General features: G+C 39.1%; 3 protein-coding genes across 6 annotated transcripts; 2 read left to right on the top strand and 1 right to left on the bottom strand.

Annotated features, from left to right (window-relative positions):
* Nucleotides 1-4167: 4167 nt before the first annotated feature.
* On the top strand, nucleotides 4168-6594 carry LOC135465436 (toll-like receptor 6). Its single transcript, XM_064742676.1, has one exon. The coding sequence runs from the start codon at nucleotides 4168-4170 to the stop codon at nucleotides 6592-6594; it is 2427 nt and encodes an 808-aa protein (XP_064598746.1).
* Nucleotides 6595-13908: 7314 nt separating this feature from the next.
* LOC135465435 (complement C1q-like protein 4) lies at nucleotides 13909-15857 on the bottom strand. Its single transcript, XM_064742675.1, has 2 exons — nucleotides 15758-15857; nucleotides 13909-14675 (listed from the first exon to the last, which is right to left on the bottom strand). Exons 1-2 carry the CDS (start codon nucleotides 15855-15857, stop codon nucleotides 13909-13911), a joined length of 867 nt encoding a protein of 288 aa, XP_064598745.1.
* Nucleotides 15858-37736: 21879 nt separating this feature from the next.
* Nucleotides 37737-96371, top strand: LOC135466063 (polyamine-transporting ATPase 13A3-like). 4 transcript variants are annotated; one of them, XR_010444082.1, is made up of 33 exons: nucleotides 37737-37861; nucleotides 39302-39387; nucleotides 44887-45054; nucleotides 50636-50694; nucleotides 54331-54406; nucleotides 57377-57430; nucleotides 60855-60940; nucleotides 62391-62465; nucleotides 63165-63234; nucleotides 64985-65119; nucleotides 65891-65957; nucleotides 66511-66642; nucleotides 67103-67276; nucleotides 67983-68128; nucleotides 70106-70306; nucleotides 72464-72525; nucleotides 72686-72830; nucleotides 74282-74389; nucleotides 76751-76901; nucleotides 78262-78382; nucleotides 80020-80144; nucleotides 81023-81216; nucleotides 81618-81725; nucleotides 82547-82626; nucleotides 83027-83179; nucleotides 84753-84849; nucleotides 85275-85347; nucleotides 86292-86442; nucleotides 87759-87904; nucleotides 88981-89069; nucleotides 89684-89767; nucleotides 92370-95116; nucleotides 95155-96371. XR_010444082.1 is itself a non-coding variant. In XM_064743474.1 (32 exons), exons 1-32 carry the CDS (start codon nucleotides 37846-37848, stop codon nucleotides 92913-92915), a joined length of 3963 nt encoding a protein of 1320 aa, XP_064599544.1. In that variant the 5' UTR covers nucleotides 37737-37845; the 3' UTR covers nucleotides 92916-96371. The 4 variants fall into 4 exon arrangements, 2 of the variants coding, with proteins under 2 accessions (XP_064599544.1, XP_064599543.1); XR_010444083.1 differs by having other exon boundaries at nucleotides 92370-95762; nucleotides 95801-96371; XM_064743474.1 differs by having other exon boundaries at nucleotides 76751-76886; nucleotides 92370-96371.
* The last annotated feature ends 8517 nt before the right edge of the window (nucleotides 96372-104888 follow it).

Here is a 104888-nt window from a genome sequence, read left to right as displayed (position 1 = left end):
TCTAAACTGAAGTTTTCAGTTTTGCAAAGGACGTTCGTTCTGCCACAAGGTGACATTACTCTACGTCTCTGAACGGCTCGTTTGTGAGCTTCTGCGGGAGCTGTGACTGATCTGAAGTGGATTATACCTCCATGCCTGTATTTACCCTGTGTTGTGCTCTGCGGGTCTGACGTCATTCAAAGGCTTGACTGTTCCAGTTCTGTGTAACCTGTGTACTGTGTTCGTGTTCGCTAACCTGGCGAAGTACCTGTCTAGGACAATTTGTGACTTGTGTGACTTGTGGGGTCCTTGGTGTGTTTCCTGCTGGGCATCCCCAGGTTCAGGCATCGCCCTTGTTGACACTCAGCGCTGGGTGGGAACACATGGGGTAAACTTTTATTATTGATATGCCGTGTCTTCTTTAAATCTTTCCTGAAATGTCTCTATTGTAACTGCTAGGTCTACCTCTCAGCCGTTTCAAGCGCTGACTAACAGAGAAAGTCAGAGGCTTTGTCGGACTCCATTGATAATGAACAGGACAGTTGGCCGGCTCTCATCGTTCTCTTAACAAAGAGTGAACAAAAACCGGCCTCCAAAATTCGTTCATTTATATTAGGAAGGGCTTTGCAGGGTCCAGCTGGAACATTAAAAACGTAATAAAATTACCACCCGGAGACATTCTCATTGAATGTTTCCGGAGACAACAATCCAAAAATGTATTAGCTTTAAACAAAGCTACTGATATTCCTGTTTTCATATCCCCTCACAATTTCATGAACCCCTGTAAGGGACAGGAATCAGAATATCCTTGACTTATCAGAAGAGCAAATATGCTCAGAATTGAACTCACAGAGTGAAACGCTTCACTGTGAAGAAATCTGCAAACATCCTTAAACTAAATACATATCTTTTGACCTTCAATACTAAATTTCTTCCTTCGTATATCTACTTTGGCCCGTATAGGGTTTGTGTGGACTTACATTTGCATAGCCCGACACGTTGTTTCATGTGTCTAAAAGTTGGCAAAGGCCAATTTACAAATAAACTGGTTTGTTTCCGACACTGAAGGTCATGATTGTTTTGACTGTAGCAGCACAGTTGCGATGGAGATCATATGGCCTCCTTTACGGACTGTCTAAAACAAATACTAGTAATTGATATAAAAGTCAAAACAATATACCTTATTAGAAAACCTGCAAATTAGTCTCTCACTCTAATACTTCTCCTCAGACTTCGTCATTTTGGTCAAGCGAGTAGCGTCTGTTGCAACTCAGATTTTATTGACTTGGCCCATTGGAAACGCCAAACCTGGTTCTGCTTCTGTGCAACTTTCGGTTCAACCTGCCCTTAATTGTTTCTCTCAGATTTAATATAGGTCCAGAAAAGATTACCATCTGGAGAGTCTGTGGTTTCCTTTAAATCCATTGAAGGTTTGTAAATATCTTTCACAGCCTTTGCTATATATGGATTGTTTAAAGCCAGCAGATCATCAATATACCGTTTAGTGAAAGAAAGATCGAGCCTGGTGAGGATTACTCCTTAACAGTTTCTGCATGTAGTTGTATTCAAATGAGAATGGGTATAGGTTGGCCAAAAGGGAGACACAATATATACCCATCGGAATACCTAAGCGCTATTGATCAATCGTTTCCCCGTTGATGTTATTAATGAAAAATTCAAGCTTCTCAACGAACCAGGAAACATCGCATGAATGATAACCCATATATGCAGTTGAACTGAAGAAGGCGTGGTTGCCTCTGACGTTAATTTAACGGTGACTGGTTTTATTAAACATCGAAACAATTAGTGATGAAATTCTATTAATTAAATTTGTGCGAGGAATTGTAGTATATGGAGTGAGGAAATCCCAATTAGATATGTCCTTATACAGTATGTGTATTGGGGCGTTAAGTTCTTTGGGGAGACGTTTAGAGGTTTTAAGGATCCACATACAGTTGATAAACAGCCTGAATTTATAACAATTCCACAACATCACTTTTTCCCAAATGATTTTACTTCTTGAAGCGCTTTCGTTAAGAGACAGCTTTTTGACCCCGCAAAAAAAACGACCTTTGTATGGGAATTTATGCATTTTGAAATCCCCTAAATTTTTGGTATGTCAGTGTGACGGGAAGGTACGGATCTACTCCTCTGTTTTTTCTGAAAGAACTGATATTTTACTTCCAAAGTATAGGTAATATTGCTGTGATATTAAGCTGCCCCACAAGAACCTGAAAGTAATAATTTTTGTAGAGAAACATAATATTTTAGGGGCTTTGTCAGCGAGTTTCTTCTCTTCGTCTTCCAACCTCATCTTCAATCTTTTCTGCAGAGGCCAGGGCTGTACTCCTGGCCTTATTATATGTTTCATGCCCAGAGGAAAGTGATACGCAGTGACTCGCTTTCTTGCCTTTTAGCAACTGAGAATATTAAATTTAAAAATCCGTTGATCCTTGAAATATTAGCCATGCACAGAAAACAAATTAAAAGAGGTAAAGATATTATATTCTGTTGGATACCAAGTCATACTGGTATCCATGGAAAAACAGTCGTGGGCAGGGAGGCGAAAGTTGCCCTTAATAAACCTTGTCAAAAGTCAAAATCCCATATAAAGATATGTTTGTCGCCTTTGGCAGGGTGAATGGGTTCTGCAGGTCCATAACAAACTGCATGCTGTTTATCCTGTCATTGGCTTTAATTCTTATACTCTTGTCTATGTATTGTAGAGACCAAGTCGTTTTAACAAGGTGCCGTATTAGCCATTCTCGTCTATCGCACAATTTTATCCTGGATGGGAGCAGTGTTCTCGAGTGTGTCGGATGTGATGCCCGATACAGCATCAAACATATCCTGGTTGACTGTGTATACTTTACTCATATTCGGTAAAGATTCTACACAGTCATCTCTATATCTGAACCTGTATAAACAGCGTCATTGGCGATGCTCTTATTAATTTTTTGAAGGCTGGTGGCCTGTATATGAAAATATAGTTTATATATATTTCAGTGCATAAATAAAATGCAATTGTGATTTTCGACGTTTAACTGACATTTAGTTGATTAACTGCTTTTTAAAATGTTCGTCTGTTTTCCTTTAAGTTTTGATTGCTTCCTGGTTTGATCGTGTTCTCGCCAAGATATGGCTGAGCCACAATTATTCATTCATTCATTTATTGTATTTATTTATTTATTTGATTGGTGTTTTACGTCATACTCAAAACTATTTCACTTATACGACGGCGGCCAGCATTATGGTGGGAGGAAACCGGGCACAGCCCGAGGGAAACCCACGACCATCCGCAGATTGCTGACAGACCTTCTCACTTACGACCGGAGAGGAAGCCAGTATGAGCTAGACTTGAACTCACAGAGCGACCGCATTGGTGGGAGGCTCCTGGGTCATTACGCTGCGCTATCGCGCTAACCGACTGAGCCACGGAGGCCCTCATTTACTGTACAATCCTTCAGAACTTGTTTGGCGGTCAGGTGAGCATTAGTATTGATATGATGGATTGCACATACAACCTCTTTCTTAACAAGCTCAAGCCAAGTGTCAAGGACTGAAGGATCTGTTTTCTTTCTTTTTAGACCATTTATTTGCAAAATTTTTAATAAGGCTTATCTTCCTTCATATTTATCTTTCTCGGCTTCGGACCTCTTTTCTCGGCAGCACACTTCATGAACCATCATTCTTTACAATATCATGGTTACCCATCATAACCTGTTGACTTGAATTTAAAGGATTATTTGTTGATAAATGTGGTACGTTGTACATTTCGCTTATGAAAGTAAAGAATGCAACTTTGTGTAACCCACACCCCCTTAGTCATGTGATGGACAGTCCTCTTTCTATATTGAAACGTTTACATGACGTCATCTGTAAAACCGGTTCTCTTTTATGATCCTTTGCATAAATATTTAGAGGGCTAAATTGGACGCTATCGAAATTCTTCCTGTTTAAGGCTAACTGAGTGATAAAAATATATCCTTTATGAATAGGGTATTTCTTTCAAATAAGATGTTTAACTCTGAAAAGCGGATGAATCCAGTTTGCAGGTAGTATATAAGATTTCTGGGCAATGCCAAAACTTAAACAGGCGGATTTCGGAGCTCTTTCAAGTATTCACGTCAATTTAAGGTCTGACAGCAACCTCAAGGATTCATGGATCGTTACTTACCTTTAGTTGTGATGGTTCAGGTACTGACCAGAGCTGATGGCCGCCACGTGGACCTATCTCATTGTAGATTGCAGACGGTACCGAGCAACATTTCGGCAGTAACAGAGAGTTTAGACCTAAGTTGGAATCTCTTGAGGACCATAGCCAATGATGCCTTCATCAACCTGAGCTCTCTGGCGTCATTGAATCTGTCTCACAGCCGACTAGAAACTCTACAGCCGTGGGCTTTCAGAGGATTGTCAAAGCTCTCGTCGCTCAATCTGAACCATAACAATCTTCAGCTGACCTACGAAGCCTATCCTCCTAATGTCTTTCGACCACTTCAGCGGTTAGAGAGGCTGAAGATAATCTACAATGCTAACACTTACAGGAAAGACCTTCCAAATGGATATCCAGATCAACTGGTCAGTAGCCTTGGATCTGTGACACTGCTTGCCATTGATGGTATTGATGGGTTACCTTTTGGACAAGGGTTTTTGACCATGTCCCAGCTTTCGTCGTTACAGGTGAACTTAAGGCAGCAAGACACACCGAATGAAACGTTTGCTGTTTTCGGAAACTTATCAATTAAGTCGTTACAAGTTGAGTGTTTAAAGCTTGAAATAGGCAGTTTGAAACATTTCCCTCACATGAAAAGTTTAAAGATCAAAACTGATGGATTAAATCATGCATTATCTGCACTTGCCGACGTTCGCTACAGGAATTTTACATTTCTTTCCTTGTCTTACTGTAATGTCAATATACACAGCCGTGTAAATCCAGATAATTTAATCATCACACGAAATAAAGTTGCTCACTTGGCAACCTTATGTGTTCAAGACCTAGATCTTAGTAACAATTATATTATCCGCTTGGATGTTAAAGCCATGTATGAATTTAAGTACCCAGAATGTTACGAAAGGGTGAACATTGGAGAAAATTATTTAGTTATAGCGACTCACGTATTCACATTTTCAGGTTTACTGAGGTTCACAAATCTCAATGATCTAAACGTCAGCCCTGGGAAAACGTATTATATGCCAGTCAGTATGCCATTGTCCCCTACAGCTAAACGGGGCTTACTTAGCTCCGCAGATACTTTGCACCTAACAATTCCCTTTCTACCGTCACTCCAAACATTGAATTGTAGCTTTTATGGTAGTAGTGAGTTCCCAAGAATAAATGTTACATTTAAAAACGCGAGCAAACTTCGAAATGTCGACTTGGCATTCACCCAACCAGTAGGTTGCTTTCTGGTGGCCTCAGGGATACAGAATGTTGAGGTGTTAAATATTTCTGGTATAGACTGCTCTCTGCTAAACCCAACATTTTTTGACTCTTTTCCGGGCTTACGTGTCCTTGTTGCACAAAGCTGTAGGCTGAGGGAAGGCTTTGAGCGTGATGCACATGGCGTTGCCTTCCGCTCTATGAAAAACTTAAAATCACTTGACCTATCGAGCAACGATTTAACAACTCTGCACAAAGATTTGTTTAATCCACTTCTCAGCCTCGAAGTCTTGATCCTTAGAAACAACAAGTTAACCGTAATCCCCGTGGCTCTGTTCAACATTAAGTCTCTACGGTATTTGGATTTAACAGTCAATGTTCTTTCATCATTTTCCGAAGATGAAAGACGGTGGGTCACTTCTACAACTTCTTTGGAAGGAAACGAGTCTGTGACCCTGTCTCTTAGCAATAACTCCTTCCTCTGTGTCTGTAACACGCTGCCATTTGTCCAATGGGTTCTGGCAAATTCGAACAATATCCTCGATCATCAAAGCCTGTCGTGCAGCGTGGAAAATGGAACAGTGACAAATATTATGAACTTAAAGTCAAAGGTAAAAGATATGTATGTCAGCTGCGTCAGCAAGTTTTGGTTGACATTTTCTGTTGTTGGAACCTGTTTGTTAACACTCTGTGTAATCTTGGCAATATTGGGCTACCGTTACAGATGGAACATAAAATACTGGATGAGGACAAAATGTCGTAGAGGCCCTGTATATGACGAACTGGCCATGGAACATTATCAATTTGACGCCTTTGTGGCCTACAATTCCCGGAATTACCAGTGGGCCTGCCGTGATCTAAGAAACGTATTGGAAACGCAAAACAATTACACACTTTGCCTCCATGATCGTGATTTCCCTGTAGGTGTCAGCATACAACAGAACATTGTAGACGCCGTGAACAACAGCCGGAAAGTCATCCTGGTGATCACCAGAGCCTTTCTGAGAAGCGACTGGTGTGAGTTTGAAATTCAAATGACGGGCATGCGCATGGTGAGAGATGGTCGTGAGGACGCTATTATTGTGATCATGATGGAAGAGATCCCGGTACCGGAAATGCCAAGGTCGTTACTGAATCTGTGGAAACACATCACTTTTCTCATGTGGGAAAATGAGCAAACAGACGAAGAGATTTTCTGGGATCGACTCCTAGAAGTAATGGCACGACCTTAAACATAAACAGCGATTATCATTTTGTCAGTTTTGTTCGTATATCATGTTGTTCTGAGCTACAGTGGATAACGTGCGCCTGTTTTTAAATCTGATAATACAGAATGGTTTAAAAGATCTTGTACTTGTGAAGCTATGAGAAATATGTCCGCAGCATATGCTGAACTCTCTAATCCACTGGGTATGTATGTTTAATGTTATATCGTTGCTAAATCAGTGGTAACAGATTACTTATGTGGGGCTATGAGAAATATAACCAAAGCATATGCTGAACTCCCTAAATCATGGGGTATGTATGTTTAATGTTATATCGTTGCTAAATCAGTGGTAACAGATTACTTATGTGGAGCTATGAGAAATATAATCAAAGCATGTGCGGAACTCCCCAAATCATGGGGTATGTATGTTTAATGTTATATCGTTGCTAAATCAGTGGTAACAGATTACTTATGTGGGGCTATGAGAAATATAATCAAAGCATGTGCTGAACTCCCTAAATCATGGGGTATGTATGTTTAATGTTATATCGTTGCTAAATCAGTGGTATCAGATTACTTATGTGGAGCTATGAGAAATATAATCAAAGCATATGCGGAACTCCCCAAATCATGGGGTATGTATGTTTAATGTTATATCGTTGCTAAATCAGTGGTAAGAGATTACTTATGTGGGGCTATGAGAAATATAATCAAAGCATATGCTGAACTCCCTAAATCATGGGGTATGGATGTTTAATGTTATATCGTTGCTAATTCAGTGGTAAGAGATTACTTATGTGGAGCTATGAGAAATATAATCAAAGCATATGCTGAACTCGCAAAATTATGGGGTATGTATGTTTAATGTTATATCGTAGCTAAATCAGTGGCACTTATGAGCAAACTGATGAGAAGCTTTTCTAAACAAAAAAGCTTCACCAGGTGCTGGAATGCCCTCAGACAACACAGCATTGCTATGTGTAGACACGCTTTTTTCTAAAACATTTTATTTCATTATTTAACTTACAACCTGGGAAACGTGTTTTCCCCTCCTCTCCCCCCTCCCTTCTCCCACCCTCTTTCGCTACTGTCAGTAATGCCAAAAGCGTAACGGTCAGTAAGGCACTTTGAAGAGTTTTAACATAATTTTACTTACTGTGTATGACAGTTGACTTATTGGGTCTGTGTTTTTTTGTATTGGGTTGTGTTTCTCACAATTTGTTCTCTGGTGTATTTGATGTTTATCCTTAGAAAAAATACATCAACAATAGGTTAGTAGGTGGTCACATTACACAGTAATGAAATGGGTTCTGCCGCCCGCGGACGCATTTGTATGTTTGTAAGAGCAATTTGGTTATATACTGCGTCGTGACCTGAATAACGCCCTGCAACTTCGTGAAACACCATGTTCAATACGCCAGACAAACGCCATATCCAACCACAGATAACAGTCCAGTATTTCACCTGTCTTATTTATTTGTCACTCGATCTGGCCGTATTTTGTCGTTTTATGTGTTCCCATGCCAACTGACACGCTATCAATCGGTCGAATTTCACCGCTTGTGTGTGTCCATATACCAAGTATCACACAATCCAATGGTCGTATTTCAGCAGTCGTGTGTTATTGTATGTCAGTTATCACGAGAACACGTGTCCAACGTGTATTTGATCGATTCAACATGTAAGTTTTCTAATCGTCGTCAGTATATATCGATCTATCATAAGCCAATCAGTCAGCCGTGTAATCAGCCTTAACACCGTGTCATTCAGCATATATGTATAATGCAAGGCTTGCAAGGCTGAGGTTCAAATTCTCAATAGTTTCTCTATTTTCAACGCATATAACGTCAGTAACAAAGTTTTGGACTATACCGATCGGATATTGAGTTAAATACATTCTATCTTGTGGAGCGGTATGAATTCAAATCGGACAAGAAACAAGGTTATGTGAACGACACAGGAGGCATAGACGGTGTTATTTCAGGATTTAATTGCTGGATATATTTATCGATATCTCAAGGTGATCAATAATCCACGTGGAAATAATGGGATGTAATAATTAAAACGACATGCGTCTCCTAGGGCCAGGCAAATAAGTGCAAATGTTCCTGAAAAAGACCTGATATGCACCGTTATACAAAAAACATCGGACACAAGTACCGAGGTGACCAAGACTACAACCAAAATCAATGCCAGGGATCGGTGATTGCGTATCTGCAGGAAATTAACCATCTGCAAAATAGTGTATTAAAAACGTATCTGTGCCTGTACGGTGCACATGTAATTAATCACGTACCGTATCTGTAAAGTTAATCAAGCAAGAGCCAATCTGTACATATATATGGTAAGGTTTGCCAGAGACAGCAGCTGAGTTATGTGAAGGGAAAGAAAACATATAAAAATGAAGTGCAAACATCGATCAGTATAAAGGCCAATACAAACTAACACCTTAACTTATTTTTTATTTGTTTGAATGAACTGTATGCTTCACGATAGTCATACTTTATCAATATTGACAGTAAAGTCTACCATTTATAATCCAAACGCTTGGCTGCATTTAATTCAGTGAAGACCTTCCGTGGGTGGTGGTTAGCGCGCCAACGCGGCTGAATTACCCTGGAGTCATTTATTTATTGTTACGACCCAAACTGTCTGTATTATAAAGAGATGGCTTGTTCGAAATACACGACAGTTTAGCCGCACAAAAAGTAACCAAAACCAGCAGATTTTATTTTACAACAATTTTTTAGCTTAACAAGAACAGATAATAAGACTTATACAAATACTAAAGTACTTAAGTTTAACAAGAAAGGATAGCAGTATCTATACAAATACTAAAGTACTTACGGTGTCAAGTCCAAACGGACGCATATATTCCACAATATATATACCACACAGGCATAAATGCTCAGAGGCAAATTCACAAGGGGGAAAATCCACAGTATAACTGAGTGTATGACGAAATACACACAAAATTCCACAGACAGGGTCCGTGTACTAATAAGCACTGTGTATACAAGAGCACAAATTAAACATACAAGTTCAGACTGAACAAGTGCTCGGTGGAGATATGATATAAAAAAGCCAGAGGCTATAAAGACACCAAAATTCAGCACAAAAGGCCTACTAAAGTAATACACAGCGAAAGCATCCAAAACTCTCAATAATTCTCCGTTCTCTGTTCTCTCCCCCGTTTGACCTGCTTTCATAGGTCTTATATAGCCTGGTGGAATTGTCTAGAATAAGAAAATTCCTGAACACTTGATGTAAACAAACAGGCAGCGAACTGAGCGCATTCTGGAATATTCTAAGGTAGAGGCAGACAGCAGGCGCTGAACTCAGCGTATGTAAACAGTGGCAAGCTAAATTTAGAAACTGACGGCAGTCGTGCACATAACATTATTTACTTATTTATTTGGTATTTCACGCCGTACTCAAGGATATTTCACTTACGACCATCCGCAAATTGCTGACAAACCTTCCCACGTACGGTCGAAGAGCATGAGCTGTGACTTGAACTCACAGCTGTTGAACTGTTCGAGACCACTACTGGGTGCACTGGGTGAGAATTTTGGTCGAGGAGCGGTACTTTTCTCTGGACACTCCGGTTTCCTCAACCCATAAATCTCATAAATGATCACATAAATGATAATTAAGTCTTTGGACTGTAAATGTTTAAGGGACATTATTATGAGATAAAACGTTTATGTAGCTGTTGGGTGAGTATAGCAGATACAACGAAAAAGACACTAACGTGTATAACAATGGTTAGAACTCAATTTGTACATGCCATTTGAAAGAGATTGTCTCCCTTTAATAACGGCAGACAACATAATGTAACTAAATGCGACATTTCTACAGTATTCCCACTTACAGCAGACTCAAAAATTTGAAAAACACGAAAACTCTTGTGAAATGATGATAAAGAGGTTGCTTTCCCACTTCCCAACAATATATGTCTTTCTGAAATTATCGAAAAAAATTATTGTAACGGAATCTGTTTTCCCAATTAATGATAATAAATTATCCCCGTTAATAGTAATAGTTTGGTGGAAAAATCGTTGTACTCATTGTGCTGTAACGTTTGATTCAAAGCGTAAGAGCCCCACAGTCGGCTCGTTGTGAAGGGTGAAAGAAAGAACTGGATTTCGTAAAAAGTTGACAACTGAATTACGAGTATAGAACAGACTGAACTTTGCAATGGCAGCCATTCCATATTTCAGTATATTAGGATCAGGGGTCCGTTTTACGAAGCAGTCACAATATCTGCATGGGGTGCACTCAAAAAATTAATCTGTTAAATTTAACAGAAAGTCTGTTATCTGAGTGTTAATGTAGCAAATTATTCTGTTAAATATAACACAAATATTTTATCAATTCAACATAACCATCCTATTAGACTAACAGGATATTATGTTGAATGTGACACAATATTGTGTTGTAATAACAGAACACATTCTAGCATCAGTCAGACAACAGACTTTCTGTTGAATCTAGCAGCTTATTTATTTTTTTTTTTTTTGGTGTGACTTTCATGACAGCATGTATTTAGTGAAAATATGTCACCATTATATACGCAGCGTTGCGACAATATTTTATTCCTAACAAACGATCACACGCAGGTTATATAGCTTGTTTCTTAGCAATAACGCTGGGATGACAGAAGCCTAGCGCATTGTGTAAATGAAGCCCTATTTAGCTTTTAAATATTATTTATCTTTCTGGGCCCATTTCCACAAAACGTCGTATATATGGCTAATTGCTCGCAATGCACTCTTAAAAATTTAATCTGTTAATTTTAACAGAAAGTCTGTTGTCTTAGCGATGCTAGAATGTATTGTGCTATTGCAACAGATTATTCGGTAAATGAAACACACATATTCTATTAATTCAACATAAAGGTTCTATTATATTAACAGGATGTTATGCTGAATTTGACACAATATTATGTTATAATAACAGAATACATTCTAGCATCACTCAGACAACAGACTTCCTGTTAAAATTAATGGATTCATTTTTTGAGTGTAACTTTTTCGTACAAGACGTTGTGTAAGTTATCATGAGCGCTATAAGGCTACATACTGGGAAAAGGAGCTGTAAAAAATGGATTTACGACGCTTAGTGAAAGTGGCCAGGCTTGCATGTTGAATTGTATTATTACCTGCTTTTCGCCAACTTTTGTATTTCCACTGTGTAATTATTGCTAAATAATAAGCTGAGAGTAATAGAGAAATTGAACTGTAACTGAGACGAAATGTGGAAGAAGCCAGAGGAGACGACCTTGACTCCTTGTCATGGTTCCGAGAGCGTCTAGACTTCTACACTAGGCATAAAAAAACAACGTGATTTAGCGATATACAAATCCGGGTGGGAACCATTAGCCTTGTCAAGATATGACTTTGTCAAGAACAATATGCGTATATATAATATGCACATGTGTTTTCTTACCATTAAATAATAATGATATAGCCTGAATACCTGTGACAACAACAAAAAAAAAAAAACGGAAAAAAAGAAAGAAAAGAGAAACAACGCAAGGTCGCGCCTTTCTTTGCACTGAACAGCGTATGAAAAAGTGCTAAGTGTATATGGCCTAATATTTTTACGTCCTTTTCATCATGGTCATTCGCCCTATATGGTGTCTGTCATTGACTACTGATGTCGATTTAATAGTAATAGCGTTGTCGATGTAAATACAACTAAGACACTGGGAATTTCTCATCATGTAGAAAAGGGGAAAATAAAAAAAATTGAAACATGTAATAGCACTTCAGAACGCATGTGGAAAATCAACAAGTGCAAAACTTTAATTGTATATATAGATCCGTATAACAGTCGGTAAAATATGTTTTGTCAAAATCCATGGACAAATTTCATGTTTTTGTGATTGTCATCCGATTTAATTCATGTATTTCTGAACAAACACCTGCTATAAGCAATTCTCAGAAGGCCACCTTCATATGCATGTCTCAGCGAAATCGTGGCGAACAGAAACGATTCCTTTTGCTTCAAAATTCCGTATACTGGGAAATGGCGCAAAGGCATAAAAATGGTGATTTAAGCGTTGTGCAAGCGATAAATTCACTTTGTATATACGGGGCTCTGGGGTCACTTTCACAGGTTTGTAAGTTAGATAGAACAATTCAAGTGGATTCGATAAACGGACATGCGCGTATGATTTCATCAGGAGATCCGTTAAAGAAATACCAGTAAGCGAAACGTGTACCATGCGATTTGAGTCGTACCTGTATGCCAGAAATTTTAATATGGAATAGATCATGTCCTAGTTTCAATAGCTCGGTCTCATAAGATAGGGCGCAGTTTTTCCACCGACTTCTATTACATTCACCATTATTGTAGCTGCCTTTGACTAATTCACTAAGACTTTTTGCTCACCGAGGCAGCAATTCATTTCCTGACCGCTAAGGTCACAGGTTCGAATCCAGCTCTCGTTGGTTTGAACGAGAGTATAAACCTGGAGATTTGTAAAGTATTTGCTGTTATGACTAATACATTCCTGATACTGCGGTTGAATCTTAAACATGACGCTCCCGTAAGAATAAAATTCTTTAGTACGGCTTGAAATACCGAGTACACAGATAAAAAAATAAATAAATTACAAATTCAAGACATCAGGATCTTATTCTAAATGGCCCACATATGTCTTAAGCAGACATTTGGCATTTTTATTTTGTGTCCTTAAAGGTTTATCAAGACAACTTAAATTTGTCACGCTAGCAAGTATGTTGCCAACATTTATCATTTATTTATTATTTATTTAATTGTTTGCGTATTTATTTATTTATTTATTCCAAATGATTGATTATAACGCCAAACACAGGAAATGTTTAACAATTGCTTGTAGAAATGTTCCTTGACGTGCAGCACATGAGAATATGACCACAGTATACGGTGAGGCACCACCATCTCGAAGCCGTTATCTTCAATAAATATTCTCTGTGGCTCAGTTTGTTAGCGCGCTAAACGGTCGCTGTGAGTTCAAGTCCAGGGCTTGTTGGCTTCCTCTCTGGCCGTACGTGGGAAGGTCTTCCAGCAACCTGCGGATGGGTCGTGGGTTTCCACCGGGCTATGCCCGATTTCCTCCCACGATAATACTGGCCGCCGTCGTATAAATGAAATATTCTTTAGTATGGCGTAAACACCAATCAAATAAATAAATAAACTACAATAAATATTATATATCTAAGCTTACATTGCAATCATGGTCAGAGAAATAATGTCTACATGCTTTCGTTTATCTCACAATTTATTTTCAAACGATCACCATTGAAATCAATCGATTCACGCAAACCATAGGTTACCGTCTGTTGATTGTTCACCATTTACCCTTAGGGACAGCTCTGGCAACTTTCTGATCATAGAATTTCCCCTGCTTCACCAGAGACACGCTAAAGCTGCAAAAGCCGTTATTTTCACAACCAATCACGGTTCTTTCACGACCATTGACACTGAGCCGGTCAAACTGGTCAAGGTAGAGGACGGCGGAGTTGGACGCCGGGACACAATCACCTTCTGCCTTGGCCGAGTTCACGACTTCTCCGTTCTGGGTCAGATCCACATGGGCCTCTTTGGCGCTGCCTTTCTTGCTTTGTATGTGGTAGTTGATGAAATATATTCCTGGCACCGGAGCTGTGAAGACACCGTATTCTCGGATGTATCCCCCATTAATGTTGGTGGTGACATTGTCAAAACCAACTGGCACTGGTTTGTAGAAATACTGGTCAGTGGTTCTGAGAACAGAGCTGACTACGGCGTCCTGCGGGTTGACGTATCCTTCCAACTGTGGTAGTTTCTGAAGAGGACGCCGTGGTTGGGTGTTTCCTGAAGCGTCATTTCGGGGTCTTCCTGGGATTACAGCTCTTCCAGCACTTCCCTGTATTTCATTAGTTGCACCATTTCCAAACATTCCAGGACTTTCAGGCATTCCAGCACGTCCAACCATTCCAGCGACTCCAGCACCTCCAGAACTTCTAGTCATCCCAACATTTCCAGCACCTGAATTCCCCCCAACTGACCCGAAAGCACCCTCTAGTGCCAATCTACGAGGTGGGAAATATGGCCCGTGACGACCGTAAGGGTAACCTTAAGGTGACAAAAAGGTATCGAAATCATTTTTATAATTAAAAATTATAATTTAATAAATAAACACAATTAACCAATGTTGCAGTTTATGTAGTAATAACACTAAACCTTCTGAAAGTTATGTGACACTAATGTCATTTCATTCCAAGCTCTTTTGAAGAAAGATATCCTCGGGCACTCACACATCTATCTCATTCTAGTCATAAAGAATGACCGAAACAAGACCTTCAAAATTAAGGCTTATATTTTCACTCAGTATCAAGTTTTTAACGTTTACCTCCGCGGGGAACCTAATTCCGCAACATTTTCGCATATGAAAGCGCAACTTTCAGTGCAATTTATTTACATTTCTAATTTGATTTTGGAGACAAAACAACATAGGTTGGATTAGCAAATTTCAGCGCCTCACAAAAAGTATAAAAGTTTAACAGTCTCCTCAGAACAATGCCTTCAGAATATGCTCGAATAAACACCTTGCAAACATGTGAAAAGGGTGAAGAATTACAGTACTTAAAGAGTTGGTTTTCTTATGCAGTAGATACACGTATGTATCATCATCACGACACCCTTGCGACGGTTTAACATTTTTAATTTTGGTTATTGTGAATTGTTTGGCACATTATGGGCTGATATTGTATTGACCCCATTATGTGTTGAAAATTGCTGTATGTACATAATAATAAAGAATTCTTTTGGATACCACTGATCCCCATACCCCCCAACCCCACCCCTCTGGCGGTTTTCCCCGGGCATTCCGGTTTAATCCACCTGTGAATCTGACCGCCATTGTATAAGGGAAGACTTCCATGGCGCTAATCAACAATCAAATAAAAAGTATCCACGTGATTCACATTTTAGGTAAAGAAAAGTGAAATGTTTTCAGTGATTTGTTAAAACGGGAGGAGGAGCCCCCGGGGCTCCGATGGGGTTAGCACGCCAGCGCGGCGCAACGAGTTACGTCCAGCTTATGGTGGTTCTCCGGCGTACGTGGAAAGGTCTAGCTGCAACCTGAGTATGGCGTAAAACACCAATGAAATAGAAAATATATAAATAAGCGGGAAGAAAGGCGATTTAAAGCTTACCATTGTGTGGCCCGAAGTAACTCGAGTCATACTGCGGGAACGTTGCGTATACACAGACGAACAGACAAACGGCCACCGTCACAAGTGTTACTGATGTCATTGTCGGGACACGTCGCACTGAGGACGGATGTCTTTCTCTATATCGATATCCCTCTCAAATCATTTTATATAACGACCGATATAAAAACTAGCATGCAGAGAAAAAAAGTTTGTGCAACCTTGTTTTTTAACTCCACGTGTGCCCTAAATCACCTATCAAAAACCGTACAAAACGTTAAACGCAGTATGGCGAGGCCTTCACATCTGAGTTAAACGGTCTTTCAGCATATTAGACTATAATTTATATGATTGTATTCCATAAATATCTACAAACGTTCAGGGAAAATAAGGCCTTCCACTAAAAATTCAAATAGCTACATGTATCCTCTTAAAGTCATAGGCGACATTTTTGTTTTGAATACACTCTAAAAACGTAAATGTTATAATGTTGAAATGTTAAAATTGATAAGATGATACCGATACATGTTGAAATATACATACTCGTCTACATCTTAAAATGTTAAAAATGCGTAATGGTTGTTTGAAAGTTGTATCACAATGTTTAAATTACAAGATTTCTGACATTCACAATGCGGTAACAACACAAACGTTAATTTAACATTTGGTAAAGTGTTAAATTACAAAATTTACAAAATGTAGTTTTGGATGTGATAATGTAAAATTTAAGAGAGCACACTTATTCCATGTGGTTAAAAGACGAGAGAAAATAGTGTTGGCAACAATTTTTTGTCTTGTGTGAAATATAGAAAGCTTCATATCATAACACATATCTACATGATAGACCTGTATGTCTGACGAAAAAATGAGAAAAGGAATGTATCTATACACATTTTTCATCATCTATTGCTGAATTTGTCCTTCAAGCGTATACATGCGCTTGGGTATGTAGATACCTCTGATTTTTAAAAGACGTGTATTTTTTTCACATATACGCAACAACCGAAGAACGTATAATAAACAAAACACTCTCACGTGTATTCACGGCTCGGCAAAGTCAAATGGCATAATCATTTGAATTCACTCTAAAATCACAAAGTTTTCACCTCATGAAAACCAGCTCATCGAGAAGATCTCGTCTGGTTTCTTTAGGCCTAGACGGCAAAAAATAATTCCAGGTTTTGTTTTTTTTATGCTAATTAATAGATTTTCTCCCAGATATAAATATATATATACAAGGGCATTACGCTCGCAGAGTAACATTGCCACTGAAGACTTGGTGACACAGAACATCTACTGACGTCTCTAGCTCTTGACACAGTGGCCGCCTGTCTGGTCGCTGTATTGACATCTCTAACTCTTGACACAGTGGCCGTCTGTCTGGTCGCTGGTCTGACGTCTCTAGCTCTTGACATAATGGCTGTCTGTCTGATCGCTGTACTGACGTCTCTAGCTCTTGACACAGTGGCCGTCCGCCTGGTCGCTGTACTGACGTCTCTAACTCTTGACACAGTGGCCGTCTGTCTGGTCGCTGTACTGACGTCTCTAGCTCTTGACACAGTGGCTGTCTGTCTGGTCGCTGTACTGACGTCTCTAACTCTTGACACAGTGGCCATCTGTCTGGCCGCTGGTCTGACGTCTCTAGCTCTTGACACAGTGGCCGTCTGTCTGGTCGCTGTACTGACGTCTCTAACTCTTGACACAGTGGCCGTCTGCCTGATCGCTGGCCTGACGTCTCTAACTCTTGACACAGTGGCCGTCTGTCTGATCGCTGTACTGACGTCTCTAACTCTTGACACAGTGGCCGTCTGTCTGGTCGCTGTACTGACGTCTCCAACTCTTGACACAATGGCCGCCTGTCTGGTCGCTGGTCTGACGTCTCTACCTCTTCACACAGTGGCCGTCTGCCTCATCGCTGGTCTGACGTCTCTAACTCTTGACACAGTGGCCGTCTGTCTGATCGCTGTACTGACGTCTCTAGCTCTTGACACAGTGGCCGTCCGCCTGATCGCTGGTCTGACGTCTCTAACTCTTGACACAGTGGCCGTCTGTCTGGTCGCTGTACTGACGTCTCCAACTCTTGACACAATGGCCGCCTGTCTGGTCGCTGTACTGACGTCTCTAACTCTTCACACAGTGGCCGTCTGCCTCATCGCTGGTCTGACGTCTCTAACTCTTGATACAGTGGCCGTCTGTCTGGTCGCTCGTCTGGTAGCTGGTGGATTAACACTATAAACTCCAACCTACCAAAATTGTGGTAGGATTACCACGCATTGCTCTTTCAGTTCATTAACTGGTTTACCGCTACTTAATTCCATGCCAGGGGCCTCCGTGGCTCAGTTGGTTAGCGCGCTAGCGCAGCGTAATGACCCAGGAGTCTCTCACCAATGCGGTCGCTGTGAGTTCAAGTCCAGCTCATGCTGGCTTCCTCTCCGGCCGTATGTGGGAAGGTCTGTCAACAACCTGCGGATGGTCGTGGGTTTCCCCCGGGCTGTGCCCGGTTTCCACCCACCATAATGCTGGCCGCTGTCGTATAAGTGAAATATTCTTGAGTACGGCGTAAAACACCAATCAAATAAATAAATCAAATTAATTCCATGCCTTGTGCTGAAATGTCTTTTTACGGTAAGCTGTGCCTTACCATACAAAGAAGGGAAGAGTGTCACGTATTGTTACGTTCATTCAACGACAGATTGACCACCACTTCTTTCCCGTTCAGACTGAAACGCCATGTTTGTATTGCAAAGTCAGACTTCGAAAAAAAAATTTGCACGTACCAAAATTTGCTATAGCATAACATGAATGAAGACAAAATGTATTTGCTTATTGACTTTATTTTATTTTATTTATCTATATGATATGTGTTTTAGGCCGTACTCAAGAATATTTCACTTACACTACAGCGGCCAGTTTTATGGTGGGAGGAAACCGGATACACCGGACAGGTTACTAGCAGACCTTCTCACGTACAGCCGGAGAGGAAGCCAGCATAAGCTGGACTTGGACTCACATCGGCTCCTGGGTCATTGCGCCTCACTGGCGTCCTAACATGTCCAAACAAGGGGGGTCCTAACCCCCTTGTCCACCTAGGCCCTCTGCTTATTTACTAGATTCGTGTTTAATGATGCACTTTAATAATTTGTCATGCCTGTATGACAGATAATGAGAGGAGGATACCGGAGTACCCTCAAAAACCTCAAGAATATTTCACTTTTACAATGACAGTCAGCTTTATGAGTCAAAGAAAAAGTCATACTTTTTGTTTAGCGTAGTATTGTCGATTTCATTGTCTAATCTGTCGCAAAATGATTTCGGGTCTGTCATTTGTCAAGGAAATGAAAGTGTTTGTGTTTAGTGTTTAACACTGATGTTTTCGCCAAACTGTATTAAATAAAATATTTCGTACCTTCGACATTATATCACGCTCTTCCGGTTTGTTTATCGGTAAAACAATGCAACATACATATAGCTATATTAAAGCAACACAACGCAGATATGGGTATGTTTAACCCCGTCTATTTTAGTAAACAGAAGCCATTAACACCATATCAGCAAGGTAAGTCAGTTATTGTTGTTTTTCTAAGCTACTATTACCCTCTGTCAACTAACTGTCAGTAAAAAAGTTATTTGCGTAACAGTGTGAAAAAGTTTTAATTCAAGGGAGAACCTGGCAAAATAATTCAAGGGACGTATGTCTTATGGTAAACATAAAGGGTACCAGTGTGGCACAATTGAACCTTAAAAAGCGTAATAATAGGGTGGGCGATTCACAAGGTCGGCACAGAACTCCTGCCAAGACAAAGAATGGGCTTGTTCAGGTTTGATTCTATACAAAACAGCTTCAAGTTATTCCTGTTTGTCATTGGTGTTTATTGTCGATTGTAAGGGGTATTTTACTGATATCACACCAGTCAGGTTTATAGAAAATACAACTTTCAATCGTTTAAGTGAAATATGAAAACTCTAAGCTGTATTGGAGAGGGTAGCATTCGAACTCGCAGCGTTATTATAATCAAACTGTCTTATTATTCGGTGTTTAAGAAAACTAAGATACACACAAAGTCAAAAGCGATCAAGTACAATAATTAACTGAAAGATAAAAAGCAATCCCTTTAGTATATTGGTACTCATTAATGTTACCAAACCATTAAAAGCGGTCGGCTATCTCAGGTAATATGCGCCAAACCTCCTGTCTAGTCAAACGCGTTATCCAGCCGTTGTCCACATACGCAATGTTAAAAGGGTTTTATTAGAATGTGCGCCGCATTCAAGAATATTTTACTCTAAAAAATGAGCGGAGTAAATCGGACAACGTCGTGAGACATCCCCCCACCTCGTCAATTTCCAGATGAACGTCCTATATATAATCTAAAGACGCCAACAAACCGACATATTAAAATATTACTAGATATTAAAAGGACGAAAAACATATGGTACTTATTTTATATATACGCAAAATAAACAAGCATGAAAAGTCATTTTAGACACCATGCTTTATTATATATTATAAAATTTCATATAGGCTTAGAATAGGCCAATACGTCTGCGATAGATCGAATAACCTAGAAATCAACACATATCCTCTCATTCAATACATGGCTACTTGATCTATGACTGCTTCAGAAATCAGCCTGTATACTTTGACCCGACTTCAGGGAAAAAAGTCTTGTAAGATCAGATCATTTATCGGCACGTGGTTTACAACCGCTTTGTAAATTTTCTTGTGTTTGTGTCATTTATCTGATTGGTTTTTCACGCCGCACTCAAGAATATTTCACTTATACGACGGCGGCCAGCATTAGGGTGGGAGTTAGTGCATGATGACCATTCTCTACTGGTGGCGATCCCATTCGAACATCTGGTCTGCACCAAGGATGTAGACGTAGGCTAAGTTTGTTTAAAAAAAATTAAAACCAAAATACAGAAAGTCGTCAATACATACATCGTAGGCATAATGCAGTAACATAAATCATATTGTTACAACCGACATGCTATATCTGCGCCATTTTATTGTTAAATTGCCTCTAAACCTTAAAAAAAGCAGACACGCACCAGTTTAGTTAGCCCATTGCTCATTCTGTTTGTAACAGACATACTCACATCCACTGGAGAAGATTTCCTTGATTTCACAGTCGAAAATAACTTGCGGTATTACGGTACCAAATGCGCATTTCTCCGGCATTTACAGGTAACACGTTTTAAAAACAAATTAGATGTCACTTTCGGAATTTTACATTTCAGCGACCAGACCGAAGTCGTGACCAAGTTGACTGAAAGAGTACCTTAACCTCCTTTCGGAAAGTTGATTCAAGGCACAAATACACAAAGAAATTGCTCACATAACTTATTTGATACAAATGGAATAATATGATGTTTGCTTCAACGTGACCAAAAACCACCAACAGAGCCGGAAGTGACAACATGAATAAAATGAGAGTCAGCGTAAACATAACAATTGTTAACGAGATCTGCTCCTGTTGGAAATGAACGAGTTGCATCCCTTCCTCAGCTGTAGGCCTACCCTCAAATGTGCCAGAGGTCGCCAATTCGCGAACATTCGAAGATCTGGACACAGTGTCACCACTAGGCATGTCGCTGCCAACGCCACCTAGCGGAAAATCCAGAATGGGTTGTTTTGAACTGTACTTCCGATGAAGTGTCGTGCCAAACACTGTGGCATATGTGAGGGCTAACACAGTGGCGTATATTATGAAAACGCTCAGTGAAAATTTGTGAAAAGCCAGTATAGATTCCAAGGAAACTATCAGATCTGTTAAGCGACAGACTCCGTCGTACACTCCGAACGCCAACATTGGAACAAATGACGCGGCTAAAGAATAAGCACAGACGACCCCAACAGCGATGAAGGCTCGTCTGTGATATGTTGCTTGGATGTGACTGCCACACACACAAATACAACGATCTAGGGCAACGAGCACCAAGAAAGGCAGAGTGAAAAGATTCGTCATGTTTCCCAGAAAGTGGTAACATTTGCATAAAAAGTCGGAGGAGGTCGCGAAACGCAGATATTCCAAAGCAATAGACCATGGCAAAAAGAGACAACAGGCTATGAGATCTCTGACAGCGAGTGTCATTATTGCGATGACGTATGTGAGGCGCTCGCCCCGCTTCCCGAACACGTAGAGCACTAAGGAGTTACCCAACGCTCCCATCAAGCACAGCACCACCTGTATTCCAATCAGAATGTGCATGTCAGAATGGCTGGGCAAACCCTTAGGGCCTTCTCCACCTTCTTCTATGAAAGTTTCGTTCTCGAACGATGCCATATTGGGTTTCTCTGTAACAGCAAGCAGAGGCGCAAGATTACCAAGTACATTAGACGAAAATACCCCAAAAATAAGGACTGAGTGCTTGAGGTTAGTTCCACAACTAACTTATCAGATTTTCTCAAACTGATAATATATTCAGTGATAATGAATCTTGCTGCATCCGGAATCCCATGCCACAGCTTCATTTCTGTATAGATTATTGTCCAAATATAAGGCCAACTAATTGAAAAAGAAAGAGAGAGGGGGGTGGGGGGGGGGGTTAGGAGACAGACTAGAGGGTATACTCTAAATCCATCTTGTTTAATTTCTATGATCTGTACGACCTACATCATTCGAAACAAATCGATATGGCCTATGTTTTGTGCTTCTTCAACTTCCTAGAAGCTTAAGTTGGCTAAAAGTACCATGTAGAGCACTTACCCTTACTAATTTGCCTCTGTCGAGATTTACACAAATTTCAAGTCATTGACAGTTATGGCAGTGACCATTGTTAAGGAGTGCTTGCCTGGGATATCTTTTAGGTAAAACAAATAAGCGATGGCAAAACACTCAAAATGAATACATAAAGCATTTTCTTGGATTATTGATTGCTTATTTAACACAAGAACTTTTTACTCATATGATTGTGATCTATTAAGGCTTTCTTGTTTCTGTTTTTTATGAAAATACAATAGACTTTGACTGCAATTTGGAAATATTAAGTTTGGCCAAGGTTTGGATATGAGCGGGTTGTGAGTTAGACAGAACTACACTAATCAAGATTTCTACTAGTGGTAATATCGGATCGGATATGATTTCTGATGGACTGAATAACATTTTGGTTTGTTGAGTAATTAGGGGCATATAATGAGATCTAGACAGGATTCACAGAAATCTGACATGAGTGTAACTACATGTTTCTGGAGAGAATTTTATTTGGGGCAGATATCAAGATTGGACAGAATTCTGATTGGGATAAAAATTCAGATTGGACAAGATTTTGATTTGAATAAACCTCAAGATTGAGCAACTGGTTTTTACAATCTCCTGGACTTCCTTGGAATTTATATTGGGACTTAGATTTGTCACAATGTGAAGCTAACAATGAGCAGATATACAGGTATACCGGGGTCCGAAAACTCGTTCTGGATTAAAATAAACGAAAACTGTCCTTTTGATGAGGATTTAAATGACGCGCAAAATATATTAAAATTTAGATGCATTTTATAAACAACTTAAATTGCAGTTTGTACTGATACTGATCATTAATAAGGAGACGGGTAGGGCACCGTGGACACAGACATTATCTAGACTGGTACTATACATTACATGATACTATTTAATGGAGGGGAAAAAACTCAGTGAAATGATATGATACAACAAGCATGTATTATATACGATAACATAGCATCTTAAGTTCTGAAGAAAATTAAATTTAGCAAAATACCTACGTTGCCGTTCTGGCCCCACGGATATATTTAGCTGGTTAGATGCAAGTCTTTGGTAATCCAATCCGGAACCCGTCTGTTGCTATGGATGCACTTAAATGTAAATTCCACATACGACACTTTGGTTGTGTCTGTTTCACCATATGCTTTTTTTCTGTTTTCAACACAAAGTTTTGTCAGAATCTTACAATACGTATCCTTCTGACGTTTTGTCGACGAGTGATGTGGATATTTTTGCAATTCCAAGCGGGAATTAAGGTGCTAATACACCTCTCCACCGTAACTGGGTAAATTCCTATGGACGTCAAGAATGCAGCTAGAACAAATAACGACGATGAAGTAAAAAGCTAGAGTAAATATGTCCAGGCAAAAAATCTGGCAGTTCTCCATGGCCTCGGACTTGATTTCGCCGTTCACATGTAACATGATCTCGATTCTGAACGAGGTAATTATAGCGAACAGAAATTACAACCGCAACCTTAAGCCTCTTCACTCTTCAGTGTTCCAGAATACTTCGGGTCAAGGTCAGTACATTGGGAGTCAAAGCAGTCCTGCGTTATGATCTGAGGTGGGCGCTGCGGAAACGCGGTTTATATCACTGTAGTACATTCTCTTCTGACGACATCGTATAAGTGAAATATTCTTCAGTATGACATAAAAGACCAATCAAATAAATAAAAAAATGAATCAATAAATAAATAAAAATAAATAAATGTATCCTCTTCCGTTTGATGCGGTCGTTTTGTCCACATGTTGAAACCGGATGTGGTACATAAGGTTATTCCGTCCTATAAGTGAAATATTCACAGGAGAGAAAGACGGGATCAGCTGGACTTGAACTCACAGCTGCCTCAATGGTGAGAGGCTCTTGGGTCATTCTGCTACGCCATAACATGCTAACCACAAGGCCACGGAAACCTCGAAACACGCATATGGTTTAGGGTCTCAGAATTGTGTTGGCGTGTGTTACTTCTGAGTAACTGTTTTTTCTGTTTATACTACAGACGCGTTTTGTAACTCAGGTTAAATATGTACTGGGCCTCCATTGCTCAGTTGCTTAGCGCGCTTAGCGTCATGACCCAGGAGTCTCTCGCCAATGCGGTCGCTGTGAGTTCAAGTCCAGCTCATACTGGCTTCCTCTCCGGCCGTACGTGGGTTTCCACCCACCATAATGCTGGCCGCCGACGTATAAGTGAAATATTCTTGAGATCGGGTAGGACTTTTCCTTGTTTAAGCACATATCTGCGATACCAGTGGTAGGGGAGATAAAGAGCGCTACAAAGATTATGAACATCGAACATGTATCCTATTTGTTTAACCAGTAGTCCTAACTGAAAATAGCCAGCGATCCTCTCACTCTGCGTATCTAACTCATTTTCATGCTTACTTGCGAAAAGACCTAGCAAACAGAGCTTTGTGAATAATCATGACGTCACCCAAGGCAATGAGTTCTTGGCGTTGAAACTGAGCTTACATTGTGAGTTCTAATTTGATTTTCCTTCCAAGAATATGGACGTTCAATTATAATGTATTGTTACGTGTCACTGACTAAAGGCAATTCTAGTACTGAATATGACCGATTTCACATAAAGTTAACCTCGCCCTTCTGCTAGTATGTTACTGTCACATAAAGTTGATCTCACCATTCTGCTAGTATGTTACTGTCTCATAATGTTGATCTCACCATTCTGCTAGTATGTTACTGTCTCATAAAGTTGACCTCACCCTTCTGCTAGTATGTTACTGTCTCATAAAGTTAACCTCGTCCTTCAGCAAGTATGTTACTGTCTCATAAAGTTAACCTCGTCCTTCTGCAAGTATGTTACTATCTCCTAATGTTGATGTCGCCCTTCTGCTAGTATCTTACTGTCTCATAATGTTGACCTCACCCTTCTGCTAGTATGTTACTGTCTCATAAAGTTAACCTCGTCCTTCAGCAAGTATGTTACTGTCTCATAAAGTTAACCTCGTCCTTCAGCAAGTATCTTACTATCTCCTAATGTTGATGTCGCCCTTCTGCTAGTATCTTACTGTCTCATAAAGTTAACCTCGTATTTCAGCAAGTATCTTACTATCTCCTAATGTTGATGTCGCCCTTCTGCTAGTATGTTACTGTCTCATAATGTTGACCTCACCCTTCTGCTAGTATCTTACTGTCTCATAAAGTTGACCTCGCCCTTCTGCTAGTATGTTACTGTCTCATAAAGTTAACCTCGTCCTTCAGCAAGTATCTTACTATCTCCTAATGTTGATGTCGCCCTTCTGCTAGTATCTTACTGTTTCATAATGTTGACGTCACCCTTCTGCTAGTATGTTACTGTCTGCTAAAGTTGACCTCGCCCTTCTGCTAGTATGTAAGTGTATTATAAAGCTGACGTCGCTTGTCTGTCGCCCTTCACTTAGCATGTTATTTTGCAAACTGTTGGACACCGCCATTCTGCTGGCTCTAAATGTATCATGGACTCCACACTGGCTCTTCCGGAAGCATTTTACCGCTTGGTTTACTGGCTATTACTAGATGCTTATGCCTTACAGGCTGGATATAGACTTAAAAGAATTAAGGTCCACATTATAGTTCAGTGCAGACATTTATCTGCAACTGGAAGGAGCTGCAATTATAGATATATAGGGCATACAAATTTCTTCAGTCTTCCTTCTATTGCAAGATTTCGCCGAGGCTTTGCACATTATGGGATAATCAAGTACACCTAATTACGAGTAAGAGTGCAACCAGTACATCACAACTCAAGACAATCAGCCGTTGATATTAAGCTTTTATTTTTCACACATACACAGTACGATATTATCAGTATAACCCAGTTTTAGACAAAAACGTTTCTAAAGACGTTCCTAAAGAGGCAAAGGTGAGCTAAGTTCAGTTCAAACACCCTTCACCCGTCCATGTTATATTCAAAAACTTTTATAAATTATCCAAGTTAGACTAAAATGATGCAGCTCCATGTATGCACGATCGACGTATATCTGATGTACAATTTTTATTTGTTCGTGTAACACAACGCATTCATATCTTGATTACATCATTACCTGGACAATGTACAAAGAGATGAAAATTACACTAGATACAAACCTTTGTAGGGTAAAAAAGATAATGTTTCACTCCTTATTGAAGAAAAAATCATACGTCCTTTGGAAATTAATGTTATACGTATTCAGTGACCCGTAAAGTAAAATAGTTACACTATATGACCAAGCTGTTGATAGTAAAATATGTCGTAATTAAATTTTTTATAGTCTGTTGGATAATCGTTCATATTTAGATAGAACTGCAGTAAGTTACATTTAGTGCAGCGTAACAGAGTCAGACAATTATAAGGAACATTGAGTAAACAATGAGTTGTCTTCCAGAGAATACCTCTTCTATATACATGTAGTGGATCGGAATGAATGTTGTCCGTACTTTTGTTCATTTGCTATTATTTTTTCTAATTTCCACCTGAAGGTTCCAACACACCTGAACTATTGCACAGTTTCCATTCTGTTTTGGAGAAAGTCTTTTCTTTTATTTTCTTCATATTTCTTCTCTTTTTTTTTGGTCTAAGGTTCATGAACGTTTTGCCTGTATGGGTCCTATATATAAGTGTCCGGATTTCATTTCAGACTTCAGTTCACCAGAGGAACCTGTCCCGAGAAGATATTTAAACGTCTTGGTGCCTGTCGCCATATAACAACCGATCAAACCATGGCGTCTCTGAAACTTCTCGCAGTGGTCGTCTGTCTGTTTGCCTGTGTGTGCAGAGGTCAACGGTGGGACATCAATCCGAATAATGCAAATATGGCTGATCGAGGAAATTCAACGGGTAAGAGTTAACGATCAATTACCGTCGACTGATTCAAACAATTTTCAAACCTGTATTCCGAGCTTTATGTGGTTCATATAAATTACATGTTAACATTTTGTGGGACTAGTTCACCTAATATACATGTATCACAGGTTCCAATACACAAGCACTTTGCTTACACATTATCTACTCCACCTCTCTGACACAGTGTTTTTAGCAACTAGAACGCTTACATTAACTGCTTGAGTAAAGCACCACTCAAATGAATAAATCAATCTACTCGCAATGAGTCAGCCACACAGGTTTATATGTGACTCCGCTTATCGCTGATATGGTTACTTAAAAGTTTTAAGACTTCTGCATAGGAATTGGCTTATACATTAATATTCAAATCCTCATGCACGCTTTGGTGGCTCAGTTAGTTAGCGCGCTAGCGCAGCGTAATGACCCAGGAGTCTCTCGCCAATGCGGTCGCTGTGAGTTCAAGTCCAGCTCATGCTGGCTTCCTCTCCGGCAGTACGTGGGAAGGTCTTCCAGCAGCCTGCGGATGGTCGTGAGTTTCCCCCGGGCTGTGCCCGGTTTCCACCCACCATAATGCTGACTGCCGTTGTATAAGTGAAACATACTTGAGTACGGCGTAAAACACCAATCAAATAAATAAATAAATAAATCATGCACGCTTTGCATACGCACCATATATAATGTGTAGATGAATCAATGACCACTTTCTAAGGCATTATTCTTTACTGTATATGATTTATTTAAAGATATGTTTCATGATTGCACCATACTTTCACCTATACTGTTAAAATGGGGATTACAGTGGGGTAAACCTGAGTTCATGGAGTAAACCACGCACCTTTGGCATGTTGCATTGAAGGCGAATATATTGTGTAAATTCATCCGGTGTTAAGTACTATATACTGTAGTAGGTCTCCGATTTTGAGGAAAATTGCCGATTTGGCGTTAAACCATAATCATTCATTCATTCACTCGATTTTGAGATGTGCTATCACACTTCCAGAGTCAAGGTGTGACAATAAAACACACACCTGACAAAACCAAAATCACAGTTTTTGGTCTTTTACAAGGGTTAAAGGGTGATAGTCACACACGTTCAAAAGCAAAGGCCTGCCATAAACAGTATATTCTAAAACAATTTTTGAGCAACATTCTTAATTTCGTTCCATAATGAAGAAAAAAAAACATGTTTAATTCAGAACAATCGCTAGAGGCAGCCCCCATACGTGGGTTCAGTACCATGATCAAAGAGGAAATTTTCTAAATTTCCGTGCTTCCATTCTTCTGGCGGCCTTAATGGTACCTGGGATAAAGATGTAAAGATGGCAGACGGCACTAAATCTGTCCATGCTGCTCGCCCCTATATATATATATATATATATATATATATATATATATATATATATATATATATATATATATATATATATATATATTTTGTTTTATATTTCTATTTATTTAATTATTTGTTGGCGTTTTACTCCGTACTCAAGAACATTTCATTTATACGCCGGCGGATAGCATTGTAGTGGAAGGAAACCTGCATGGCAGAGCCCGGGGAAAACCCACCACCATCCTGGTTGCTGGCAGACCTTCAGACGTACGACCGGAGAGGAAGCGAGCATACGATTAACTTTCATTCACAGACCGGCCCCGATTGCATAGTTGGCAGAGCGCCCACTTCGGGAGCGGTAGATCCAGAGTCAATCCTGGATCGAGTCACACCTAAGACTTTCAAAGAGGAAGCTGTAACTTCCTTGCTTGGCGTTCAACATGAAGGGGATAGTGCAACGACTGGTTGACCGGTGTCAGTATAATGTCTCGGGCGGGGCGTCTTACTTGCCTTCGGTAAAGCGTCTCAGTGAAACATCACTAGATAAAAGAGCGGTGGAAATCCGTCCTGCAACAAGGAGGAACATCAAATGCACTCTAAAGATTCCTTCGTCGTCATATGACTGAAAAATTGTTGAGTACGACGTTAAACCCCAAGCACTCACTCACTCACTTTAACTCACAGCGATCGCATTGGACTGAGGCTCCTGGCATACTTGATTATCATACATGTCCATAGGCCAATACATGGTTTAATCCGGGCACTCAGGTTTCCTCAATCCTTATATTAATGCCGCCATCATACAAGAGGTAAACTTTTTAAATTACGTGTCAGCAGCAATCCAACCAATATGCAGTAAATTCTTTTCTGTGCTTTCTTTTTTTTAAATTTTTTCTCAATAATCACTTTTGAAATTCTCTTTCTGAAATGCTGGATAAATGTTATAGTTTTTACTGAGCATTCGAAATAATATCGTGACACCAGTGATAGCACTTTTTGTTTGAGTTAAAATTAAAAGCCATTTCTCGAATATGGACTAAATGAATTATAAACCTACGAGGATGCATTTCACTTCTTTCAGGATTCAACCCGAATGGTAACCGCGCCGGCGAGTATGGACATAGAGATTATGTACCTTTCGCAGCCGGATCTAGAGGCCCTGGAAGTTACAGATCCGGTGCTGATCGACCCGGAAGTTACAGATCCGGTGCCGATCGACCCGAAAGTTACAGACCCGGTGCTGATCGACCCGGAAGTTACAGACCCGGTGCTGATCGACCCGGAAGTTACAGACCCGGAGTTGAGGGGCATGGAGACTATGAGCCCAATAGATTCGATCAATATGGACCCCAAGGCTTTGGGCCGGATGCTCGAGGGCCCTCCAGTTACCAGCCTGGAGGCTATGTACCCGGGCGCTATGGGCCTGGCGCCAGAGGATCCGGCAACTATGGGCCTGGGCACTTTGATGGACCCAGTATGGCTGCCGGACCAAGGAAGCGTTATGGATCCTACCAGTCGCAGTCAGCGGTGTGGGTAAATCCTGAAGATGTGGTGGCGAGTACGGCAACGAAGACCACAGACCAGGGCTTCAGCAAACGAGAGACCATCGTCTTTGACAGAATCATCACAAACATCAACGGTGGATACAACAACGTTAACGGCGTCTTCACAGCGCCAGTACCCGGATGTTACATCATCAGCTACAACATCCAAACCAAGCCCGGGAGTCGGAAACCAGCCCACGTTGCGCTGACTAGCAACGGCGTCGTCATCAACTCTGCAAAAGCCAAGGGCGACTACTCGACATCGACCAACTCCGCTTTTCTCATCTTGAATCAATACGACAGGGTCAGTCTGCAAGGGCGGACCGGAACTGCCATCGGCTGTGCCGTGGACAGCAGTTGCACCTTCAATATTGCTCTAATAAAAGCAGGCAGATTTACTGACCTCAGAGTACCGCGCGCTTTCCATGATGGCTATTAGTAAACAGGCTCCGTAATGCCCAACGATACACAGCTGTCATGATGGCAATATACTACCGTAATTCCCTGTATTATTTTTTTCCTTAATTACGCATGTATACAAACATATACAAGACATAAAGATGTAAATGGCTTTGGATCTGTAGTGATAAATTATGGATTCAGGTTTGTTCGAGAAACATAAGCCAAATGTAAGCTTTTCATCTTTTCTTTAATACTTGTTTATCGAATGCAATTATTCCTGCTTTAAGCTTCCAACCAAAAATAAAGTCTGGGTCTATTTGCAATTTAACCTGTGTTTCCTCTTCCTTGTTTGTCTGGAACCATCGGGTAATTAATGAGGTACCTTTTTTTCACTGACGCAAGGGTGACTCGGGCCCAGGCCGTATGACCATCACATGTTCTCTTGAAAAGCTTCAGTAATACGTTCTCAGCTTGCGTACAAAACGTAATGACATAGGGAGGAATGGTCTACATACTTTTGCTGGTGGACTAAGCATCCTCGAGGCCTGGTCACTTTGCATTGTGTTAATTTGATTGTATGTTAAATGTGATGACCACACAGCATTTTGAGTATTTCTAGACCAGTGACGCCTCATAAATTGTAATTAACATACCTGCATTCTTTTTACCTATTTCTGATTAAGTAATGGCGCTAGGGGGCGTGTAAATTGCTATTATTAATGCACTTAAATGAACAGTTACATAAAATCCTGTCCGAGGTAAGCTGACAAGAGGCAATATTTCAATGATTAGGCCTACGTGTGACCCATTGCCAGTTATCACACTTTCGTCGCTGTTCTGGTTTCACTCGCTATGCTGTACGTCTTTAATGATATAGACTACTAAACTTAGATAAGTTCTTCATAGCCGTGTGAACCGCTTCGGTGGCTTAATGATCACATCGTTCGCCTCGAAGTTAGGAAACCTGGGATCAAACCCGGGTCGGTTCATACCAAATGGTACTTGTTGCTCAGCCCTGAGAGTTTATAGAGCAAGGAAACAGTGCCCAGTTTCACAAATCGGCATGCGACATGTTTTTTTATCGAACATTTGTCGTACGATATTTTGCACGTCACTATTATCGTGTCATCCTCTTATATGTGCGATTATAATACTTGAACGACATCTTTGTGAAACTGGGCTCTGGTTTGGCTGGCTTGGTGTCACTATAATTCGACTGGGTGGGGTGCCATGTCTGGTGTCTTTGGCGTGATACTGCAGTGGCGACAGCACTTTGGGGGTATGAACTGATAAATTGTTAAGTACGATGTGAAAACCCAAGCTTACATACTTACGTACATTTATTATCGTGTGAACTGTATCTAATACCGCTTAACCTGAGGCTAGGGGCCGTAAAGGTAGCCATGCTCATTACATCTGCATGATGCCTTTACGAACAGTTGCAATCAACGCGCGACTGAGATACTTGTTTAATTGTTATTTGACATGGAACTCATTCATGGACTACGAATTTGAACTTTGATATCGAATTCATGCCTGGAATATCCACTGTCTGCCCGGCATCATTATAAACTGATGACCGCTTCTGTCTTGTGTGTTACCGGTATAATTTCTTACATACCTTTGTCTTTGGGAGCTAGTGTTAAACGTTGTTTTGGAAATGGATCTTGTGATTATCGACTTGGAACGCCCTTTACGGACTACGAATGGTATATGAATGTCGGACATGACGCTTATGTTTAGTCCTTAAAGATCTAAACCCTCAGGACAGCCTGTTTTCTTTCAGAGCAGCAAACCATAATGAGCAAATTGCTTCCGTGAACTATATGTATATTTCTGTCAGGAACTGTTGGAGCCAATCCGTGTCTGAATCAAAAGAAAATAATGATTAACGGTCGTAACTCATGACCTATATGCTCTACTATAAGTGGATCCAGTGATCACAAAAGGTGTGATGGTTTTGCGTTATACTGCACACGCCAGATATATGTATATACAAAGACTATATGATCTACTCGCAGGTAATCAACCGCTGACCAATGTGGTTGTCGCTTTATCATACTTGCCCTGGTTTGGCTGGCTTGGTGTCAGCATAATGTGACAGAGTGGGGTGCCATGTCTGTTGTCTTCGGCATGATACTTCAGTGGCGACAGCACTTTGGCGGTATGAACTGATAAATTGTTAAGTACGATGTACGATGGACCATTACCCAGATCTCGTTACTTGCGCTAGCGTTAAATCCGGTGAAACCATCAGGGTTCACAAGATCATGGAATTATGGAATCATGTTAATTTCCCCCCTCCATCACAGTTAATATGGCCTTGGTGACTGATAAGCTGATGGACATAAAGGTCACCTCAGATCCGTAATAGTTTCCCATAAGCAACAATCTCAACGTTTAGTGATGTAACTCAGCCCCAAATATTCCGTGACCAATAAACTTTTGTACATACCTGGCCCAGCCTGTGAAAAAGCAGCCATTAAAATCTTGAATAGGTTGACCAGCAAAATATGGACCTTTTTAAACCAGCAGCTGGGAGGGGTGCCAGGGGGACGTCATTTGCAGCCTCATCACCACCTATCTGCTTGTGTCCTTGTGAATTTCAAACTTTCAGTATTAAAACTAATACCTGCCAATAGTTTCCATAACAAACAATTCCCATAATATAGATACCAAGAATCCACCTGCGCAGTAATTTTAGCACCACACAATTCCTAACACCTCTCAACATCACACACTAAGTTTGGGAGGAATTAAACTTAGGGAGCCCTCATCTTGGAAATGTGTCCGTTTGTCTGCTTCTAAGAACTCTCAAGGGTGAACTTCAAAGCTTTGTAGCGCACACAGCGTTCAAAATATCCCGAGTAACGGAAGCGCTAACAGGGTACTGATTCCAGGTATATGTACTGAGTACGTGTAGCAGAATTCCGCCGCAGCCAAAATCCAAAACGAACAATAAAGCGGCTTTCATTTTGAGTTGAGGGTACCACTTGTGGAACATAAATATTAACATCATATATGTAAGTGGCGATACATAAACTATATTTTGAGAGGTAGCATCTCCGGCGGCACGTCGGAAGGTTTTCTAGCAACCTGCGGATGCATGGTCGCGAGGTTCCTCTGGGTTCTGTCCGGTTTCCTCCCACCATAATGCTGGCCGCCATCGTATAAGTGAAATATTCTTGAGTGCAGCGTTTAACACCCATAGCACAATTAAATAAATAAATAAATAAGTGAAAGGCAGCCCAATCAAGAGATGGCTTACATGCACAAAGACATTGTTAATGTCCTTACCCTCACTGTGAAGCTTAGCGAGGGACCCGTGCTACAACACCTGCCTAAGTTACCCGCCCAATTTATTTAGCTTTCAATCTGTACCTTTCCCTCCATCAGCATACCATAGGAGAGTTACAGATGTATACGGGTATATAGGTAGGCCTACGCTTGAGTTTAACGTCGTGCTTACCAATTTTTTCAGTTATATGGCGACGATGAGTCATTAGGCATTTGTACAAATATTGTGTCTTCTTGAGGCAGGGAGAGTCTACATGAAGTAAAGTAAAATTTTGATTACAACATAGTGATTGCATTTGTACGCACATTTCCTGGACGCTTTCGATAAACCTTCTTTCTTCTGGGGATTGCTTTACATGACACTATCCAAGCCCATCAGACGAGGGTCCAGAGACCGAGAAGGTCCTGGAAGTTCTTGGATCCTATATCAGCTGAGAGACAAAAAAACCTATGTCGAAACAGACATTCATATACCAATCAACCAACAAAGATGTTCCAGGTCAGTAATCGCAAATTCAGTTCTCAAAACGACGTATAACACTAACCACCAAAGAACTAATAAATTATATAAAGTACGAAGATAGGACGGAATCATGCAAAAAGAGAAGTAGTCAACAGTTTGTCAGTGATGTTGGAAAGAGGCAAGGTATGTTTTAGGCGACTCAGTGAAATCAGTATTCAAATCGTGTACCATGCTAGAATATCAATTGTTGATAACAAAATATATGTATCTCAGCTGCGCTTTGATTGCCACCTTCATATGTCCAACGTGGCGATCTAACTCAACGCGATGAATATAAAGCCCCTAGGCATTCTCAAAGTTCTGATTAAGTCATGCACAATATGGCATAAATATATAAGTACAGGATGGCTTTCATATTTCATATGTACTTAAAGTTCATAAGTTTAGCAGTTATCAGGTGATGCATTTGGCTTGATTATGATTGACTTTACAGGAGAACGTAAATCAGGCGCTGTGCAAGCCATTTGAAGTGGTACGGCCATCGGTCGACTATCTCAGCACAAAAGGCGAGTGTCAATGGACCGTCTTGCCCCGGAAGCTTTGGGATGCTGGAAAGCTGGCGATGCCCTGAAACCGTTTTACGTGGTTATTATTCTTCACATAGATCCATTGTAGTTTTAATTTCCTTAACAGTCAACAGGATATATGTGTATGCATGGGCCTCAGTTTGGTGGTCGCCTTTAATTGGTACGACTTTTCAAGTCCAGCTGATGCTGGCTTCCTCTTAGGTCGAACGTTGAAAATCTGCCAGCAGCCTTCGGGTGGTCGTGGGTTTCCCCCAGGCTCTGACCGATTTCCTCTCACCATAATGCTGGGTGCCATCCTATTAGTGATATATTCTTGAGTACGGCGTAAAATACCAATCAAATAATTAAATAAATAGATAAATAAATGTTTTATTTTATTTATAGATGAAAAGTGGTAAGCTATTATGATATAGAAAAAATTGTTCTAACTTCTTTTTAACTTTGCAGGAACATGAACTATCAACATGTCAGTGTGTAAAACTTGGGTTGCTACATGTCACCAACGAAATGAATTTTGGTAGTGAGTATAACTGATTTTACAGCCAGCCGAACGTAGGTGACTGGCTAAAGAAATAGACAACAGCAGTACAATCCGTAAATTGCAAAAGGCAATTAATTCCATTCCAGCTGTGTGATACAAGACAATCTCGATTTTGTCATAAAAAATATAAATAAATAAAAGAATATATCAAAAGTAGTCAAACCAATTTAATGGCGCCCGATATTATATGAAGACTCATGCACACACATGTGCACTGTTAACTGTTAAACACATAAAACTACAACAGATCTATGTGAAGAATAAAAACCCCCTAAAACGATTTCAGGGCATCTGCAGCCGTCTAGCATCCCAAAGCCTGTTCGGCCCCTGGATCCTAACATTTTATGCTGTGATAGTGGATCGATCGCCGTACCACTTTTAAAATGCTTCCGACGCGCCTGCTTTCGGGGGTAAGCGGGGATATAGTATTCACTCCAGTTGAATGCTGGGTTACATCGAGTGTACAAAAAAGTCCGATATAAAATTCAATACGTCTGCATGAAGTCACGATCGCTTTTGCCACCATTGAAATATCCACCATTTAAATATATAATTTCTTTTGGTTGATTTATGTACGAAGCAGAATAATGCCATCATCGTACCAACTTCCCATCGTCCGACGATGGCACGAAGCAGTGGCACGATGATGCGAACCGACGGCACAATGGCACAAAGCGATGACACAATGGCACGAGGCATTGACACGGTGTTAAGATCGTATACCTTCACTTCGTGCAATCGCTTCGTGCCATCGTGCCATCGCTTCGACCCATAGTCGGGCGATGGGACGATGGGATGATGATGGCCTTGTCCGGCTTCCATAGTTTGAACAAATTCAACAAAATATTTTAACGGTCGATTTTGAAAACTTCAGCAAAAGTGAGGCAGCCATGGAGTATTTTGTGTAGCATACTTTTTAACAACATGGTTGGGTTGAAAAGTGGTGGAAGGGACACCGCAACCTCCGCTTTTGTATTATCACCAAGGCCACACAATCATGCATGCATGTCGTGAGAACGGGAGAATCTGCAACTTAACGCTCAATACCTTCAGGAAACCAAATTTATTTATTGATTGATTGATTGATTGATTGATTTATTTATTTATTTATTTATTTATCTGATTGGTGTTTTACGCCGATCTCAAGAATATTGGAAACCAAAATCATTTTTACCCTGCTTGATTAATGGAGTGGAAATGACTTTTACCCGTCATGTTGTATAACTCAGTTAGCCTACACCTATCCCTGTACAATGCGTGTATCGGTGACATGCATGTCGTATTAGGAAGACTTCATTAAGCTTTGGAGAAGATGACAATAACACCCCATATTGCACTGATTCCTATTAACCGTAAAACTGTTAAATTTTCAAAATGACATCTGAACTAATCATCTCATTTATTTATGTATTTTAATTTATTTGATAGGAGTTTACCTCATTGTATTATATCTTATATATCTCACATCAAAGCTATATGGCTTTTTTTTTTCTTTTTTTTATCAGTTGAAAAATTCTTGATTAGTCTGCAGGTGATACATACATGTATAGACTTATATACGTATACGGATATATTTCACATTTGCTTTTTTACGTTAAAATAAAATTAAATAAAAACATATTCATATTTCCAGCAATTTGATAGAGTTATAGATTCGGTTTGGCGGACATGTTTTTTTCTCGCTCTCTCCTTTTTTTTAGAAGTATACTGTAATTAGACCAAATAAGTACATGCCCACATATGTATTGAGCCGGCATTTCACCTAGCTCTACATTTCACCTGCAGTTTAGTGTATAAATACTCCCGTTCAGTAGCACATAGGCCTAAAGGCCTTAAAATGAGTGAGTGCTTAGGCTTTAACGTCGAACACCTTAAAATGAACCTTTGCTGTAATCACTCAAGTGTATCTGATAAGAAATTAACCAGACTCATAATTTAACCTAGAAGAGGGATGAATGAACCAATCAGTCCGAATCAAGCAAAATCTATCTCCGGAAAAATGATAAACTTTAGGTGAAATACAGTAGGTTAATTTGTCAGAACCTCCATGATTTGTTGAACTCCATTTCCTTCATTTCTTTCTGTATCATAAAAGTTTATTTATTTATTATTTTTGACTATTGCTTTCCGACTTTCCCGTTTTACATTGTTCCTTACCCTGGTGTAACAGTATTTATCCTCAGCAGAGATCTTTTTTTTTCACCCTTCGGCATAAAGACATTTCGGAAACCGGATTTTTCCGAGATGTTCCGAACATGGGTGCAGTCACGTGGTTAACATTGTCAGGTGAAGCATGGAGGGCAGCTAGCAGACGGAGAAAAACAACTTGGAGTAAATCTCTCTGTAGTTGTCAGTCAGTGTCCGCCGAATCGCTCAAGCAAGAAAGATGACGAGGAAAGAAGGTTAGATATTATACCGACTTATCTTTAAAGCGGACAAAAGGCGTTTCATGTTCACATAGAAGTGTTGTTCATTAGATGGGGCATGCGGATTTGCACTGGCCAGTGTCTCACGAGGGGTCCAGTTTTCGTAGCAGTTTCAGTACGTTAAACGCCATAGAGTTCCTGTCTGTGGAAACGTGTTTTTTAAAAAAATATATTTGATGTGTCTCATTCTGTTATGATTTGTTCACCGCTACATTTGTGATTTACGTAGTCCTATGTATTATGAGTAGCCTATGTTTTTTCATTTCATTTATTTCACGAGTGGTATTGTACATAGGGGTGAACTCCCATATTTGATGAGGGATTCACGTTCTCGGGAGTTCCGTGTGGGAGCGCTCGCGCATGTACCGGAAATTGGGGCTAGAACTCTGGTGGCGAACGGCATTCGCATACATGAGTGTTGGGCGAATGAGGAGTATTTTCAATTAAAAAAAATCTACACTCTACCTTTGATTTAGACTTAAGATTGTTGTCTTGTCTTTAGTGGCAATATCCATACGTGTCAGTACTTAACTTAGATTAGACTAAGCATTAGTCCATCTAGAATTCTGACATTCATTGTGACACTGAGTTCATTGCCACCTCTCAAACAAATCATCGCACACCTGCGAATTCCAGCTTATAGAGACCGACTTCTTTGAAGTCAGCGCTGAAGTCATGTGACACTTCAAAATGGCTGTTGACAGCAAGGCACACTGCACTCTATCAGTCAATGTGACCACCACACAGCAAGTTAATTAGTTTCATAGGTAAGGATAGAAAATTAAGACGATAGCATAGAGATTCCACCATAAAATTACATATAAATGAGCACACGCGTCAGAGTGTAAGGTTACTGCTTGTAGGCCTGAAACAGGTTACAAGGGCCAAACATGTAATCTAACCACAGTGTGCAACGGCCCCCACACTGAACACTGAACTCCAGAGAACGTTAGTCCCCCACACGCCCTATACGGACGGATAGCATTTCAGTTATATGCCAAAATAACTGTATAAACAAGAATAATGCACTCACACAGATTCGTGTAAATACATGTACATGATATGGTGAAGACATTAGATACAGATCAAATGTCTAGATGGAGACAGAATTTTACTTAATTAAAAAAAAAAAGATAATGATGCAAGTTTAATTTAAATTATGGTTTTTGTCTCTGGCTGGATCAAGATTGGGGCTATCCCTGGACGAACAAAATTTTGCCTTTTGAGTAATCTTGAACTAAATACTGACTTGACATTGCGTCATATATCCTGTATTGTTGTAACTCGGAGAAAGCTACTTTCTCGTGGCTACAACCAGGATAACCAGGATATTGTTGACTTTTGTTTTTGGTTTGTTGAAAGTAAACATTTCATTTTCATTTATCTCCTGTTGTTCTTTATTGTTTTCATTGACAGATCCAAAAATTAAAGTTGGTCGCACTGGGCCACCCCCAATGGACCCTCTTAAGACGTACATCAACCCAGGTACAGAGGAGCAGATGGTAAGTGAGGAGAAGTCATGAACTTACATTTCCCTGTGTTTTTGTAGCTCTGTAGAATCATACACTTTGAAGAACTACATGTGCCCTAAATGACCTAACATTTCACTCACAAAAGTGCATTTTTAGAGGCAAATAAATGTCACAAAATACTATTTTTGGTGCTGAAACATACAATTTTCCAGCAGAATTTCATCCCATGTTCCAAGCCAACTTCAGAACACCTTTCTAAAATCCATAGACCTCTCAGAATCAGGAAAAAACTGCATGTGAAAAAAGTTTGGCCTTTGGGTGAAATAAAGAGTTTTGCCCTAAGGTATCAAATATTTATTAATTAATAAGGCATGTTTGTTGGGGTGGGGGTGGGGGGACTGTGGTCGAGAAGAGGTCGAGAAGAGGTCGCGAACATTGAGTCACTTTGTTGGATCTGATTAAAACAACTTGAGACACATTAGATTCCATTGAAGAGAGTTCAAGTCTAGATATCTCTGGCTTCCTCTCTGGTGATACGTGGGTAGATCTGTCAGCAACCAGTGGATTGTCGTGGGTTTACGTCTGTGCTCTGCCTGGTTTTCTCCCGCATTAATGCTGGCCACCGTCATATGCAAAGTGAAACATTTCTGAGTACAATGTTAAACACCAATCAAATAAAAATAAATAAGTAAATCCAGCTAAGCAGGCAAACAATAAAAGCAGTTTTTTTATGACGGTTGAGCCGAATGATAATCAGGATAGAGAAGTTTTAATTCCGATATAGGTAATTATATGTGTATTAGGAAACATGGCCTAATGGTTATTTGCACTGATTTAGTTTTCCAGGTAACATGTAGTGAAAGTATATGAAAGCATATACTGAAAGTATATGTTTGTGTTACTAACAAAAGAAGCAATGCCCATCTGAATCATGTCCCGACTCCCATCACCTGTCTCTTTCATCTTACGGGTTTGATTATACATGTAGGCCTCTTTCCGCTTTTAGTAAATATGCCATTTTACATGTACAAAGATCAGTTTAACTATGACTGTGAGGCAGTTGGGCAAAGTTGTGGCAAAACTTTGATGTTTACAGGATATACAGGAGTCTTTGCTGGCATAAAACAAAATGTTATGGTAGTATTTTAAAGAGTACTGCATGTAGTGAGATCAAGTTTTGCATACAGTTGGAGCACAATAACACGAGGGAGATGTTTCATTGTTGGTTCACTCTATGCAGACTAAATAGTGTAAATTACAAAATTCAGGACATGTTGTTTATTATGTAATAAACAAAATGTTAGGGGTGGTATTTCAAAAAAGTATACCATGTATTGACCTGAAGTTTTTACATTCATATATAACCCAATGACACAAGGGTGGTGTTCCATGGTGTGTGTGCATATTAATTACTATGTCATTATTTGGTAAATAATGAAATTACCAAATTCATGACTTCAGCACTTTATGCATTGAGCTGGAGTTTTGCTTTCTTGTGTCTATTACAGGTGAGCTCTTTGGTAGCCTTGCTACTAGATCTAAGTTGCATATAGGATTGAGTGCATGTAAAAAATACCAGAATTCTGCACCCCTTGGGGATGTTCTATTCTTGAGCAGTATGCAATTGCCGCATTGCAGGATTCCCAAAATATAATCATAATGCCTTCTATAGCCTCAGGGGATTCAAGAAAATAGAGGGAAAGTGTCTGACTGATGTGCATTCAAGTATTCACTCACCTGCGCGTCCAGGTAAATAATGAGCAGTGGATGGCTTTGTAGTCTGTGGTGTGCCCAGGTACAGGTAAATATATATGGCCATCCTTAAAAAAATCTGTGTTTGGCGTAACCCAAGGGAATTCTTCTGTGGCTTACCTGTACAAAATTCAGAGGTAGTTTACGTCAAACCCCAAGATTGAATTCCAGTAACAGGGAAAGCAGTGTTAAAGTAAATGTTAATAAGGGGTGGTATTAAAAAAAGTACTGCATGTGTTGAGCTCAGGTCTTGCGTGCATCTAAACCTCAATGATTATTTATTTATTTGATTGGTGTTTTACGTCATACTCAAGAATATTTCACTTATACGACGGCAGCCAGCATTATGGTGAGGGAAACCGCGCTGCCGGGTGGAAACTCAAAAGCTCAAGGACACAAGGGGGATATTTCATGCTTGGCACTTCCTGTAAATTCCTGTAAATTACAAAATTCATGACTTTAGTACTGTGTGTATTAAACTGAAGTTTGGCATTCATGTGTCTCCTTGAAGCAAGCTCTTTGCTAGACTTACCACCAATTCTAAATTATTATTCTGGCTAATGAAAAAGATAGGGATTTTAAAGAAATTAACATGGAAAATATAAAAAATAAAAAAAAAACTTTTATGAACATCTCAATAAAAACTGTTAGAGTAGGTCTCCTTTTACACGGTGGGTTGATTTACACCCAACGAACATATTTTTAAGGATGACCTAACATGTATTCCTTATGAAAGCACATATAGGCCAGATAAGCACACTAAGTATAGGTATACTGTTAAGGTATTCTTAAGAACAGCCTTTGCTAACTATAAGTAAACACAAACCTGCCTCATGTCTTTTATAGTGCATTGATCTACTATTTATATTCTACATGCTCCCATATATTTAAAATCTATGTACTTGGAAGTTTCATTGTGTCAACTGTGGAGCTAGAAAACTTTGTACCTGTACATATTAGTGTTAGGAGGACTTTTATATTGACCAATCTAACCAGCGGTTTAATAAGGCCTTGGATTGGGCAAATGAATGCCCATGTACATATACATGTACAGTGTAGAGTTAACAGAAAAAGATGTTACACCACCGACCCATAAGGCTGAATGGTCTACTGTAATTCTTCAACCCTTTTTGCATGTTTGCAAAATGTTTATTAAAATTAAAATTATACTTTTTGCGAAGCCCTGAAATTGGCCAGTCTTACTTATGTAGTTTTGTCTTCAAAATCAAATTAAAAATATGCATGAAATTCACTGAAAGTTGCTCTTTCATATGCAGAAAGGTTTAGGAATGAGGGTATCTGAGCATGTCTGGAGTCATACCAGTGAAGGATACTTTCACTATGCAGCAAATTAGGACGTTTCCACTTAAAATAATCCATTTTCATGATTTCTGTTCATGGTTTACGCTGGCTTCCTCTTCGGCCGTAAGTGGGAAGGTCTGGCAGCAACCTGTGGATGGTCGTGGGTTTCCCCCGGGCTGTGCCCGGTTTCCACCCACCATAATGCTGGCTGCCGTCGTATAAGTGAAATATTCTTGAGTACGGCGTAAAACACCAATCAAATAAATAAATAAATAGATAAATTCATGGTATATATGTACAACTGTTAATGAAATCTTGCTAATAAAGAAGAAAAATGAACCCAAGTTGATCATCTTAATTGAATTTGAATTACTTGTGATACCTCATGGAAGCATAATGCATGCAGTATCACTAGGATACACAATGTACAGGCATAGATTTAGCAAGAATTTGAAATCCGGCCGACTCATTTGCACTTTTCACCTATTTCCCCTTTCTCTCTTTTGTTAGTTTTGTTAGTGTACATGTAGGGTGTCTCCAAGACACTGAGAGACCCTCTAGGCCAAACCATTGAGGTTCACTCCTGATCAGAAAATTTGTAGATTCCCCTGCTCTCACTGCTCTTTTGGCCTTGGAGACAGTAAACAGTTGAAGGCCCCAGTGTGGCAATGTGCTGTGTAACATTCTTTGAAAACCACTTGTCTTCCATGAGTATTGTGTGTATGTACGTTTGTCACTTATGGGAATGTTTGTCAGAAACTTGCTGAAGGTTTGTGGTTTACTCTGGGTACTTCTTTTTCTTTCACCCACAAAACTGAGTTTTATATATTTACACAAAAGACAACAAATGATTTAACCTCAATTTAACATTTAACGTGAAAAATTCTCAGTGTACTGGCATCAAATTATTAAACAACATTCAACTAATTAAAAAATATATATATATACATAAATCAGGGAGGGTATTCTGATGTACCTGAAGGTTAAGAAAGGAAAAGTGCTGGGGCCATCCCGGGGAAGCATGACCTGACTCCATGAGTAAGGCGTTATCAGTGGGCTCCCTTCCACAAGCCTCATGTGACCCATGGGTTCAGTCCCAGCCTTGGACATAAAATTGCACTTGCTCGGTCTTGATGATAATAAGCAGTTAATGGCACACCTGTTGGTGTGCAGGCTTGATTAATTGTTGAAGATCACTTTAAATATCTTCCATCAGCTTGGGAAAGTTTGCCTCCATCTGTAAAAAAAAAGGAGAAAAATGGGCCTAGAAAGTATGTGTGTTTGTATATATATGCAATAGTGCCAGATATAATTGACTGCAGTCCATTTGTGAAATACATATATTCTTGTTAATGTACATGTACTAAGGGAGTACGGGTGAGAGTTGAGCCTCCATCTGTACTTGTGCACACGGAAGAGATTTACACCTGACATCCCTTGTTAATGTGCATGTAATACGGGAGTACAGTTGAGAGTTGAGCCTCCATCTGTACTTGTGCACACGGAAGAGATTTACACCTGACATCCCTTGTTAATGTGCATGTAATACGGGAGTACAGTTGAGAGTTGAGCCTCTACCTGTACTTGTGCACACGGAAGAGATTTACACCTGACATCCCTTGTTAATGTGCATGTAATACGGGAGTACAGTTGAGAGTTGAGCCTCTACCTGTACTTGTGCACATGGAAGAGATTTACACCTGACATCCCTTGTTAATATGCATGTAATACGGGAGTACAGTTGAGAGTTGAGCCTCTACCTGTACTTGTGCACATGAAAGAGATTTACACCTGACATCCCTTGTTAATGTGCGTGTATTACAGGAGTACAGTTGAAAGTTGAGCCTCTACCTGTACTTGTGCACAAGGTAGAGATTTATACCTGACATTCCTTGCAGAAATTTTCAGTACTGACAGAAAACACTGTATTTTACGTAAAGTTTGGCTTGTAAGAATACACTTCCAGAAACACATTAATGTTTTAAAGTGATACTTTTTAACACTTAAAAAATTAATCAGAAGAGCCTGTAAGGTGGGTGAATCAATCAGAATCAGGTAAAATGTGTCACGTGAAAAATGCTAAAATATAGGTGAAGTGCAGTTGTTCACATCAACACTTTTAACTGAAGAAAAAAAAATTGAACTTTAGGTGAAATACAGTATTGTAATTCTTCAACCTTTTCACATGTTTGCAAGATGTTTATTCAGGCATATTCTGAAGGCATTATTCTGTGTTGACTGATAAAATTATACTTTTTGTGAAGTTTGGACATTGGCCAATCCAACCAATGTACTTTTGTCTCCAAAGTCAAATTATTAGAGTGCCTTATATGTGAAAAGGTTGAGGAATTAGGGTAAATACAAGACTGTGAATGTGTCCCCAAAATACTTTATCATTCAACCTTATCAATGGCATATCACAGTTACATTTTAGAAAACCTGTATAAAATTTCTGCATTGTTTCACTTTGCACAGGAGATCATTGGTTACCGCCTGGTGAGACTCAGACAGATCTTGACCTGGGGGGCCATCTTGCTGACGGTTGGGTTGCTGAGGCTCATCTTTCACTGGAAGCCGGAATGGATGATCTGGGCCACCCACTGCGAGTGCCCATTGTCAGAAGCCGAGATTGTCACCCTTCAGGTAGTGCATCTACATGTACAGTGTCAAATACATCCTTCTAATTTTGGTTCTGTTTCAGAGGACTCATTTAAGCTAACACGTTTTTCATTTATTAAGAAACCTGAATCTAATGCCTTATGTACCAAATTATAGTGTCAAAAGTACTTACAAATCTTTGTAAAGTCATTAACGTTAAATACAAGGAGATTCTTTTATAGCGACCACAGTTCACCGAGTTCAAGGCACTTTGGGGTGTGCACCATTCTCCGAGCAAGATCAACGATGATGTAATCCAACCATTGATGGAAAACATGCATAATATTGAGCGGCAATTATAAAAATTCTGCCATAATGAAAATTTTTCAAAAAATTTGATGGGGGGTGGGGGTGCATTATTTTTTTTTTTCATTTGGGCTTAGAAACATTATCTATGTTTAAAAGTACCTTTTCATGTATCCTGTAACCACTAGACCAATGCTGTCTCCCCTTGTCGTAATTAAATTTGCATTCAGTCTTGTCCAATCATCCTCAGTGGTGATTTATTGAAACAACTTCCCAAAGGAGAAATTCCTGCAAAGCTCACACCTAGTGATCGTGACAGCTGTCAGTTTATCTCTGGTTTTATAAAGCTACATGTATACATTGTGTACATTGATATACACACAGTTTATATGCAGTTATCTCGTAGAACTGTTGACCCAGGGCTATTGATTTAACACAGCTAATCTGCTTTTACACAGCCATGTATAGTACACCACCTGGTCTTTTGGCCACAGCTGGTTATGTAGTCATACCAGATTTCGTATAATTACCAGAGACATACATACATGCGCTAACTCTTGCATTAATCATTTCCCTGCTGGGTTTTTTTTTAGGGATCCCGTTCTTCCCGAATGGGATCCCTATTGTAATCGTTCTGTTTTTTCTTATTAGGGATCCCGTTCTTCCCGAACGGAATCCCTATTGTAATCGTTCTGTTTTTTCTTCTTCTTATTATTTTTTTTCACCGACATTGTTAGCAAGGAAACTTCTACAAGGAAACCGTTCAACAATTTTGCTCATATATTCTGACGGTGAATATCTCCGGACAAATTCTCCATTTTATTGCTATGTCACGTGGTTCGGCTGACATATTGAATTTTGTGTAAAACCTTTAAAAATTTTCTTCTCAAGAACCACTGAGCCGATTGTTTTCAAATTTGACATGCTGCTAGATGGTTACGAGTTACAATAATTTTGCAAAATGGTTCACTTCCGGTCAAAACTCTGGAAGCTCGCCATTGGTCGAAGTTGTGACGTCACAAAAAGTTCTGAAATGTCAGTTGTTCTCAACGTATTCTGAGGTATCTTGAGCTGCTGATTCCGAATCTGCTTTTATTTTTTGCATATCTGTGTAACTTTTTGAGATATAAGCAAAAAACTGAAGAAAAAAGTTACGTAATTTCAATGACCTGTAACTTGAGAACTATGGCAACCTGCACCAAATTGTAGCCCAAGACATGCTCTTTCAAGCACTCGTCAACGGATTTGAGCTCCGATCAATAGTTTTCTCGGTAGAAGCGTTTAAATGACAACACCGTTTTTGTTTAGAAAAAGATAGGAATCCTATTGCTTTAACATGGAGTTAGATGGGAACTGGACTGGGTTTACAGTATTTGACCTGATGCTTTCAGCTACACTGTCTGTGATCTCCCGAAACAGTTGTAGGATGCCATTCAGCTATACAGTGCTCTATCAGATGGTGTAGACTTTTAACTACAACAGCAAATGACGTGGACCTGTAAAAGTTAGCTTTGTTTTGCGCAGGCCTTGTATTCTTTACTATACTCTAACCAGGCCAGGGTGATTGACAGATATGGACATGTGCCGTGGTCCAGGTTTTGACTTTCTAACAACGGCCTAGATATCAGTAGAGCAGTGAGTGTGTTCATGGCAGGTTGTGGATTGAGACATAAAAGTACAAGCTTTATTTTGTCTTCTTTCTTTCTTTCTTTTCTCTTACTGCTGACGCCTGTCAGTCATGTCAGAGTTCGATCCCAGCCTAGCCAATTTGTCAGGCGATGAAAATGTTGTCAATTTCAAGGTTTTAAGTAGGCTGCTAGGCGTAGTTGGATGTTCTGATGACGAATCTGGTGGTTTTTTCCTTTCTCCGACACACAGTTTTGTCGTCAATTGCTATGAAAGTGCGAAAAAGTGCAATTTTTGCCCATATTTGGGGGTCACGTGACACAAAACTGCTGCAGCTGTGGAGCTGAAAATGACTGAGCACAAAGGGCTATATGGGTACTGTAGGCGTGCAGAAAATCATGGAAGTGTGTCAGTAAATGTGGGAGTTGCAGTGCTTCAAATATTGTCCAATGGCCGATTTGCTGTATTTGGCAGTTTGACGTTACCTTGTTATATGATGCATTTTAAATGTATTTGCGACTAGGATGAAGGCAGGAACATTGTAAGTATGCTACCCAACGTAGTTTGACGTCCTGATCATGAATCTGGACTTATTTCTTTCCGGCGACGTATAGTTTAGCCGCAAATTGCGATCAAAACGTGAAAAAGCGCTAATCCCACCATATTTGGAGGTCTGATGAGAGAAAACCGCTACAGCTGTAAAGCTGAACATCACTGAGTGGAAAGCGCTACACACGTACTCTATGTGTGCTGAAAGTCTTCGATCTGTGTCAACATCCACAGGACATGAAGGGGAAAACGTCATCGATCCGATCCGGGATCCCGGCCTAGGATCTGCTCTTCGCAGATCCATTCTAGTTTTTCTTTTTTTTTTCTCTCTGTTCTTGTCTGATATTGTAAACAGGCTCATTGGGTCATACATTAACGCCAAGCTATCAAAAATAATTATAGCGAAAGTATGCAGAATGAAAAATAATCTTGTCTTAGTTGTACATGTATAATTCATTATTTTGCAACTAGGATGTGGTAAATTAATATATACATGCATGTCGTCATACGCATATGATTACACATACATTTCCATAGCATACTGCAGTGATATAAATACCTAAAGTTTTTGATGTGACATGTTTTACTTGATTCAGATTTATTCATACACCTTACAGGGCCACTTGAGAGTTCTTTGTGAAATTTAATTGAAGGAGAAGAAGCTTAAAGATGTCAGAGTTCCTAGATACAGTCACTTTGGCTCATAAAGTCCAGCGTGCTGTTAAAATATTTGAATGCCTATCAACACTGAAAAAAAGATCAGAAAAAATAAGTGAAAGTGTTTTTATGCGTAGTTTTCAGTTGTCTATATTAAGAACTTTACATTTTAGCTTTCTTTTACTTTAAAAATGGTTCAAATATCAGATGAAAGAGCATAAAAAGTTAAATTGCAGATATGACCTTAATTTTTTTGGAAACAATAATCAAAACCCATATTTACAAATAACTTTTCACACTTTTTCATCTGAAGTTTACATAATTTTTATGTTTTTTGGACCTTTAATATCTTATTAGAAAAACTTAAGTGTAGGCACCATTATTTTCATTTTAAAGTCTTCATGTGCTTCTGTAACTATTTTTTTACATACTAAACTTCAGCTGAAATACAGTATATCAAGAGTGACATTTTCTATTTACATGTACATGTCACCTCGAGTGTTGATGGGTTGGGCAGTGTGCTGAGGTGCCCTGTTTAGGGGAGAGTTAATGACACCTGTGAACATTGTTGGTGTACAGATCAATGACATGAATGTCAAGACTCAGGGCCCAGTTTTATGAAGCGGCTTATGACATATTTTAATCGTACATTTGTACGTCTCTGCTACCGTACCATTGTCGTATATATACGATTATCGTACATGTACGACGTCTTTGTGAAACTGGCCCCAATTCTGCTTGTTGTTACATTCTCTATTGACATCATCAGAGATTCTGCTTAACTTGTATATAGAAGCACAGTAAAACCGGTAGATGGCATATCATGGCTCTGGCGAGATCTCTCCCCTGGGTGAGACTGGGTGGTGAACCTCTCTATACACAGTAGTTGCTTACTGGCATCACAAAACCAGTTATGAACAGGTGTAGACAAGAGATCATGCATATTTCACTGCCAGGAAGGCCACTCAGTGGGGAATCGTGCCTCTGACCGCAGGCCATCTAAACGTTATAAGTGAGTGGATTAAAGTATTAAGATTTATAAAGTATACACTTGATAGTATTTGATCTGTTCACAACATGGGGCTAGGTTCAAGCTGTCGGTGACACATGTAAAGCAATAGTATGTGGTTTTTGTCCCATTCACCAATATATTCTTGTTGTGCTCACTTGAGCACAAGTTTTTATAGAACATATGTCTTCATTAGACACATTTATACGTACTGTAATTTTCGCACGTTTGCAAGCTGTTTCGTCAAGCATATTCTGAACGCATTTTTTTGTAGAGACTGATAAATTTATACTTTTTGTGTAGCCCTGAAATTGGCCGACTTAACCAATGTAGTTTTGTTTTCAAAATCAAATTAAAAATGTGCATAAATTGCACTGAAAGTCGCTCTTTCATATGCGAAAAGGTTGAGGAATTAGAGTCATGGTATAGATGTACAGGTAACCCTGGATAAATGCACCGGGGGCCTTACACACTATACGGCTGCCGTTGATGTACAAGCTATACCGCTATATCATCTATTAGAGGCAGAGACAGTAATTAACGTTATGTGTTATACACCAGCTGCGGATATTGTTGATTTGAATCGTGTCCCTGACATTATTATAAGCCTTGTCTTATGATATATTAATGTACAAACGATGCATGGCTTTAACCCAGAAGTGATGACACTATCAGGAAGTCTGTGTACATGTATGAGCACGATGTGAAGAGTTCTTAGGCCAGTGTTAAAAAGTTTTTTGTTTAGGCGCGGCAAGTTCATTTTGTCAATTTTCTGAATTGATACGTTGGTTTATTGGGGTTTTTTTTTTTAACGTTTAAATTATATCATTTCCTAAAGAATGGCTTCTGTGCGTATTTTATGTGAAAGTTAAGAAAGCTGTGTAAAACTTTAAAATTATGTATTAAAGAATTTCCCTCTTCGAGTCAGTTTTCATATTCATTAATACAAGATTACATTTCCAATGTGTTGAATAATACCCCAAGCACAACAATCTTTAAAGGAAGAATTATTGCCAAAAAAAAAAAATTTAATGCTTAGAGGAAAGAATAAATATGTGGGTGGGGTATTTTATCTATTGTCTCTTATCTGTACTCATGACAGGGCAATGTAGCCTCAAGCCTTTGTTGTGTGCACATAAATCCCATGCGGGTGTGTGGGGAGCAGGTAGACAGTATGCCTTTGCTGGCCCACTCACATAAACCTGCAGTGAACTGGTCCCAGCAAGACCTCAGACAAATGAGGTTGCAAGTTCAAATCCAGCTCTCGTTGGATCAGCAGCTGCTGTAAGTTGGGAATTTTGTCAAATACCCAGAGAAAAATGGTGGTTTATACAACCCACAAAACTCTTGAAGTTGAGAATGACTTTCAACAGCAGTGAATGAGTAAATAAGATTCACACAAGTGAAATGATGAGGTTTTAACTGTGTACCGACTGATGGTTATGACAGAGTTAGAGTTTGTGTTGTGTTTTGTTACAGGACATGTACAATCAGCTGTTTGTGGCTAATGTTATGGTGATGACAAAGGACGGCACAAGGTACAGTGTACAAATCCACTCAGTTTTGTTCTCATATTACTCATAAAACTCTTGCTAAATGCATCCAGGGACACATGTTACAACTGTCTGCTGATAGTCTATGTCTACTTTGCAGGCCAGATCTATGGCTTGATCATTTGCACTGATTATCAGATATTGCATTATACTGTATTGCTGATGCACCCTTTTCTTATTTATACATTTTTACATATTACTTTTTTCCCCCTGTTAATATGGACCATGTTTTTTTGAAATGTTACAGTATTATTATTATTACTTAAATTCATAATCGAGGCCTCCACTGCCGAGGTGGTTAGCATGCCAGAGCAGCGCAATGACCCAGGGGCCTCTCACCAGTGCGGACGCTGTGAGTTCAGGTCCAGCTCATGCTGGCTTCTTATCCGGCCGTACGTGGGCAGGTCTGACCGCAACTTGAGGATGGTCATGGGTTTTCTCCAGGTTCTTCTCACTTTCCTCCCACCATAATGTTGGTCACCATTGTATAATTGAAATATTCTGGATTATACGACATAAAACACCAGTCAAATGAAAAAAAAAGGAATAAATTCATTATCAGAGTATAAACTCCAACGGAACTAATATGAAACATTTGTCAAAGTCCTGTAATTCTGTTGTTGGATATTTGGATATACCCTTTACCTCACCAAAATTGATGACCTCACAGATGTTGTGTGCATTGTTTGGCATATTTGAGGAATGTTACCTGATCTGAACAGATAGCTACATAACTCTTGTGAAGCTCATGTGTGCTGGGTTATACTGTACTTAAATGTTGGCATTAAAAATAACATTTTAAGGTCTTTATAAGCTTCCTGTTGGCATTAAAACTAACATTTTAAGGTCTTTATAAGCTTCCTGGAAGTGCATTTTTACATACTGAATTTTAACTGAAATATGGTGATATTCACATAGAACATAGTTTGTGGGTGAAAATGTGGACGTCACTCGTGGGAATGTACATCAGTGAATTTGCCAAAGTCTGGTGGTTTTATACCCCAGGCACTTCGGTTTCCTTCATCTGTGATAAATGCCTGCTGTTTTTATAAACAGGGCCATATCTAGAAAAACATGAAAGGTTCTGATCCCAAACTAAAGAAATTTCAAAAATGTAACTCAAAATGAGCTTTTCAGTAAGTCTGTGAATGAAAGAAATTTGTATGAAAGGTTAACTTAAATTTTTATTGGTAAACCATCATATTTTTGTTTAATTTACTTGTAAGTTTTAATACATCTTGTTCATTTTGGCCGACCAACAGTTTGGGAGCCCAAACATTTTCCAGAACTGAAGTGACTTCATAGATATGGCCCTGATAAAGGGAAAATAATTTTGAGAACACAAATCAGTCGTGTTAACTACAGCCAATGAAACCATTATTGATTTGCATATATATTGTTCTTTGTGACCTCTGTGAACTGCATGTGATTTAACATTCAGAGTTGTCTTTTCCTTGTTTTCTGCTGTAGCTATAGGTAAGTTCTTAGGGAAAGGGTTTTGCTGAAAAATATGTATTTGTTGATTTGTTCCTGCTTAGTCCTTTGCCCAACGAATATCATTCATATCATGGCCATACTAAATACATTTTGGTAAAGTCTATAAAACAGTGAAACAGCAGTTTGCCTTTTCCAACCAAGCGTACTTTTTCATAGTCGTCGTTGATTGTGTGAAAAATGGATGTTGCTGGACAAAATTTTGGTGAGTTTTGCTTCTGTGGTGGAAGAAGTTCTAGTGACCACTCACCTACTTCCTACAATATTGCAGTTTATAATTGGAAGGTTGGAGGGGGCTTTTGTGATGAGGCCAAAAGGGATAGGTGTTTTCATGTGTCATGGGGTCAAGAAAAACACCAAGAGTGTTTAAAAATCTTTCGGGAAGGTGCTTTACCAGTGTACATTTCTTCATGCATGATCAAAAATGTACTAAAATATCAGAATAATAACGGGTAATATAAATCTTGACATCACATTAATCTTGTCTATGAAATTTAAGTCTCATTTCCTTTGGCCTAGATTGGGCACCCACTGTGGGCATGGGAAAATTACCACCCAAAGTACCCTGTGTGTAAACTGTGTGTCATTTACACTTTTATCTACTTGTCAGTGTGCACATACACGTAACTTCTCTGAATCCCTCTTTCCTTCCTTTTGTGTGTCCTTTGTGAATTATATGCACATTATAATGCACATCAAGCTGTTGGGATTTGATTTCTGTATAAAGTCTCTCAGGGAAGGATAGTTCCTTGTGTTGTTTGGCAGTGGATAGTATTGTGTGGTGTAAAGGGTGAAGACAGTTTTGTATTCTTTCATAAAGTGATATGAAGAATCAGTACTGATTGGCTGTGAGTGAAGACAGATGGTTGGTTAAAGCCTCTCATCTAAATCACAATGATTGCGCACAAAGTAAATCAACAGTACCTGTTAAAATTTCATTCAAGTCTAGGTCTGATCATCTTACACAGTAGCCAGTTTTATCCATAGTGATTTTGAATCCCAACATTAAAGGTATTGGAAATCACTGAAAACCTATATGGGAAGAGATGCCATCATTTCTTGGGGTGAACATGATACATTCAAAATAGAATGTCTTAAGACTGGTCTATTGGAAAAATAGTATATTTAACTACCCACTTCATTTAGGTTATCACCGCGGTGTCAGTGATAAATATACTGTTTTCCCAGTAGACCAGTCTTATAATTTTCTATATATTTATATGATAGTTAAAACTGTGTACTGTTTAAGGATATGTACAGGTATAAAAACATATATGTGCAGTACAAACCAGGATGGTTCTCAGTGGCTGGATTCTAGCATGCCACCAGCTGGCTTCTAGCATGCCATTAACAAACACCAGCATGTAGCTTTCCTTAAGGGCTCCATGAGTCCTCTGTCAGCTAATAGGTTGCATCATGGTCTGTGGATCTGACAGTCATTTTAACCTTGTCCATGTACGACTTGTCAGTCCACACCACAAACAAGCCCTAAACAAGCTCCTGATAGGCTGGAGGTGCACCACTGGAAGGCTGATGGCACTAGTCATGGTGATGTTAGGAACTGATATCCTGGCTTGTTTTGTACAATTATTTAAATATACAGGGACTGCAGAACCAGGGCTTCCACTGTTTTCTTCAGGCCAGCCATTTTACATAGACAAGCCTCTGTGTGCTTCAATTGTGCTACCCTCCCCCCCCAAAACAAATTTGGAAGTGGTTCTGCTGCCTCTAATGTATACTATGATAAAATTTGTTAAGAAGGTCAAAGAAACTAAACTTTTCCCAATTTTTCAAAAAATTATCAAATTTCTGCATACAGCCTGATGCATTAAAAAAGACCACATTTTCTCATTTTGTGGATTCCACCAGAGGAGTAATATATTAAATATTATAATATCTTTACATTTAATATACATCTTGATATTGTCAGTTAGGTTGTTCATTTGATTTGAAATTTAGGATTTGATATAAAGATGTTTGAATGTTTTACATTTTTTTGGCAAGTTCAGGGTTTATTGTCATTAGAACCCTGCTTGTTGTCATGTCCTTATTTGCGCTCAAATCACGGGGCAGTCCAGTTAAGCCATCACAGATTTACATTATAGCACAATGATTTTCTTTCTCTAGGGTGAAAGTTTTACAGCCCGGATTATTCAGTCGTCCACGAAGAACCAGCCGCTCCAAACTGCTAGTGCGTGACACAGTAAGTCACTAGTGTAGCATTATCATCATCTACTTTATACAGCCTGTGTTACAAAACAATTTGATCATGCGTCTGCCGTAACGTCCATGGTAACCTATTGTGGAGAGATATGTCGCCATGGTAAATGCACTTGACGCCGTGTTGTGACAGGTTTGTAAGATGAGGCCCCTGACTGATAAGACGTCGCGTACAGAAAGGCGTTAATGTATGTGGGATAAATTTAATATATAGTTAAATCTTATACTGGTATATTTGGAGTCAATAATCCTCACATTATTAGGTACCTCAGCCAATGTGTGCGTTACTGGCCCCAAACATTTCTGTGGCTTTTCACTCACACCCTGCCCAGTGAGAATATGTGAGTGTTATACTGAGCCCATACATTTCTGTAGAAATGTATCTTTTCAAAGAGGGGGGCTGAGGGGATCAGCGCAGTGACCCTAGGGGCTCCCACCAATGTGGTCGTTGTGCGTTCAAGTTCAGCTCGTGCTGGCTTCCTCCCTGGCCATATGTGAGAAGGTCAGCCAGCAACCTGTGGATGGTTGTGGGTATCTCACAGACTCTGCCCCTTTTCCATCCAGCATAATGCTGGCCCCCATTGTAGAAGAATCCTTGATTCATTAATCAGTTATATTAAGACTGATTCAAGTATGCAAGTGTTGTATGGTTATGAAAGAGGTTCTAGAAATAACTTAAACCCAGTCAAAAATCGTTGGTCGTGCAATTTAAACTGCTAGCATATATGGGAGGTATACACACATATCATTACTCATGACAGTTAATTATTCCCTTGACTTCTGCAGTCCTGTGAAATTGGACACCATGAATTGATGTGTGTTTGAACAATTCTGAAGTGAAGTCTATATGGTGAGAGAACAGTGGCAAACTGCGGTCGATTCCACAAAGCCATTTCTGACTTAAGTCAAAATTGTTCAATTTTTGGTTCTGGAAGTAGACATTTGGACCCTTTGGTCTTTAGCTAATACTGATGAGGTGGACAAAATTTGAACTTCAAAAGTCAAAAAATAAGCTTTATGATCGTATTTCAAGTTTTGACTTGACTCAGAATTGGCTTTGTGGCATCAGCTCCCGGTTCTGGTTTCCCTGCTGTCCGAGTCCAGCAACACCAGACTGACAAAACATGTACTTTGGAGTGCACTTTGAAAATATGCCTCTGTCAGCCACAAGCACAGTTGCACAGGATGGAGATGTTGCAAGGCTGTGACAGAATATAAACTGAAATGACAGGGAGGATTCGAAAAAAAATTGTCTTTAGTCTCCAAAGATGATGAGGGTTTTTCTCAATTCCTATGTGTGCTTTTAGCATAAATTTGGTAAAGCTGGCAACAAGCGTTCAAAACATAATGTTTGCACGGTGGTAATAGAGGCACCAGGCTGAATAATTGTTTCTTTTGTGGCTTAATTAAGACCCAGCCTTTCAAGGTGTTAATTACATAGATCATTATCTTTGTAACAGCTTTTTTGTGTTTTTTTAGGTGATACTTTATTGCACCAAATAAAAGCCACACAGAATGGTCCTGATGTTACCAGGACATGTTTCCCACCCCTCAGTGTCCTTAACCGCTGATTGATTCTATACATGTGTGTCAGATTTTCCTTTAATATATGCAATTAATATTTTTCCTATTAACATTGCAAGCCAGCTTTGCTATATATCATATCCACAGAGATAATAGCCATTTAAAAAGTTTGAAGGAAATCACCAGCGACTTTGTGTTAACACTAAATGTTCTCCAGACACCTTGATTATGTTATGTTAGTGTGTAAACTGCATTTAAAAAAATGTTATGTCAACTAGTTCTATTTAGAAAAAAACCCTTTAAAGTTGGACCTTCTGTCTGCCTATCTGGTCAACTGTTGAGCCCTGGCCAGGCGACCTCATGCCGGTAAGACCTGCCGGGATTATGTATTGACAAGGCATTGCCGAATCCATGCATTGGTCGTGCCCACTCTGTGTTTTTCCTGAAGCCATCGTATGACCTACTCTATAGTTACCCCTACATGTACACCTCTTAATTAGCAACCTGAAAATGATTTAAGTAAAACAGTTTTACAACAAATATTTTGAAAGTTCAGCTACCAAAGAGTGTACAGCATAGCGAATGGGCTATATGATGACAGATTTTTGTTCACATACCAGCCGCATTGATGTCACAATCGCTCTCCCGTCTGGTTTGCCTGACGTGAACGGGACATCTATGGAATTATGGTAGTATCCGTGGAGAATTTGGCACGGTTTCGTAGTCTACAGATTATACATTTATCCAGCCAAGTCAAGCGATACCGGCTGTGACACAAGGTTCCTTGTAGTCCATCCACAAGATTGTGAGTTGCAACAACAACAATCACACTCAACACCAGTGAAAATAGCACTGGAGCTAATCTTTCATGTTTTAAAAAAATATCACCGGTAAAAATAGATAAGGTTTGAATTATACTGAATATTATACTGTATATTAAACACACAGAAATGCCAATTTAAATTTTGTCCGGGTTCCCATCTGGGATTCAAGGTGCGGCATGCTGTGGGGTATCGCACCCGCTCAGCTGGGCCTTTGCGCGAGGTGTGAACTGAGTTGGAGGGCTGGCCTGTTGCTTTGTGGCCGTTGCAGGGCAAAGGCTAGCGGCTCCCTGCAGTTTATGTCACAGCCTGACATCAAACCATCTCTCCGCAGTTTGGAAGGCACAGCACTGGGGATTTACTTTAACTGACACGTAACTTTATTTCTTTAATATTTGAACATATATCTGGCTAACAGGTGCTGTTTATTTATTTGAATGATATTTCTAGTTTCAGCTTATTGTCTGATTATTTGCTTCCTCTGATAGGTACAGTACATGTGCGGTTGCATGAAATGAAACAAGACCAAATAATGCTTCACGGTGGCATTAAGCAAGAACCAAGTAAATAAATACAACTGAATTAATGTTTGTATTTCAATAATTCAGTTTCAGCAAGATGCCACATCAGCTGGGGATCAGGATGTTCTGGTGGCCCCGTTTGTATGTGAACCTCACAAATACTTATCTATCGTCTCTAGCGGTATCCCGAGGGTGGCGTTGTCTTATGTTGCCTGTATATCTGTACACTTACTAATGCCTATCAGCTACTCATACTGTAAATGACCCAAAACTTTGCTCCCCAAAAATGCATTTTTAGATTCAAATTAGGCCACATCAAGATTTTTGTTTTACGGGTAGAACAAATCTTTTGTCAATGTTGGAGGAGGATATAAAAATAAAAGTGAAAAAAATCGTCTAATTTGTCAGAAAATATTATTTTTGGTGCAGAATTAACGTACATTTCTTGAGTAGAATATCATTCTACGTTCCACACAAACCTGAAAACACTATATTTAAGTCAACAGAACTTTAAGAATCAGGAAAAATGAGCAACGTAAGTTTTAGGTCATTAAGAGTACTATAATTCTTCAACCTTTTTGCATGTTTGCTAGTTGTCTATTCAAGCATATTTTGAAGACCATATCCTGTATTGACTGATATAATTATACTTTTTGTGAAGCCCTGAAACTGGTCAGTCCAAATAATGTAGTTTTGTCTTCAAAATCAAATGAAAAATGTGCATAAATTGTGCTGGAAGTTGATTTTTTGATATGCGAAAAGGTTGAGGAGTTAGGGTATACATGTAACCCTAGCCTATTTGCATGATTTTGGCTTGTCTGCCTGGCTTCAATCTATCCAAATGTTGAATCAGTATATGTTGGCCTCTCCAGATGTTTTAGGCCTACATATATATATATACACGTACAGTACATTCATTTCTACATGCTTGTCTGAAGTCAAAGAAGTTATGCTGGTCCAGTTTACTGACAAAGGTAGCGAAAAGTTGTTTTTCTGACATACATAGATTTGTGTGTCTTGCCTCATGCTTTAATGTCGTTTTGCACATTGAGCATTTCTACATTCACACGTCTGCACAGGTACATGTTTGTTAAGAGTGCTTTTGCATGGTTAACTGTCCTACAGTTTAATGTAATTCTGCATGGTTGCAAAGTGTTCATATTCAAACATATTCTGAGGGCGTTATTTTGTGTAGACTTCGAAAAATTATAGTTTTGGTAAAGCCCTGAAAATTGTCCAACTCAACAAATGTAGTTTTGTCTTCAAAATCAAATTGTAAAGATGCATAAATCTGACTGAAAGTTGGTATTTGGTATGCGAAAAGATAGAGGAATGAGAGAACTTGTTCAATGGGGGTGTCTTGGTGCAGGGGGAGGTAGAGTACACATCTAACAGTCTTGCACTCTTTGACATCTGCATATATCTTGGACATGGTTTTGCAAAGTCGGTAGTCTTATGATTTATCACACGTTGTTTCTTTCTGATGCATTGTGGTTTCGCTGGTCTAACAACATTATTTCTACTTTAGTACTGTCCCCAATTCAATGTACTTACGCTGTTTGATTACGGTACATGTTTTGTATATCAGCTTGCCAAAATTTCAGCTTCTCCACAATACTTCAGTTATTAATAAATTTTAGATTTTTTTTTCTAACTGCTTGTAAACATTTGATAGTACATTTATATACTGATCTGTTTAGATGATATTTGGGCATTGTATGTTTTCATTAATATTGATCATATGGCACAGATATAAATTTATCTGCCTCCAAGTACCTGGCTGTGATGATTACATGGTATGTACTCATGTACACACACAAAATTGAAACTAATTGCATTTTTGTAATCAAAATTAAACAAGGCAATCTTGGTAAACCACGATCCTGCCATTGGTAACAGGCTAAAGTCTTGCGTGACCTTAAGGTACACATACTGGAAATTGTACAGTGAACTATATGTTATAATATAATTAAAGACGTACAGCATAGAGAGTAAAATCAGAGCAGCGATGATAGTGTGATAGCTGGCAAATGGTCACAGGTAACCAGTGAAACATGGCCTCTTTGTCAGTTTACCTTAGATAGGTTTCATTCTAACTGTTCTTGTGAAAGCTTACATAGTAGCAAATTACATGCCCCTTAGCTTACCATGGCTTAAGCAGAATTAGGTAAAAAAAAAAATGCAGTGCTGTTCATTGCAATTTGTTAGACATCAATGGTGGAGCATTACACCTCCTGTAGAAAGCTGTGTCAAAATCACATTAACTGACCAGGCCCCAGGGATGCTTTGTTTGCCAACAGAATCCTGATCTATGCAGGAATACAATATAAATAAAGACACACCGCACAGAGTGTAAAACCAGAGCAGCCCACGGCTGTGTGATAACTGGCAAATGGTTACACATAACCCTGAATAATGGCCAGTTGTCAGTTTACTTCAGTCAGAGTTTTATTCCAGCTGTTCATGTAAATGAATAAATACATGTAGTAGCAAATTACACGCCCCCTAGCACCATGGCTTAAGCAGAATTAGCTAAGAAAAATGCCGTGATGTTCTGTCCAATTTATTAGACGTCACTGGTGTAGAATTACTTACATGTAGAGAATACTATGTTGCAATCCCATTAACACACAATAACATGACATCAGTGCAAGTTGACCAGGCTTAGGGGAGGTTGAGTCCGCCAGCAGAATCCTGGTTTATGCACGAATACAACAGGATTAAGGATTAAAACACTTTCTGTCCACTGTACATGTAACTCGGTTGATGGTGTATATATATATATGTATATATATATCTATTAATCATTACTAATACTTGTGAACATCTGTTTGAATTCTGCTTTGCCTGTCTGCTTTTTATCAAATCTTCTCATGCATGATGCTGTAATATATTTTCTGATATGGGAAGGTCTGACGGCAACCTGTGGATGGTTGTGGGTTTCTCTCGGGCTCTGGTTGCCGTCGTATAAGTGAAATATTCTTGAGTAAAATAATATATAGATAAATGTATTTTGCCACAAGTCTTGTGTTTGTTGTACATTTACATTGTTCTGAAATCATTAGATTTTAGGGCTGTTTTCATGTTTCCCAGTTTACCTTTCAGAATGCTGATCTTTATTTTGTTGTTTAGCTACCTGGATATTATTATTTTTAATTAACATAATATAATATTGGTCAGGAACAGATTTATGGGTATAAATTCTTGGATTATCTAAACTACATGTTTGACTTCTGCAAGCACTTGTGAGAACTTTAAATAATGACATATCAATAAAATAATTTGTACATATCCATCTGTTCCAGTGTTTGTTTTGACAGTAGAATTGATTCATATTTTATTGATGAAAAACTTGTATTGTAATTTAGTAACTGTTTACCAGAGGCTAAATTGAAAAACAGGGCTCCCTGAATTAAGCTTTAGAATTTGTTAGCTGTATTTCAGATTTTTCATTTTATGTTATCAGGTCACCTGTATATTAAACATAGTAACATCATTAAAATGCTTTCTGCTGTAATTTTTGTGGAAACCAATTGTCTATTATCTGAATATTTTGCCCTTTCAGAAGGATGAGTCACTGCTGCGGTTCTTTTGGTGTAAGAAGCTGAAGTATCTATGGAGCAACGAGAAACAAATGTTTTCCAGGGTCTAGTAAGTGTGCTTGATGTAAGAATCTGAAGTATCTATGGAGCAATGAGAAACAAATGTTTTCCAGGGTCTAGTAAGTGTGCTTGGTGTAAGAAGTTGAAGTATCTATGGAGCAATGAGAAACAAATGTTTTCCAGGGTCTAGTAAGTGTACTTGGTGTAAGAATCTGAAATATCTGTGGAACAATGTAAAACAGATGTTTTTCAGGGTCAAGTACATGAAAGTGCGCATGGTGTAAGAAACTGAAGTATCTGTAGAGCAATGAAAACAGATGTTTTCCATAGTCTAGTAAATGCATGTGGTGTAAGAAGCTAAAGTATCTGTGGAGCGATCAAGACAGATGTTTTCCAGGGTCAAGTAAGAAGTTGAATTATCTTTGAAGCAATGAAAAACAGATGTTTTCCAGAGTCGAGTAAGTGTGCTTGGTGTAAGAAACTGAGGTATCTGTGGAGCACTTAAAAACAGATGTTTTCCCGTGTCTAGTAAGTGTGCTTGGTGTAAGAAGCTGAAGTATCTATGGAGCAATGAAAATCAGATGTTTTCCAGGGTCTAGCAAGTGTGCTTGGTGTAAGAAGCTGAAGTATCTATGGAGCAATGAAAATCAGATGTTTTCCCCGTGTCTAGTAAGTGTGCTTGGTGTAAGAAGCTGAAGTATCTATGGAACAATGAAAATCAGATGTTTTCCAGGGTCTAGCAAGTGTGCTTGGTGTAAGAAGCTGAAGTATCTATGGAGCAATGAAAATCAGATGTTTTCCAGGGTCTAGCAAGTGTGCTTGGTGTAAGAAGCTGAAGTATCTATGGAGCAATGAAAAACAGATGTTTTCCAGGGTCTAGTAAGTGTGCTTGGTGTAAGAAGCTGAAGTATCTGTGGAGCAATAAAACAAATGTTTTCCAGGGTCTAGCAAGTGTGCTTGGTGTAAGAAGCTGAAGTATCTATGGAGCAATAAAACAAATGTTTTCCAGGGTCTAGCAAGTGTGCTTGGTGTAAGAAGCTGAAGTATCTGTGGAGCTTTGAAAAACAGATGTTCTCGGGGCTCTGATATTCAAGTGTTTTTGGTAGCCGAGGAAGCTTAAGTACACATGTACCTTTAGAGGAGTAAAGTCACAAATCTTAATGGGTTTTGCGCAGTGTTACATGTATTACATACACTCCCTGTAAAGTGTGCGTGATACAAGATGGTGCTCTTGTCTTGTTTTTGTGTTTGTATATTACGGAGTCATAATTCTTCAACCTTTTCAACTGCCACTGCAACCAACATTTTGAAACCTTCTGAGAGAACTGTGGGGTGTAGAGAAATAATCAGAACAGTTTCTTTGAAGGTTGCATCATTCGTGACAAAGAAATCATTTTTGGAGTCATTTTCACAATGATTGTAGGCATAAATTTCACTGGAAAAAACCCTTAGTAGTTCAAAAAGTTCAAGATGTACATTCTCTCTGTTTGTCTCTGCAGTGGACTTGACATGAACACCAGTTGCTCTTACTTCCATGCGTGCAAAGGATTGAGTTATGTGGAACAGTACAGAAAGTGAGTATATACATAGTAACAAGTATTATTTAGGTAAAGTTTGAGTTTGTTGTAGAGGTGTTTAGCTTGCAATAACATATTTGGGATTGCATGTTAGCATTCACTTTTATATGTAGTCATGTACCTGACTGATTTAATCATTTCCATGCTGGCTTCCTCTCCGGCCATACGTGGGAGGGCTTGCAGCAACCTGCGGATGGTCGTGGGTTCCCGAGGGCTCTGCCCGGTTTCCACCCACCATAATGCTGGCCGCCGTCGTATAAGTGAAATATTCTTGAGAATAGCGTAAAACACCAATCAAATAAATAAATATAGTCATTTCTGGAGCCTCCGTGGCCAGTGGGCATAGCACACCAGCGCAGCGCAATGACCCAGGAGCCTCTCATATGGTGGCTGTGAGTTCAAGTTCAGCTCATGCCAGCTTACTGTCTAGTTGTACGTGGGTAGGTACGTCAACAACCTGCAGATGGTCGTGGGTTTCCACTGGGCTCTGCCCGGTTTCCTTCCACCATAATGCTGGTGGCCTTGGTATAAAGTGAAATATTTTTGAAAACAGTGTAACACACATGTCAAGTAAATAAATAAATAGGCATTTCTGATGACGTACTTTTGGTAGAGCAGTGGTATATGTTTCATTAGAGTGTCAAATTCTTCTAGTTAATCGTAAAAGTCACAATTTTGTTGTTGTTGTTGTTTCAGACGTCTCTTGTATGGCAACAACATGATTGCGGTACACGTCACACCTATCCTTGTGTTACTTTTCCAGCAGGTGAGAATGTCAGTCTTTGATCCTCCAAAGCCTGATGATTCAGTGATTCAGATTGCTTTATAAATATGGGTCATGTATGGCACAAAGAAAAGCACGTGGAAATGTATGCCTGTGCAACAACATCGAAGAGTTTGGCAACAGCCCATGATTTAATTACCCTAATTCTTCTAATTTTTGTGCTAATTCTTTGCTAAATGAGCAGACTAGGTGTCCCAAAAATTAGAAGAACTTCTAATTGCACAGGTCTGACACTTGTTCCATGTAAAATTTCAAGTATCTCAGATATTAAACAGGTTATGCCAGGGCTTTTTTGCCCAAATAGCAATAAGTGCATATCCAATTTTTTGACTTTTTATCCAAGTTTTGGCTGTTATTTTAGAATAACTGAAATAATTACCTTTCACAAAACATCAGCCTCGTCTGCATGTGTTACCATTCAAAATTGGTATTAAATCTCCTAAAATTTTTGAAGGTCATCATTATTACTTTTTCAAACTGTATAATCTTTTTAACACAATATCTCGTACAGATGTGAGTCTGATATTTGCTGAAATGGAATATTTTGAGCTATTCTTTTTAAATACATTGTACTAAACATTTGATTTGATTAGCACATATGGATTTTTGGACAAAAATCTCCGGTATAGCTTCTTTAATTTAAAATGTACAAAATTTGCAAAACCGCTTTAATGTATACATGCCAACAAGGAAGAAATCCTGGTCAATTGCTCTCCAAACAGTGACATGTGACCTGGGTATTGTACAGATATAAAATGGGAATGAATTTCCTCTTTTTACTTTGTCATAACCTAAGTTTAATTATAAATCACTCTGGCTGAACATTGAAATTAAAAATTGGATGACAATAATAGTAATATTGAATAAAAATAATAGTGACATCTGCATATGGGAAATATGTAAGTAATGTTTTGGTATAAAATGAGTTCATTTTTTCCCCCTAAAACACACTTGTTCAAGTGGATAACAGACATATTTATGAAATTGAAATCATACTTGTCTAAGTTTGTTGAAGTTTCCCTTGCTTGTAATGTTTTCATAATCATGTATCAAGTGAAATTTTGGTTACAATTTACTGAAGTGTGGTTCCCCTGCTATTATTACTCTTAGATAATCAAATGAATTCTTGGGTAGGAATTTAACCAACATTAAAATAAACAAGTTTGGGCGAGAAAGTACATTCTGTCCATCATAAACATGACCAGGATCAAATACGTGTGAATTAATTACTTCTTTCAAAAAAGCTTTTCTTGTATCTGAGACTACATGTATATTAGTCCCAGCTTTCATGAGCTTTCATCCCTCATGCCAGGGCCTTTCTCATGAGGGCGGAAAGCTTGTAAATGACGCTTAAAAACTTGCAGATGTTGAAAGACTGTTTTTGGTTTTGGTATAATATACACGAATCTACAAGACCCAAGTTGGGGCCTTTGTGACTCAGTTGGTTAGTGCGCTGGCACAGCGTAATGACCCAGGAGTCTTTCACCCTCACACCACCCCCACCTCCCACCCCTGCCCGGTTTCCACTCACCATAATCCTGGCCGCCGTCGTATAAGTGAAATATTCTTGAGTACGGCATTAAACACCAATCAAATAATATAAATAAATATGACCTAAGTTGTAAGTAATTTTGAGGGTCTCAGTCCACTATTGACCAAGCAGATTCATAAATAGACAGAATTAATTATAAAGAATTACTGTGATTGAAGTCTTTGTTTCTGTGTTTTTTAGGCCCTTAATCCATTCTATGTGTTTCAAGTGTTCAGCTGTTCTCTGTGGTTTGCTGACGAATATTACTACTATGCCTCCACAATTGTTGTGATCTCAGTTATCTCCCTTTCTACCACAATCTACCAGACAAGGAAGGTGGGTTGTGTTATTTTTATGGTGTTTTCATATTCCATAGTTTTTATTCATTTGATGTTTGTGTTCCTATACATTTGCAATTTCCTCTCATCTGCCTGGCATCTCAGATTTCTGTCCAAATAACCCATGCACTCTAGAAATGCTGCATTCTGAAAGTCAGTTCAACAAATAGTTTTGGATTAGAGGATAATAATACTATGTAGATGTAATGTGATAATTTACTTGATAGTCAGGAAACATTCAAACATGTTACTGTCAGTCCAGTTTTTGTTATGCTTACATGACATTAATTTAAATTGTTATTTTATGAGTGCAATAAATCTTTTCCCGATGTTGGAGGAGGGTAACAAAATGAAAGTAAAAATCGCCTGATTTGAGTGAAATGTGGACTGTCTATTTGTCCTGTTTGAAGACATATTTGCATTATAGGAAAGCTTTGAAAAAAACGGAAAATAGCAAAAACATCAAGATCTGACAAAGGAATAGGCAGATTTTTAGTTTTATTTTTGTTCCTTCTTTTGGGGTGTTTCAGTTTCTTGTAAAACAGGAAATAAAACTGGTGTCACCTTGTTATTTTTCTATTTTTGTGGTAAATTATACCCTCTTTTGTGGTAAATTATGCTCACTTTTGTTTGCTTCTTCAAGTCAGTATGATGCCACTTACTCGAGAGCTACGTGTATTTTAATATAAATAATAAACTATGAGTGGTTAAATTTTAGCACAGAGACCACAAATATGTGACATATTTTTTGTCCCTTTCCAATGTTTAGATGCAGAGGGCACTGCGGAACACGATTACCTCCTCCACGGTCATGACAGTTTGTCGAGGGGATGAAGGTGGGCTGTAACAAACTCATGTGTTTTATTAATTCATAACTTACAGTTCTTTGTTCTTTGGGTGACCCCAGGTGGACTTAAACTAATTTGCAAATAACTAGTCCTGAATCATTCTCTGGGTGAAATCAGTGTACAGTCTGTCATTTTTTTTGTATTGAGATGACCTTGTATTGTAGATATCAGTTGTCCTTCACAAAAAGTTTCCTTCAAAAGAGCGAAATCTCTTGAAAGATGACTGTGATTTGTTCCCTGTTTTGAGTCTGTTGTACTTGAGAACTCAGAGCTGGCTCAGATGGTTAAACCACTGGCTCTCTGCAAATATCAGGCACTTGACAAGTTAGGTTGCAGGTTCAAATCCAGGCTTGGCCCTTTCTGTGGCAGCCTTAAATCAGAAGGCTTGTCAGGTATAGAGTGAAGGTTGATGGTTTCCTCCAAGCACACTTGATTTCCTCTACCTGTACACCTGGCCAAGCCAGTGTTGTACTTGAGAAATTAAAGCCCAGAATATATGGATATCACCCATGTAAAAGGCATGTTCTTTTTTTCACCTCAGTGTTTGAAGATCTCTCCTCTGAAGACTTGGTTCCTGGGGATGTGATAGAGATACCGCGGAATGGCTGCGTGATGCAGTGTGATGCGGTTTTGCTCAGTGGCAACGTCATCGTCAACGAGAGCATGTTGACAGGTAAAAAATTGAAAATCCAAGTAAATTGTCTTAGAAGGTGAAAAAAGGTGGAATGTAGAATTCACGGAAGTGTTCATTCAATAGAGTGAAAACAAAATCGTAAATTCCATACTTAGAGTAATGCAATTACAGTACCATAGCAGGTTATTCACATGTATCAGTACTGAGGAAATTTGAAACCAATGAAATCTTAACATGAAAACTTGATGCAGTAGGTGTATTTCTTCATGCACACTGGCAATGAGTACATCAGATTTTACCATATTTTTGAACACCTCTAAATTTGATTAGTGGCATTTCTCAACGATAGACTCTTTGAAGTTACCTCTGACCAGATTGGAACAACCTTTAGAGTGCAATTTTTAAGATTCTGTCAATTTACTGTAGTTCGGCAAGTTTGAATTTTGAAGCCATGTAAAACTCGGCTGGGACTATTTAACTGAGATTGTTTGTGTTCCAGGCGAAAGTGTACCTGTGACGAAGACCCCAATCCCCAACCCCAGGGGCCTCTCCGCACAAGATCTCCCCTACAACATCAAAGAGCACTCCCGTCACACGCTCTTCTGTGGAACTCACGTCATCCAAACACGTTACTATGACAACCAAAAAGTCCTTGCCGTGGTTATTAGAACAGGTTTGTAAACGTCAGGATTATAGCAAGAATTCAAGTCACGCTCATGTCCTCTCCCTCTTCAGTCCTCTGGCGGATAGCTCTGTCAGCAACTAATGGACAGTCCTGGCCGTCTCAGAGCCAGGTTTTCCTCCCACCATAATGCTGGTGTTGTCGTATAAGTGACGAAAAGCATTCTTGAGTACGGCATCAACCTCCATTGAGTGACATAAATAAATAGATAAATAAATATAACAAGGGCAAATAACTCCTTAGTGACAAAGAACAAATCCTTGAACCTGTCAAGAATACATGTATGGTGGAGTATAGCCTAGTACACATTGAGTGACATTACTCCTTTATAATATGCGTTAAAATTGTTTTTTTCCGCAATATTTTTCTGATAAAAGGCTTATGGACACAGCCTCTAGCAAGTGACTATATTTTCATCCGTATGACTTGTGGCAGTAGCCTGATGTTCCATGTTTGGAAGTACCCAGTGAAATAAACTTTCACTGATGCAAATTGGACTGCACATAAGCTGGAACTGCGCTGTATTGCCTGAAGGATGACACAACATGGGAATTCACTCAGTTTTATTGTAGAGCCTTTTAATGTGATTTGTTTTGAGTAAATAAGTGTGATAGATGTGGCAGATAATTTAAGTCAGAATGGGAAAAATTGAAGAAAAAGAACTGGGTGTTAATTCTGTTTTCCTTTCTTTCATCAGGTTTTTCCACTGCAAAAGGTGACCTGGTTCGTTCTATTCTCTATCCTAAGCCAGTGGACTTCAAATTCAACAGAGACACTTACTTGTTTATTGGTGTCCTTGCTGGAATTTCAGCGCTGGGCTTCATCTACACTGTTGTTCTTATGGTAAGATTATATTATAGCCTTATTCCATGAACAGTCTCATTTTTCACTGAACATACTCCACACTTACTCTTTGTTGATTGCCGCTTCGGGACTGGTAGATCCAGGATCAATCCTTGATCGAGTCACACCTAAGACTTTAAAAGAGGAAGTTATAACTTCCTCGCTTGGCGTTCAGCATGAAGGGGATAGTGCAACGACTGGTTGACCCGTATCGGTATAATAGCTCGGGTGGGACGGCTTACTTGCCTTCGGTGAGTCGTCTCAGTGGAGCAGCACTAAATAAAAGAGCGGTGGAAATCCGTCCTGCAACAAGGAGGCGCATTACACGTACAAGCACCCTAATGATTCCTTTGTCGTCATATGATTGAAAAATTATTGAGTACGATGTTAAACCCCAAGCACTCACTCATTCACTTTGTTGATTGTTCGAAACCTTGACTATTTTTCAAGGTCAGTGGATTGAATTTGTGAAATGGTTGTTAACACGTTCACTAAGCTTACATAAAGTGTAAACCCTAATGCAAGGCGCACACACAACAGTTCGCTGACATTTGAGGGCGAAAAAAAACAGTTTTAGCAGCAGGAAGGAAAAATTAGGCTTTCAGTCTTATTAAAAGATGTATACACAAATTCTGGTTCTAAGGCTTGGTGGGTGGAAAATAAAGTGTGGCTTAATTCGTCATTAGTTGATCAATTTTCGGTATGCTGGTAAAGTGAAAGAAAAGCAGATACCAACACTTGCTGGCTTCCAATGAATGTTGCTTTGGTACACACTGTGCCATTGGCTGTGTCTCTCCTGTGGACCAATGAGTGAGCTTCTAACAAACTCTGAAGTGTGTACAACAACGCAGTGGTTGTTTGACAGCTACGGCAATGTTTGCGGTTTCTCTCCGGCCACAAAGCCGAAAACAGTGCAAAACTAAGCATGTTGCTTGATAAATAATAAATGGCTAGTACAAACAATTTTGATTCCCGCTTTGCGTTGAACTGCTTAGAGGGTGACGAGTCACTCTGCCAGTTGATTAAAAGTACTCTTCAAAGGCTCGAAAAAAGTGACACCTTTTTGAATACTGCTCACGATAGGTGCGAAAGTAATTTTCTTCAATAGTGTTAATCCATCCCCCATTGTTTTAATCTCTGATCCAGATCACGAGGATTGGCAACAGCACAGGAAACAAAGGTGGATTAAAGCCACCCACGATGATGCCTTTTGAAGATTTTTTTCAGTATTCCCTTGATTAAATAGGTGAAAATTAATTCCCGCAAGCATATTTTTGGAGTAAATCCGCAAAAATAAATTCCAGCAAATAATAAGTACTTTACAGTAACTGACAAACAATCAGGGGAACTGAAAGGGGTTTAGTTTCACACGAAAACAGGTTTGTCACTCTACACATCAGAGAAGAACATTGTTCTGACCAGAATATGTCTTTACCACTCACAAATGTTATGTCTAATATGTTTTCACTTAAATTATATAAAAATTTCAGTGGCTCAGTTGGTTAGCGTGCTCGCGCAGCGTAATGACCCAGATGCCTGTCGCTGTGAGTTCAAGTCCAGCTCATGTTTGCTTCCTCTCCAGTTATAAATGGGAAGGTCTGGCAACAACCTGCGGGTGGTCGTGGGATTCCCTCAGGCTCTGCCTGGTTTCCTCCTAGTGAAATATTTTTGAGTATGGCGTAAAACTCCAATCAAATGAATAAATATGAAAATTTCACCAATTTCAAAGTTATGTGTTATCATGGTGTCAGTACATGTTCAGCTATCTTTATAGACTACCTTTTGACCATGTATACATTTTCAAATGATGTTTTGATCAGTGAAACGACATGTATCTGTAGCTGCTCTGTATTTTTGTGAATTTCTGATTTTCAAAGGTTTTATCCCCTCTTGTGGTTTTAGGTAATGGTAGTGTTTAATTTTAGAGGCCTCAAAAGCCGAACAGCTTTTAAAAAAAATCTGAATATGTGTTAACAGGTGCGTCGAGGGAATGACGCTTCTGATGTCGTCATCCGTGCTCTGGATCTCATCACAATCGCTGTTCCTCCGGCACTGCCGGCAGCCATGACAGTTGGTATCGTCTTTGCACAGGCGCGTCTCAAGCGTAATGCCATTTACTGCATCAGTCCGCGCAGTATCAATGTGTGCGGAAGTCTGAATGTTGTCTGTTTTGACAAGGTAAGCTGTAAGAGGATTAAGTGATTCAAAACCTCATTATCCAAACCTCATTATCTGTTACAGTTCTTACTTTAAATACATATTATTAGGTAAAATGTTATTATTTGTTACAGTTGTCACTTTAAATACATATTATTAGTTAAAATGTCATTACCTGTTGCTTTCCCCCGGGCTCTGCCCGGTTTCCGCCCACCATAATGCTGGCCGCCGTCGTATAAGTGAAATATTCTTGAGTACAGCGTAAAACACCAATCAAAAAAAAAAAAAAAAAAATTATCTGTTGCAGTTGTTACTTTAAATACATATTATTAGTTCAAACCTCATTATCTGTTACAGTTGTTACTTCAAATACATATTATTAGTGAAGACGTCATTATTTGTTACAGTTGTCACTTTAAATATATATTATCAGTTCAAATGTTATTGTCTGTTGCATTTGTTACTTCTAATAGATATTATTAGATAAAACGTAATTATCTGTTATAATTGTTACTTTAAGTACATATTATTAGTTAAAACATCATCATCTGTTAGAGTCGTCACTTCAAATACTCATCATCAGTTCAGACCTCATCGGCTGTTAGAGTTGTCACTATAAATACACATCATTCAGACCTCGTCGTCTGTTGGAGTTGTCACTTAAAATACACATCATTAGTTCAAACCTCATCGGCTGTTAGAGTTGTCACTTTAAATACACATCATTAGTTCAGACCTCATTGTCTGTTAGAGCTGTCACCTAAATACAGATCATTAGTTCAGACCTCATCATCTGTTAGAGTTGTCACTTTAAATACACATCATCAGTTCAGTCCTCGTCATCTGTTAGAGTTGTCACTTTAAATACACATCATCAGTTCAGTCCTCGTCATCTGTTAGAGGTGTCACTTTAAATACACATCATTAGCTCAGTCCTCGTCGTCTGTTAGAGTTGTCATTTTAAATACTCATCATTAGTTCAGACCTCGTCGTCTGTTAGAGTTGTCGCTTTAAATACACATCATTAGTTCAAACCTCATCGTCTGTTAGAGTTGTCACTTTAAATACACATCATTAGCTCAGTCCTCGTCATCTGTTAGAGATGTGACTTTAAATACACATCATTAGCTCAGTCCTCGTCGTCTGTTAGAGTTGTCACGTTAAATACTCATCATTAGTTCAAACCTCATCGTCTGTTAGAGTCGTCACTTTAAATACTCCTCATTAGTTCAGACCTCATCGTCTGTTAGAGTTGTCACCTTAAATACACATCATTAGTTCAGACCTCATCGTCTGTTAGAGTTGTCACTTTAAATACTCCTCATTAGTTCAGACCTCATCGTCTGTTAGAGTTGTCACTTTAAATACACATCATTAGTTCAAACCTCATCGTCTGGTAGAGTTGTCACTTTAAATACACATCATTAGTTCAGACCTCATCGTCTGTTAGAGTTGTCACTTTAAATGCTCATTATTAGCTCAGACCTCATCGTCTGGTAGAGTTGTCACTATAAATACACATCATTAGTTCAGACCTCATTGTCTGTTAGAGTTGTCACTTTAAATATGTATGGCTTGTTCACGTCCAGTTATTAGTACGTCTACAATCTTATGAATTTAAATAGCTAGGGTTCTTTCATTTTACGCTCTCACTGCCTCTTAACATAAAAATAACATAAAACCCTCTTACAGCCATCTTTTAAGCGCCCTACCATTGTGTATATAAGCAGAGTCAACCACAGACTCAAAACTCAAGAGGGGTCGTAAAAGTCTGAAGGCTGACTTTAGTTCAGTTTTATGCTTTATTTGATCATTAAATCTAAGTTTAGTCTTGACCTACACTCAGTGTCTTCAGGCTGTTCAAATGTTTGACTCAGATATGCATGTAGGCCTACATTATGATTTGTAACTTGCTCATTTGTGTCTTTCTACAATTATTTTTGACAATGCTTTCATAAAGTCGAGGGCCCAGGTTCACGAAGATGCCATACATATACAATAATGGCACATAAAGAACGATGGTACGTTAAGAGTGACGTATAAAATATCATACAACAAATGTAGGATAAAAATATCTTGTACACTGCTTTGTGAAACTGGGCCGTGGTTGTTTATCAAGGTGTCATTCCTACATGTAGGTGTATGGTTGTTCCATAGACTGGAATTTCTCTCTTACAGACTGGTACATTGACTGAAGATGGCCTAGACTTCCAGGGAGTGGTCCCTGTACGAAATGCCATGTAAGTCTGTACACTTTTGTGACTTCTCTTCGTTTTGGAGTTCTCAGGTGTAGTGAGTTTGTTTCTTTTCTTCATTTTGGTGCACTCAGGTGTAGTTTGTGTTTTGTTATGTTTTTGTTCCAAGATTGTCATGCTCATAACTTATTTCCCTTTGATCTAGGTTTGACCAGCATCATTCCAGCTTAGAGAAACTGTCCGGCTCTCCTCTACTCATCGCTATGGCAACCTGTCATTCACTAACCATAATTGATGGTGTTTTGTCAGGCGACCCTCTGGACTTAATCATGTTTGGGTCCACTGATTGGGTAAGACATTTTCTTGATAGTCTATAAATTTAAACTAAATTACTGCATTTCATCTGAAGATTGGATGTAAAAATGCATTTTCATGAACACTTAGAGGCCTTCAAAAGATACTGTCAAGGCCAACACTCAAGTTTTTCTGATAAGAAATTCAGCAGACCTTACAAAAAAAAACCACTAAGTAGGCCTCTAAGGTGATTGAATCAATGAATCACTTTAAAAAAAAAAATGCTAAACTTAAGATGTAACACAGTGTACCATTATAACAGTCGTACATCACCTGGGGAAAAAAATTGTAATATGTGTGTCAAACAGTCACTGTAAGAATCCATCTCACGACATCTTCTAATCTTTCCGTGTTGATAGATAGCAGTTTCCTGGTTCTGACATGTTCTCGTCACGATATGGCGGAATTATTTATATTGCTAATGTGGTGTTAAACCATAACCATGTGTTCATTCATTGTATCAGCATTTCCAATTTAGTGACAGGATTTTCACTTTACAAGCCTGGTCTCTGAAAATCTGAGGTAATGAGGCACTGGATTGGCAAAATAAAGTTGGTGTAATACAGAGATATCCAGAAACACTTCCCAATGCCAGAATTTTATTTATTTATTTATTTACTTATTTATTTATTTATTTATTTATTTATTTATTTATTTGATTGGTGTTTTACGCCATACTCAAGAATATTTCATTTATACGACAGCGGCCAGCATTATAGTGGGAGGAAACCGAGCATAGCCCAGGGGACCTTCCCACGTATGACCAGAGAGGAAGCCAGTATGAGCTGACTTGAACTCTCAGTGACCACATTGATGGAAGGCTCCTGGGAGGATTGCTGGTTCAGAGCCCTCTGAGAAAATTTGTATGTTTTTTCTAATGTTTGACCCCCTCACAGTGTGGCTGTAATATTTCTGAAGTGGCATTTGGCTAAACTCATTCATTTTAATGTTTCACACGTAATATGATGTCATAATACTTGGCTGTAAGGCTTAGGATATTGTTGATATACTCAGATCAACAAACACTGAATAGCCCAGAGGCCCCGGTTCAAGTCCTGAGTCAAGCCGCCCCTTTGAAACATACAACCTTGAAGTTTCCTGGACCGCTTGTCTGAGCATAATAGCACATACATGTAGCCCAAGTATTGGTCAGCCCAGTGTGACTGTGCTGTAAATTTTCTGGACACCTGTCTTGTGTCTTTGGCATGGCATTTCAGTGAGACAGCACAATAAGTATGTTGGCATCATTTCCAGCTTACTACAAGGAGGTAGTAATGTATATGATCAAAATAGTGTTTGAAAGCTTCATTAGATCTCTTACTACAAAAATTGTCTGATTCTGTACCCTAAATGCTGGGTCCTTGATTGATATACATGTAAACATATGTGTATATTTATATCAGCTGTGATTATTGTGTTGTATAAAGAAAAGTGTTTATAATTCCAGGTGCTGGAGGAGCCAGGCATGGAAGAGACAAGATTTGACATGATGATACCCACTGTAGTCCGCCCAAGAACCAGCCACCATATCACTGCTAACAACGGCACCACCAAGGTTTGTACTTTGTTTCTGTCATGAGAATATGAATGTGGGCAAAACTGGCTCAAGCATTTTGACACAGCAGTCAGTGTCTCACCAGCTGGCCACCTGTCTATTTCTTTGTAAAAGTGAACATAAAGTCAGCCAACAAATCTGAATTAATTAATAAAGTAGTATTTCAGAAATATTCTAAAAATATTTTAAAAAATTCTACACTGCTTATCAACAAAATAAACATCAAACAATCGTCAGTATCTAGCCACTCTTTTGGTGATTTTGCCATGCTATAGCTATCTTATGTGACGTCACAAAACCCAGAAGCTCTCCCATTCCATCAGTATTAAACAATGGGACAATGAGAAAATACAAACAAAAACACCTGATCAGATAGGTTATAGATGTCATTTAGAAAGTGGATTAAGTAACAGTATTATCGTTAATAGGGATTACACTTTCTGAATATAGCACAGATTCTAGTGCTGAAATTTGGCTGAGACCATTGCGGGTTTCGAGCCAGCGACCTCAGAGTCAGGCACCTAACCGCCAGCAATATATGTCAACCGTCTAGACCACTCGACCAACAGGCCTTCAATGGTCTCAGCCAAATTTCAGCACTAGAATCTCCTGCTATATTCAGAAAGTGTAATCCCTATTAACGATAATACTGTTAAAAACACCTGATACCCAGCCAGTGAGTATCAGCTGTGTTGTGCTCAAAGGGCAGATGTTACTTTGGTGATCGGTCAGGGCGATGTTCATGGACACAAGCATCATGTTTTAGCGGCCCTGCTCGTCCTTGTCCCGCATGGGTGTAAGCATTTGGTCTAGCTGGCTGTACTGACTTCAGGCAATTTACCGAACACAGCAGGACCTTCTGACTGATATATCTCTTTCATTCAGATTTCGAGAAGATATTTTCGTAATAAATCTGACTTTCTAAGGAAAAATAATGCAAAGTCACAATATTTTTCTTCAAACAACGACTCTCCCGAGGTGGTTTTTTTGCCAGCTCACCCTGATAAGTTCCTGCTGCTGTATCATGCCCAACATGTACACTTTGTGACACAAGTTCTCAGTTCCCTGCTCAGATTGAATTGTCCAACAGTGCCGTATCACCAGTGCTGAAATTCATCTTCTCGGCTTTCAAAACTTATGTTAACTTATAAAAGATATTTTTCTGTGATAACTGTGTCTTTTATCATTTTTTCTCTGTATATCGGGTGGGCATAAAAAAAATGGCTGTACTTTGACACTCAGTATTTACGAAACCCTCTTACGTCAATTTCATCCTTTAAGATTTCTCTTCATGGGATCATAATCAAAATAGAGTCAAAACGCATGTTACGAACATTTCAAAATGATGTTCTACCTTGTTTTACTTGAAAAGGTGATCAGTTCCTTGTCTGCCGCAGAGAAAACCATCTTGATTCAGCAAAACTTGTGCCTGTCTGGCAGAAAGGTTTCTCTGACACTAGAGCCAGACAATTTTTTCAGACCACACTTGATTGACTTGTGTCCCACAGATGTAGCGCACGCTTTACTCATGACACATGACAGGTGATGCAGTGTGGGTCACCAGAACTTGCATTTTTGAGGCTATGTTTTCATTTTAACCCTGTGTACAGACTACACAAGCTATGACCTTGAAAATTGGTCAGTATAGTAACAAAATCATGCCATTTGAATGTCTAAAGGTTGAAAGGGTATGAACAAATGATAATGGAGCAATACAGCATTAAAGTACGTGCCATTTTTTTCATGTCCACGCGATATATGGTGGCAGACTTTATGTTCACTTTAACACTGTATGATTACAGCATTCATACCCAGGTTGGTCAAACTTGGTCCATTTTTTTTAATTTTGTCGTTTGTTTCATCAGAATCATATTTTGTTACAGGCTTGGAGACCTAATGCTACATTTGCAGCTTATCATGGGGAGCTATTCTTTTCATTCCCTTGATCACTTATTTTTTCGGGGGCCTCCGTGGTTCAGTTGGTTAGTGCGCTTGCGCAGCGTAATGACCCAAGAGCCTCTCACCAATGTGGTCACTGAGTTCAAGTCCAGCTCATGCTAGCTTCCTCTCCGTACGTAGAAAGTTCTGTCAGTAACCTGTGGATGGTTGTGGGTTTTCCCTTGTCACCATAATGCTGGCCGCCGTTGTATAAGTGAAATATTCTTGGGTACGGCGTAAAACACTAATCAAATAAATAAATGACTAAATAACTTATTTTTTCAAGGACCTGTGCACCTTTGCTGTTTTTTCCTTCTAAACATACTATCTCTTACAATTATGCTAAAAGTTTGATGGTACACTTATCTTCCCTCAGTTACAGCCTCTCCAGTATATAAAAGATCTTTCATACACTTGTTTTAGGCCCCTGAGGTGGGGATCATGCGACAGTTCACCTTCTCATCCAGTCTCCAGCGAATGTCCGTCATTGCCAGGACCCTGGGAAACTCCAACTTTGATCTCTACGCTAAAGGCGCTCCTGAAATGATCACTTCATTGTGTAAGCCTGATACGGGTAAGTCCAAATCTGCGGCTCAGAGGTGGGCTTTCAGTATTTATTTGATTGGTCTTTTACATGGTACTCAAGAATATTTACTGGCGCCCAGTGTTTTGGTAGAAAACCGGCCAGAGCCTGGGGGAAACCCACATCTCCAGGTTGCTGCCAGACCTTCCCATGTATGTCTGGAGAGGAAGCCAGGATGAGCTGGACTTGAACTCATAGACAGTGACTGCAATGGTGAAAGGCTTCTAGGGTCGTTGCATTGCATTGCATTAGATGCAGGTTTCATATTAGCTCCCAGTCAGTATTCTCACCAGCTGTGTTTACAGAAGTCTTTTTGGATTTAGTCAGTCGAAAAAATATTGTAACAAATTTTGGTTTGGCTAGAGCTGCAGATTTGTGCAAGGCTGTTTTACAGTCTTGTGTGTCCCAAAATTCTGGCACAATGACCCAGGAGCCTCTCACCAATGCCGTCACTGTGAGGTCATGTCCAGCTCATGCTGACTTCTTTCCTGGCAGTACGTGGGGAAGGGCTGTCAGCAACCTACAAATGGTCATGGGTTCTCCCCTGCTCTGCCTGGTTTCTTCCCACTATAATGTTGGCTGCTGTTGTATTAAATGAAATGTTCTTGTGTATGTAATAAAACACCAATCAAACAAACAACTAAAATATATATGTACATTCGACAAAGACAAAAACATAGTACCTCCTTTTCTTTGCTTGTGTTCTCCTATAAATATGTCATTTATTTATCTTTCGGGGCCTCCGTGGCTCAGTTGGTTAGCGCGCTAGCGCAGCATAATGACCCAGGAGTCTCTCACCAATGCGGTCGCTGTGAGTTCAAGTCCAGCTCATGCTGGCTTCCTCTCCGGTCGTACTTGGGAAGGCCTGCAGCAGCCTGCGGATGGTCGTGGGTTTCCCCTAGGCTCTGCCCGGTTTCCACCCACCATAATGCTAGCCACCGTCGTATAAGTGAAATATTCTTGAGTACGGCGTAAAACACCAATCGAATAAATAAATAAATATTTATGTTCCGTCTAACACTTAAAACATCCTCTCTATTCGTGGATGTAAAAATTAAAGGTGTAAATTAAATTAAAAATGCTAGCTGTGTCTGAAATACTGACTTCCCAAACAAAGGATATGAGCCTATAAAGTGGTTGTGTACACTAAGATTTTTTACATCAGGGAAGGGTTCTTTGCAGACTGTGAACGTTACCATATTGCACATTTAAACCTTTTATATGTTATATATATATAATCATTGTAACCACACGGAATGTGTCGTAGTTGGCTTGAATACTGTACGATATAATGTTTGTAGTGTATGCATGTTTATTGCCTGTGGTCAAAATGCCCTTTTTTTATTTCTAGTGCCGTCCAATTTCCACGAGGTTCTCATGGGCTACACACAGCATGGTTACAGAGTTCTAGCATTGGCATGGAAACCACTGCCCACCAAATTAAACTATGTTAAAATACAGCGTGTCCAGAGGTAACTTAGTTTCAAAAACTACATGACGTTTTTGTATGAAAATAATTGTATTTATTTCGTCCTTGTGAATGCAGTTTCGTCGTCATATGACTGAAACATTGTTGAGAACGACGTTAAACCCCAAGCACTCACTCACTGTGAATGCAGTACGAAGAGGGTGCATCTTTGTTTTTGCAACTTTTCATGGATGTTGGTGGATGGAGCATTTGTGTTGAACTCTAAAGCAACCTTTGACAGGTGACGTGTCTCAGTGTTGTCATGGAGAGAGAAAAGCTACTGCTGAATCAGTGATGCGTCATTTGTGGATATACATCAGCGATTGATGACGTCATGTGTTCGTAGGTGACGTCACACCAGGCAAAGTGGACGGGACAGAAATATTTTGTTTCCATATACTCTAATGAAACGTACAATATCGGTTTTAATTCACTGCGATATTTTCACAATTTAGGAAAGCAATTCAGACTATCCCAGTCTTTATCAATTTACCTTGCTTTCAAGGCACAGATGTTTTGACGCCAAGGTAACTCTTTAAAAATTGAGGCTGATGCAGAAAAAGAAAAATTATGTATTTTTTTTTTTTGACAGTAAACATGAAAATCTCGAAGTCTTATGCTAGATATCAGCAGGTTGACATGTTGATGAACTTACTTTCAAATGACGTTTGCTCAATTTCCACTGTTTAAAATTATTAGCAAACAGTATTGTATTCATTAGATTGTAGTTTACAAATGATACATACATGTAAATGTGGGTTATCACATTCAGCAGTGTTCAACATCAACATGCCAATGTGCATGGATTTATGAAGGGTTACAAACGTCTGGCATTTCAACACAGGCACTTGTATCTTAATATTTTATAGCACATTTTAGCTTGTCTTTGGTTGTTTGTTTCATACTTTTGGGCTCCAATAACCCGTGGAAAATCTCCATAAAGATTTCAAAAATTCAGCATCGTTTCACTTGCCAATTCCCCTACTCATGTCTTGCCAGTCACATTAATAGTAAATGAAAATTTCAAGACCATGTGTGAGTCAGAGAGGAAGTGTCGTTGTTATCGAGGAAAAACAGGACGAGTTTTTGTACATCAACAACATTAAATAATAATAGTAATCTCTGTAGGACCTTGCCAGTGGATTATATTTTTTGAAAGCAAAGTTGCTTCTGTTTATTGCTGTGATTTCACGAAGGATTGTTGTTCACAGTGTATAGCCTTACCAGGGGGTAAGCCAGGTTTGTCACGTGGTCTTTTCAGATTTTATGGCATCAGAGGCGCAGGACACGTACCTAGCAACGTCACAGCTGAATTATAAATTCAAGCTTTGCTCATGACCTACCCTATTTCCTCAACCTTTTCGCAGATGAAAGAGCAACTTTCAGTGCTATTTATGCACCTTTCACTTCAGTTTTGGAAACAAAACTATATTAGTTGGATTACCCAGTTTTAGGTGTTCACAAGCAGTATAATTTTATCATTCTATAAAAATAACACCCTTAAAATGTGCTTGTATAAACACCTTACAAACCTGCGAAAGGTTGACAAATTACAGTACATATATATATAAATATATATATATATATATATATATATATATATATATATATATATATATGTGTATGTATGCCTTTGTACAGAGAGCAGGTGGAGAAAGGATTGACGTTGGTTGGCCTGTTAATTATGGAGAACCAGCTTAAGCCAGAAAGCACACCTGTGATCCACCAGCTGAGAGAGGCCAACATCCGTACCATCATGGTCACAGGTGAGTGACGACTGAGACGATTTGTGTTTGAAGATTACGCAAGATACATGTAGTTATACTGGAGATGGCCAAGATATGGTATCGCCTAGTGGGCCAAGGGTCATCTGTCTTGCATAACACACATTTCAAGTTCCAGGTATATGGGTCAAATCAGTGTCCTGAAAAATACACTAGGATCAAACAGAAGTACATTTGATACCCATGACAGGTGCACAGATTACAGGACATTCTAAAGGAAAAGCCCAAATTATGGGGAATATTGCTTAATAAAATATTATATTAATATTTGAAAAAAAAAAATTCTTTTATTTCATTGCACTGACTGTACAAAAATTTATATCTTAATTTTGACATAATGTGTGGCCTTGCATGAAAATCACTGGAGGCCACTTGGGCTCTATCTGTATGATGTACAGTACTGTGTGTCAAAGGTGGGAGAATTTCCCAATAACTAGCTAAAGGTTGGTGGTATACACTAAGCACTCCAGTTTCATACACTCATAAAACTAGTTGCAGCCGTATACCGGTAGGTGATAAATTCTTGAAAATGATATTTATTTTTATATATTTATTTGATTGGTGTTTTACCCCATACTCAAGAATATTTCACTTATACGACGGCGGCCAGCATTATGGTGGGTGGAAACCGGGCAAAGCCTAAGGGAAACCCACGACCATCCACAGGTTGCTGGCAGATCTTCCAACGTATCTTCTTATGTCCAACATGAGCTGGACTTGAACTCACAGTGACCAGAATATGATATTAAACCACAGTCAAAGAAACAAGTAGATAAATGTAGACATGTATGCTGTACAACACTATATGCTTTATACTTATGTCTTGAAATACAAGAACCTTCGATGTTACCTGTCTGCAGGTGATAATATGTTAACTGCCCTAAGCGTGGCACGAGAGTGTGGCATGGTCGGCCGGACTGACCGTATTGTGATGGTCAACACCAAGCACAACGCTGGCCTGGACTCCAGCTCTAAGGAGCCCACTCTGGAGTTTATTTATGCAGATGACAAGGAGAAACATGTGGAGGAGGTGTTCACCAGCCGGACAGCAGGGGTATGGAAACATTATGTGATGTTTCTATGTGTTAATGTGCAGGGTAACAGGGAGGCAATTTTTCATACCTTTAATTGGTGGCCAAATTGGGGGCAAAGGTCAGTAATACCCAAACTCAGAAGATACTGGTGAGGAGTGCAACACTTGGCGAACACATGATTTTGTTGCGTTTTAGAAGAGTTAGACCTGTTTGTTTTAATTTGATTTAAATTTAAAGAGGATGAACGCCAAACTGTTCAGACACTCCACTGAAAGGAAGCATGGAAGTCTCTTTATTACAAGAATTTTGACTACAAGTTGTTGCCATGATATGGCTGAAACATTGCCGATTTGGCGTTAAGACCGTATATGTGAGTATCCCTTTGAATAGTTTCTGTCAACGTTTTCTTCTTCCCTTGCAGGATGGAACGAGGATTCAGATTGATGACGACAATCCACAGTTTCACTTTGCCCTCATGGGGAGGTCCTGGGAGGCAGTCAGGAAGCACTTCCCAGAGGTGCTCTGTAAGGTCAGTGTGTGCTTTGTAAGGTCAGTGTGTGCTTTGTAAGGTCATTGTGTGCTCTGTACGGTCATTGTGTGCTCTGTAACCTCAGTGTGGGCTCTGTAAGGTTAGTGTGTGTTCTGTAGGGTCAATGTGTACTCTGTAAGGTCAGTGTCTACTATGTAAGGTTAGTGTGTGTACTCTGTGAGGTCAGTGTGTACTATGTAAGGTTAGTGTGTGTACTCTGTGAAGTCAGTGTGTGCTCTGTAAGATTAGCGTGTACTCTGTAAGGTTAGCGTGTACTCTGTAAGGTCATTGTCTATTCTGTAAGGTCAGTGTCTACTCTATGAGGTCAGTGTGTACTCAGTGAAGTCAATGTGTGCTCTGTAAGGTTAGTGTGTGCTTTGTAAGCTTAGTGTGTGTTCTGTAAGGTCAGTGTGTGCTCTGTAAGGTCAGTGTGTACTCTGTAAGGTCAGTGTGTACTGTGTAAGCTTAGTGTGTACCATGTAAGGTCAGTGTGTACTTTGTATGGTTAGTGTCTACTTTGTAAGGTCTGTGTTTACTTTGTAAAGCTAATGCATACATTGTAAGGCTATTGTGTACTTCGTAAGGTTAGTGTGTACTTTGTAAAGGTCAGTATTTACTAAGTAAGGTCAGCGCATAATTTGTATAGTTAGTGCCTACTTTGTGCCTATAATAGTGCCTTATAGTGCCTATAAGGTTTATGTTTACTTTGTAAGGTTAGTGTGTACTTTGTAAGGTCAGTATTTACTCTGTAAGGTCAGCTTTTACCCTGTGAGATTGTTCAGTGATTTGATCGACAGATTGCTTTGTGATTTGGTTGATAGATTGTTGTCCGTGGCGCTGTGTTTGCACGGATGACCCCTGACCAGAAAGCTCAACTTATTGAGGTCCTTCAGGAGTTGGGGTGAGTGGCTACTTCTTCTTACCGATAAAAACTTATCCCTGTTAATACGTATACTTGAGGAAACTGGAGGTTGGCTTGGGTCATCCACTATAATATGTCCCACCATGATACTGGCCGCCGTCGCATAAGTGAAATATTCTTGAGTACAGCTTAAAACACCAATTATATAAATAAACATTGGTAAAGAGTTATGTGGAAGTTGTATGGCATGGTTAGTTAATCACTCTTGTTTCTTATCTTTGGAGTGAGTATTTACACAGACATGTTTTCTTTAGAGGGGTTTATTAATGAAGGAGCAGGGTATTGATTTGGATTGCGCTCATTTCCTGACACTTTTGAGTCCCACAGAAATACTGTTGTTGACCGAAGTGTTCGTTACGAGAGTGTGATGTTTTTGCAGATATTATGTGGGCATGTGTGGAGATGGGGCCAATGATTGTGGGGCTCTGAAAACGGCACACGCAGGGATCTCCTTGTCAGAAGCAGAGGCATCAGTTGCCTCACCTTTTACCTCCAAAAAACCAAACATCGAATGTGTCCCAACAATGATCAGGTCAGTACCACTCTTGTCCCATTAAGTGTCTGAAAATTTAGAAATCAAATGACAGACTTCATGATAGTATAACTACATGCCGTCTCATAAAACCTGGCACTGTCTCGCATTGTGCGACCTCCAGTTACCAGCACTGTAATGACATAGACTTAGAAATTGTGGACCACAACAATATACACATTATGCGACTTCCCTGTCATCGGCTTTCACCTGACTTGTGGCAAGACGGCTTCATGTTCTGTATGTAAGCTATTGATTAGACAGAATTGTTCTTTTATGGAGAACAGCTACTTCTAGTTCACGGACATCTTGTGTATGCTGTTGTTGTTGTTGTTGTTTTTGGAAATTTTCATCAGTTCATATTTACCGGATCGTCCTCAGGTCACTATGCCAGTAATGCGCAACAAGAATAGTGAAATGTCAGGATTTCGTTCACTGATTAAAGTGATATTTCACCAGATAAATGTCACACTTGACCTTACATTTTGATATTTTATACCCAAATGCTGTGACATTATGAAATGTTCCTTTGACTTTCAGTCTGAGCTTAGTGGGATGATGTGGTAAAATATGTATAAATTAACATTTACATGTCTACATCATGCAACAATGAGACACAACAATAAGACACAACGATGAGACACAACAATGAGACACAACGATGAGACACAACTATAAGACACATCGATGAGACACAACGATAAGACACAACGATGAGACACAACTATAAGACACAACAATGAGACACAACAATGAGACACAACATCATACAGTATTACTTATCTGCGTGTTGAGAATGGGGATTTAATCACTGGGTGTGAAATATTAACCCTGAGCTGCACCCAGAGTTTAAAACCCCATAGACCCCTCTCAACATGTGGAGAACATTTCTATCCCTATAATATTTATAAAATACAAAGCCATTCTTGGGTGTACATGTATGTAAAGCTGAGATAAGAAAAAATCATGCAGACCACGGGTCACTTTCACAAAACTTTGTGAGTCACATTTCTCGTAGCTTGTAAATAGTACTGTTTGTTCATCTCGTTCAGTGTACACCTGTTATCAGCATAAACCCTGTAAAATAAGGGATTTTAAAAGTGCTCCGGTAAACCGCAAGTTGACGTGGCAAAATTGGTTTTTCTCCACAGCATTGTTTTTTTAGCTGTCCCTATTTTTCATATTTTCTAGGGCTGTGTATGTCAACATTTTAACCCTTCGGATTAACCAATGGCAATCAAGAGTCGTGGATGATCTAGGGACAGCACATCATACACCATGTCAAACTATACACAAGCCTGTGTAACCTGTAGCTAAAAAAAGATTGCTTAATTTGATCTGATACACAAAATCATGGCATGGTCAGAATGTAAGTGATAAAGGGAATATTGCATAGTGAATTTTGAATACCATAAATATTTTTCTTGTGAAAGATGGAATCAGTAATCCAGTGGACACTTAACGTCCCCTTTGTGACCTTTCCTACCTCTCACTTAAAAAATATTCATGGTGTTAAACCGTCAATGGGCAATATCCTCTAGTTATTTAAACTTGAATACCTGTTTTCTCGCAGAGAAGGGAGGGCAGCCCTGGTGACATCGTTTGGAGTGTTCAAATACATGGCCGGCTACAGTCTTACTCAATTTGTCTCCGTCTGTCTTCTCTACTGGGTATGTACTGTTGTATTTCATTTTATATTACCTCCTTCCAACCTTGCTGGCTTTGTCTATACTACTGTACGTGGTTAGGGCTGTCAGTAACCAGCATATGGTCATCCATTTTCGCCCCAGGCTCAGCCTGGTTGTTTTGCTACCATAATGCTTGCCGTTGTCGTATAGGTGAAATATTCTTGAGTATGGCGTATGAAACGTAAATCAAATAAATAACCTCTATGACTTCGCACAAGGAATGTGTGTGACCATCCTGGAGATGCGCTTCATACTACTATTCATTAAGTCATTGTAAGTGATGTCTCCTTCACAGTTTTTTTGTTTTTTTTTTGTTCTCTTCCGTGTTATAAAAACTTTTACAGATATATTACATATTAATCATATTTTAACAATGAATATGTTTTTTCTTCTTTCCCTGATTTTAGATCAGTAACAACTTAACAGACTTTCAATTTCTTTACATCGACCTCTTCCTCATCACCACACTTGGTATTACGTGTAAGTATGTTCATGTCATCTTGCATGAAGTTAACATAGACACAAACATCCTGCTTTTCGTTCCTGAGAAGGAATTTTGTCAGGATTTTATACAGTTTGCCTTCCAAACAGGCAATTTTACTAGCTGTGCTCTAGAGGAAACTTTTAGCTTTCAACAGAATATTAACTTTTTGCCGCCTAATGGTTAGAGCGTATGCCTTGAAGTCAGGGGACCCAGATCAAACCCGGGTCGGGTTTTAGAGACTTCAAAAATGCTACTTGTTGTTGCCTCGCTTGGCGCTCAGCACTGAGAGATTAGAGCATGGAAACAGGACTAGTCGTCCTAGCGTCAGAATAATGTGACTGGATGGGTGGTCTTGCCTGGGGTCTTCAGCTTTGTGCTTCAGTGGTGGCAGCACTTGTGAAGCATGAACTTAGATTTATTCAAAACCCTGTGTGTAGCATAAAATCACATATAATTTCATCAAACATTTGTACCTACCAATTGCTATGCCATGTAAACTGGCCTCCCCGCCACTATAGAACAGAAATGTGGTTACGGTATTTCACTGAAAGTTTAGTATTTTTCAAGTGAGGCATTTCATTAATTTGTTGGGTTTTTTTGTGAAATTTGATCATTACTTTATCACGAGAACTTAACTAATGACACCAAAAATATGGTTTTATGGTCTTTGTGCTTCTGAAATTGCATTTTTATAGGCCAAAGTTTAGGTGAAGTTTAGTTGTGTGTGTGATTTACTGATATATGCGTGGCTTACTGATTTATGCGTGATTTATTGTAAATGACATGATATTTTGTGTGATTTTTCATCTATTTTGTTCTGCAGAGCTGTTTAAAGATGATGTAAAATTCCATGAAATTAGAGATAAATTTTGTTAATACTAATGAAAGTGGATACATAGTTTACATGTAGACGGACATGTATGTTTATCCTTGGTGACAGTTGGCCGAACAGCTGCGTACAAGGAGTTGGTGAGAGAAGTGCCACCTGTCAGTCTGCTGACAGTCCCACCCATCATGTCACTGCTCATCCACGCTGCCATCCAAACAGCCGCTCAGACGGGCATCTACTTCTACGTCATGGAGCAGCCCTGGTGAGTGACAGATGCTTATTTCAGTATTTTGTTGATTGGAATGCATACTGGAAAGGGAAAGAAAGCTAAAAAGTGAAGAAAGGCACATCATATGGAAACTTTTCATGAAAATACTTTCATTTATTTTTGTAAATTTATTTGAGAGTTATTACAGTGCAATTAATTCTTAGAATTACCCCATTTATTCTAATTTTTAGGACAGATATAAGTAATGCTGAAAGCAAAGAATTATGTTTTTCTCTCAGTTTTTTTGCGGAAAGTAAAGATATGAATGTGTTGATCATTAAATGTACTAACCATGTGAAAAAAGATACTAAATATTCTTGCTACAGTTACTTGTATATTGGTTAGAAAAAGCAGGCAAGGTGTCCCAAAAACTAGAAGAATTATGTATAAGCTGGACTTTATGATTTATGGCCACTCACATGTCACAAGAGGATTTTTCTGTCTCTAAACACAGCCTTTAATCTTGGAATAGCTCTTATTACCCACTTAGTAAAAGATTACTGAAATAATGTTCTTGAAAAAAGTGATGTGACACCAGAGTACCTTGCCACTTGCATTATTTTCCTGCATATCAGATGGCATGTAAGCTCTGCATCTATCAGCACTGTATTTGTCTTTGCTTTATAAATGATTAAAATGCCTGTGCTGTATCTATCAATGCCACCAGTTCTGTATAAACTGGTGCTATATAAAACAGTGGTGTATCTATCATAGCTGTTTGCTGTTTGTGCCTGTGCTGTACCTATCATTACAGCTAATTCTGTATAAACTGGTACTATACAAACAAGTGCTGTATCGATCATTATAGCTAACACTGTATAAACTGGTACTAGACATACCAGTGCTGTATCTATCATTACAGCTAACGCTGTATAAACCAATACTATACATACCAGTGCTGTATCTATCATTACAGCTAAGACTGTATAAACTGGTACTATACATACCAGTGCTGTATCTATCATAGCTGTTTGCTGTTTATGCCTTGCTGTACCTATCATTACTGCCAGTGCTGTATAAACTGGTACTATACAAACCAGTGCTGTTTCTATCATTACTCTACGTGTCTGTGCTGTATAAATTATACTGCATAAACCAATGCTGTATCTATTGTTGTTTTGGTTGTACACTAAATGAACCAGTGCTCTCCAGTGCAACTGCTAAGAGTTCGTCCAGGCTTCATAGTTGTGAGTTTCCCCGAGCCCAGTTTTTCACACCATAATGGTGGACACCATCATACAAGCGAAATATTCATGAGTACGGCGTAAAACACCAATCAGATATATATTGTATGTTTATTGTTTTTACAGGTTCACTCCATTTGAACCAAACGAGGAAGAGGAATACAAGAGCTATGAAAACACAGCTGTTTATCTGGTGTCGTCGTTCCAGTACATCACCCTTGCCATCATCTTCTCTAAAGGTGCCCCCTACAGGAAAAATTTGTTCACCAACTGTGAGTTGTCTCCCTTGTTTTCTGTCATGAGCAAGAATGGCATGTTTACTTGTGTGTATACTGGTTGCTGCACTTTTGACATTGTATACATGCTTACTTGAGTTGTGAATGTACATAATATTTCTTCAAAAAAAAAAATGAAAGAATTTTGTAATTGACCTGGCCTAATTTCTCAACCTTTTAGCATATGAAAGAGCAACTTTCAGTTATAAACTTTTCATTTATGCACATTTATAATTTGATTTTAGAGACAAAACTACATGGATTGATTTGCCAATATCAGGGCTTCATAAAAAAGTGTAATTTTGCAAGTCAACACAGGAAAAATCCTTCAGAATATGCTTAAATTAACACTTTGCAAACATGCAAAAAGGTTGAAGAATGACAGTAAAGTTGTATCCATAACTAAAGTACCCATTTTGCCTAAGAGTCCTGTGGATGTTGGAAAAGTTGTTTGGGGTTTGTTTGGAAGGTAATGTGATGCCCTACAAGAAAAATGTAAGTATACCGTGGACACAGGCCTGAGCATTTCCACGTTACACCCTCACACGGTACTCCCCTGCTTGATTTTTGACATGGATACATATTTATTTGTAGTACCACATATGGAGTACAACATGAACAAACTTCCTCTTTAAACAAAACTCATGCATGTAACTCTAATTCATACAGAATTCTTCCATAATTAGATTAGTCCGCTCCAGCGAATTACGGCGATCAATATAACCGAGCTGACCAACCAAACAACAAGGAATTGTGATGACCTGTCACATTTTGTTTGTGTCACATGATTGACTGCTTCACGACATACTATGTCACATGACATGACTTACTGACTCGAGGGACAGGACAATCCACCAAGTGCGTCTGTGACAATGCTACTGGCATCACCGGCGTATTTCGAGTGGTGGTAAATTTTGTCCTTTATTGTCCCATAAACTGATTATCATCCAACCTAAAATTTAGGAGAAGCCTGCAAGTGTTGACGACTGTTTTTAAAAAACTGAAATGCTACAGTTCACCTGTGAATGTTATTTAAATAAATAAACAATTAAATTGATGTGTTTGTATTTCAGATTTGTTCATGGTGAACATTGTATTGTGTGTGGCAATCTCCATTCTGTGTGTCATGTACCCACCTGAATTCTTGTCAGACCTGTTGGAGGTGAGTGGACCAACCTGTAGGGTGGGGCTTTCCTAGAGCCTGTCCCATGAATAAAAATAAAATTAACAATCCATCTTTTTACTTTGCTGGATCCTTATGTTTTTTCATTGTTTTCCTAATTCCCAAGGCTTGATTACTTAACAGAAACTTGGACAGTCCACATTTCCCACAAATTAGATGATTTTTCAGTTTTATTTGTATACTCTCCTCCAATGTTGAAAAAAGACTAATTCTACCCATAATTAAACAAAAAATGTAATTGGTGTGGCCATACGGTACATAAGAAAACAACCCTCTGTGAAGCTGTGATGCTGTGGACTAATCAACATTCTGACTACGAACCAACTATCATAGCTCAGACTGTATGTACATATACACATACCCTGCCCAGTTTCCTCCCACCATAGTGCTGGCTGCCATCGTACAAGTGAAATTTTCTTGAGTACGGTGTAAAACGCCAATCAAATCAATAAATAAATCAATGAAGATCATTCTAGATTACGTGAATTTTGTATAAATGTCAAATTGAATGGTTATTCCAAGTATGCAGGAATTTTGGGCCTGAAAAAGCCTGGAAATGTATTCAAACTCTGGTTTGTTTTTACCCCCAACAGCTGAAACCACCACCATCCCTGATCTTCCGTTTAGTTATACTTGGCATTAGCCTCGCCAACTTCTTTCTCTGTTTGATTGTTGAGGTAAGTGTCATTCATATTTTGAATTTAAAACTATTAAATTAGCAATTCGGTGAGATTAGAAATTTTCATCTTTGCTGATATCCTCAGTGGTACAGTAATGAAAATTGACAGTACTGAATATCTACTTATAATGTGCCAACTTTTTTCTTGATTTCCCCCCTAGGTGTGCAGATGATAAAATTTAATTAAATGTAAAAATGAACACCTAAAAAGCCAAAGACCACTCACATAAGGAAGAATGGAAATTATGTTCTTTTGAATGTCAAGTTGTTAATAAGAGAGATGTGAATGGATGGAGAATGGTTGAAAATGGTCACCTAGATAGTAGGCAAAATCAGTTGCCATCTGCTCCCATAGGTGACCTAAATCTGAACTTATGTGAATGGATGGAGAATGGATGAAAATGGTCGCCTAGATAGTAGGCAAAATCAGTTGCCATCTGCTCCCATAGGTTACCTAAATCTGAACTTGTGTGAATGGATGGAGAATGGTTGAAAATGGTCACCTAGATAGTAGGCAAAATCAGTTGCCATCTGCTCCCATAGGTTACCTAAATCTGAACTTATGTGAATGGATGGAGAATGGTTGAAAATGGTCACCTAGATAGTAGGCAAAATCAGTTGCCATCTGCTCCCATAGGTGACCTAAATCTGAACTTGTGTGAATGGATGGAGAATGGTTGAAAATGGTCACCTAGATAGTAGGCAAAATCAGTTGCCATCTGCTCCCATAGGTGACCTAAATCTGAACTTGTGTGAATGGATGGAGAATGGATGAAAATGGTCACCTAGATAGTAGGCAAAATCAGTTGCCATCTGCTCCCATAGGTGACCTAAATCTGAACTTGTGTGAATGGATGGAGAATGGATGAAAATGGTCACCTAGATAGTAGGCAAAATCAGTTGCCATCTGCTCTCATAGGTGACCCAAATCTGAACTTGTGTGAATGGATGGAGAATGGTTGAAAATGGTCACCTAGATAGTAGGCAAAATCAGTTGCCATCTGCTCCCATAGGTGACCTAAATCTGAACTTATGTGAATGGATGGAGAATGGATGAAAATGGTCGCCTAGATAGTGGGCAAAATCAGTTGCCATCTGCTCCCATAGGTTACCTAAATCTGAACTTGTGTGAATGGATGGAGAATGGTTGAAAATGGTCACCTAGATAGTAGGCAAAATCAGTTGCCATCTGCTCCCATAGGTGACCTAAATCTGAACTTGTGTGAATGGATGGAGAATGGTTGAAAATGGTCGCCTAGATAGTGGGCAAAATCAGTTGCCATCTGCTCCCATAGGTTACCTAAATCTGAACTTGTGTGAATGGATGGAGAATGGTTGAAAATGGTCACCCAGATAGTAGGCAAAATCAGTTGCCATCTGCTCCCATAGGTGACCTAAATCTGAACGTATGTGAATGGATGGAGAATGGATGAAAATGGTCGCCTAGATAGTAGGCAAAATCAGTTGCCATCTGCTCCCATAGGTGACCCAAATCTGAACTTATGTGAATGGATGGAGAATGGATGAAAATGGTCGCCTAGATAGTGGCCAAAATCAGTTGCCATCTGCTCCCATAGGTTACCTAAATCTGAACTTGTGTGAATGGATGGAGAATGGTTGAAAATGGTCACCTAGATAGTAGGCAAAATCAGTTGCCATCTGCTCTCATAGGTGACCCAAATCTGAACTTACGTGAATGGATGGAGAATGGTTGAAAATGGTCACCTAGATAGTAGGCAAAATCAGTTGCCATCTGCTCTCATAGGTGACCCAAATCTGAACTTATGTGAATGGATGGAGAATGGTTGAAAATGGTCGTCTAGATAGTAGGCAAAATCAGTTGCCATCTGCCCTCATAGGTTACTTAAATGTGAACTTATGTGAATGGATGGAGAATGGTTGAAAATGGTCGCCTAGATAGTGGGCAAAATCAGTTGCCATCTGCTCCCATAGGTTACCTAAATCTGAACTTAAAAGGCCTGTAATAGACTACCACAAAAATATACATTCACACCCCGGAATAAAGTCTTTATTCATTCCCCTCCATTCCATCACCCCCCTCACCCCTGGCAAATTGTCCTGCCATGCAAGGTCAGAAGTAATCGTCACCAGCTTGACAATCTTCAGTCTTGGTAAGGGCCCAGTGGTAAGCGTGCTATCGCAGCACAATTCAAGTCCAGCTCATACTGGCTTCCTCTGCGGTCCTAAGTGGGAAGGTCTGCCAGCAACCTGGTGATGGTCGTGGGTTTCCGCCGGGCCCTGCTAGGTTTCCTCCCACCAGAATGCTGGCCACCGTCATATAAGTGAAATAAATTTTTGAGTACAGGGTAAAACAATGATTGAATAAATAAATAAAATAAATAAATAAAACGTGTACTGACCTGCAGCTGTGTTCTCCTTAAATAGATAGGCCACACACACGTATTTATTAACCGAATGTCAATATACTGTGATTGAGTGATCAGTGCTGAAAATAATGGAGCAACCAATGTAAACCCTTAAGCAAAGAGGCAAGCCAATAAACAAGAAACATGTACCTTAACTGTTCTTGTCACTTTCATGCTCATCATGTCAGATGTATGCTGTTGTCTTTCTTTCAGTCCTTCCTCATTGACAGCTATTTTCTGCGGAAGCGCTGTCAGAAGATCCTGGAGCGTTGGATTCCGTCCTCCAAGTACCAGTACAGCGCTATCGAGCAAGAGATCACAGAATCTAACAACTGGCCACCGGTAAGCGCTTCTTCAACAAATCTGGTGGACGCCCTGGATGGCAAAGACTCCAATTACGAAATGACTGCAGGAAAGCTAGGAGGGCGGTATGATGAGGATTCTCTGGATGGTTTTGATTCCTCATCCGTCAGAACCACCAGCGAGAAAGGTTCACCGATTGTCGCTCGAACTGCTAAGAGGGGTGCAGATGGGGATGGGATAAAGATTTCTGATGGGATCGAGTCTGTGGATAGCAGCGACGTTGTGGTTGTAGATTCAGGTGAAGATAAACCTGTTGTATGTCCTTCCGGAGATAACAGCCCTATAAACAATGGTCAAGATCAACCAAATGTTCCAGCTGTGGAACTTAATACTGCTGACTCATCCAAGATGGCTGCCTTGCTCATCAGCCCAGAAAGCTGCACCACCAACTTATGACATCCACATGTTAACATTCAAAGCACTATGAACTACACAATGAATTCACAAGTTGTACAGGAGAACCGTCTATAATCTCACACTAATCAAAATTAAAGGCTCATATTACTTTAAAGATCTTTTTATAAATCATTCATTTTATACTGAAAACAATGACTGAATTATATATTTACCTTTGCTTTTTGGTATCTTTGTGTCTTTTTTTTTTAACAAAAACTGTAAAATGTCTATTTTGTAATATTGCATCACAACATTGAAGAAAATTTCATGCAAAATTCTTTTTGCCAGTCTGTGGGGGTAGGACATGCTACCATTCTCTCCTGACATAAAATTGCCTTTGTACCAGATATCTATAATTCCTTCTCAATTTCACATGTATAGTTAGATATTTCCAGGGCACATTCTGTTTAGATATGATAAACTGACAACTATTGTTAAATAGACTATCCTAATCAGACAATGCAAAGTAATCTCCTAAAAAAATTATTAAGGTACATAAATTTCATTTTGTCCTTTTGTGTGGGAAAAAGATGGGAAAGCAAATTAATCAAATGTGATGATTTGAGGTCAAATTTGACGATTTGAGGTCAAATGTAGCAATTTGCAGTTGTCACATAAAACAGAGTTAAAAATGAGTGTATTTGAGTGTTAACGATTGGTTCTAAACACTGCCATTAACTTGAAAGCAGTAATGTAATGCTTTTCACTGCATTCCGCAGGACTTTTATGTATGTGATGGTTTTTGCTATACATAAACTCAAACTAAAATATAGTTTTATATTGATTGATATAATTCATGATTTTTTTACCTTCCTCTCTCTCTCTTTTCAAAATATGCTAAAGACATATTCAGTTTGAAAAGTGTTTGTTTAAAGATATGTAGGGGGTTTTAAGGGCATGTAATGATATTAAAAAATAAGATAGCAAACAGTTTCCTTTGTATTGCAGCTCTGAGTAGAACATAGTTTGATTTTTTTGTTTTATCTTCTGTTTATGTTGTTTTATGCACTCTTAATTTTTTTTTAAAATGTATTTGCCTTCTTCAATTGATTATATATTGATCATAAGCTTTATAAGTTTCAAGTGGTGTTTCAGTCTGCAGCCTGTTTATATATTCCAGAGAATGCATAATTTTGTTATCAAAAAGAGCGTGGGGGGTGGGGGTTGTGGTGTAATGGATTCTTTTATAAATAGATCAGCTTTAATTGTAATCTCCTCTTAGAGGTCTTTGGTGTATCTGGTATGCTTTGTAGTATATATTTTTTGCTGCTACCAAATATCTGCTATAGCAGAGTGATACGGACGTTAAAAATGTTTTTGCCCTGTCTGATAATGTTGTTTTATTGAAGATATATGGGTTTCTACTTTGTGGACGTAAATTTGCAGTTTTTCATTTATACTTTAATATTTTACTGGGTTTAGACTTATCAGAATGCATGTCTAGTTCTTACGTTTTTACTTTACCTGTATTTAGTGTATTAATACAGTAGCAAATGAACTTTGTAATGCAATTTTTTTTACTTTAATATTATAAAATATTTTCAATTTGATTGTACTAAACTATCTAACAAGTGGATGATGATTTAATGCATTATGATATGTTTCATAAGGAATTGTTCATTTTAAATCTACATTTAAAATGATCAAATTAAAAAGAATGGTTTTGTCTTTATGTACATTTACTATGTAGTATTTCTGCTATTCATAGTCATTGTACGTACAATCATGTACAGCACAGGCTCATTTGATATTACATGTAAGGGAACCTGTGCCAGGTATATTTTGCAGTTAAACTGTCCAGGGATAAATGCAGCAGTACAGGTAAATGTGACCGTCCAGCCTTACATGCAGCAGTACAGGTAAATGTGACAGTCTAGGCATACATACAACAGCACAGGTAATTGTGACAGTCCAGCCTTGTGTGCAGCAGTACAGGTAAATGTGATAGTCTAGGCATACATACAACAGCACAGGTAAATGTGACAGTCCAGGCATACATACAACAGCACAGGTAAATGTGACAGTCCAGGCATACATACAACAGCACAGGTAAATGTGACAGTCCAGGCATACATACAACAGCACAGGTAAATGTGACAGTCCAGGCATACATACAACAGTACAGGTAAATGTGACAGTCTAGGCATGCATACAACAGCACAGGTAAATGTGACAGTCCAGCCTTACATACAGCAGTACAGGTAAATGTGACTGCCCAAGTATACATACAGCAGTACAGGTAAATGTGACCGTCCAGCCTTGTGTGCAGCAGTACAGGTAAATGTGACAGTCCAGGCATACATACAACAGCACAGGTAAATGTGACAGTCCAGGCATACATACAACAGCACAGGTAAATGTGACAGTCCAGGCATACATACAACAGCACAGGTAAATGTGACAGTTCAGGCATACATACAACAGCACGGGTAAATGTGACAGTCCAGGCATACATACAACAGCACAGGTAAATGTGACAGTCCAGGCATACATACAACAGCACAGGTAAATGTGACAGTCTAGGCATGCATACAACAGCACAGGTAAATGTGACAGTCCAGCCTTACATACAGCAGTACAGGTAAATGTGGCTGCCCAAGTATACATACAGCAGTACAGGTAAATGTGACTGCCCAAGTATACATACAGCAGTACAGGTAAATGTGACTCCTAAGGCATACATGCAGCAGTACAGATAAGTGTGACTCCTAAGGCATACTTGTAACAGTACAGGTAAAGGTGACAGTCCAGGGATAAATACAGCAGTACAGGTATATGTGACTGTCTCAGCATACATACAGCAGCACAGGTAAATGTGACTGAGCAAGCATACATACAGCAGCACAGGTAAATGCGACTGTCCAAGCATATATACAGCAGCACAGGTAAATGCGACTGTCCAAGCATACATACAGCAGCATAGGTAAATGTGACTGTCCAAGCATACACACAGGGGTACAGGTAAATGTGATTGTACAGGTAGATATGTACATGGGCATGTGTCATTTATATATGATGTCACGTCATTGTCTCATTTCATTCGTATTACCTATCGTCTATGTGATATTCTTTCTTATTAGCAATCATTTGTTTTTGATTACTGATGCTATAGTCAGAGCTTCAAAGCAGCTATATCCTTGCCGGATTGCATGTGCTTATTGCAACCAAGCCTGTTTCAGTGCCGATACCATACTTAGTTTTTGCTTTATACATGTAGACTTGGACAAAACAGATAACCAAAGTTTATTTTATAAACTATGTACTTGGCGCTTTACTAAAATGCTACATGCAATGCTAAACAGATACTCAGGCGTCGTCAACAGTGGAGTTTTGAAATGTGCTGTAAATTTTGGGGGAAAAAATGCAATAAAGTGTGTGTTGACCTTTGTACATGTAGCTTTCACAAAGGATAGTAATATGCATGAGTTACACAGAAATAAATTAAGGTGAAAAGAATTTATGTATTAAATGAAATTTCTTTTTTTTCTTCTGTGACAGAAATCCTTTGTACAAAAATTCCGGTGGGATCACAGTGAAAAGACAAGAACTGATGTCAGAATGTGCAAAATCTGTGCCTCAGCTTTTGTTTCTATTAATACTTGGTGCATTTGCATTCTCTTTGTCTAGAGTATGTTCGTCATCAACGAGCACCTGACACAATTTTCATGATGAATACTGAGCATAGGTCCACGCAAGAACGCCAGTGGTGAGGCCAAACCAAAACGAGCCCACGTGTATGACACAGGCCCGAAAGTCCAGCTTCTGTAGAGAAGTGGCAGTGATGTAAAGCGTGCTTAGAGAGCGGTGCATGCGCTGTTAGGAGACTGGGAACAAACCTGCACTCAGCAATGGGCCACGGACCCCTATTAGTTTTCCATAAGCGACAATGTTAACGTTTAGCGCTGTAGCTCAGTCCCAAACATTCCGTGGCCAATAAGCTTTGGTGCATACCTGGCCCAGCCTGTGAGAAAGAAGCCGTAAAAATCTTGACATAGGTCGACCGTCAAAATCTGGACCTTTCTATGCCGGCAGCTGGGAGGGGTGCCTGGCAACGCCAAGGGGACGTCACTCGCAGCCTCATCACCACCTGTCTCCTTGTGTCCTCTCGCCCAGAATTTCAAATTTTCATCATTAAATCTCATACCTGCCCAAAGCGTGGACAGTTTCCATCATTTTGATACCAAGCATGCGCCTGTACACCAAAAACGGCAGTCTGACAGCAAAAAAAGACTTTACACTCTAAAATACACAGAATTACATTACAAAACGGAAGTGGTAATGGGGCCTGTGTCCAGTGTGCGGTAGTCCAGTAACTGGACCCTTGTTACCGCCCTAGTTCTACTAGTCTACACAAATGAGTTCGGAAGTTGCTCCGAGTTCTTAGCCTGACGATCAGTCCGGTGTTTTTACGAACAGCCTAGATGACAAGAATGCATCGCGGTACACTGTTTTTCCATTTAAGACACGATGGAAATGAAAGTCTGACGAGGGAATATGGCGTGTACCTTTATTTGAAAGATATTATCTATCAGTCTGTCTAATTTCTGGCTGAGACTTTTAAATAATGAAAGAAAAGCATACTTCTTATAGCGAGTGTGGCGCTCACGACATTTCGCTTTGTGTCACTGCCACCACTAGGCATGCCTGCCACGGGTGCCACGCACACCGGCTTCTTTAGACGTAGCTACATCACTGGTGTACTCATGCGGAACTATATAATCAGCATTCATGAATGAAATTGTTTCAGTATTGCATTGTTTGTGTTTTCTGACATCACTTCCTGCCCCATCCCTGACACCAGTGACCTCGGCGTTGTTCAGTATTTCTGTACAAAATATGCCAGTGGTGGCAGTGATGTAACACGATTGTTAGAGAGCTGCGCATGCGCTGTATAAAAGAATGTGTAAAACAAGGTAGTATTGAACGATAAGATAACTGTCCGCGGTTGTATATCCATATGGCCCTCCATTTCTTCCTCGAACGCAAAGAAAACACTGAAATGAAGTATGTAGCTGATGAAAAGCAATTAAAAACTGTCCAGGAAAATAGTTGGATTTGTTTTTATTTTTTCTTACAATTGGTTTAACCCAGTGAAATGCATTTGAATATTTTATTCTGTGGTGACCTTTTCTGACCACAGTGGGACCAGTGACGTCACATAAAGTTTTTGCTACTTAACACACATTAGACTGCTACATTTTCATCATTCAACATGCACATACATATAGAACCGCGGACGGTTATCTTATCGCTCAATACTAAAAGCTAGATATTTACTAGAGTGGTCTTTGCCTTTAAATCTCGCGCGTGTCCTGTGAAGTTCATCTCCTTATAAGGTATACAGATCTGTCAGGCCCTAATTCTAATTCGTTAATAAGAATTATGTTGAGGCAAAAGACTGATCACAACCTTTTTTTTAACTATATTCTTATACTCTTGTTCATAGTGACATGCATGCATTGCTCTTATAACTAAGAAAATATAGCTATATGCTTACAGTCCATTTTTGACACCGGCCCGGATAGCACAGTTGGTAGAGCGTCCGCTCCGGGACCGGTAGATCCAGGATCAATCCTTGGTCGAGTCACACCTAAGACTTTAAAAGAGGAAGTTGTAACTTCCTCGCTTGGCGTTCAGCATGAAGGGGATAGTGCAACGACTGGTTTACCCGTATCAGTATAATGGCTCGGGCGGGACGGCTTACTTGCCTTCGGTAAGTCGTCTCAGTGATGCAGCACTAAATAAAAGAGCGGTGGAAATCCGTCCTGCAACAAGGAGGCACATTACACGTGCATGCACCCTAATGATTCCTTCGTCGTCATATGACTGAAAAATTGTTGAGTACGACGTTAAACCCCAAGCACTCACTCACTCACTCCATTTTTGACTGGGAAATTGCCGATGTGGTGGTAAGCCATACACGTTCATTCATTTCTGACTGCAAGGAAAGGAGCGGCCATTCCTTTATTGGTCATCATATTATAAGGAGTTGAATCGGACAGTTGTACTAGGTCGACTTCCACAAAATTTTGTTAATAGGTTTTTCGTATGACTTTACTTCACTCATTCTTATGTCACGCACTCTTATATATTGCACTATAACAAAAGCAACGTCATTTACGAAAAAGTTAAGAGAAATTTGACTGAAATTGTGTGAAAAGTATACATGTTCCCAGATTGCTGTATGACATACTTTAACATGACAAAAAAGCATACATTGTTGATCGCCAATCGTGTATCGTTTCTGCCATGGTCCTGTCGAGTTGCCAGGGTCATGCGAGAATGATCTGTGACTTGGTCATCAATCCCATTTGCTTCTACACCTCACTGCTGTGCATGCTCAAAGAATTTTCACTTCTGCGACGACGGTCAGTTATGGATGGAATACACCAGAGTAAACCACTGACCTTCATCGGTTACGGGACTGTTGGTTATAACCTTACATACGTGCATGGGAAGGTTGAGCCATGGATATTGTCCAACACAATAGTGGAGTTTCGAGTTCGAACTCTTTTATCTACAATGGCAGAAAAAACCCAACTGTATCATGTGACCTGTCAGAAATGTAACTATTTCTGATCACATTTACTATAAAATGGGCGTCTAAAATAAGCTTCATAAAAAGTAATTTAGAGTTGACGAACGATGGGGGAAATTGAGAAGCTGAACGTTTGTGAACTTAAGGAGTTCCTAGCGGAAATAGGTGTCATTGGTGCCTCTGGAACAGGGTGAGAAAGGTGGTCGGTAAATCGTCAAATCAATGTCAAAGGTTGCCTAACATTTTTCACAAGTCACACGATACAGCAGGACTGTTTTTATGTTTAATGACAAAAGAGTTCTAACTAGAAACTTACCCCATTGCATAACTTATTTAAATATGCATTGCACACTGAAGATATCATGTTTCCGCTGTGTTATCAGATTGTGCTAATGAAGGTGCTGTTGTATTGTAGGATTCGGTGATTCAAGTAGTAGCTGTAATTTTGTATAGCAGTCATTAACTCAAGCAATAGCTGTAATTCTGTAGCAATCATTGACTCAAGCAGTAGCTGTAATTTTGCAGGAAACATTAGCTCAAGAAGTATCTTTATATAGCTGTAATAATCATGAACTCCGGTATTATTGCAGTAGGGCAGAGTGGGGCATAACGAACTATTTTATATTAGTGCATGATAAGCTGCTTAACCACAATAGCATGCACACGGAAACATTTTATTTAACAAAAACCAGTACAGACAAAAGAAAATGAAGAAAAAAGTACCAATATAAATGTCTGCAATGCCTGCATTTAACACATTTAACAAGGGAGTTTATAGTGATCTCGGGTATTGCAACCTCTGACCTCGCTGACCACGTGGTGCTTGTATAATTCATTTGCAGCTGCATACTGCTATTTAGACAGGTATACATATTTTAATTATCTGTGGATATATTTTAATTAATTAAAGTATATACATATATATATCTTACACATCTGAGTTTATGTTTGTATTATGGGCCAAGTAAACGGATTTCAACTCCAGTCTGGGATGGTCTTCAGGTGATGTCCTCCCTCACGCTTGTATGACTTCATACGCGCAAATGCAGCCAACTCTTGTAAATCAACAAATTGAATTCATTGTCTGTTGAAGTCTTTTTACTGTTTTCTTATACGTTAATGTCAAGTAAGCTGTATGGTTAAAATTCATCTGCTAATTAAATGTGAAAAAAGGTTATGGAAAACACTGTATATAGAAGTGAAAAAAAAATGATATTTGTGCCTTTTTCACATCGATATGCACCTGTATAAGTCTGCCACAGCTGTTGTACACCTATCTATATCATTCCTGGCTATGAATATACACGATGTGTGTTACACAGATCGTTTGTTCACCTCATTAAAACAAAAAGAATTGAATGTGTTACGTTCCTGACAGCGATGCCGTTGGCCAAGTATCGAGGCCCAATTGAATAAGAAAATCAAAGCCAAATAAGAAAATACTATGAAAGTAATGCAGTGAACTAATTTGCCATCATCGTAAAAAATAAGCATAATAAAAAAAATAAAAAACGACGAATACCTCGATTTAGCTGCCGAAGTACATAGACAATGGACAATTCAACAAATGCAACATGCATGTACAAATTGTAAGACTATTTACAAAGACACAAATGCACGGGCTTACACTTCTATTTCTGAAGTAGGGTGGTGTCATTTATACATTTCGAGCGTGAAAGCTGTTAATCGTAGCTCAAATCTGTTGACACGTAACAGAAACTACATGTCTTGGGCTACAATTTGGTGCATGTGTCACATTTCTAGCTACCATAGTTCTAGAGTGACAGGCCACTGAAATTACGTAAATGAAAAAGTTCATTCGTTGTTCGTTGGCTCTTAAGATTCTAAAGGTTTTGATCAAAATCCAAGATGGCTGTCATGTCACGAGGCCAAAGTTAACCAAAAGCAGCAAAAATTTACCTCGTAACCTTGTTCCTAAAATCACCAAATTTCAATGACATCCAATGAAACCTTCTCCTTTTACAGCTCTTAAAGCTTTCAAAAACTTTCAAGAAAACGGAAGAAAAGTAATAACTAGAACTGCATGCAGTTATACGGTATCCAAGCGGTCTGTACCCACAGCTTTTAGCGTCCATTCTCTAAAACTTTCCACTTTCAAATCTATCTGTTCTATGCTCTTTTGAAAAGACCTCAGGTTTGTCCAACACGAGCAAAAAAATAGACGTAATCCATATTAGATAATGAACTCTCCGAACGAGTGAATTGCATGAAAGTTGACGTCTTCTCACGAATCTGGTCTTAATTTTCCCTCCAAGATGTACTTAGGTCGCAAATTGCCATCAAAAATCGAAAATTTGCAGTTTTACACCATAGTTTTAGGTCACGTGACAGGAAACTAATACAGTTGTAAAGTTCAAATTTGCCTCTTATGGAAGGGGCTGTATATGTACTGAATATATGCTGAAAAAATGTGAGCTGTCTTAATAAATTCAGGGCTTTAAAGGAGAAGAAAACTTAAAAACATGACGCTATAGGCTGAAAAGAGCACATTTTTTTCCATCTGGTATTGCCTGCTGCATAATTTTGCGATTTTTCGTCGCCATACACGTAACGCCTGAATACGGCAAATCTTTAACACCTTGTAATTAATGCTGGGGTGTGTGTTGCCAATGAGAGTCGTTAAAACTGCCGCCTTGTTCGTGTAGACTCGGAACCTACGTCCAACATTCGGGTTTCCCGATCGTCAAGCGGAAAACGAACTGTACTGTTCGCTACCTTCTGAGAGGAAGAGTTCTTCCGGAAATGTACGAACTGCACTTCGGCGGTTTCCGACGGCAATTCTCCTCACAGAAGACTCCAGGAGCCCGTATGACAAAGCGCACGTAGCGCTACGTCCACGTAACTACCATGACGACGTAATACCTACAGCACTGGTGGCCATGGAAGTGAAGTGCACGTAACGTTACGTGCGCTTTGTGAAACGACCCCCAGTAGTAGTTCTTAGCCAAAATGGAGTCGCCCACAGCGGATGTTGGCGCGGACTTCATTTATAATTTATCAACTTGAGGTACATATTAGAATTTTTATGGCATGCACCTGCGTAGAAATATTGTAAGTATGCCACCCGACCTAGTTTGACGCCCTGGTTACGAATAATCGCAAATTGCGATCGAAACGCGAAAAAGCGCAGTTTCACCCATTTTTGCAGGTCACGTGTAAAGCTGAAAATGGCTGAGAACAAAGGACTATATGTGCACTGTATGTGTGCGGAAAATCGTTGAAATGTCTTAATAAATGCAGGGGTTGCAGAGCTTGAAAAATTATCCAAAGGCCGATTTACTATATTTTTCACTTTGACGTCCCCATGTTATTTAATGCATTTTAAGTGCATTTATGTCTACGACGAGTCTACGAATATTGTAAGCGACGTAGTTTGACGTCCTGATCATGAATCTGGTCTTATGTCTTTCCTGTGACGTATAGTTTTGCCGCAAAACGCAATTTTAACAATATTTAGCGGTCACGTCACAGAAAACTGTTACAGCTGTAAAGCTGAAAATGACTGTGTGCTCTATGTATGCTGAACATCGTTGAGCTGTGTTTAAAAAGGAGGACATTGCCCAAAAGTCGATTTACACCTTACAGTACAAAATATAATACAAGTTTAAGAACAAATATAATTCTTACAGATTGGTAATCCGGACGTTAAGCAGTACTAGACAGTGTGTTTATTTAATCATTATGAGAAGTTTTTAGACCTGACCTGCTTTTAAGCCAATTTCTTTGATCAGTTACACCACAACTTGCATTCCAAACAAAAAGTTTTTGTACAATATACGTACGTCGATCCACCGAAAACTTGCAAGTGAAATTTCATCAAAAGATCATTAGCCGATTTAAGAAAAGAGGTGCTAATCAATAAGATTCAAAATGACTGCTAAATCACGTGACTGAGCAAACAGCACAAAAGGTCAAAAGCTGCTCCATACGTGGGCTATAAAAATGCCAAGTTTGTGTTTTCTACCTTTACCCTTTCTGGAGATACTGAAATTTTACGAGCTGAATATGAATAAAAATAACAATTTTTTAAACGCATTTCAATGACAAAACTATCAGTCGTAGCTCTGTGGTCCTAAATAAAGATCTGTGGTTGATCTGTCTACTGACCAATTTCCAGCTTCATAGCTATTACGATGTCTGGTCACGTGACATTTGAAAAATGACACTGAAATGAGATATAACTGCAATTTAAAGAGAAACTATACAGCGTATGAAAAAAATTAAAACTACGGTTGTATTCAGCGGGTCAAACTACATCTAATTGCTATCTTGTCTTTTCAAAATTCATCCGTGACCAAAACGACCAATAGCGAGCGTCCACATTTCTCAACCGATTTGAATAAAAAAAAATTCAATCCTGATACCCCCCAGTACTCTTGAACATGTCTATCAATTGCTATATCTATATAGCCATGGCCTATATAACCATAATCTATATAGCCATGATCTATATAACCATGGCCTATATAAGCAAAATCTGTATAACTATGATCTATATAACCATGGCCTATATAGCCATGATTGATGTAACCATGGCCTATATAACCATGGTCTATATAGCCATGGCCTATATAACCATGATATATATATAACCATGGCCTATATAACCATGGCCTATATAACCATGATTTATGTAACCATGGCCTATATAACCATGATCTATATAACCATGATCTATATAACCATGATTTATGTAACCATGGCCTATATAGCCAAGGCCTATATAACCATGATCTATATAACCATGATCTATATAACCATGGCCTATATAACCATGATCTATATAACCATGGCCTATATAACCATGATTTATGTAACCATGGCCTATATAGCCAAGGCCTATATAACCATGATCTATATAACCACGGCCTATATAACCATGGCTGCTGAAATATTCTTTCAGTGAAAAGCTCTTGTGCACGGCGATAAAAATCCTTGAAATATATTGAGCCTGTAAATAAATAAAAAATGAAGGAGTTAACAGTTCTCAATGACGCCGAAACAACGTAAGGGATGTTTATAGGCGCTTTAATCAGTGTATCCAAATCGTGTACAATGCTAGATAAGTTGTTATTAAAAAAGAGGAAATGCATTACAGTTTTGAATTGATTCCGACTGTTAATATATCCATCGTGACGCTTTTATTCAAGGCAATGCACAGTCTACCCCAAGCCACTGATGAAAGCCAAATTAGACATGCACTATTATGGAACAGATCGCCAGTGATTCTGAACTGACCTTAAGATCGACTGCATGGCAATGTAAGAAAACCATCCATTCCTTGTTGGGCCCTGTCGATTACACTATTCTAGCTGTGCTGCACCTTATTGGCCTTTATATACAGATCATCAGGAACCCGTTTGGTATATCCATGCGTTATACCAGAAAATCCTTATAGAACAGACTTATTTTAC

This window comes from Liolophura sinensis, chromosome 5, assembly GCF_032854445.1.
Source record: "Liolophura sinensis isolate JHLJ2023 chromosome 5, CUHK_Ljap_v2, whole genome shotgun sequence".
In the NCBI taxonomy this organism is placed as follows: Eukaryota; Metazoa; Mollusca; class Polyplacophora; order Chitonida; family Chitonidae; genus Liolophura; species Liolophura sinensis.
Note: the sequence above shows the minus strand (reverse complement) of the source record. Positions and strands in the feature narration are given on the sequence as shown.

Excerpts from the sequence above, each read along its gene's own strand:
- LOC135465435 (XM_064742675.1), bottom strand. The coding sequence starts at position 15,857 with ATGACATCAGTAACACTTGTGACGGTGGCCGTTTGTCTGTTCGTCTGT. Across the intron at positions 14,676-15,757 it reads TTACTTCGGGCCACACAATG|GTTACCCTTACGGTCGTCAC; the intron begins GTAAGCTTTAAA and ends TGTCACCTTAAG.
- LOC135465436 (XM_064742676.1), top strand. The coding sequence starts at position 4,168 with ATGGTTCAGGTACTGACCAGAGCTGATGGCCGCCACGTGGACCTATCT.
- LOC135466063 (XM_064743473.1), top strand. Across the intron at positions 62,466-63,164 it reads TATGTGGAACAGTACAGAAA|ACGTCTCTTGTATGGCAACA; the intron begins GTGAGTATATAC and ends TTGTTGTTTCAG. Across the intron at positions 67,277-67,982 it reads TGCCGTGGTTATTAGAACAG|GTTTTTCCACTGCAAAAGGT; the intron begins GTTTGTAAACGT and ends TTCTTTCATCAG.